The sequence below is a fragment of the Rutidosis leptorrhynchoides genome, chromosome 10, assembly GCF_046630445.1.
Source record: "Rutidosis leptorrhynchoides isolate AG116_Rl617_1_P2 chromosome 10, CSIRO_AGI_Rlap_v1, whole genome shotgun sequence".
Taxonomy (NCBI): Eukaryota; Viridiplantae; Streptophyta; class Magnoliopsida; order Asterales; family Asteraceae; genus Rutidosis; species Rutidosis leptorrhynchoides.
This window is the reverse complement of record NC_092342.1, coordinates 239414788-239558966: the sequence shown is the minus strand read 5'-3', so window position 1 is coordinate 239558966 and position 144179 is coordinate 239414788. Positions and strand designations below refer to the sequence as shown.

Below are 144179 nucleotides of genomic sequence, written 5' to 3'. Positions count from 1 at the left end.
TCTCCTTTATTGGTAGAAAGTGAGCTAATTTAGTTAGACGATCAACTCTCACCCAAATAGTATCATGACTACTTGCAGTCCTTGGCAATTTCGTAATGAAATCCATAGTTATTCTTTCCCATTTCCACTGCGGAATTTCTGGTTGTTGCAGTAATCCTGACGGCTTTTGGTGCTCAGCTTTGACCTTTGCACACGTCAAACATTTGCTTACATAAGTAGCAATTTCTGTCTTCATATTAGGCCACCAATAAAACTTCTTGAGATCGTGGTACATTTTCCCGTTTCCTGGGTGAATTGAGTACCTCGTTTTGTGTGCTTCATCTAGTACTAGTTGCCTTAGATTACCATATTTTGGTACCCATATCCTATCAGCAAAATACAGGGTTCCATCGGCTTTTACCTCAAGCTGTTTTTCTAACCCTCTGCTCATTTCGCCTTTTTCATTTTCTTCTTTTAAAGCTTCTAACTGTGCTGCTTGAATTTGCTTTGTGAGATCGGTACGAATTGTAATATTCAAAGCTCGGACCCTAAGAGGTTTTACTCTTTCTTTTCGACTTAGGGCATCAGCTACAACATTAGCCTTTCCGGGGTGGTAACGGATTTCACAATCGTAATCGTTTAACAACTCTACCCAGCGACGTTGTCTCATATTGAGTTGTTTTTGATCAAAAATATGCTGAAGACTCTTATGGTCAGTGTACACTGTACACTTGGTGCCATATAGATAGTGTCTCCATATTTTGAGTGCAAAAACTACAGCTCCAAGTTCCAAATCTTGTGTTGTATAGTTCTTTTCATGAATTTTTAGTTGTCGTGAGGCATATGCGATAACTTTTGTGCGTTGCATTAATACACATCCTAAACCTTGGCGCGAAGCGTCCCAATAGATCACGAAATCATCATTTCCTTCTGGTAATGACAAAATGGGTGCAGACGTTAACTTCTTCTTTAACAACTGGAATGAGGATTCCTGTTCCGTGGACCAATCATACTTCTTTCCCTTTTGAGTCAATGAAGTTAAGGGTTTGGCGATTCTAGAGAAATCTTGAATGAATCTTCGGTAGTAACCAGCAAGACCTAAGAATTGGCGGATTTGTGTTGGAGTCTTCGGTGTTTCCCATTTACTAATGGCTTCGATCTTGGCAGGGTCAACTTTAATTCCATGTTTACTGACAACATGTCCCAAAAATTGTACTTCTTGTAACCAGAAATCACACTTCGAAAATTTTGCGTACAATTCTTCTTTCTTGAGTATCTCTAGTACCAGTCTTAAGTGTTGCTCATGTTCTTCCTTGTTCTTCGAGTAAATCAATATGTCGTCGATAAAAACAATGACAAATTTATCTAAATACGGTCTACAGATGCGATTCATTAGATCCATGAATACTGCTGGAGCATTAGTCAATCCAAAAGGCATGACTAGAAATTCATAGTGACCGTAACGGGTTCTGAACGCGGTTTTAGGAACATCTTCTTCCTTCACTCTCAGCTGATGATATCCGGAGCTTAGATCAATCTTGGAATAAACACTTGATCCTTGCAATTGATCAAACAAATCATCAATCCTCGGTAATGGGTACCGATTCTTGATCGTTAATTTGTTTAATTCTCGGTAATCTATGCACATTCTCATAGATCCATCCTTCTTCTTGACGAACAGAATAGGAGCACCCCAAGGTGAAAAACTAGGATGAATAAATCCACGGTCCGATAATTCTTGCAACTGGTCTTGTAATTCTTGCATTTCTGAAGGTGCAAGTCTATATGGAGATCGGGCTACAGGTGCAGCTCCTGGTATGAGATCAATCTGGAATTCTACACATCTGTGTGGAGGTAGCCCCGGTAATTCTTCTGGAAATACTCCGGGATATTCTCTTACAACCGGCATGTCATTAATGCTTCTTTCTTCAGTATCGATCTTCTTTACATGTGCCAAAATAGCATAACAACCTTTTCTTATAAGTTTCTGGGCCTTCATACAGCTGATAAAGTTCAGCTTTGAGTTGCTCTTCTCCCCATAAATCATTAATGACGTTTCATCCTTACGAGGGATGCGAATTGCTTTCTCAGCGCAAACAACTTCCGCTCTTGTTTTGGACATCCAGTCCATGCCAACGATTACGTCAAAACTTCCTAATTCTACGGGTATCAAATCGATTTTGAAGGTTTCACCAGCGAGATTCATTTCGCAACCATGGCAAATTTTATCGGCTTTTATCAATTTACCATTAGCTAATTCAATAGTATATTTATCGTCTAGAGGTAATGATGCACATTTTAGTTTAAAACTAAAGTCTTTACACATATAACTTCTATCAGCACCCGTATCAAACATAATAGAAGCTAGTTGATTATTAACGGTAAACGTACCCGTGACAAGATTAGGATCCTCACGTGCTTTACTGGCACTAACATTAAATGCCCTCCCACGTGCGGGTTCTTTGTTCTTCTCCTTATCAGGGCATTGATTTATAAAGTGACCAGACTTCCCGCATCCAAAACATTTCTTAACATCGGTCAGTTTTGTCTTTACTTCAGAAACGGTGGCATAACAATCTTTCGCCACATGTCCTTTCTTGTTGCACTTATCCCAGACCACTTGACAATAACCTGCATGATGTGTGTAACATCTTTTGTAGAACGGATGGGGTCCCTTATAGTTTGGACTTGCAGTTGCCCCATCTTGTTTACCTTTAAAAGTTTCTTGTTTCTTCAGGTGAGTACTTTTGCCCTTATAGTCTTCCCATTTCCTCTTTCCTTCAGTTGTCTTGACTTCGGTAATTGGTGCCTTAATCGAACTCTCTGTGATCTGGTCCATGAGTTGGTGTGCCATTGTCATGGCTTCCTGCATCGTATTTGGTTTGGACGATGTAACATTTCCTTTGATATTGATCGATAAACCGTCAATATACATTTCTATCTTTCGTTTCTCGTTTGGCACCAATTCGGGACACAACAAGGCTAGTTCCATGAAACGCTTTTCATAGTTATTGAGATTCGCGCCGATAACCTTCAGATTACGTAACTCAGATTCCATTTTTCTGATCTCGTTTCTAGGACAGTACTCCTCGATTAGCATCTTTTTCAGTTCTTCCCAAGAGATATCATATGCCGTATCTATTCCTTCTGCTTTAGCATAATTGTTCCACCAAGTAAGTGCACCATCTTGCAATGTGCACGAAGCATACTTTGACTTGTCTCCGTTCGCATAATTACTGATTTTGAAAACGGACTCCATCTTTTCAAACCATCGGGTTAGACCAACTGGTCCCTCGGTTCCACTAAACGTCTGTGGTTTGCATCCTTGAAAAGTTTTGTATGAGCATCCGTTTCGTGAGTTTGTGTTTACGGCTGCTGCTTTGGCTGCTGCTTCGGCTGTTGCTTTTGCTGCTTCGGTTGCAGCAATTCTTTCATTCACACGTTTCTCGACTAGTTGCTCAAACTCAGCATCCGACATTTGAGACATGTTTCTTCAATAAACACAACGGATATAATTTAATCATATAGAATATTATAGGTAAAATGAGTTGTCAATAGTTAATCGTAGCATATTAATAATATGAACCAATTATTATAAAAGCCTTTTCTTCTTATTAGCATTTTATAATTATTTCTAGGGTATTACCTACCCGTTAAGTTCATACATAATAGCTAGTACAAGGAATTAACTACTAAAATCCTAATAATATTCCACTATAAAAAATTATAGCGAGTTACTACATTATTATGTAATAATAATAATAATAAGAAGTAGTAATAATACAAATAATCATTCCATGCATTTATTATTAATAAACCAAAATAATACAATACCATACAATACTGATATTTTACATATGCTTATTTTACATAACAAGATAGAGTAGCACACATAAGCAATAAAATAGCGCATGGAAGATTTATGGTTGCGAGGTCGTTCATTCAGAACTATCAGAAACTTCTTCCCATTTGGTTCTCTCTGCCAATTGTTTGTGTGCACATGGTCCGATAGACATTCTGGCAGTGTATTTTATTTTTAGTTGGGGTTTTGAGGTACCCGTTGCCTCAGTGGGTTTAATACAATAAGGGTGGTTACGGATCGAATGGTCCTGTTCTTTTTTAATAATTAAGGACGTTTTATTATTGTGGTTGTTTTTATTATCTATAGCAAGTTGGAATTTCTCCTTAGTGATCTCTTTTATTTCATTAGTGAAATCCTCCTCCTTACTGATCTCGTCTGATGACGAACTGTCTGAGTCATGTGTAGGAGAATATGATGACGAACTGCAAGAATATGTACCGGTGGTCATGAACCGAAATCTGCCAGGCGTAATTGGCACAACCCGCCCGTCGGCGGTATATCTGGACCAATGTCCATATTTGTTTAGAAATGGACGATCCTCTTTTACTCCAGGGATCATGGGTCCATGCCAACGATACTGTGGCTCCGGAAAACTAAAGCTGGGTGGAGCTGGAACCTCCTCTGGGTTTACCGGGAGTTGAGATTCCCCGGCTAACACAATTTCTTCTTTAATAGGTATTGGAACGCCCTTTTCAGTTGTGGATAGAATAGATTCAGTGTCCGATTCCGAGTCGTACAAAATGATAGGATTAGAAGAAGTCATCTATCACATAATTGAAACAACAATTACGTTAGCATATAAATATATCACATATAATGTTTTTGACCAAATAATAAGCAAAAATCAGGAAAAACAGATATGGTCATAGTCCAGACTCACTAATGCATCCTAACAATTACCAGTTAAACACAATAATGTAATTTCTGGTTCCCTATGACCTCAAGCTCGGATACCAACTGTAACGACCCGTCAAAATCACTATTGACGCGGCACGTTAATCATTGATTCCACAGTGAGGTTTTGACCTCTATATGATACGTTTTGATAAAATATTGCATTCATTAAAATAAGTGACTTTCTAAACATAGAAAGTTATAAACATGTGGGCGAGTGCTTAGGTATAAGCAAAACCCCGAAATACCTAAGTCTTTAATTTACAGGTTGACATCACAGTCCAATTATTTATTACACAACGCAGTTTTATTTTGAATGCAATAAACTTTGTACAAAGCATGAGAGACTCTATGCAGGCAACAAGCACATCACAGCGGAAGCATTCTAAGGACCTGAGAATAAAACATGCTAAAAAGTCAACACGAATGTTGGTGAGTTATAGGTTTAATTGCTCGAGTCATAAACATATATAAAGATAGACCACAAGATTTCATCAAAAGTTTATCAATAGATTCTACGTAACAGAGCACCCTGGTAACTAAACTTAACGCTATAGTGATAATTACCCCATTCGTTTTAATACACGCAAACCAACGTGTCTTAAACTCAAATAACATACGTCCGTTAAAAGGCTAGTGCTCTAGCTCGGACGGGGATGTCAAGCCCTATGGATCCATATACAATTATTCGCGCCCACCAGTCCATATCCTATGTACTGGCAGCTACTAGTTACCAAAGCTAAGGGATTTTCGGTTTAACTCAGTGTAGAATTTAGTAGGTACTTGTGTCTTATCGCGTTTAAAATAAATTGCATATATTCTCAGCCCAAAAATATTTAAAGTATTTAAAAAGGAAGACTATAAACTCACAGTTCAATATTGAGACTCAATATTGTAGGCAAATTGCGTAGACGTAATGATGGTAGACGACTGTATGGTTGGCCTTGGATTCAAGAACAATACCCCGAACAATACCCAATATTTCCTTAGCTTAAAGTGGTTTAAAACCCGAATTAAAACACCCTCGAATATACTTTATTATTATTAAACTTAAATTTAAAATTATAATTATAATTTAAATATAAATTTTTATTACTGAAGAAAAAATATGTGATAATTCGTCGAGCAAAACAGGCGTATTTATATTACTTTTCCGTTTACTGTAGCTCATGCGATCGCATGAGTTTTCAGTGTTTTTGCCATGCGATCGCATGGCTGCCTTTTCTGTTTTTGTTTGCTAGTTCGCCGACATCAAATAGAGTTACTGTAGCAAATAGTGTTTACTGTAGCAATAGTGTTTACTGTAGCAAATCACTGTAGCAATAGTGTTTACTGTAGCAATAGTGTTTACTGTAGCACTGTAGCAAAATACGGTTTCACTGTAGCAAATAGTGTTTTACTGTAGCAAATAGTGTTTTACTGTAGCAAATAGTGTTTTACTGTAGCAAATAGGGTTTTACTGTAGGAAAGTCGTTTTTACTTGTACATATATATATACATACATATAATTGTTCATGAATCGTCGAGAGTAATCAAAGGTAATTGTATATATGAAACAGTTCTAAAATTTTGAGACTCAATCTAACAGACTTTGTTTAGCGTGTTAAAATAATAAATCGTATAGAGAATTGGTTTAAATAAGTCAAAAATTTTCGGGTCATCACAGTACCTCCCCCTTAAAGAAAATTTCGTCCCGAAATTTTGAGTAGTACCTGTTTCATGAGCGATATCAGTGAATAAATGTGGATACTTTTGCTTCATCTGATCTTCACGTTCCCAAGTAAACTCGGGTCCTCGTCTTGCGTTCCAACGAACCCTAACTATCGGTATTTTGCTTTGTTTTAATTGTTTGACCTCACGGTCCATGATTTCAACAGGTTCTTCGATAAAATGGAGTTTATCATTGATTCGTATTTCGTCAAGAGGAATTATGACATCCTCTTCAGCTAAACATTTCTTCAAATTTGACACGTGAAATGTGTTGTGAACACTACTAAGTTCTTGCAGTAGCTTTAATCGATAAGCAACTGTTCCAATTCTTTCGGTGATTTCAAAGGGTCCTACGTACCTAGGACTTAGCTTTCCTCGTTTACCAAATCATACAACGCCTTTCCAGGGTGACACTTTCAACATGACTTTGTCGCCCACTTGAAATTCTAGCGGTTTTCTTCTTACATCAGCATAACTCTTTTGGCGACTCATGGCCATTTTCAATCGCTGTTGTATTTGAATGATCTTTTCGGTGGTTTCGTGAATAATTTCTGGTCCAGTAAGTTGTCTTTCTCCTACTTCACTCCAACATATAGGAGATCTGCACTTTCTACCGTAAAGTGCTTCAAATGGCGCTGCGTTGATGCTCGTATGATAGCTGTTATTGTATGAAAATTCTGCCAACGGTAAGTGTCGATCCCAACTGGTTCCAAAGTCAATCACGCATGCCCGTAACATGTCTTCCAATGTTTGTATTGTTCTTTCACTTTGACCATCTGTCTGTGGGTGATAAGCGGTGCTCATATCTAATCGAGTTCCCAATGCTTTTTGTAATGACTGCCAGAAACGTGATGTGAATCGGGTGTCGCGATCAGATATAATAGAGATGGGTACACCATGCCTGGAAACTACTTCCTTCAAATATAGGCGTGCTAATTTCTCCATACTGTCTGTCTCCTTTATTGGTAGAAAGTGAGCTGATTTAGTTAGACGATCAACTATCACCCAAATAGTATCATGACTACTTGCAGTCCTTGGCAATTTCGTAATGAAATCCATAGTTATTCTTTCCCATTTCCACTGCAGAATTTCTGGTTGTTGCAGTAATCCTGACGGCTTTTGGTGCTCAGCTTTGACCTTTGCACACGTCAAACATTTGCTTACATAAGTAGCAATTTCTGTCTTCATATTAGGCCACCAATAAAACTTCTTGAGATCGTGGTACATTTTCCCGTTTCCTGGGTGAATTGAGTACCTCGTTTTGTGTGCTTCATCTAGTACTAGTTGCCTTAGATTACCATATTTTGGTACCCATATCCTATCAGCAAAATACAGGGTTTCACTGTAGCACTGTAGCAAAATACGGTTTCACTGTAGCAAATAGTGTTTTACTGTAGCAAATAGTGTTTTACTGTAGCAAATAGTGTTTTACTGTAGCAAATAGGGTTTTACTGTAGGAAAGTCGTTTTTACTTGTACATATATATATACATACATATAATTGTTCATGAATCGTCGAGAGTAATCAAAGGTAAATGTATATATGAAACAGTTCTAAAATTTTGATACTCAATCTAACAGACTTTGTTTAGCGTGTTAAAATAATAAATCGTATAGAGAATTGGTTTAAATAAGTCAAAAATTTTCGGGTCATCACAGTTTTACATGATATAATGATCATCAAGTATCTCATTAAAAATAGTAACAATAAGTTATATACTTAAAAAGGAGACTATTGACGTATGAAACTCGAAATGATACATATAACGATTATCGTTATAACCACGTCTTACTAAATATATATGAAGCATATTAATACATTTTTATATTATATATAACATGATAATATGATAATTAAATATATCATTAAGTGTATTAACAATGAACTACATAAGTAAAAACAAGACAACTAACTTAAGGATTTCTAAACGAGACATATATGTAACGATTATCGTTGTAACGACATTTAAATGTATATATATCATATTAAGATATATTAATATATCATAATATCATGATAATATAATAATTTAAAATCTCATCTGATATTACAAACTTTGGGTTAACAACATTTAACAAGATCGTTAACCTAAAGGTCTCAAAACAACACTTACATGTAATGACTAACGATGACTTAACGACTAAGTTAAAATGTATATACATGTAGTGTTTTAATATGTATTCATACACTTTTGAAAGACTTCAAGACACTTATCAAAATACTTCTACTTAACAAAAATGCTTACAATTACATCCTCGTTCAGTTTCATCAACAATTCTACTCGTATGCACTCGTATTCGTACTCGTACAATACACAGCTTTTAGATGTATGTACTATTGGTATATTTGTGACAACCCGGAAATTTCCGACCAAATTTAAACTTAATCTTTATATGTTTCTGACACGATAAGCAAAGTCCGTTATGTTGCGTCTCAAAATTTTTGAACTATTTTCGTATGTTCATTTAACCTCGACCAGTTTCGACGATTCACGAACAATTAATTGTAAATAGATATATGTGTATGTATATATAAATAACAATTCGAAATATAATTTGAAGTATTATATGTTGTTGTTATTAAAGATTTAATAAAATAAAAATATAGGATATTATAATAATTATTATTTAAAATATATCTCTATATATAAATAAAGTATATTAAAAATATTAAATGATTGTAATACTCGTTTGATGTTTCGATTAATATTAAGCAAGTTAAATTTAAACTTATGCATTTTTAAAATAAACGGTGATTCGAAAATGAGTTTTATAAATTTTAGGCTTATTAATAATATGTTTAGATGTTGTTTGTCAAATTTTAAAACTTTTTATATTTTACTTGGGGTTGGGAGTGAATAATTAATGTAATTTTTATTTAATAGTTAATGCTCGAATTTTATACCATAATGACCAAAATAAATAATTATAGTCAATCTAAAAATTTGGAACTTTTCTGAAGACTTTTATTCACCACTAATTAACAACGGGGCAGGATTAAACACTGTGTTAAAATGTCGGTAGAATCAAACAAACCAAAGGTGGCTTCCCTGTTTCAAATCACGACTTAATTGTTTCTTTATTATATTATATTAATATAATTATTATTATATGATATTAATAATTCCTAGTAGTAGTATATATATGTGATATATATGTGTCTGGATGCTCGATCAACTATCACCCTCCTACATATTTTTTATTTTTTTTCTTGTTTGCTGAGTACCAAAACCACTTTAAATCATAATCACAACCACCATCATTTTTTTTACATACTACTACTATAATCTGTGAACTAGAGGTCTTCATACACCACCACTTGGAACCCTCTACGATCACCATAAATCACCTCTCTATCCCTCTCTTTGTATATCTCTCCCGTCTAAACTTGTTCATCGATCAAGTTGTGAACAAACACCATATCTCTATCCTCTTTCTCGTCTCTCTCTCTTTCACTATTTTCGTTCGAGAAAGCAACACTTTCAACCATGTACAACTATCCTTATCATTATATTAAGTACCATGATTTGCCACCACCTTCGGCCACCTCGCTACAATCGGTTAGTTTATGTTTCATTATACTCCCAACACCACCTTTGATCTTCTATTTTTCTTGTTCAACTAACAACAACCACCAAAACAACTACTATTACTACTTGTGTACGATCGCCATGAACCAAACCTTCATCGAGTAACCCCAAGAAATACAAACCCATTTAAACACCACCTTAAACCACCTCTTTTCGCCACCTTAAACCCATTATGATCACCACCCAACAACGCCAACCATCACTTAACCACCACTATTAAATATATTTTTTTTGCTGCTACTGTCAGCCTTCGTTTGATACCACTATTGTGGTTACTGTTAGTAAACAAAAACTGAAATCAACCTTAAATCATTGAAAAGATCCATGTGAAAATTATTAATAAGTTGTTTGGAAACAAAGAGTGACGAGTATAATATAAATACTTTTCAACAAGTTCTTAGTGGACAGTAAGGATATGTATATAATTTACTCAAAAGGAATTTGCAACTTGTTGATACAAAGCCCCACTAAGAGCTGTACAAAGTGACGTGCAATTTAAATGAAGTGCTCTTTTAATGTATAAAGGGGTCCGCGTTAATGAGAAGAAGAGTTTTGATGGCGTTGATATATGAAAACCAAATTTGACTAATTAAATTTAACAAGCTGGACTTTAATTACTATGTTGGGCCACAATGTTTTTGTTTTCCTAAATGGGGCCGAATACTTATTTGTATTGATGGGCCGAGGTTCAGTTTTCTGTTGGGGCAAGAAACCTGATGAGATGATGATATCAATTAGTTCCTATGAAGAAGAAGCAGGGATATAAGGGTTAAAACCATTTAAGGTTGAAAGTAAATTAGGAAGAAACAGATAGAGCAATGGTTAGGGGTGTGGGTGGTTAAGCGAGAGGTTTTGGGTTCGAGTCCAGTTTGAGGCGTTTCTTTTTTTTGAAAAAGCTTGAAGGTAGTTTACTCACTTTAATTATTATTAGTATTATTATTATTATTATTATTATTATTATTATTATTATTATTATTATTATTATTATTATTATTATTATTATTATTGTTATTAGTATTATTATTATTATTATTATCATTATTATTATTATTATTATTATTATTATTATTATTATTATTATTATTATTAGTTATTATTGTTATTAGGTTATTACTAATATAAAAAATATAATTATTAGTATCATTCATACAATTAATATTATTATCATTATCGTTATCTGAAAGTATCATTTTAATTAAAATTATCAAAATTTTCATTTCTATTAAAACTATCTTTTTATCAAAAATTAACATTTTTATTAAAGTTATTATATTTATTTAAAATTTCTTTTAGGTTATTATTATTAACATTATTAGTATCGTTATTATTATAATAACTATATTATTATTATTATTATTATTATTATCAATATTACTACTAATATTATTTTATTACTACAGTAGATATTAGTTATATAAAACTATACCTAAAACACAAACTTGCTTAAATATTATTATATGTTTTAATATATATACGAATGATATAGGTTTGTGAATCCGAGGTCAACCCTACACTTGTTAAGTGACGTCATATGTATTTTTACTACAAAATACAGTATGGTGAGTTCATTTGCTCCCTTTTATTCTTTATATTTTTGGGCTGAGAATACATGCAAATGCTTTATTAACTGTTTTACAATACTCATATGTGTGAGTTTCATTTGATTCCCTTTTTACTCATTACATTTTTGGGCTGAGAATACATGCAAATGCTTTATTAACTGTTTTACAATATTTATATGCGTGAGTTTTCATTAATCCCTTTTTAAATGCTTTTGCAATATATATTTTTAGGACTGAGAATACATGCGCTGTTTTTTATAAATGCTTTACGAAATAGACACAAGTGATCGAAACTACATTCTATGGTTGGATTATCAAATCGAATATCACCCTATATAGTCTGGTAATCTAAGAATTAGGGAACAGAAACCCTAATTGACGCGAACTCTAAAGATAGATCTATCGGGCCCAACAAGCCCCATCCAAAGTACCGGATGCTTTAGTACTTCGAAACTTATATCATGTCCGAAGGAGGATCCCGGAATGATGGGGATATTCTTATATGCATATTGTTAACGTCGGTTACCAGGTGTTCAATCCATATGAATGATATTTTTGTCTCTATGCATGGGACGTTTATTTATGAGAATTTGGAATATGAAAACTTGTGGTCTATTAAAATATTGAAATGATTATTTATGTTAAACTAATGAACTCACCAACCTTTTGGTTGACACTTGAAAGCATGTTTATTCTCAGGTACGAAAGAAATCTTCCGCTGTGCATTTGCTCATTTTAAAGATATTACTTGGAGTCATTCATGGCATATTTCAAAAGACGTTGCATTCGAGTCGTTGAGTTCATCAAGATTATTATTAAGTCAATTATAGTTAGATATATTATGAAATGATATGCATGCCGTCAAATTTCGATGAAATGAAAGATTGTCTTTTCAAAAACGAATGCAATGTTTGTAAAATGTATCATATAGAGGTCAAGTACCTCGCGATGTAATCAACTGATGTGAATCGTTTATAATCGATATGGACTTCGTCCGGATGGATTAGGACGGGTCTTCACAGTTGGTATCAGAGCGGTGGTCTTAGCGAACCATATCTGCATTAGTGTGTCTAACTGATAAGTCGTTAGGATGCATTAGTGAGTCTGGACTTCGACCGTGTCTGCATGTCAAAAGTTTTGCTTATCATTTTGTGTCAAAAATTACCTGCTTATCATTCTTAGAGAATCACTTGCTTATCATTCTTAGTCTAGACACATTTTACTGCATTGACTGCATGAATAGTGTATAGACAAAATTCATATCTTAGCGTATCTGCTACTTCATATCTTAGCGTATCTGTTACTGTAACTTTGCCTGACAACTTCCGTAGATTCCTTCGTAACTTATGGGATTTTAGTATTATATATGCATATGTAAATTATGTATTGCAGGGTACTAATCTACATCCTATAATCTATTTCTTATCGAAAATCCTTCATCTGATCGTACGAGATGAATACTGCAACCAGTTCGAGTCCCTCAGATTCCAATAGCTATTCCGATAGTTATTCAGACAACTATTCCGACATGGAGTTTCACCTAAGCTCCGAAAATAGCATCATCGGCATGAATCGACCAATAAGCCATTATCAATTCAATTGATGGGTTCGTAGTCGACTTAATTAATGGAAATGTGCAGAAGGTAATCCCTTCCACCAACCGAATTCATCTCTTGACAAAGAACCTGAAGCGTTTACCGGCGAACCTGTTCGAGACACCATTTTCAGTCTCATTTCCAGGGTAACTCGACAAGATTATATTCTATCCACAATTTTGAATCTTATTCATCCGCTCGTTCCAACCGACAATCATCCTGGAGTAATAAGTCAACGAACTTCGCGCTCGAATAATCAATTCGGAGAATATGGTGCAAAATGTACCAGCTTCAGCAACATCACCGGCACCAACAGTATCATCATCAGCAGCACCAGCAACATAACTAGAGCCAACAACAACAACATCATCACACGTCACAATCTATACCTCAAGCATAATCATCGTTTTACGTATCGTTCTACATAGATTATCTTCGTTCTTCATGGCGATTAAGTAATCTCTAAATGTTTTAGAGATTATGTATTCTAGTTCTAACGGTAAAGCAAATGAGTTTAATATTATATTAACTCATTAAATCCATGAATACATCTGAAGAAAATATATATGTATATATGTTTTCATAAAGATTGTAATTAAAAATTCTCTTGTACAAACTGTTAATGGTGAAAATATGTTAACGAGTAGGTAATACCCGAGGACTATTTAAATTTCACATTAATAAGTTACATTGTACGTTCTTCGAATCTGTTTCAACAGTCATATACTATCCTACTTACATCCACCGATATACAAATCCGTTCACCACAGAATAACCATATTCATCCAATTATATATTTGGATTTTGACCTATCAGAATCCAACAAGTGGCATAATGAAGAAATAATGGACACAATAAAAAGTGATTAGAAACAGATTAATTAACAATATGAAATTCTATTAAGAATCCACGGTAACAAAATCCTAGCTAACTGTTCCTAGCTAACTGTTAATTCCGTATTACCATTTAATTATCGCAATTTATTTATCGCAGTTTATTTATCGCAACTTACATTCTCGCAATTTTATTTATCGTCATTTAATTTCTATTATTTACTTTACGCACTTTATTTATCGTAATTTAATTTCTGTTATTTATTTTACGCACTTTAAATATCGGGACACATATACAAGGTTTTGACATATCATATCGACGCATCTATATATATTATTTGGAATCACCATAAACACTCTATATGCAGTAATGATCGAGTTCTCTATACAGGGTTGAGGTTGATTCTCAAATAATATATATACTTTGAGTTGTGATCGAGTCTGAGACATGTACACGGGTCACGATATTTATTAATTAATTCAAATATTATATATTAAACTATATATGAATTACTGGACTGTTACTGTGGACTATCAACTATGGACTACCAACACTGGACAATTAAAATGAATTAAAATATTGATTATAACATATTAAACTAAACAATTCTTCAAGTTTGCCACTTGATTTCATTTTAAACCCCATTCGTATCATCACAATTACAATCTGCGTTCAAACCTTTCATGAATCTTGAAAACACCTCAATCGATAGGATGAATCAACCGCACTTCATCTACGGAAGGAAAGATTTATGCATATAGTTATGCATCTGAAAAACTCTCGGAAACTGAATAAACGTTTAACACGTAGTTGTGCTAATTCCTTAGTGTTATTATTACCCAAAATAATTTGGTAATTCCTTTCAAAGTAGCAAATTTTGTCACAGCTCCAGCAAGTCAACTTCGACTTTTCGTTCGAAACAACCTTATTATCACCTTGATTTATATGTATGCTCTTTTATTGTTATCGGGGAACCTTTTATATTCCACCATATTACCGTCGGCGTTTAATCATCTAAAAACACAATTCTCTTGAAATCACCTCGGATCGATAACCAATGATTCAGTTATGGTAGTAGTAAATGTAGAGGAATCGGCAATCAGTACTTTGAAAATTCACAGCATATCTACATCAACAGTTATATGTATATCATTTATCTCTTAGAATAATGATCTTTCAATCTGAAATTTTGAAAAAAAATGAATTAATACATTGAACTTTGAAAAAGCTGAATGAAGCAGCAGAAACTGTAGATAATCGTAAACGACCTTAACCGTCGAAAGTTTAATGATAAAGAATGGAGTATTGGAAACACTCAATAGAAAATTTAGTACCGAAAAGTGGATTATGCGAAACTATGAAGGAAGCCGTGGACAAATCACAAAGAATAAGTTTGACTTCAAAGAATCCAAATAAATCAATGTCTGCTGAAGTCTTTAGCGAATATCTTGCTCCTTACTCCAAACTCTTGCGGACAAATTTTCTTCATCATCCATCGATATTAGATATTCCAAGATATCATCGTATCTTTTATTATAAATATTCTTCATATTTTTGAAGATATTTTCATAACTAATCTTATCTGAAATCATTAATCTCTTCGTGCTATCAGTATTACATCATATAGAAACTGTTAGTTTCTATATTCTGTAAACTTTCGAGCTTAAAATATGAATGTTATTGAAGTAATGTTGGGAACTGATGCATGAGTTAGTATAATATAATGACACTTGATCAACGTGATTATATTACAGTAAGTCATGCTGAGTTTTTAATAGAACGTGATGATTCACAGACCCTAACGTCATCATGTGCCATGTTACACGACTCTTACACTCTACCTAATCTCCAAACATATCGAGAACATATCTTCCTGATAGTTCTATCTTTACTCTTGAATTATGGTAAGTTAACCAATCAAGATCGTGCTATTCCAATCTCTCTCTTAGAAAGTTAGTTATGTTCATTTGAAACTTCATATCTACGAATGCTGGACCATTATTCGGTTGACTTAAAGTCGGGAGGAGAAAACAAAATTATCGAACTCTAAATTATAAAGAAAATAAAGAGAATGAATTTATAGTAAAATGTCCAACAGAGCAATCGAAATAGATTATTGCATCTAATCAAAGAAGATCCAAATTTCCTTATTCACCGAAGAACCGAATCTTATATAGATTTCGAAGATTTTCTTTAAATCCCTTGAATTCTGGAAATCCACCGTAACTACGTCAAACGTTAAATCTCTCTCAAACTTTTGTGACAGCTTCACTCGTACGCTTCATATAATCGAATCGTTATATCTATATTAATCAATAATGATAAAACTTCATTTATCAACCCATATCCGTCATGAAAACATTTTTATTATTAGCCATGACAACCACACTCAAATTTCGGGACGAAATTTCTTTAACGGGTAGGTACTGTGACAACCCGGAAATTTCTGACCAAATTTAAACTTAATCTTTATATGTTTCTGACACGATAAGCAAAGTCCGTTATGTTGCGTCTCAAAATTTTTGAACTATTTTCGTATGTTCATTTAACCTCGACCAGTTTCGACGATTCACGAACAATTAATTGTAAATAGATATATGTGTATGTATATATAAATAACAATTCAAAATATAATTTGAAGTATTATATGTTGTTGTTATTAAAGATTTAATAAAATAAAAATATAGGATATTATAATAATAATTATTTAAAATATATCTCTATATATGAATAAAGTATATTAAAAATATTAAATGATTGTAATACTCGTTTGATGTTTCGATTAATATTAAGCAAGTTAAATTTAAACTTATGTATTTTTAAAATAAACGGTGATTCGAAAAATAATTTTATAAATTTTAGGCTTATTAATAATATGTTTAGATGTTGTTTGTCAAATTTTAAAACTTTTTATATTTTACTTGGGGTTGGGAGTGAATAATTAATGTAATTTTTATTTAATAGTTAATGCTCGAATTTTATACCATAATGACCAAAATAAATAATTATAGTCAATCTAAAAATTTGGAACTTTTCTGAAGACTTTTATTCACCACTAATTAACAACGGGGCAGGATTAAACACTGTGTAAAAATGTCGGTAGAATCAAACAAACCAAAGGTGGCTTCCCTGTTTCAAATCACGACTTAATTGTTTCTTTATTATATTATATTAATATAATTATTATTATATGATATTAATAATTCCTAGTAGTAGTATATATATGTGATATATATGTGTCTGGATGCTCGATCAACTATCACCCTCCTACATATTTTTTATTTTTTTCCTTGTTTGCTGAGTACCAAAACCACTTTAAATCATAATCACAACCACCATCATTTTTTTACATACTACTACTATAATCTGTGAACTAGAGGTCTTCATACACCACCACTTGGAACCCTCTACGATCACCATAAATCACCTCTCTATCCCTCTCTTTGTATATCTCTCCCGTCTAAACTTGTTCATCGATCAAGTTGTGAACAAACACCATATCTCTATCCTCTTTCTCGTCTCTCTCTCTTTTACTATTTTCGTTCGAGAAAGCAACACTTTCAACCATGTACAACTATCCTTATCATTATATTAAGTACCATGATTTGCCACCACCTTCGGCCACCTCGCTACAATCGGTTAGTTTATGTTTCATTATACTCCCAACACCACCTTTGATCTTCTATTTTTCTTGTTCAACTAACAACAACCACCAAAACAACTACTATTACTACTTGTGTACGATCGCCATGAACCAAACCTTCATCGAGTAACCCCAAGAAATACAAACCCATTTAAACACCACCTTAAACCGCCTCTTTTCGCCACCTTAAACCCATTATGATCACCACCCAACAACGCCAACCATCACTTAACCACCACTATTAAATATATTTTTTTTGCTGCTACTGTCAGCCTTCGTTTGATACCACTATTGTGGTTGCTGTTAGTAAACAAAAACTGAAATCAACCTTAAATCATTGAAAAGATCCATGTGAAAATTATTAATAAGTTGTTTGGAAACAAAGAGTGACGAGTATAATATAAATACTTTTCAACAAGTTCTTAGTGGACAGTAAGGATATGTATATAATTTACTCAAAAGGAATTTGCAACTTGTTGATACAAAGCCCCACTAAGAGCTGTACAAAGTGACGTGCAATTTAAATGAAGTGCTCTTTTAATGTATAAAGGGGTTCGCGTTAATGAGAAGAAGAGTTTTGATGGCGTTGATATATGAAAACCAAATTTGACTAATTAAATTTAACAAGCTGGACTTTAATTACTATGTTGGGCCACAATGTTTTTGTTTTCCTAAATGGGGCCGAATACTTATTTGTATTGATGGGCCGAGGTTCAGTTTTCTGTTGGGGCAAGAAACCTGATGAGATGATGATATCAATTAGTTCCTATGAAGAAGAAGCAGGGATATAAGGGTTAAAACCATTTAAGGTTGAAAGTAAATTAGGAAGAAACAGATAGAGCAATGGTTAGGGGTGTGGGTGGTTAAGCGAGAGGTTTTGGGTTCGAGTCCAGTTTGAGGCGTTTCTTTTTTTTTGAAAAAGCTTGAAGGTAGTTTACTCACTTTAATTATTATTAGTATTATTATTATTATTATTATTATTATTATTATTATTATTATTATTATTATTATTATTATTATTATTATTATTATTATTATTATTATTATTATTATTATTATTATTGTTATTAGTATTATTATTATTATTATCATTATTATTATTATTATTATTATTATTATTATTATTATTATTATTATTATTATTATTATTATTATTATTATTATTATTATTATTATTAGTTATTATTGTTATTAGGTTATTACTAATATAAAAAATATAATTATTAGTATCATTCATACAATTAATATTATTATCATTATCGTTATCTGAAAGTATCATTTTAATTAAAATTATCAAAATTTTCATTTCTATTAAAACTATCTTTTTATCAAAAATTAACATTTTTATTAAAGTTATTATATTTATTTAAAATTTCATTTAGGTTATTATTATTAACATTATTAGTATCGTTATTATTATAATAACTATAGTATTATTATTATTATTATTATCAATATTACTACTAATATTATTTTATTACTACAGTAGATATTAGTTATATAAAACTATACCTAAAACACAAACTTGCTTAAATATTATTATATGTTTTAATATATATACGAATGATATAGGTTTGTGAATCCGAGGTCAACCCTACACTTGTTAAGTGACGTCATATGTATTTTTACTACAAAATACAGTATGGTGAGTTCATTTGCTCCCTTTTATTCTTTATATTTTTGGGCTGAGAATACATGCAAATGCTTTATTAACTGTTTTACAATACTCATATGTGTGAGTTTCATTTGATTCCCTTTTTACTCATTACATTTTTGGGCTGAGAATACATGCAAATGCTTTATTAACTGTTTTACAATATTTATATGCGTGAGTTTTCATTAATCCCTTTTTAAATGCTTTTGCAATATATATTTTTGGGACTGAGAATACATGCGCTGTTTTTTTATAAATGCTTTACGAAATAGACACAAGTGATCGAAACTACATTCTATGGTTGGATTATCAAATCGAATATCACCCTATATAGTCTGGTAATCTAAGAATTAGGGAACAGAAACCCTAATTGACGCGAACTCTAAAGATAGATCTATCGGGCCCAACAAGCCCCATCCAAAGTACCGGATGCTTTAGTACTTCGAAACTTATATCATGTCCGAAGGAGGATCCCGGAATGATGGGGATATTCTTATATGCATATTGTTAACGTCGGTTACCAGGTGTTCAATCCATATGAATGATATTTTTGTCTCTATGCATGAGACGTTTATTTATGAGAATTTGGAATATGAAAACTTGTGGTCTATTAAAATATTGAAATGATTATTTATGTTAAACTAATGAACTCACCAACCTTTTGGTTGACACTTGAAAGCATGTTTATTCTCAGGTACGAAAGAAATCTTCCGCTGTGCATTTGCTCATTTTAAAGATATTACTTGGAGTCATTCATGGCATATTTCAAAAGACGTTGCATTCGAGTCGTTGAGTTCATCAAGATTATTATTAAGTCAATTATAGTTAGATATATTATGAAATGATATGCATGCCATCAAATTTCGATGAAATGAAAGATTGTCTTTTCAAAAATGAATGCAATGTTTGTAAAATGTATCATATAGAGGTCAAGTACCTCGCGATGTAATCAACTGATGTGAATCATTTATAATCGATATGGACTTCGTCCGGATGGATTAGGACGGGTCTTCACAATATTGATGTTAAAGCTAAGGGGTATAAAATATTATTAAATTTTAGCAGGAAATACTATTAAATACGATACAATTTTGCACAAGATATTTATTTATTTATAGAATGGATATACTTAAACCTTGCTACAACACTATAGGCAGTGTACCTAATCGTACAGTAGTGTAGTTTTTAGTAAGTCCGGTTCGTTCCACAGGGAAAATCTTTTAATCAAAGCTTAACGCTATATTAGTTTTATTTTATAAAAATACAAATATATATATAAGTAATATTATTATTATAAAGGGGGGTTTTTACCGTTTAATGACCGGTTTGTCGAATTTAAAACTTTAGTTGCAGTTAAAACAAAATGTAAAATATTAAATAAATAAAAGACTTAATTTAAAGCGTAAAGTAAATAACGATAATGAAATTGCGATAAATAAAAGTGCGATAAAATAAACTTGCGATAATTAAAAAGTACGATAATTAAAATTGCAATTAAATACAATAACAATAAATAAAAGTGCGATAATTAGAAGTGCAATTAAATATAAAATAAAGGAAATTAAATATGAAATAAAAGAATTATGCTTATTTAAACTTCCGTAATCATGATGTTTGACGCGTTGATTTTAGTTTTATGCCCATGGGTTAATTGTCCTTTGTCCTGGATTATTTAATATGTCCGTCTGGTTTTTGTCCATAACAGTCCATCAGTCATAAATATAAAGTGCGAGTGTCCTCGTCAAATTATCCTTATACCCGAAGTTAAATATTCCAACTAATTGGGGACTTAAACTGTAACAAGGTTTTATTACTTTGTTTAATAATTACACCAGGATGTCGACTGAGTGTAACCCAAGGTTTTAATACTTTATTATCAATTATGCCAAGTGTCCTTGTACATAATTTCACCCCTGTTTTAATAATTCTAGTGACTATTAATCCATTCCCGTGTCCGGTTAAATGAACGATTATTCGTACATATAAATACCCTGCCCATCGTATCCGATCGAGTGTATATGGTTATTTATAGGGACATCCAATTGTGAATCTTTATATTAAAATTAACAAACTATCATTTAGTTAAACAAATATAAAGCCCATTAATAGCCCATAGTCTAATTTCCACAAGTGTCGTTCTTTTGTCCAAACCTCAATTATGGTACAAAGCCCAATTACCCAATTTTAATATTTTTAGCCCAACATCATGATTACTTCGGATTAAATAAGCATAATAATAACTTAGCTACGAGACATTAATGTAAAAAGGTTGAACATAACTTACAATGATTAAAAATAGCGTAGCGTTACTCGGACAAAATTTCGACTTACACCCTTACAACATTCGCTAACATACCCTTATTATTAGGATTTAAAATTAAAATTAAAATATAAATATAAATATTACGTATAGTATATTGAGAGATAGAAAAAGATGTGTTTTGATGTTCACCAAGCTGCGAATTTTATAGGCATGTGGGCTGGAAAAGTGGCTCATGCGATCGCATGAGCTTTACCCTTCAAGGCCATGTGATCGCATGGCCAGCTGGAGAGGCTCACATGCCTTTGTTTTTTTTGCCGACGGTTTTTAATAATATAATATATAATATATAAATAATTATAAGAATTATTTAAATATTATATTATATTTATGTGCATAGTTGACTTGTAATTTTTAGTCCGTTGCGTCAAACGTTGAGAGTTGACTCTGGTCCCGGTTCTGGATTTTCGAACATCCTTGCGTACAATTTAATATCTTGTACTTTGCGTTTTGAATCTTGTACTCTTGTAATTTTGAGACGTTTCTTATCAATAATTGGAACCTCTTTGATTGTCTTTTGTACTTTTGAGCTTTTTGGTCGTTTGCGTCTTCAATTCGTCGAATCTGCCTTTTGTCTTCACCTTTTATTATTTAAACGAATATCACGTGTAAATAGGACAATTGCAACTAAAAGCTTGTCTTTCTTGAGGAATAATGCTATGAAATATATGTTCGTTTTTAGCATTATCAAATATTCCCACACTTGAGCGTTGCTTGTCCTCAAGCAATATAGTCTTGAAATACTAGAATCGCTTCTTTATTCTTCACACTTTGTACATCAGTGATTTCTTTACGGCGGTATAAACAATGGTAGTAACGATGAGGTATACAGTCCCACATGACTATAAAATTTAGATCCATTAAGGAAATTGGATCTTTATGAAAACATTTGATCTTTTGAAAATTAAATCTAGTTTTTACCCTAGATAAGTTTTCCGGAATAACCCTTCACCGGTGTTTGCAAAATATTTTTGTGGGTTTGGTGGGTTTCAGATTTGAAAATTTTAGCTCAAAACTTGTAGTTTTGTGTCACCCACTTGCTAACCTTGTATTAGGAAAGCAACACGTCCAGTATACTTGCTCCGTATATTACCTTTCGGTAAACTACCGTCTGGTTGTAAAGGAAAGCGTTGAACAAGCAATTGTTAAGGCAATGCCCCTGACATGCTTTTAATTATGGTCTATAACTTGTCGGACACAATTACTATCCTTTGTAGGAGCAATAGTAAAGCTCACCCTTATAATTTTCCAGTCTGGCACAAGGTCCTGTCTTTGACCATGCTATGCAACCACCGTTCTCACTGTTGATACCCGATTTGGTTCAGATGACCTAATGAATTCCAGGTGAATTCCTAGGATTTTACGTTCAATGGTAATGAACGCATTGAAAATGGGTTTTCAGAAAACAAATCGGTTTATAATTTGATCAAAATATTTTCTCGTTCAAGCTCGAGTTTAGATATCATTGAATTCCATGAGTTTGTAATTCTCAATCTTTAAGGTCAATCTCTAGGATTGAGTAATATCAATCTTAAAAGCTGATTTTTGATCTTTAAAGGAGATTATCCTTTCTGGGGATCTGATTCATTAGTCTTATCAAGCTAATTTGCACGGTGCCCCCCCATTGTACGAGATAAATCCTTCTCATGGTTAGGATAAATCTGACCACTTAGCGACCCTGTTTTATGCTGAGGTCCCTGGATTTCTTGCTGATTTTAGAGATGACTTTTCTAGATTTTTCATCAACCTACAGCTGGTCTGGACGACAACTTCATGACCTAAATCAAGAAGCGCGTTTCTTTTTCGAAAAACTTTACTTCCTTTTAACGATGGAATTGATTCATCGTGTAGATCCATCTCTTCTTTTCTTTCATCGGGTAAAACAGTTTAGTTTAGTCCAAAGCAAAAGTATCTTCAATTATTTGTTACAGAAATATGTGACATATGTTTAAGATAACTTGGTAATTTTTCCCACACTTGGCTTTTATTTTCCTTTTTATTGTCCTCTATTCCATTTTAAATGAATTTTAACATTTTGGGTTGTTTCTCAATTTATGTCCTTTCCGAGGTAACAATAATTTCGGTGTTAACACCTAGTTTTATCGTTCATAAATATGTATAAACATGATTTTGAGTTCATTTAATTGAAAATTTTGAAAAATTTTACTAGAATTGGGTAGTCAGTATATAAGACTAGGGCTGTTCTTTATCAGAGAGCACTAGATTCTAATACAACTACTACTTTACTAGTATTTCTAACGGTAACCAAGTGTATAAAGTAAAAATTTGAAAATCCAAAAGAATTTAACCCCTTCCCACACTTAAGATCTTGCAATGCCCTCATTTGCAAGAAATCAGTAACAATTTAAATTATTGAGGGTGATTAGTGTGAAAATTATTAAATTTTACCAAAGTTTTCAAACATATTGGCGTTTGTTTGCTGAATGATAAATGGTGCATATCATTTGTTCATTCCGTCTGTTGTTACATCACATTTATCTTGTCATCAAAATTAGTAGCTTTTGCTGAACTTAATGCCAGTCTTTGAAAATGCGCTGTTTTACCCTGTTTTGTACAATTTACAATATACATACATACAAATATAAACATGCATGGCAATTTGAAATGGGACTTAATATCCCACTTTCAAATCCTAAATGTGAAATATTAGTACACAATAATAATAAAAATGATAAAGATTACATAAGTATATTCAATAACATAAGTTTAAACATGAATAAGTAAAAAGATAAAAACATATAAATCATATAAATAACCAAATGGAACCAAATCAGTCTGGATAGGGGTTACAGTTCATCTCATCAGGTGGGTTCCATTGTTGGTTATAGGTGTTCTGATAGGCTTGGTTATAGTCATACCGGTTAAAGGGTGGTCGGATATCGGGGCTGTGTGGCGGAAAATGAGCAGGTCGAGTAGGCAAGTAATTATTTGGTACCTGATATGATAGCTGGCTCATGATTTGGTGCTGATGAACTACCCAGCTATCGTGTTGGCATCGCCTATAATCCTCGTATACTCGATCGGAGTTCCACTGCTCGTACATACTATGTCTGGCCGAGTTGGTCATTGCTTCCTCATCTATACGAACGTGGACGTCAAGAATAGCATCTCGAAAGACATCCCTAATGTCTTCCGCTTGCTCCATTTCCTCGTCTGAGTCTCTCTCTACCTGAGGATGAGATCCCTCATAGGGTACTTCCTGGTTACGTCTACTTTTCAATACCTTAGCACCCACATAAACTTTCAATCCTAAGGGCTCAACCTGTTCTCTACAAAGCTGTAATGGACCTCCTTGGTTCCTATCAACACCTAAATACTCTCCAATGAGAGTAACAAAAATACCTCCTCCTATTATACTCCCGTCCTGCATTCCCTCTACCATTTTAGATAAATAAAAAGCAACACAGTAAGGGATATTGACAAAGCTTCTAGGATCCCGAATACGCTTTAGGTAGAATAAATCATGTAAGGTAATTTTTTCTTTATTGTGACCTCTCTGTGTAATTGAGTTAGCCAAAAATCTATGAATAATACGAAGCTCGGCTCTGTCAATATGTGTATAGGAGTGTCCTCCTGCTCGTGTAAAAACATCAAAATGTGACATACGCCTCCAAATGGCGTCAGCGTCAAAGTTACTATCTACCCTTTCACCATAAGGAATCAAATTTGTACAATCGGGTAATAGCAACTCACCAGGAGTATATATCTGTAAGGCCCTGGCCATGTCCAGCATGGACATTCTGTACATCCTACCGCCAAGGATAAACCTAAGAAATCTTCTATCATCTATTCTAACTATATTTGTATCAAGTGATACAGTACTCATCAACTCAACACACCATTCCTTATATACAGGTCTACGAATGGTGAAAAGACGTTCCCAATCTGTAAAAGAAGAACTGTCATACCTTTGTACCAAAAGCTATCTAACATGGTCAGCTAGATGGACCGTTTCCAAAGGGGCCCAATCAATTACCCTTGGCACCTCTACATTTTTTGTTACCAATTTGAATTTGTTCCTTTGATATGTCTCGTAATCTCTCCATCTCCTATCAAATCTCAGATTAGGATGCAGAGTGTGCTCAGGAATCGTTGGGAATTCTACTGGCGGCCTCATTGGGAATACTATGAATTCATCAACAAACTGTACCGGATCATAATAAGGTACGTGCTGATCAGGCTGTTGTTGTTGTTGTTCCTATTGTGGTTGTTGTTCGTGTTGCATTTCTGGTTCTAGTTCTGGTGCTGGTCCTGGTCGTCTAGATGATGATGCTCCTGAACCTCCAGTATCGGCTTTCTGCAAAACACATTAAACACAAAATTTGTGCATCCAAATATGCATTAGTGTTAGCAAAATAACAACTTAAAACAATCACTATAACATGTTAAATCAAAATTAAACTTATACACATTTTCACAATTTTTCACAATTCTACACTTTTTAAATAAGCACATATGAAAATGTATACAAAATTCATAAGCATTTAACTCAAATATTATGTCAAAATAGTCATTACTAATAATTAAACAAGTCTCAAATGGCAAATATATCAAATTAATCAAGTTCATGAATTTTGGACTTAAAAAGTCCACTTTAATCTCTAAAAATCATGTTTAGGATCAATGTTTGGATCATTTAACTATCTAAACATATTACACTACTAAATTTAGCAATAATTCATGACAAAAATCGGCCATAACCTGTTTATATCAAAAAGACCCAAATTGCTCAAGAACACAAACCCTAGATTTCTAAAATTTTTGAAGTTTTTGGCTTCAAATCATGTTAAATAGCATCAATATAGGTTATACATGCATAAAATACTAACAATTTAACACTAATTACACTAGAAATTAACAAAATTGCATTAGGTAAAAAATTGGAATTTATCACAAAAACTAGCAAATTTATGAGTTTAGGGGTGTAATTTTTACCATTTTGCTGAAGAATGAGAATCTAGGCATGATTAGAGCAAGAAAAAATGATGAATTACGGTGGAAAAATGATGAAATTTGGTGAGGTTTTGAGTGTTTTTCGTATATGTGTGTGTGTTTATGTGGAGAAGACAGAACAGCGAGCTGTATGTTTCAGGCCTGGAATTTGCCTCCATGCGATCGCATGGAGGGATAGGGTGATTTCCATGCGATCGCATGGGTACCCGGCTACAGTGTTTTGCCCTTTTTTTTTTAAAAATAAAACCTTATACTTTATAAAACTTATAATTAATTAAATTTTATAAATTTATTTTCCTTTAGGAGCGAGGGTGTTTCGGATCGATGTCCTAGTTTATCCCTTGACAAAATTTTTAAAATTTGTCAAATCAAATCGCGATTTTAAAAGTAAAGATTTTTGGGTTTTTTTTAATGTTTTTGGCATACTTTAATTCAATAAGATTAAAAATAATGATAATAAAAGTTCTCGTCCCTCCCTCGGGTAAAGAAATTTCGGTTCAACGACCTAGTCTTTAACTCACGACGAATTTTAAAAATCATATTTTTAACTTAGCGAAATAAAGTAAATTTTTGTTTTTAAATTCACACAACTTAAATTTAAAATGCATAAAATTAAAAATTCACACCAAACTTAATTAAAAATTTATATTATAAATTCACACCAAACTTATATTATATTTTTGTTTTTATACATACAAACTTATATTAAAAAGATTAATTTTTCAAATATTTACAATTTTAAATATATTAATTTTAAAAAGTTTACAATATTATTTTAATTTTTATATATTAATTTTAAAACATGGTAAAAATAAAATTAAAAATCTTTTTTTTTATCCCATTTTAATCAATCAAATATTATCAAAAATATACGCCCCTCTTTTCGGTAAAGTAATTTCGGTTCCATGACCTATTTTAACTCATGACGAATTTTGAAATATTTTGGGTTGATTGATTAAAGATATTTATACCTTAAGAATAAACGTTAAATTTCGCAGTGATGTAATAAATTTTTGAATGATATCAATAATTTCGGTCGCCAAACCTAATTTTATTCAATACCAATTTAATACTTTATAGCGAACAAATTAGCGTTTATTATCAAAAGATTAAAAATAAAAATAAAAAATAAAAACTGTACAGACTTACCTGTGAGATAGTATTCTTAGTTTTATGATCTATCTCATTCATAAGATAGTCGGTTTAATTGGTTTTCCATAGCTACAAAGGCGTAACCTCGAGCATTCAGTGTTTTTTCTTCTAAACATATAAACGGTCCGTCTCTGCATAAAGTAACAAATTCGGTGTTTGAATAGGTTTGATTATTTGAACATTTACCTCCATGTGACCATTTTCCGCATTTGTGACATCTTTCTAGGTGTCGTGCTCTTCTTTTCGCTGCGGATTTTGATTTTCCTTTACCAAATTGTAACTTATTATCTTCGCATCTGGATTCTTTTCTTACTCCGTCCAATCTTTCTCTGATTACTGACACTATTTCACTCGGAAGTGTGTCATTATTACGTTTAGTGATCAAAGCGTGTAGCATTAGACCATGGTTTAGTTCACAGGAAGTCTTCATTTCAAAAAACCTAAAAAAAATAAAAATTCAGAATGGGGGGAGAAGATTAGTTCTTTAGGGTCTGCTAGGGAAAGACCATTCGGGTTCCATTTTCGAGAACTACACGAAAACAGACAATCTAACTCTAACAGAAATACATAAAATCCTTAAAAGACTTGATTCTCCCCACACTTAGTTAGCTGTGATATCGAAATTGTGATTAACTTTGTTGTCGACTTCTATCGGACTATCTATGTAATGTTTAACTCTATGACCACTTTAAATTCAATTTCATTTGAATTTATTAATTCTATCATTCCGTATGGGAAAACTCTTTTGACTATGAATGGTCCAGACCATCTCGATTTCAATTTTCCAGGAAATAGCTTGAATCGTGAATTGAAAAGAAGAACTCTGTCTCCTTCTTTAAATTCTTTTGAACTTCTGATTCTTTCCTTATAGATTAACGAATTTTCGTATGCTTCATGTCTTAATTCTTCTAATTCGTTTAATTGACTTAATCGTAGACGTCCGGCTTCATGTAAATCAAGATTACATGTCTTCAAAGCCCAAAATGCGTTGTGTTCAATTTCTACTGGAAGATGACATGCTTTTCCGTAGACGAGTTTAAAAGGTGTGGTTCCAATTGGAGTTTTGTAGGCTGTTCTAAAAGCCCAGAGTGCATCCTCCAATTTAATGGACCATTCCTTCGGATTTGATCCTACGGTTTTTTCTATAATACGTTTTAAAGCTCGGTTGGTATTTTCAACTTGTCCACTTGTTTGTGGATGATAAGCAGTGGAGATTTTATGAGTTACTCCATATCTTTTAAGAACTTTCTCAAGTTGATTATTACAGAAATGAGTACCCCGATCACTTATTAAAGCTTTCGGTGTTCCAAACCTTGCAAAAAGATGTTTTAAAAAGTTGACTACAACTCGTGCATCGTTAGTTGGGAGAGCTTGTGCTTTCGCCCATTTAGATACATAATCAATGGCTACGAGAATGTAGAGATTATTATGAGATTTTGGAAATGGACCCATAAAGTCAATACCCCAAATGTCAAATACTTCACATACTTGAATGACATTTTGTGGCATTTCATCACGTTGACTTATTTTTCCGGTCCTTTGACAAGCATCACAGGATTTGCAAAGAAGGTGTGCGTCTTTGTAAATTGTAGGCCAATAGAATCAAGCATCATAAACTTTCCTTGCTGTTAGTTGAGGCCCATAGTGCCCTCCTGTTGGTCCTGTGTAACAATGGTTTAAAATTTTACTAGCTTAATCTCCAAATACACATCGGCGTATTATTCCATCGGGACAACTTTTAAACAAATGTGGATCTTCCCAGAAATAGTGTTTTATATCACTGAAGAATTTCTTTCGTTTTTGGTACGATAATCCTTTTTCAAGGAATCCACATACTAAGTAGTTTTCATAGTCTGCAAACCATGGAATTTCAATATAATCTATCTTCAATAGATATTCATCAGGAAAGTTGTCTTGTATGGCCGATTCATTTAGTACTTCTAATTCGGGATTTTCAAGACGAGAAAGATGATCAGCGGCGAGATTTTCTGCTCCTCTTTTATCTCGGATTTCAATATCGAACTCTTGTAAGAGTAAGATCCAACGGATTAATCTTGGTTTGGCATCTTGTTTCGAAAATAGGTATCTAAGAGCAGAATGGTCGGTATAGACCACCGTTTTTGCTAGAACGAGATATGAACGAAATTTGTCAAAAGCAAAGACAATAGCAAGGAGTTCTTTTTCAGTAGTTGTGTAATTTGTTTGTGCTCCTTGTAACGTCTTACTAGCATAATATATAGGTTGAAATCTTTTTTTAATCCTTTGTCCTAAAACGGCTCCCATTGCAAAATCACTTGCATCGCACATTAGTTCAAACGGTAGATTCCAATTTGGTGTTATTATGATCTGCGCATTAGTGAGTTTCTCTTTAAGAATATTAAAAGATTTGATGTATTCATCTGAAAAGATGAATGGAGCATCCTTTTCTAGGAGTTTATTCATAGGAGTGGCAATTTTAGAAAAATCTTTTATGAAACGTCGTAAAAACCGGCATGCCCTAGAAAACTCCTAACTCCTCTAACATTGGTGGGATGTGGAAGTTTAGCAATTACATCTACTTTAGCTCTATCCACTTCAATTCCTTCTTTTGAAATTTTATGTCCAAGAACGATGCCTTCTTTAACCATGAAATGGCATTTCTCCCAATTAAGAACTAGATTTGATTGTTCACATCTAATAAGCATTCGTTCCAGATTAACTAGACATGATTCAAATGTATCACCGAAGACTGAAAAGTCATCCATGAAAACTTCCATGCATTCTTCTATCATGTCATGAAAAATCGCCATCATGCACCTTTGAAAGGTTGCAGGGGCGTTGCAAAGTCCAAATGGCATGCATTTGTAAGCAAAAGTACCATAAGGGCACGTGAACGTGGTTTTCTCTTGATCTTCGGGTGCTACTGGAATTTGAAAATATCCGGAAAATCCATCAAGAAAACAATAGTAACTGTTTCCGGCTAATCTTTCCAACATTTGATCAATAAAAGGTAAGGGAAAGTGATCTTTTCTGGTGGCGTCATTTAATTTTCTATAATCAATACAAACACGCCATCCTGTTACAGTCCTAGTAGGAATAAGCTGATTTTTCTCATTTGTAATGACAGTCATGCCACCTTCTTAGGCACGCATTGAACTGGGCTTACCCATGGACTATCAGAGATTGGATAAATTAAACCTGCATCTAGCAGTTTAATAATTTCTTTTTTAACTACATCTTGCATATTCGGATTTAGTCTTCGTTGGCGTTGCACATATGTTTTATGACCTTCTTCCATAAGGATTTTATGTGTGCAATACGAAGGACTTATTCCTTTAATATCATGAATTTTTCATGCAATGGCTGGTTTATGAGCTTTCAACACAGAAATGAGTTGTGATTTTTCATTTTCAGTAAGAGAAGACGATATTATTACAGGTAATTCAGATTCACCATGTAAATAAGCGTATTCCAAATGGTTTGGAAGTGGCTTTAACTCTACTGTTGGAGGTTCTTCTATCGATGATTTATATCGATATCTGTCTTCTTCTTTTAGCATTTGAATTTCTTCTGTTGTTGGTTCATATCCATTTGCTATTAGTGTAGCTAACATTTCAGCTTCATCAATTTGTTCAGTTCCTTCTCCTAAAGAACATTCTACTGTTCCTTGTAATTCTAGAAATTCTTCTAATAATTCTGCATGTGAATCTATAGTTTGAATATAATAACATGTATCATCTGCAGATTGTGGTTGTTGCATTGCTCTATCAACTGAAAAGGTAACACTCTCGTCCTCTATACTTGGAGTCAATTTCTTATCGAACACGTCTATCATTGCTTTAGCCGTGTTTAAGAATGGTCTTCCTAATATGAGAGGAACTTGAGAATCTTCTTCCATGTCCAGAACAACAAAATCTACTGGAAATACTAAAGTACCAACTTTAACTAGCATGTTCTCCATTATCCCTCTAGGATATTTTATTGATCGATCGGCTAGTTGTATACTTATTCTGGTTGGTTTCAATTCTCCAAGGTCTAGTTTAGTGTATAGTGAATACGACATTAAATTTATACTAGCACCTAAGTCTGCCAATGCTTCTATTGAACTAAGACTACCCAGAAAACATGGAATTGTGAAACTTCCTGGATCAGATAGTTTTTCTGGTATCTTATTCAACAGCACTGCTGAACAATTAGCATTCATAGTAACAGCCGAGAGTTCTTCCATTTTCTTTCTATTTGAGATTAGATCTTTCAAGAATTTAGCATATCTAGGCATTCCTGAAATCACATCAATGAAAGGAAGATTTACATTTATCTGTTTAAACATATCCAAGAATTTGGATTGCTCGGCTTCAAGTTTCTCTTTTTTCATTTTACTCGGGTAAGGAAGTGGTGGTTGGTATGGTTTAACATAAGGTTTAGTCTTAACTGTGTTATCTTCATTAACCTTTTCAACTACCAGTTCTTTTTCCTTATCTTGATCAGGTTGTGGTTCTTGTGGAGTAGGAATAGCTTCATCAGAAGTTACAGGTATTTCAGGTGGTTTAAGTGTTGTACCACTTCTTGTGGTAATGGCTTTAGCTGTTTCATTCCGGGAGTTAGCATTTGTATCACTAGGTAAACTTTCCGGTTTTCTTTCACCTATTAACCTTGCTAGGTTACTTACTTCTTGTTCTAAGTTTTGAATAGAAGCTTGTTGATTTCTAAATGCTTGAGCATTTTGTTCATTAGTTTGTTTTTGAGATGTGAGAAACTGCGTTTGAGTTTCAACTAGCTTTGTCATCATATCTTCTAAATTCGGCTTTTTATCATCGGTTTGTGGTGGTTTGTTTTGAAAATTAGATCTTTGCTGATTGTAAGTATTATTGGATACTTGTTGATTGCTAGGACCTTGTTGGTTGTTGTATGGAATATTTCGATTATAATTCTGGTTTTGATTGTAGATCGGTCTTGGCAGTTGATAATTATTCTGATAATTATTTCCAGGCCTTTGGTTTAGATATGAAACATTCTCTCTTTGTTCCATTGTTAACTCAATACTGAGACAATCTTTTGTCAAATGTGGTCCTCCACACTGCTCACAACTAATTCGTATTGAGTGGATATCTTTAGTCATCTTTTCCATTCGTCTCTCGACAGCATCTATCTTTGCGGAAATGGAATCTAAGTCATGGCTAGAATCGGCTCTAGCTGCTTTAGATGATCTAATGATATCTTTTTCTTGGTGCCACTCATGTGAGTGGGAAGCAGTGTTATCAATAATTTTGTAAGCATCAGTTTCGGTTTTCTTCATAATAGAACCACCAGCTGCTATATCGATGTCTTTCCTTGTAGTGATGTCGCATCCTTGGTAGAATATTTGTACTATTTGACAGGTGTCTAAACCATATTGCGGACATCCTCTTAATAACTTTCCAAATCTTGTCCATGCCTCATATAGAGTTTCATTTGGTTTCTGTGTGAACGTAACAATTTCTCCTTGAAGTCTTACGGCTTTAGATGCCGGAAAGAATTGTTTAAGAAAATTTTCAACTAAAACGTCCCATGTATCAATCGCCCCTTCAGGTAACGATTCCAACCAATCTTTGGCTTCTCCTTTTAAAGTCCAGGGAAATAACATGAGATATATCTGTTCATCCTCCACTTCTCGGATTTTAAATAGAGTGCAGATCCTATTAAAGGTACGAAGATGTTCATTTGGATCTTCCTTCGGCGCACCACTAAATTGGCATTGATTAGTTACCATGTGTAGAATTTGTCCTTTGATTTCATAATCTGGCACATTAATGTCTGGATGAGTAATTGCGTGACCTTGGCCAGTGCGTTTAGCTCTCATTCGGTCTTCCATACTTAAAGGTTCCAGATTCTCCATAATTGAATTTGTTGAATCGGAATCACTAGAGGATTCTGATTTAATGGTTCGTTCCTCAATAATCTCTGTTTTAATGATTGGTGGTTCCGGAGGAAAAATTAATGGTTCAGGATCTACGAATTGTCCCTGAATATTCCCCGGATTCTCAATTGTGAGGTCGGGTTCAAAAAATGGATTATCGGAAATTTGAATTGGAGTACTTGGTCGACTGGATGACGATTCTAAAGAAAAATCAACGGCGGTAATATTTGCTAGATGTCTTGATCTAGTTACGGGTGATGAACGTACAAAAGGTGGTGAACGTCTTGTTCGGTGCATTCACTGAATATCCTATTAGTTTTTTAAAAGGAAAGAAAAATTATATAAGTTATCCAATTAATAGACTTTTCTGATTTTGCCCACGTTTCGAATAGCCAAAAGATGCAGCGGAGGGGCAGGATTCGTTTGGTCTCAATATAATTGAGGACTGTTTGGCTCCAATAACCCGGTCCACGTACAAATCTAACTATTACTACGAACCAGAAAATTTTGATGTCTATCAATTTAACCACTTAAAATAAATTTTCGTAATTTTAAGAAGTATAGATAAGAAGTAGAAAAAATTCTAAGTCCTAAAAACTAGAATGACGAGAAATAAGAAAGAAAAAGAGCGCGTCAAAAAAGGTCGAAAAATAAAAGGCGTCGAAAAATAAGAAAGAAAAAGAGTGACTTATAAAACTTAAAAATACTTGACTAACCCAACCTTATTACTATCACTAACTTAAAATTATAATCGCAAATTGAGATTACTAATTGGAATAATAATTGATACATAGGTAAAAGGCGTCTAAAAATATTAAAGCTTACAAGTAAAAATATATCCCAAATGGCAATATCTTAAAAAGGTACTAAAATTTAAAAAGGCGTCGCAAAATTCTAAAGCACCTAAATCTTAGTCTAAAGAAAAAGCACTTAAGGGATTTTACGGCAAGGCCTAAAAATCTAGAAATAAAAATAACTATAGCAAAAACTATGAATTAAAAATACGAGCGAAAAATACAAATATTACGCTAAAAACAATTTAAAAAAATAAAATATAAAAATATACTAAAAGTTGTAAAAAGTACAATTTTTATAAAAATATTATTTTTATATTATTTATTTTATAAAACTATTAATTTTAAAATTTAATTAAACTAATTAAACTAAATATATAAATTAAATCTAAAAACTAATAACTAATTAAATAATAAAACCTAATTAGGGTATATTAAATAATAATAATAATACCCGTAATTAATGCAGTTAGGGTTTCCTGTTGGCGTGTCAGACACTCTCATGCGATCGCATGAGTTTATGCCTTCGGGCCCATGCGATCGCATGAGCCAGGATTTTGGGCCAGGCTACGGGCTGCTACAGTAGCATGCCGAATGTTTTTTTTTTTATTTTGCTGTGTTTATTTTTTCTGTTTTAAATATTTATATAATATATTTTTATAAATTAAATAAAACTTATATTTTTATAAAATAAATATAAAGAAACATTTATAGAACTTAAATATTTAACAAACTCTTAAAAATATTTATATTTTTCTTTTTCTTTTTATATTTTCGAATATATTAAAACGTATTTTTTACAAAAGCGTATTTTAATAAAAGTAAACTAAAAATAAATTTTTTGTTTTTTGTTTTTTTATATATATTAGCGTTGCGCTTCCGGCTTTTAAGCTAGATGGTTCCCTAGCAGCGGCACCAAAAATACTTGATGTTAAAGCTAAGGGGTATAAAATACTATTAAATTTTAGCAGGAAATACTATTAAATACGATACAATTTTACACAAGATATTTATTTATTTATAGAATGGATATACTTAAACCTTGCTACAACACTTATAGGCAGTGTACCTAATCGTACAGTAGTGTAGTTTTTAGTAAGTCCGGTTCGTTCCACGGGGAAAATCTTTTAATCAAAGCTTAACGCTATATTAGTTTTATTTTATAAAAATACAAATATATATATAAGTAATATTATTATTATAAAGGGGGGTTTTTAACGTTTAATGACCGGTTTGTCGAATTTAAAACTTTAGTTGCAATTAAAACAAAATGTAAAATATTAAATAAATAAAAGACTTAATTTAAAGCGTAAAGTAAATAACGATAATGAAATTGCGATAAATAAAAGTGCGATAAAATAAACTTGCGATAATTAAAAAGTACGATAATTAAAATTGCAATTAAATACAATAACAATAAATAAAAGTGCGATAATTAGAAGTGTAATTAAATATAAAATAAAGGAAATTAAATATGAAATAAAAGAATTATGCTTATTTAAACTTCCGTAATCATGATGTTTGACGTGTTGATTTTAGTTTTATGCCCATGGGTTAATTGTCCTTTGTCCCGGATTATTTAATATGTCCGTCTGGTTTTTGTCCATAACAGTCCATCAGTCATAAATATAAAGTGCGAGTGTCCTCGTCAAATTATCCTTATACCCGAAGTTAAATATTCCAACTAATTAGGGACTTAAACTATAACAAGGTTTTATTACTTTGTTTAATAATTACACCAGGATGTCGACTGAGTGTAACCCAAGGTTTTAATACTTTATTATCAATTATGCCAAGTGTCCTTGTACATAATTTCACCCCTGTTTTAATAATTCTAGTGACTATTAATCCATTCCCGTGTCCGGTTAAATGAGCGATTATTCGTACATATAAATACCCTGCCCATCGTATCTGATCGAGTGTATATGATTATTTATAGGGACTTCCAATTGTGAATCTTTATATTAAAATTAACAAACTATCATTTAGTTAAACAAATATAAAGCTCATTAATAGCCCATAGTCTAATTTCCACAAGTGTCGTTCTTTTGTCTAAACCCCAATTATGGTACAAAGCCCAATTACCCAATTTTAATATTTTTAGCCCAACATCATGATTACTTCGGATTAAATAAGCATAATAATAACTTAGCTACGAGACATTAATGTAAAAAGGTTGAACATAACTTACAATGATTAAAAATAGCGTAGCGTTACACGGACAGAATTTCGACTTACACCCTTACAACATTCGCTAACATACCCTTATTATTAGGATTTAAAATTAAAATTAAAATTAAAATTAAAATTAAAATATAAATATTACGTATAGATATATTGAGAGATAGAAAAAGATGTGTTTTGATGTTCACCAAGCTGCGAATTTTATAGGCATGTGGGCTGGAAAAGTGGCTCATGCGATCGCATGAGCTTTACCCTTCAAGGCCATGCGATCACATGGCCAGCTGGAGAGGCTCACATGCCTTTATTTTTTCTGCCGACGGTTTTTAATTATATAATATATAATATATAAATAATTATAAGAATTATTTAAATATTATATTATATTTATGTGCATAGTTGACTTGTAATTTTTAGTCCGTTGCGTCAAGCGTTGAGAGTTGACTCTGGTCCCGGTTCCGGTTGAGAGTTGGAACCTCTTTGATTGTCTTTTGTACTTTTGAGCTTTTTGGTCGTTTGCGTCTTCAATTCGTCGAATCTGCCTTTTGTCTTCACCTTTTATTATTTAAACGAATATCACTTGTAAATAGGACAATTGCAACTAAAAGCTTGTCTTTCTTGAGGAATAATGCTATGAAATATATGTTCATTTTTAGCATTATCATATATACACTCCAATGATCAGCTCTTAGCAGCCCATGTGAGTCACCTAACACATGTGGGAACCATCATTTGGCAACTAGCATGAAATATCTCATAAAATTACAAAAATATGAGTAATCATTCATGACTTATTTACATGAAAAAAAAATGCATATCCTTTATATCTAATCCATAAACCAACGACCAAAAACACCTACAAACACTTTCATTCTTCAATTTTCTTCATCTAATTGATCTCTCTCAAGTTCTAACTTCAAGTTCTAAGTGTTCTTCATAAATTCTACAAGTTCTAGTTACATAAAATCAAGAATACTTTCAAGTTTGCTAGCTCACTTCCAATCTTGTAAGGTGATCATCCAACCTCAAGAAATCTTTGTTTCTTACAGTAGGTTATTATTCTAATACAAGGTAATAATCATATTCAAACTTTGGTTCAATTTCTATAACTATAACAATCTTATTTCAAGTGATGATCTTACTTGAACTTGTTTTCATGTCATGATTCTGCTTCAAGAACTTCGAGCCATCCAAGGATCCATTGAAGCTAGATCCATTTTTCTCTTTTTTAGTAGGTTTATCCAAGGAACTTAAGGTAGTAATGATGTTCATAACATCATTCGATTCATACATAAAAAGCTATCATATTCGAAGTGGTAAACTAGTAATCACTAGAACATAGTTTAGTTAATTCTAAACTTGTTCGCAAATAAAGTTAATCCTTCTAACTACACTTTTAAAATCAACTATACACATGATCTATATCTATAAGATATGCTAACTTAATGATTTAAAACCCGGAAACACGATAAACACCATAAAACCGGATTTACGCCGTTGTAGTTACAACCGGGGGCTGTTATGGTTTGGATAATTAAAAACTATGAAAAACTTTGATTTAAAAGCTATACTTCTGGGAAAAATGAATTTTCTTATGAACATGAAACCATATCCAAAAATCATGGTTAAACTCAAAGTGAAAGTATGTTTTTCAAAACAGTCATCAAGATGTCGTTCTTTCGACGGAAATGACTACCTCTTTCAAAAACGACTTGTAACTTGTATTTCCGACTATAAACCTATACCTTTTCTGTTTAGTTTCATAAATTCAAGTTCAATACGAAACCGTGGCCGCTTAAATCACTCAAAACGGATTAGAAACGAAGAAATGGCGAGCAAAACAAAATTGGTAAAAACTACTCATTTTAGCTACGTGAAAATTGGTAACAAATCTATTCCAACCATAACTTAATCAACTTGTATTGTATATCATGTAATCTTGAGATACCATAGACACGTATACAATGTTTCGACCTATCATGTCGACACATCTATATATATTTCGGAACGACCATAGACACTCTATATGTGAATGTTGGAGTTAGCTATACAGGGTTGAGGTTGATTCCAAAATATATATAGTTTGAGTTGTGATCAATACTGAGATATGTATACACTAGGTCGTGGATTGATTCAAGATAATATATATCGATTTATTTCTGTACATCTAACTGTGGACAACTAGTTGTAGGTTACTAACGAGGACATCTGACTTAATAAACTTAAAACATCAAAATGTATTAAAAGTGTTGTAAATATATTTTGAACATACTTTGATATATATGTACATATTTGTTATAGGTTCGTGAATCGACCAGTGGCCAAGTCTTACTTCCCGACGAAGTAAAAAATCTATGAAAGTGAGTTATAGTCCCACTTTTAAAATCTAATATTTTTGGGATGAGAATACATGCAGGTTTTATAAATGATTTACAAAATAGACACAAGTACGTGAAACTACATTCTATGGTTGAATTATCGAAATCGAATATGCCCCTTTTTATTAAGTCTGGTAATCTAAGAATTAGGGAACAGACACCCTAATTGACGCGAATCCTAAAGATAGATCTATTGGGCCTAACAAACCCCATCCAAAGTACCGGATGCTTTAGTACTTCGAAATTTATATCATATCCTATGGGTGTCCTGGAATGATGGGGATATTCTTAAATATGCATCTTGTTAATGTCGGTTACCAGGTGTTCACCATATGAATGATTTTTATCTCTTTGTATGGGATGTGTATTGAAATATGAAATCTTGTGGTCTATTATTATGATTTGATAATATATAGGTTAAACCTATAACTCACCAACATTTTTGTTGACGTTTTAAGCATGTTTATTCTCAGGTGATTATTAAGAGCTTCCGCTGTTGCATACTTAAATAAGGACGAGATTTGGAGTCCATGCTTGTATGATATTGTGTAAAAACTGCATTCAAGAAACTTATTTCGTTGTAACATACTTGTATTGTAAACCATTATGTAATGGTCGCGTGTAAACAGGATATTTTAGATTATCATTATTTGATAATCTACGTAAAGATTTTTAAACCTTTATTGATGAAATAAAGGTTATGGTTTGTTTTAAAATGAATGCAGTCTTTGAAAAACGTCTCATATAGAGGTCAAAACCTCGCAACGAAATCAATTAATATAGAACGTTTTTAATCAATAAGAACGGGACATTTCAGACGATATAGGGATGAATTGTATGCAACGAACGTTTGTACAATTATTGATAACTATGAATATAGAAGTCAAGTTTCAAGCCTTAGAACTAGTTAAGTTATCCGATTACAAATACAAGAACTATAGTGAAAAGGGAACCCTTGATCTTGTAATTGTGTTTGCGTGTTTACTAAAGAGAACTCTTGGTGAACCTATTAGATAACTTACACACATATTCATTCAATCGGGTCCTAACAATATAACTTACATCCAATACCGAGGGTAAAATATCTAGATGAACATTTCGTCTCTTTGATCTAAATCAAACTATCTTATTTGCTTTCTTTGCACTAGTTTTCATTATATAAACTTAAAAAAACCAAAAATATTGTTTTTACTTTTAATCTTCTCTGATTTAGCTAATCGTTAAATAGCCACAAAAACATAATATCTTGTACCTGTAAGTTTCATTTACTTAGTTAATCATAATATAGTTTCTAATTCTAGTTCGACTAATACAACTATCCTTGGAACGATACACTGATTTTATTATTTACTATACTACTACACGATCGGGTACACTGCCGTTAGTGTGTAACAATCTTTAATCGGTATTTTTCCATACTATTTCATACAACAATTCATATATAACATTTTGCACATCAGAAATCATGCCAACATTCATGCCACTCAGCTTGCAATACTTTGGTGTCTAGAAAAGAAGAAACCTGTCAACATTACATTTCTCATGACCTCGAGAATGAGCAATCTCCTCACCAAAACCACTCGAGCACTCCCTTATGGAATGCACCTTAACAAAATGTTTGATCACCTTGAAATTACTCACCCTCATTCTCGTCCACCCAAACTTGATCCCATTAAGAGGCTAGGAATCTCGAAAACACCATCTTCGAAAAAGAGGAAAAATGATGATGAAGTAGGTCCAAGTGAGTCAAGCAAAAGGGCAATTGAAATCTCGGATAGTGATGAAGAAGCAACAGCTGAACCCATAAGTAACTTGAACTTTGATGGAAAGCTTGATCACATTTACAGAAATCAGATCAAGAACATGAAGAAACAGTCCAAGATGAAGAAGTTGTTAAAGGGGGTGTTGAGGTGTCATATTTACTTGCACTTTCAGTATAATAATTTATGTTCTTTCACGTACATTATCGTTGGAGACTACGGACTACGACGGTGGTGGCGGTGCTGGCAGTGGCGGTGGTGATTCTTCTGACAAGCAGAAATGTTACCACTGTCGTACCGCGCTCCAAATTCAAATTCTTGAGTCGTAAGATTTTTTTATTCTTTATTGTATAACCTCAACTAAACTTTCTAAGTTTAATTTTTTTATTAATTTGAGAAAATTTGTAGTACTTTTAAAGAATTTCCACATCCAGATGAGAAAACAAGAATGCACTTAAGTAGAGAGTTGGGTTTAACTACAAGATAAATTAAGTTTTAGTTTCAAAACCGAAGAACCCAAATGAAGGTTTGTTTATATATATATATATATATATATATATATATATATATATATATATATATATATATATATATATATTTAGGAACAAGACATGTTATATACATAACTGTTTGGACTTTATAATATGTGTTGTTGTAGGCACAACAGGAACGCACGGACAATTTTACATTGAGAGTTGAGAACGACAAGATACGATGTGAAAACATTGTGATACGAGAGGCGTTGAAGAATTTGGTATGCCCAACGTGCGGTGGGCCTCAAATTGGTGAAGATAGTTATTTTGATGAACAAAAACTTCGATTCGAAAATGCACAGCTGAAAGAAGAGGTATAGATTAGCACTACTAAATTCAAAAATCTTTGTTTTATATATATGGTGTGACAACCCAGAAATTTCCGACCAAATTTAAACTTTATCTTTATATTATTTCGACACGATAAGCAAAGTTCGTTAAGTTGAATCTCAAAAATTTTAAACTATATTCATATATTCATTTAACCTCGACCAAATTCCGACGATTCACGAACCATTATATAAATGGATATGATTATATATGTATATATATGTATATATATTATAACTTGAAAACGTTAACAAAGTATTAGATATAATACTTTACATGATCGTAATTGTCGATGGAATTAGAAGATAATATCAAATGATTGATTTATCATATACATTGTATGATTATAAGTCTTTGTTGAGAGGTCTACTTTGATTTAGGAAACCTTTCCTTTTTAACGGTATTCGGAAAATGGTAAAGTGATTTACAAGTAAGAACAAAAGTGTTAATTAACGGGAACTAGACAAGGGTCAGTGGAGTTCCTGTTCGATTTCCTATATAGGTATTAACTACTTAACTTTCATATTATTTAAGCTGAAAGTGAAATTTGGGAGTGTAGATAATTAAGAAAATAGATATCAACGTTTTACCTTAAATGATTTCATACGTTTATTTGACCTTTGGACTTTATCTCACGCTTCACCAACAAACTATAATTTAAAAACATGAAACCTACTATGAGTATATATAATTTTACTTTTCTAAAACGTTTTATGATATAGCAAATTACATTATTTTAACCTTTTAATCGAATGATTCTTAAATATATTTAGTTTGGAAAACAAGATTTTAATATTTATTTGAATTAGTTTCAAACATACTAAAACGTTTTCAGTTTAAAAAGAATCTTATTATTAAAATGTTTTATAAGATAATTTGTTTATGAATATAAAATTTTGAAGAATTTAAATATAGCTTTGTATTATAAATTACAAATATTATATATATATATATATATATATATATATATATATATATATATATATATATATATATATATATATACATATGTATACATATATATACATATGTATACATATGTATATATATATACATATATATATATACATATATATATATATATACATATATATATATATATATATACATATATATATATATATATATACATATATATATATATATATATATATATATATATATATATATATATATATATATATATATATATATATATATATATATATATATATTGTTTCAAAATCGTAAACGTATTACGATATAATATTTTCTATTATTTAAATGATTATAAATGAATCTTGAAAATTTATTTTGAAGAACTAAAATATTACTTTATTAAATAAATATTTCAATTAGACATAATATGTACAAATTTATTTTTAAGATATATATATATATATATATATATATATATATATATATATATATATATATATATATTACAAAGTGATTAATTATAATATTAACTAGACACAAATCGTTTTGATTTGAAATTAATATTGTCATATATATAAATAACGAGACATTGATTTATAGAAGTAAGTGACCATAATACTCATTTGTATAGGTTATACTTCGAGTAATATAGTTTATCGATGATTGAGTTTAATTAATAATAATGGTACACATCGCGAAACGTAAAGTACTAGTTTTCTCAGCGTACGAGTTAGCGTTCGAGGAATCGGAACCAGGACATAAGTCGAGTGACAACGTACTAGTCATCGGAACGAAATTTACAAGTTAGCTATGCTCGCGAATATAATATAATATATATATAATTATAAAGATTTAATATATAAATATATATAATATTATTATAAAAGTGTCGGTAGAAGAAAAGTGATGCATATTAGCTGGCAGAGAGAGCCATGCGATCGCATGGCATTTACACTACAAGCCCATGCGATCGCATGGGGTTGTTTTTCAGCAAACTGGTATAAAGCTCGATCGAATTCATTTGGTTACACACACCTCAATTCTTCTATCTATCTCTGCTTTCTCTATATACATATTTATATATTTATAATTATTATTATTATTATTATTAAGATTAATATTATTATTAATCTTATTACTATTAGTAGTATTAGTATTATTATTTATATATAAAATACTACGACGGAGTCATGAGCGGGTTATTTCAAAACGAGTTTTACGAACGGGATAGAGCTAAGAAAATTATGAGTTATAGCTATGGAGGTTATAGATATGGTTCGAGGGTATGCTCGTAAGGTCAAACTAGTGTTTATCATCTCCGTTGCGTCTACGTACTTTCCTGCAATATTGAATTAAAATATTGATACGTGAGCATTCATATTCTATCTTTTATATATTAATAGTGTATCCCTGACTATTGCTCGAGTATATAAGATTATGCATGCTTGTATGTTTAATGTTGTTGTTAGATATTTTATGATGAATAATGATTTTAATACATATGCTACTGAGATAAGGTATATGATATGCATGTCGTTGGAAAGCTGTCGAAAAATTATTAACTTTTCATTTAGAAGTCATGTGATTTCGATGAACGGATTTAAAGATATGGTCAATTGAATTATCGTTAACTCTATTATTATTATTATTAATTATTATTATTATTATTATTATTATTATTATTATTATTATTATTATTATTATTATTATTATTATTATTATTATTACTATCGTCGTTATTATTATCGTCGTTATTATTATTATCTATAAATTATTATTATTATTATTATCACTATCGTTATTATCACTAAGGTTATTATTATTATTATTATTATTATTATTATTATTATTATTATTATTATTATTATTATTATTATTATTATTGATATTATTACTGAAATTATCGTTATTATTAAAAGGTAACATTTTTATAAAAGCTAGCATTTTATTATTTTTTATCATTATTATTATTATTATTAAAAGTATCATTAATATTAAAAATTATCACTTTTATTAAATATCATTTTTATTATAAAATATTATCATTATTATCATATTAGGATTACTATTAAAAACTATCTTTTTGATAGAATTATTTTTTTATAAAATATTATTATTACTAATCTTATTATGATAATTAATATATATAGTAAATATTATTATTAAGATAATTATTTTACTAATATTAAAGTATCGATACTATCAATTATCATTTAAAATTTATCATTTTTATTAAAACTATCATTCTATTAAAAAAATTATTATTATTATTAAGAAATATCGTTTTTATTAAGAATATGGTATTATTAAAGGTATAGAATTTAAAACTACCGTTTTATTTAAAATTATCGTTATTATCAATTTTATTAGCATTAGTAATATCATCATTATTATTACCCTTGTTATTTATATTAAACACTTTTAATAACATTATCTTTATTAATATTATCATTATTATTATTACAAAATAATACAACGTTTACTCATTATTATTATTATCAATATTATTTTATCAAATAAATATGTGATACAAAGATATTTTTATCACACGTTATATAATTACATTAATAATACATATGAAATGACCCGTCCTAATCCATCTGGACGAATACATTACATTTGGTTACATCACGAGGTACTTGACCTCTATATGATACATTTTACAAACATTGCATTCGTTTTGAAAAGACAAACTTTCCTTACACCGAAAATTGACGATATGCATACCATTTCATAATACATCTGTGATGCCCCGTACAAAATTAACGTGTATGGATCATCAACAACAGGATCATTACAAGGTCAAACACTATATGCTATTTTAAAATAAGTTTGCATTCATAAAATAAGGTGACGTCATAACCAACGTCAAATGTTTAACATACGATAATGTGCCTCTATGAATAGAAGGCGATAATAATAGTACGTGACCCATAGGCCGTTACAAATTCATTGTTCAAAAGTAATAAAGTTTGAATGCAAATTAAATGTTTCATGCGAAGACATCTCTAATGAGCGCAGCGGGAGTCTACAAAGCATGGCAACTGCAGCGGAAGCAATCAAACCTTAAGCACCTGAGAAAAACATGCTTAAAAACGTCAATACAAAGGTTGGTGCGCTATAGTTTAAGTATAACAGTAATGTAAGGTAGGCTACGAGATTTCAGTGTTTCAAAACAGTATGAAAAGTATATGTATAACCGTGGGCACTTGGTAACTAACTTAACGTAATTAACACCCCTAAAAGTACACTTGGCGAGTGCGAAAGTTTAAGAAGTATTAAACACCCGTTAAATGCTAGCACTACTAGCCCGAATGGGGATGTCAAACCCTATGGATCCATATCTAAGATTCGCGTCCACCGGTTCAAAGACCAATGACTAAACGTTACCGAGCTAAGGCTAAGTTTATGCCGTTGTATAACCCACACATATATAAAGTTTAAGTACTCGTTCCTGTTATGTAAAATGTAAAATGCGCATGTATTCTCAGTTCCCAAAATAGTTAAAGTAAAAAGGGATGCTATAACTCACAGTGGAAAGAAGTAAAAGTCGATACGCGGGAATAGTAAGCAAGTGGTTGGTCCGGAAGGTCCTCAACCTAAGTTAAAAGTTACTAAGTCAGTAAATCGTTCTTAAAAGTTTAAAAGTATGTAAATTAGGTCTTAAGTATCATCATCATTCATCATTAATCAAAAAGTGTAAAGTAAGTTTCAATCAAGAATAGAGTTTGAAATAAAGGCTGATTTCGTTCAGTCGCCACGACCTCTATACAAACTGAAATGAGGTGAGAACAGTGGCCATGGCTCCGTATATGAGTCCCCTAGAGGCTGACCAATTTCCAGAACCAAAATCGTCTTCGTTTGACCGTGGTGACGGTTTAAGTGCGAGTAGGTCAGAAATTTCAGCAAAACGTTAAAAGGGTGTAGTGACTTTCGGATGGCCATAAATCCTAAACCGTAACTCGGATTAAGACGAGGTCTAAATGGAAAATCATCTACTCAAACCGAACTAGCTGGAAATAAACTTTTCCAGTCTCCCAGGTTACTGATCAGTTCCAGAAACAGTAAGTAAGGTGCTCCGGTGGGTTCTTGGTGCTTGATGCTCATCACGGTTCTCATCCTTGATGCGTATAGCTTCAAGTGTACAACTCGATGATGTATTTTCATCATCTTTACCAAGTTTTAACCATCATAACACTAATGTAAGTCTAAGATATATAGCACAACTCACTTAAGAGTTGTATGAAGGTTGATGAACCAAAGTTACATCAAGATCTTAGATCCGACATATACATGAGTTCTAATAGTAATATTAAGCTACAAACTTGAAAGTAAACTAAATAAACAAGATCTTAAGTTGTAGAACTTAGATCTTAGCTAGATCTTAAAGATCCTAGACTAGAAAGTCTAGATCTAGTGTTCTTAAGTTAGATCCTAAGTTATAGAACTTGGATCTTCACTTTAATGAAACCATATGTTATGAAACTTAGATTTTCATCTTGTAAAATGTATGTAAGCTTGTAAGCTCTTATTTACAACAAAATTAGAAGACCATAAATTATATAAACTTAGATCCAACATAAGTATATGAAGTTATAACTAGAAAGTTATACTTCCATGTTCTTGAACTTATAAAGTTAACTTTAGTTTCAAGAAATATGAGATCAAGATTAACTAGTAATACTTGACCAAATTAACAACATCACAACTTTAAATAAATAAAATGTAGAAATAAACTAAAGTTACAAGTATTAAGCTCATGTTTGCTTCATACTTGAGAAGATTCAAATCAAAGTTTGGATCTTAAGAAAATGAACTTCAAGTCTACAAAACATGAACACAAAGAAGATCATCAAGCTTATGAACTTTAAATCTTAAAAACATTTAAGTGTAGAACCATAAACTAACAAGTTTAAATTCTTGTTCTTGGTTCTTCATCAAACAAAAGATGGAAGTAACCAAGATTACATGAAGATACAAGTTAGAAAACTTGATCTTTAACAACAACAACAAACAACAACAAGTAACTAAACAAGAAGAATGATGATGTTTATGTTTCGGTTTTTAAGAGAAAAAGAAGAAGAAAATAAAGTTTGTTTACTTAATAACTAGAGAGAAAAGCTTGGAGAAATGAAAGTGTAAGTAAGTGTGTGTGAAAAAATGAAATGATACTTGCAAATAAGAAACAAAAATTTGAAAAATGGAGCTCTCCTCCCATGCTACCCAAACCGTCACTTTTGGTGACTTAAAGGGGAAAGGTCAAATGCTACTTTCAAGTGTGGGAGAATGGTGAAAGCTTAGAATAGATTAAAGTTAAATGCATGAGAAAGAGTTACTAGCATGCTTGATGTATTTGTCTCCAAATTAACTTAATTAATCCAAGTTTAAACTTAATAAGTTACTAGTAATACGTTGGGCTCTCAACTAGTCCATTAAGTGTATAGGGTGGGCTTCCAAGTCCATAACCATTAATAAAGGCCCAAGTCCAAGTAAGTAACAAATTAAATAAATAAGCCCAAGTAATTAACTACTTGCATTAGTTAATTAAAAATGATTAATAATAATTAATCATGAATGTAAATAATATTCGAAATATTATTGGAGAAAAGTACATATGTCACAAAGACAAGTTAGGCCATGTAAAGTCAAATACGGCAACAAGTAAATGTATAAAAAAATACATTTATTAAAGCGCAAGTATTAATAATAAATATTAATAATAAAAGTTAAAAAAAACCAGGGTCATTACATTACCCACCTGTTAAAGAAAATTTCGTCACGAAATTTTAAGCTGAGGTAGATGGAGGAGTTGGGAAAAGGTGAGGATACTTCTGCATCATTTGATCCTCTCGTTCCCAGGTAAACTCAGGTCCTCGTTTGGCATTCCATCGAACTCGGACGATCGGAATCCTGTTATGTTTCAAAGTTTTGACCTCACGGTCCATAATTTTGACAGGCTCTTCCATGAAGTGGAGTTTGTCATCAATTGTAAGTTCCTCCAGTGGTATGACATGTTTCGGTTCAGCAAGACACTTCTTCAAATTCGATACGTGAAAGGTAGGATGAACTGAGCTCAATTGAGTTAGAAGATCCAAACGGTAAGCAACGGGTCCAACACGCTCTAAGATTTCAAAATGACCAATGTATCGCGGGTTGAGCTTCCCACGTTTTCCAAAACAGATTACACCTTTCCAAGGTGCGACCTTCAACATTACATGGTCACCCACGTTGAATTCGAATTCTTTACATTTAAGGTCTGCATAACTCTTTTGGCGATCACGAGCCTTCTTGAGTCTCGCTTGAATTTGGACAATCTTCTCAGTTGTTTCATGGACTATCTCGGGTCCGATGATTTGCGTTTCGCCTACTTCGACCCAACAAATAGGAGATCGGCACTTGCGGCCATACAACGCTTCAAAAGGTACGGCATTAATACTCGAATGATAACTGTTGTTGTAAGAAAACTCGGCTAGGGGAAATGCCTTTCCCAAGCCTTTCCGAAATCAATGACACATGCATGCAACATGTCTTCCAAATTCTGAATCGTGCGTTTACTTTGTCTGTCGGTCTGCGGGTGATACGCAATACTCATGTCGAGATGAGTCCCCAAGGCTTCTTGCAAAGAACGCCAAAATCTAGAAGCAAAACGGGGATTGCGATCTGAGATGATCGATAAGGGCACACCATGACAAGATACAACCTATTTTATGTATAGTTGGGCGAGTCTCTCCATCGTATCCGTTTCCTTCATGGCTAAGAAGTGTGCAGATTTAGTAAGACGGTCAACAATAACCCAGATGGTATCGTATCCGTCCACCGTCTTTGGTAGCTTCGTAATGAAATCCATCGTTATCCTTTCCCACTTCCATTGTGGGATTTCTAGTTGCTGAAGTAACCCAGAGGGCCTCTGATGTTCGGCCTTAACTTTCGAGCAAGTCAAACACTTCCCAACATAAGTTGCAACATCCTTCTTAAGATTTGGCCACCAATACTGTTCCTTGAGATCGTGGTATATTTTAGCGGCTCCTAGGTGAATCGAATATCTCGACTTGTGGACTTCATCTAGTATAAGGCTCCGTAGATCTCCATAACGGGGTACCCAAATTCTTTCGGCATAGCATCGGAGTCCAGTCTCCTTAACTTCAAATCGAGAAACGAGAATGTTCAAGTATTCATGAGATATATTCTCCTCCTTGAGAGCCTCATCTTGGGCTGCTCGGATCTGGCTATTGAGGTTCGAATGAATGGTAATGTTCAGTGCTCGAACACGAAGAGGTGCCATCCTCTCCTTTCGGCTCAAAGCGTCAGCTACAACATTGGCCTTGTCAGGGTGATAACGAAGTTCACAATCATAGTCGTTCAGCATCTCGATCCATCGACGTTGTCTCATATTCAGTTGCTTCTGATCGAAGATGTGTTGGAGGCTTTTATGATCGGTGAAAATAGTGCTCTTAGTTCCATAAAGGTAGTGTCTCCACAGTTTTAATGCAAAGACAACGGCTCCAAGTTCGAGATCGTGCGTAGTGTAGTTTCGCTCATGAATCTTCAGCTGTCGGGAGGCGTAAGCGATAACCTTTGTGCGTTGCATCAGTACACAACCAAAACCACTTTTCGAAGCATCGCAATAAACGACGAAATCATCACTGCCTTCAGGAAGTGATAAGATAGGTGCGGTGGTTAACTTCTTTTTCAAGGTTTGAAATGCAGATTCATGTTCGGGTTCCAAAATGAACTTCTTCCCTTTGTGAGTCAGCACGGTCAAAGGACGCGCAATTAGAGAGAAACCTTCAATAAATCTTCAGTAGTAACTGGTGAGGCCTAAAAATTGGCGGATATGAGTCAGAGTAGTGGGGGTTTCCCACTTGCTGATAGCTTCGCTCTTTGCGAGATCAACTTTGATACCTTGATCACTCACAACATGACCCAGAAATTGGACTTCCTTCAACCAAAACTCACACTTGGAGAATTTTGCATAAAGTTGCTCTTGTCTCAAGAGTTCCAACACTAGACGAAGATGTTGCTCATGTTCTTCTTCGATTTTGGATTAGATGAGGATATCATCAATGAAGACGATAACGAACTTATCCAGGTATGGCTTGCAGACACGATTCATGAGATCCATGAACACAGCAGGTGCGTTGGTTAAACCGAATGGCATCACGAGAAACTCATAATGACCATAACGAGTTCTGAATGCAGTCTTCATCACATCGCTCTCTTTCACCCTCAACTGGTGATAACCGGATCGTAAATCGATCTTAGAGTAAACGCTCGATCCTTGTAGTTGATCAAAAAGATCGTCAATTCGGGGAAGAGGATACCGATTCTTAATCGTCAATTTGTTGATTTCACGGTAGTCGATACACATGCGGAATGATCCGTCCTTCTTCTTCACAAATAAAACAAGTGCGCCCCAAGGCGAGAAACTTGGTTGGATAAATCCACGGTCTAGCAGTTCTTGTAATTGGCTCTGCAACTCTTGCATTTCGGAAGGTGCGAGTCGATAAGGTACGCGAGCTACAGGTGCAGCTCCTGGCACTAAATCGATCTGAAACTCTACTACTCTCAGTGGCGGTAATCCAGGCAATTCTTCCGGAAAGACATCGAAAAATTCGTTCACAATTCGTACGTCATCCACACTCTTCACCTCAGTTTCTAACGTTTTCACATGTGCTAAAACAGCAAGACGTCCTTTCTTCATGATCTTTTGGGCTTTCATACAACTAATGAGATTTAGTTTCTAGCTACATCTCTCTCCGTAAATAATCAGTGGCTCACCGTCTTCGTGTGGTATACGAAGAGCTTTATCTCCACAGATAATGTCAGCCCTTATCTTGGTCAACCAGTCCATACCGACAATAACATCAAAGCTTCCCAACTTAATGAGTATCAAGTCAATCTCGAAATTCACACCAGTTATGTTGATAATAGCTCCTCGGCTAATTTGGAAAACTTTCTCAAGTTTTCCATTGGCTACCTCTACAAGCATACTCTCCTTTAAAGGAACTAACGACCAATTTATCTTAGAGCAAAAGTGTCTACATACATAACTTCTATCGGCACCAGTATCAAACAGAACAGAAGCTAATAGATTGTTAATCGTGAATATACCTGTAACCAAGTCGGGGTTCTCACGGGCATCCCTTGCGTTTACGTTGAAAGCTCTGCCACGCGGTGGTCCGCCGTCCTTTCGCTTGTTGGGACACTCATTTTTGAAGTGGCCTGGTTGTCCACACTCATAGCACTTTCTTGGTCCAGTGGGGTTTGTCTTCACATTCAGGGTGGTGATCTTGCAGTCCTTGCCAATATGCCCAGTCCTTTTACATTTTTTGCAGACCACGTTGCAGTACCCGGTGTGATGCTTGTAGCACCTCTTGTATTGTGGCAGACTACCCTTGTAGTTAGAGTTCAAGCTAGAGTTCGGGTTGGGGTTGTTTCCCTTAAAACCTTCATGTCTCTTTGCCGGGTTTTGATCAAAGACCCTCCCCTTGTTGTTGTCCCAATTATGCTTTTCACTGCTGGCCCCTGATTCGGATTTAGCCTTTTCTGGTTCTTGGCTGGTGATTTGGTTCATCAGGGTATGCGCCTTGCGCATAGCTTTCAGGACGTCAGCTGGTTTTGAAGAGATGAAATTTCCTTTGATGGACTTGGGAAGTCCCCAGAAATACCGTTCCATTCGTTTAAATTCGGGGGTGACCATCGTAGGACACATCAGAGCTAATTCCAGATACCTTCGGTTATAACTATCAAGATCGTTTCCTACCACTTTCAGTCCCCAAAACTCAGTTTCCATCTTCTGTATCTCTGTCCTGGGGCAATACTCTTCAATCATGGCCCTCTTAAATTCCTCCCGTGGGGTAGCATACGCCTCATCAATACCCTTAGCTTGAGCAAGTGTGTTCCACCAGGTTAGGGCGCCGTCCGATAGTGTACAGGAGGCATACTTAGTTTTGTTCATTTCTGAACAGTTGCTTACACGGAACACAGCTTCTAATTTCTCAAACCACCTAGTAAGTCCAACTGGCCCCTCAGTACCACTAAAATTGTGGGGCTTGCAGCTTTGGAATTTCTTGTATGTGCACCCGTTATAATTGTGCTGGATAACGGTGGAGCTTGGGGGTTCATTTCCGCTATAGCTGCGGCTACCCGTTCGGCTATCATTTCTTCTATCTGTACTGCTGTGGGCGTTGATCCTCCGTTGGCCATTGATCTTCTAAACAAAAATTTTGACTCAAGTCAAAATCCAGTATTCAAATAATAGTAATACAGTATATGGTAACCAATCATGGAATCAACACAACACATGCTAATTAAGTAACGTAAATAGATTCAGATACCACAAAGTCATCACACTGTAACATAAATAGAACACCGTACAAAGATTAAACAACACTAAGTTCCATTCATTAATGAAAAGTTGCATACATTCGCATAAGATTCGTACAATACATGAGTGAAACATGAAACTACAAACGGGATTACATAATGAAATCTAATACAAAAGCCCTATGGTGACGGTGGGTAAAGGATGTCCATCATGTGGGACACCTGGTCCTCGAGCTCAGTAACCCGAGCACGGAGGGTATCCACCTCCCTCGTCAGTTCCTCGACAGAGGGAGAGGCTGGTGGAGCAGGCAGTGCAGATGGTACAGGTGGTGCCGGTGATGCAGATGATGCTGGTGGAGCTGGTGGTGTAGACGGTCCAGCACCAGAAGTAGATGCTGCGTAACGGGGAGCCTTACGTATGAATGGATTAGCAGGATACGACACAAGCCGCTTACAGGCGGTAACTGTAACCTTCAGTCCATGTGTGTTAACGAATGATCTACCTCTGTTAACCCCTGGAATAATGGTACCGTCAAAACGATACCGCTTCTTAGGCGGGGTGGAGGGTGGCTGCATGGGCGTCTCCTCAGGGTCCTCGTCGGAATCCTCGTCGGAATCATCCTCGGTGAAGTCATCGGATGATGAGTCGTCGGAATCATCGGAAGGTGGATGTGCTCGGCCTGTAGTCATCAGTCGGTACTTGTCGGGTGGAATCGGCACGACACTTCCATCAGGAAGGCGTCTAGCCCAATGACCATGCTCATTTTGGAAAGGTACATCCCCATATTCCCCAGGAATCACAGCACCACCGGAATGGTGATGTGGCTCCGTGGGTCCTGGGATGAGTGGAGCTGGAATCTTCGGTGGATCCTCATGTTCGTCTGAGATGATCACTGGGTCGGGTGCATGGCTACTGTCTCCAGAGGACGAAGCGCCAGAGTTGCTGGAGGGTAAAGAGGGCGGGATCTGTGAATCGGCAACAATAGCAGGCGAGGTGGCGGATGAGTCTGAGTCGCTCTCCAAAATGATAATGGGCGGTACATCCGACATCTGAAAAAGAAAAAATAACTTTTTCCATGTCAGTAAGTCATATAGCACGCACGTATTAGGCAAAGTAACTACGACAGTCTAGATCATCTATAGCAGTAAGTAGCCTGGCAATAACGACAAGTATCATGCAATCGAAAGCAGATAATAGCATGCAGTAGTGAAAGCAAATAACAGTATACGGCATATAGCAGTAAAAGTAAACAGCAGCATGCAGCAAGTTCTTCAGAAACAAGTAAACTAGCAAGTTATAGATTAGTCCTATTAGTGAATCCTACTCTGTCCGGTCTAGACTCACTAATGCAACCTAATTCCCTACAACCAATGCTCTGATACCAAATGTGATGCCCCGTACAAAATTAACGTTTACGGATCATCAACAACAGGATCATTACAAGGTCAAACACTATATGATGTTTTAAAATAAGTTTGCATTCATAAGAAAAGGTGATGTCATAACCAACGACAATTGTTTAACATACGATAATGTGCCTCTACGAATAGAAGGCGATAATAATAGTACGTGACCCATAGGTCGTTACAAATTCATTGTTCAAAAGTAATAAAGTTTGAATGCAAATTAAATGTTTCATGCGAAGACATCTCTAATGAGCGCTTTGGGAGTCTACAAAGCATGGCAACTACAGCGGAAGCAATAAAAACATGCTTAAAAACGTCAACACAAAGGTTGGTGAGCTATAGTTTAAGTATAACAGTAATGTAAGGTAGGCCACGAGGTTTCAGTGTTTCAAAATAGTATGAAAAGTATATGTATAACCGTGGGCACTTGGTAACTAACTTAACGTAATTAACACCCCCTAAAAGTACACTTGGCGAGTGCGAAAGTTTACAAAGTATTAAACACCAGTTAAATGCTAGCGCTACTAGCCCGAGTGGGGATGTCAAACCCTATGGATTCATATCTAAGATTCGCATCCACCGGTTCAAAGACCAATGACTAAACGTTACCGAGCTAAGGGAAAAGTTTATGCCATTGTATAACCCACACATATATAAAGTTTAAGTACTCGTACCTAGTATGTAAAACGTAAAATGCGCATGTATTCTCAGTTTCCAAAATAGTTAAAGTAAAAAGGGATGCTATAACTCACAGTGGAAAGTAGTAAAAGTCGATACGCGGGAATAGTAAGCAAGTGGTTGGTCCGGAAGGTCCTCAACCTAAGTCAAAAGTTACTAAGTCAGTAAATTGATCCCAAAAAGTTTAAAAGTATGTAAATTAGGTATTAAGTATCATCATCATTCATCATTAATCAAAAAGTGTAAAGTAAGTTTCAATCAAGAATAGAGTTTGAAATAAAGGCTGACTTCGTTCAGTAGCCACGACCTGTATACAAACTGAAATGAGGTGAGACCAGTAGCCATGGCTCCGTATATGAGTCCCCTAGAGGCTGACCAATTTCTAGAACCAAACTCATTTTTGTTTGACCGTGGTGATGGTTTAAGTGCGAGTAGGTCAGAAATTTCAACACAACGTTAAAAGGGTGTAGTGACTTTCGGATGGCTATAAATCCTAAACCGTAACTCGGATTATGTACTGACCTAAACTTTTCCATGTTTATATATATTAAATGAAATTGATATTTATATGATTAAGTGTTTTCAATATGTTAAGCAATCAAACTTGTTATGACTTGATTAATTGAAATAGGTTTCATATAGACAATTCACCACCCAAGTTGACCGGAGATTCACGAACGTTAATATTTGTAAAAACTATATGATGACATATATATGGATATATATATATATATAGTTAACATGATATTATGATAAGTATATATATCATTAAGTATATTAACAATGAACTACATATGTAAAAACAAGACTACTAACTTAAGGAATTCGAAACGAGGCATATATGTAACGATTATCGTTGTACGTCATTTAATTGTATATATATCATATTAAGATATATTAATGCATCATAATATCATGATAATGTAATAATTTAACATCTCATTTGATATAATAAACAATGGGTTAACAACACTTAACAGGATCGTTAACTTAAAGGCTTCAAAACAACACTTACATGTAACGACTAACGATGACTTAACGACTCAGTTAAAATTTATATACATGTAGTGTTTTAATATGTATTCATATACTTTTGAAATACTTCAAGAAACTTATCAAAGTACTTCTACTTAACAAAAATGCTTACAATTACATCCTCATTCACTTTCATCAACAATTCTACTCGTATGCACCCGTATTCGTACTTGTACAATACCCAGCTTCTAAATGTATTTACTATTGGTATATACACTTCAATGATCAGCTCTTAGAAGTGCTTGTGAGTCACCTAACACATGTGGGAACCATCATTTAACATCTAGCAAGAAATATCTAACAAAACAACAAACTAATGGAGCCTATATTGAAGGCCTTAATTCACGTGATCATGCATACACACTGTAACATCCCGCGTTTTTCCGTTAAATTTAATTTTAACACCGTCTTTTTTTTTAAACATAATCTTTCGTATTTAAATTAATAGTTTCCGTGAGTAACGTTCATTATATTCCCGCTATTTAATTTTGACATCACCCGTTTACTCGAGCGTTTTAAAAATATTCGATCGGTTAAATTCCGCACCCGCTTTGAAACTCGAGGGACCGAGATTGGCAAATGGGCAAACTAGTTGACTAGGTCAACTAGTCAACCCATTTTTCCACCATTCATTCATTCCATCATCTCCCTCATCTCTTTTCCCTCCATCTCAAGAACACACACATAAACCCATTCCATTCATTCATCATCTAAATTCAATCTTGGAAGCTCACAACAAATCCGACTACATATTCTTGATCCTCTCATCATTCTCTACGATTTGATACTAACCACATCGATTTTGGGTAACTTTCTAAAAACTCTAGATTTCTATAAATTCGTGTTTTTGACTTGAAATTGTGTTAGTTAGTGTCTATGGCTCGTGTCTAGCATGAATATATGATTTACTTGCTCGATTTGTTGTTTTGAGTAACTAGTTTGAACATTTGAAATGGGTTTGCTTAATCTTGAATTTTGGAAGATTAAATGTTGTTTGATTGTTAAAGTTCATGTTTTAATTGTGTTACTAGTATCACTAGCTTCGTTTTGATGCGTAGGTTGATTAAGAAAACTTCAAACACATGATTATTGATTTTTGTGAATTTTGGTTAGGGTTGATAGACTTTGAAATGAACTTTTGATGCGTTGAATGCTTGTTAATGTTGTTAGTAAGTGTTTAGATACAATGTATGCTTAATTACCTTCGAAACGGCATATCGTATGTGTAAATTGGATTCCCGAATCATAAAATACGTTTTACGAACTTGAAACTTTGAAAATGGACTTTTATTGACCACTTGATGAGATTTCGGCTATTGTAAATGATGTTTGTGATTGATGAATTGTGTTTAGTTGTATTCCTTGTAAAAATACCTTTCCGATGATATAAGATACATGTTCTAATTGTTTGCGGATCATAAAATGTGATTGTTTGTATTTTGGTTCGTGACTTGGACCATTTTTCTGCAAACTGCATGATTCCCAGGTATTGCGCGCCGCGCATTTACCCGCGCGCCGCGCAGAATCAGAGATCCCAGATGTTTGCCTTCTTGGTTGAGTTCTGACCAGAAATTGCACTTGGGTGCGCGCCGCGCAACCCAGTGCGCGCCGCGCAAAAGCCCCAGGCCACTCTCTTTTGTTTTTAAATGTCACAAAAATGTTTCCCGCTTTACTATAACCCCGTTTACCATGAAACTTGACTATTATGCTCGTATATGACTTCTCATCATGAGAAAATTGTCGGACACCCGACCCGACCCCGTTGACTTTGACTTTGACCAAGTTTGACTTTTAGTCAAACTTAACCAAACGATTATACAATCGTTCTAACATGCTTAACTACTTGTGTCGTGCATGAAACTTGACAAATTGATCCACGTGCTATATTAATCGAGTCGTAACGAGCTATAGGACTAATTGAACACATTTCGCCCGACCTTGTGTCGTAACGGTTAATTGATATAACTTAATTGTTTAGGTCAAGGCTAAGCAACTTTCATGCACACGTTTACTTTGCGAAGTACTTTTATACTCGTGCACTCGAGGTGAGATCATAGTCCCACTTTTTACTCTTTTGAACTTACTTTTGGGATGAGAAAACATAAACGATTCTTTTGAACTAAGTGAACACAAGAACGGGAAAACAAACATTCTACATACGAGTTTAGAACGAAAATCCTCAATCCGATTATCATTAGTTACATCAGATGGTGTAAGCGAGAACTTATGTTATATGGCCATATGGGTTTGACAGCCCTCATCTTTGACGGTTCGCTACCGTCTACGGATGAAATATATTTTCGAGAATCAGTGTTTGTTCTAGCACTATGGATGGGGTATACAACGGACGGAATGTTAAGCTTTGATAATTGGGTGCTCGTGAATATTAACTTTTAGAATGTACTACTATTATTTCAACTTTGCAAATCTTGTGGTTCGACTTACTTTACCTTTACTCACTTACTTAAACCTATGATTTCACCAACGTTTTTGTGTTGACACATTCTTCTATGTTTTCTCAGGTTTATACATGGCTACTTGATACATGCTTCCGCACTCTTTGATTACTTGATTGGAGTCTACCATGCATGCATACGCTAGGGATAGCATTTTTGGATTCAAACTTTTGTCTACTTACTTACGCTATTTATAGCAACTGTGATTTTAAACTAATTATGTCGCGAGTTATTTCAATCATACTTTACTACTTTTGTAAACTTAAACTTGTTGTCGATCCGTTGTTAAACTAAACTTGCAGGTCTTGTACCTTTCAAATGAATGCGACATAATTTTGGTCAAACGAGTCTCATATAGGGACTACGACCACGCAACGGGACCTAAGTTAACGGCGCCGTCAATAACGGTTTTGGTCGGGTCGTTACAAGTGGTATCAGAGCGTTGGTTGTAGGGAACTAGGACGTGCATTAGTGTGTCTAACAGAGTCGTTAGGACGCATTAGTGAGTCTAGACTACAACCGGATAGTTAGCATTTGCATTCTGACATACATTTGCTATAGATAGCACTTACTTGACTACTTGTGCATTATACTTGAATCATTCTTAGGCAAACTTTTTAATGGTACCCAACCTTCATCATACGAACTCGTATTCCGCCACTTTTTGGTAACACACGTAAATTCATGATTCATACACGTATGGATGACGACGACTTCATTAGTCACACTTGTTCGGGAACTCTGTCTCCCGGATTGTTATTTGCCACCGTTTCAACTTACTATCGGTTTCCCACTGGTGTTTCTTACTATCTACTTTTTGGTGTTACTACCATCACTACTCTAGGTGAGTATCGTCATCAACATTTATCACTACGGTTGCGTGCTACTCGTTATCATGACTCGTTACTCTTTTCATACCTGAATACCTTATTGTCTGACTCGAACCACATTGACGTGAACAATCATTTATACACTTCCCTCGGGGAACGCTTCTTTATAGTTGCACTAATTCTTTCGATTCAATACGAGTCACGTTAGAGACGTCGTTACACTTTGTTTATTTTAAACTTCACGATTGCACGAACTTGAATCTATAGAGTGATGTGGGAATGGAGGTATGAGTTAGCGTAATATAACGACACTCGATCAACGTGGTTATATTACGGTAAGACATACCAAAGTTCTAGTGACACATGACGGTGGTTAGACTCGATCAACCTAAACACCACCATGTGCCATGTACATGACTTCATCTATTCATGTTTGGACATCTGAAAAACTCCGAAAGTACTGACAACAACCATACCGGGGACACACCTTCGAATATTGTCAAATTATATTTATGCTTCCGAATGAATTACCGATTCCATTCGACTTCAACCGTATGTCGCACGGGTATACTAGCTCGTCCTCGCGCAGTCTTATTGACTAACTACAATTTACTCGTTATGCTCACATCGGGGCGGAAACTTCTCTTGCATCACCCTCGTACTTCCGGTTCAGGAGGTCCTTATTCTAAATTCTCAATGGAGAGCGACTCTTCACGTCATACAAGTATTCGCCGCGAGGGTGGATAGTCCTAACAATCGTTTTCAAAACCCGATAAGAACTTGCCCCGACGAACGTTTTTAGAAACCGATAAATCTTCCGCGACGCGAATTTTCTTGAGAAACTTGTCCTAGCTAACGTTTTCAATTCCTAGCAAACTTGTTCAATATGCCTTAGGGAAATGTACCCCGTTTCGGATCGAGATCCTCGTTTCACTTCTAGATTTTGGAGTACCTTACAAAAAGCCTCGGGACCGCGTTTAGACATGAGTACCGCGTACCATCCATAACCCGACGGACCGAACAAACATACGATTTAAGTCTTGAAAACCATAATACGAATTTGTATTACCAACTTCAAATTTACTTGAGAAAAGTATTTTCCTTTAACCGAATCCTCGTACTACAATGATTTTCATTCGAGTTTTAACGTCACTCCTTTTGAAACCACATGTGACCGGAAACGTCATTCTCCTTTGTCGAACCAAGTAAACGATGATCAATTCACCGGGGCCGAGGTTATTCATGAGCAACCGAGAAAATTTATTCATATTCAGGTAAAACCCTACGCGACTCGTAATCACCAAGAGCTACGCCGATGTTAGACGTAAACATTTCAAATTCCAAGTGGGTAACCGCGTCACTTTAAAAGTCGCACCTTGAGGAGGTGTAATCCGTTTCGGAAAACGTAGAAAGCTAAATCCGCGATATTTTAATCCTTTTGAATTCTTGGGGTGTTTTGGACCCGTTGCTAACCGTTTAGATTTATTTTCCGACTCATTTGAGCCCCCGTCATCCTACATTCTATATAAAACCTAAGGACGTGTCTTGCCAACAAGAACTTGTTATTCCTTTCGATGAGCTTACTATCGATGGTACACTTCACTTCCTGGGAGGACCGGTTGAAACCATGAATCATGAAACCAAACCGTAAACAACATATGATCCCGACCGTCAAGTTCGTTGAATTACCCTAGGACGTACTTCTCCCTCACTCGTAGAATTGGCAACGCAAGATCTCGAGGAAGATTCAACAACTACTACTTCCAACTAAATTTCGGGACGAAATTTCTTTTGAGGCGTGGATAATGTAACATCCCGCGTTTTTCCGTTAAATTTAATTTTAACACCGTCTTTTTTTTTTAAACATAATCTTTCGTATTTAAATTAATAGTTTCCGTGAGTAACGTTCATTATATTCCCGCTATTTAATTTTGACATCACCTGTTTACTCGAGCGTTTTAAAAATATTCGATCGGTTAAATTCCGCACCCGCTTTGAAACTCGAGGGACCGAGATTGCCAAATGGGCAAACTAGTTGACTAGGTCAACTAGTCAACCCATTTTTCCACCATTCATTCATTCCATCATCTCCCTCATCTCTTTTCTCTCCATCTCAAGAACACACACATAAACCCATTCCATTCATTCATCATCTAAATTCAATCTTGGAAGCTCACAACAAATCCGACTACATATTCTTGATCCTCTCATCATTCTCTACGATTTAATACTAACCACACCGATTTTGGGTAACTTTCTAAAAACTCTAGATTTCTATAAATTCGTGTTTTTGACTTGAAATTGTGTTAGTTAGTGTCTATGGCTCGTGTCTAGCATGAATATATGATTTACTTGCTCGATTTGTTGTTTTGAGTAACTAGTTTGAACATTTGAAATGGGTTTGCTTAATCTTGCATTTTGGAAGATTAAATGTTGTTTGATTGTTAAAGTTCATGTTTTAATTGTGTTACTAGTATCACTAGCTTCGTTTTGATGCGTAGGTTGATTAAGAAAACTTCAAACACATGATTATTGATTTTTGTGAATTTTGGTTAGGGTTGATAGACTTTGAAATGAACTTTTGATGCGTTGAATGCTTGTTAATGTTGTTAGTAAGTGTTTAGATGCAATGTATGCTTAATTACCTTCGAAACGGCATATCGTATGTGTAAATTGGATTCCCGAATCATAAAATACGTTTTACGAACTTGAAACTTTGAAAATGGACTTTTATTGACCACTTGATGAGATTTCGGCTATTGTAAATGATGTTTGTGATTGATGAATTGTGTTTAGTTGTATTCCTTGTAAAAATACCTTTCCGATGATATAAGATACATGTTCTAATTGTTTGCGGATCATAAAATGTGATTGTTTGTATTTTGGTTCGTGACTTGGACCATTTTTCTGCAAACTGCATGATTCCCAGGTATTGCGCGCCGCGCATTTACCCGCGCACCGCGCAGAATCAGAGATCCCAGATGTTTGCCTTCTTGGTTGAGTTCTGACCAGAAATTGCACTTGGGTGCGCGCCGCGCAACCCAGTGCGCGCCGCGCAAAAGCCCCAGGCCACTCTCTTTTGTTTTTAAATGTCACAAAAATGTTTCCCGCTTTACTATAACCCCGTTTACCATGAAACTTGACTATTATGATCGTATATGACTTCTCATCATGAGAAAATTGTCGGACACCCGACCCGACCCCGTTGACTTTGACTTTGACCAAGTTTGACTTTTAGTCAAACTTAACCAAACGATTATACAATCGTTCTAACATGCTTAACTACTTGTGTCGTGCATGAAACTTGACAAATTGATCCACGTGCTATATTAATCGAGTCGTAACGAGCCATAGGACTAATTGAACACATTTCGCCCGACCTTGTGTCGTAACGGTTAATTGATATAACTTAATTGTTTAGGTCAAGGCTAAGCAACTTTCATGCACACGTTTACTTTGCGAAGTACTTTTATACTCGTGCACTCGAGGTGAGATCATAGTCCCACTTTTTACTCTTTTGAACTTACTTTTGGGATGAGAAAACATAAACGATTCTTTTGAACTAAGTGAACACAAGAACGGGAAAACAAACATTCTACATACGAGTTTAGAACGAAAATCCTCAATCCGATTATCATTAGTTACATCAGATGGTGTAAGCGAGAACTTATGTTATATGGCCATATAGGTTTGACAGCCCTCATCTTTGACGGTTCGCTACCGTCTACGGATGAAATATATTTTCGAGAATCAGTGTTTGTTCTAGCACTATGGATGGGGTATACAACGGACGGAATGTTAAGCTTTGATAATTGGGTGCTCGTGAATATTAACTTTTAGAATGTACTACTATTATTTCAACTTTGCAAATCTTGTGGTTCGACTTACTTTACCTTTACTCACTTACTTAAACCTATGATTTCACCAACGTTTTTGCATTGACAGATTCTTCTATGTTTTCTCAGATTTATACATGGCTACTTGATACATGCTTCCGCACTCTTTGATTACTTGATTGGAGTCTACCATGCATGCATACGCTAGGGATAGCATTTTTGGATTCAAACTTTTGTCTACTTACTTACGCTATTTATAGCAACTGTGATTTTAAACTAATTATGTCGCGAGTTATTTCAATCATACTTTACTACTTTTGTAAACTTAAACTTGTTGTCGATCCGTTGTTAAACTAAACTTGCAGGTCTTGTACCTTTCAAATGAATGCGACATAATTTTGGTCAAACGAGTCTCATATAGGGACTACGACCACGCAACGGGACCTAAGTTAACGGCGCCGTCAATAACGGTTTTGGTCGGGTCGTTACAAGTGGTATCAGAGCGTTGGTTGTAGGGAACTAGGACGTGCATTAGTGTGTCTAACAGAGTCGTTAGGACGCATTAGTGAGTCTAGACTACAACCGGATAGTTAGCATTTGCATTCTGACATACATTTGCTATAGATAGCACTTACTTGACTACTTGTGCATTATACTTGAATCATTCTTAGGCAAACTTTTTAATGGTACCCAACCTTCATCATACGAACTCGTATTCCGCCACTTTTTGGTAACACACGTAAATTCATGATTCATACATGTATGGATGACGACGACTTCATTAGTCACACTTGTTCGGGAACTCTGTCTCCCGGATTGTTATTTGCCACCGTTTCAACTTACTATCGGTTTCCCACTGGTGTTTCTTACTATCTACTTTTTGGTGTTACTACCATCACTACTCTAGGTGAGTATCGTCATCAACATTTATCACTACGGTTGCGTGCTACTCGTTATCATGACTCGTTACTCTTTTCATACCTGAATACCTTATTGTCTGACTCGAACCACATTGACGTGAACAATCATTTATACACTTCCCTCGGGGAACGCTTCTTTATAGTTGCACTAATTCTTTCGATTCAATACGAGTCACGTTAGAGACGTCGTTACACTTTGTTTATTTTAAACTTCACGATTGCACGAACTTGAATCTATAGAGTGATGTGGGAATGGAGGTATGAGTTAGCGTAATATAACGACACTCGATCAACGTGGTTATATTACGGTAAGACATACCAAAGTTCTAGTGACACATGACGGTGGTTAGACTCGATCAACCTAAACACCACCATGTGCCATGTACATGACTTCATCTATTCATGTTTGGACATCTGAAAAACTCCGAAAGTACTGACAACAACCATACCGGGGACACACCTTCGAATATTGTCAAATTATATTTATGCTTCCGAATGAATTACCGATTCCATTCGACTTCAACCGTATGTCGCACGGGTATACTAGCTCGTCCTCGCGCAGTCTTATTGACTAACTACAATTTACTCGTTATGCTCACATCGGGGCGGAAACTTCTCTTGCATCACCCTCGTACTTCCGGTTCAGGAGGTCCTTATTCTAAATTCTCAATGGAGAGCGACTCTTCACGTCATACAAGTATTCGCCGCGAGGGTGGATAGTCCTAACAATCGTTTTCAAAACCCGATAAGAACTTGCCCCGACGAACGTTTTTAGAAACCGATAAATCTTCCGCGACGCGAATTTTCTTGAGAAACTTGTCCTAGCTAACGTTTTCAATTCCTAGCAAACTTGTTCAATATGCCTTAGGGAAATGTACCCCGTTTCGGATCGAGATCCTCGTTTCACTTCTAGATTTTGGAGTACCTTACAAAAAGCCTCGGGACCGCGTTTAGACATGAGTACCGCGTACCATCCATAACCCGACGGACCGAACAAACATACGATTTAAGTCTTGAAAACCATAATACGAATTTGTATTACCAACTTCAAATTTACTTGAGAAAAGTATTTTCCTTTAACCGAATCCTCGTACTACAATGATTTTCATTCGAGTTTTAACGTCACTCCTTTTGAAACCACATGTGACCGGAAACGTCATTCTCCTTTGTCGAACCAAGTAAACGATGATCAATTCACCGGGGCCGAGGTTATTCATGAGCAACCGAGAAAATTTATTCATATTCAGGTAAAACCCTACGCGACTCGTAATCACCAAGAGCTACGCCGATGTTAGACGTAAACATTTCAAATTCCAAGTGGGTAACCGCGTCACTTTAAAAGTCGCACCTTGAGGAGGTGTAATCCGTTTCGGAAAACGTAGAAAGCTAAATCCGCGATATTTTAATCCTTTTGAATTCTTGGGGTGTTTTGGACCCGTTGCTAACCGTTTAGATTTATTTTCCGACTCATTTGAGCCCCCGTCATCCTACATTCTATATAAAACCTAAGGACGTGTCTTGCCAACAAGAACTTGTTATTCCTTTCGATGAGCTTACTATCGATGGTACACTTCACTTCCTGGGAGGACCGGTTGAAACCATGAATCATGAAACCAAACCGTAAACAACATATGATCCCGACCGTCAAGTTCGTTGAATTACCCTAGGACGTACTTCTCCCTCACTCGTAGAATTGGCAACGCAAGATCTCGAGGAAGATTCAACAACTACTACTTCCAACTAAATTTCGGGACGAAATTTCTTTTGAGGCGTGGATAATGTAACATCCCGCGTTTTTCCGTTAAATTTAATTTTAACACCGTCTTTTTTTTTTAAACATAATCTTTCGTATTTAAATTAATAGTTTCCGTGAGTAACGTTCATTATATTCCCGCTATTTAATTTTGACATCACCCGTTTACTCGAGCGTTTTAAAAATATTCGATCGGTTAAATTCCGCACCCGCTTTGAAACTCGAGGGACCGAGATTGCCAAATGGGCAAACTAGTTGACTAGGTCAACTAGTCAACCCATTTTTCCACCATTCATTCATTCCATCATCTCCCTCATCTCTTTTCTCTCCATCTCAAGAACACACACATAAACCCATTCCATTCATTCATCATCTAAATTCAATCTTGGAAGCTCACAACAAATCCGACTACATATTCTTGATCCTCTCATCATTCTCTACGATTTGATACTAACCACACCGATTTTGGGTAACTTTCTAAAAACTCTAGATTTCTATAAATTCGTGTTTTTGACTTGAAATTGTGTTAGTTAGTGTCTATGGCTCGTGTCTAGCATGAATATATGATTTACTTGCTCGATTTGTTGTTTTGAGTAACTAGTTTGAACATTTGAAATGGGTTTGCTTAATCTTGCATTTTGGAAGATTAAATGTTGTTTGATTGTTAAAGTTCATGTTTTAATTGTGTTACTAGTATCACTAGCTTCGTTTTGATGCGTAGGTTGATTAAGAAAACTTCAAACACATGATTATTGATTTTTGTGAATTTTGGTTAGGGTTGATAGACTTTGAAATGAACTTTTGATGCGTTGAATGCTTGTTAATGTTGTTAGTAAGTGTTTAGATGCAATGTATGCTTAATTACCTTCGAAACGGCATATCGTATGTGTAAATTGGATTCCCGAATCATAAAATACGTTTTACGAACTTGAAACTTTGAAAATGGACTTTTATTGACCACTTGATGAGATTTCGGCTATTGTAAATGATGTTTGTGATTGATGAATTGTGTTTAGTTGTATTCCTTGTAAAAATACCTTTCCGATGATATAAGATACATGTTCTAATTGTTTGCGGATCATAAAATGTGATTGTTTGTATTTTGGTTCGTGACTTGGACCATTTTTCTGCAAACTGCATGATTCCCAGGTATTGCGCGCCGCGCATTTACCCGCGCGCCGCGCAGAATCAGAGATCCCAGATGTTTGCCTTCTTGGTTGAGTTCTGACCAGAAATTGCACTTGGGTGCGCGCCGCGCAACCCAGTGCGCGCCGCGCAAAAGCCCCAGGCCACTCTCTTTTGTTTTTAAATGTCACAAAAATGTTTCCCGCTTTACTATAACCCCGTTTACCATGAAACTTGACTATTATGCTCGTATATGACTTCTCATCATGAGAAAATTGTCGGACACCCGACCCGACCCCGTTGACTTTGACTTTGACCAAGTTTGACTTTTAGTCAAACTTAACCAAACGATTATACAATCGTTCTAACATGCTTAACTACTTGTGTCGTGCATGAAACTTGACAAATTGATCCACGTGCTATATTAATCGAGTCGTAACGAGCCATAGGACTAATTGAACACATTTCGCCCGACCTTGTGTCGTAACGGTTAATTGATATAACTTAATTGTTTAGGTCAAGGCTAAGCAACTTTCATGCACACGTTTACTTTGCGAAGTACTTTTATACTCGTGCACTCGAGGTGAGATCATAGTCCCACTTTTTACTCTTTTGAACTTACTTTTGGGATGAGAAAACATAAACGATTCTTTTGAACTAAGTGAACACAAGAACGGGAAAACAAACATTCTACATACGAGTTTAGAACGAAAATCCTCAATCCGATTATCATTAGTTACATCAGATGGTGTAAGCGAGAACTTATGTTATATGGCCATATGGGTTTGACAGCCCTCATCTTTGACGGTTCGCTACCGTCTACGGATGAAATATATTTTCGAGAATCAGTGTTTGTTCTAGCACTATGGATGGGGTATACAACGGACGGAATGTTAAGCTTTGATAATTGGGTGCTCGTGAATATTAACTTTTAGAATGTACTACTATTATTTCAACTTTGCAAATCTTGTGGTTCGACTTACTTTACCTTTACTCACTTACTTAAACCTATGATTTCACCAACGTTTTTGCGTTGACAGATTCTTCTATGTTTTCTCAGGTTTATACATGGCTACTTGATACATGCTTCCGCACTCTTTGATTACTTGATTGGAGTCTACCATGCATGCATACGCTAGGGATAGCATTTTTGGATTCAAACTTTTGTCTACTTACTTACGCTATTTATAGCAACTGTGATTTTAAACTAATTATGTCGCGAGTTATTTCAATCATACTTTACTACTTTTGTAAAGTTAAACTTGTTGTCGATCCGTTGTTAAACTAAACTTGCAGGTCTTGTACCTTTCAAATGAATGCGACATAATTTTGGTCAAACGAGTCTCATATAGGGACTACGACCACGCAACGGGACCTAAGTTAACGGCGCCGTCAATAACGGTTTTGGTCGGGTCGTTACACACACAAACACATTCACTTTGTAATTTTATTGAATCAAATTACTCTCTCTCAAGTGTTATTCCATTGTTCTAAGTGTTGTTCATCATCTTCAACAAAATCTAGTTCACAAATTCATACATAAACCAAGTTATAAAACAACTACTCATGAACACACCAACAACACTTCCAAGTTTGCTAGCTTACTTCCAATCTTGCAAATCCACTTTGAGTGATCATCCAACCTCAAGAAAACTTTCTTATTTACAGTAAGATATCTTTCTAATATAAGGTAATACTCATATCCAAACTTTGATTCAATTTCTATAACTTTAACAATCTTATTTCGAGTGGAAATCACACTTGAACTTGTTTTCTTGTCATGATTTTGCTTCAAGAACTTTCAAGCCATCCAAGGATCCTTTGAAGCTAGATCTATTTTTCTCATTTCCAATAGGTTTATCCACAAAAATTGAGGTAGTAATGATGTTCATAACATCATTTGATTCATATATATAAAACTACCTTATTCGAAGGTTTAAACTTGAAATCACTAGAACATAGTTTAGTTAATTCTAAACTTGTCCGCAAACAAAAGTTAATCCTTATAACTTGACTTTTAAAATCAACTAAACACATGTTCTATATCTATATGATATGCTAACTTAATGATTTAAAACCAGAAAACACGAAAAACACCGTAAAACCGGATATACGCCGTCGTAGTAACACCACGGGCTGTTTTGGGTTAGTTAATTAAAAACTATGATAAACTTTGATTTAAAAGTTGTTCTTCTGGAAAAATGATTCTTCTTATGAACATGAAACTATATCCAAAAATTATGGTTAAACTCAAAGTGAAAATATGTTTTCCAAAATGGTCATCTAGACGTCGTTCTTTCGACTGAAATGACTACCTTTACAAAAACTACTTGTAACCTGTATTTCCGACTATAAACTTATACTTTTTCTGTTTATATTCATAAACTTAAGTTCAATATGAAACCATAGCAACTTGAAACACTCAAAACGGATTTAAAACGAAGAAGTTATGGGTAAAACAAGATTGAATATTTTTGCTTGTTGTAGCTACGTGAAAATTGGTAACAAATCTATATTAATCATATCCTAGCTAACTTATATTGTATTACTTGTATTCTAATATATTATGTAATATTGGGATACCATAGACACGTATGCAAATGTTTTGACATATCATATCGACCTATCTATATATATTATTTAGAACAACCATAGACACTCTATATGCAGTAATGTTGGAGTTAGCTATACAGGGTTGAGGTTGATTCCAAATATATATATACTTTGAGTTGTGATCTAGCCTGAGACGTGTATACACTGGGTCGTGGATTGATTCAAGATAATATATATCGATTTATTTCTGTACATCTAACTATGGACAAATAGTTGTAGGTTACTAACGAGGATAGCTGACTTAATAAACTTAAAACAGTAAAACGTATTAAAAATGTTGTAAATATAGTTTGAACATACTTTGATATATATGTACATATTTGTTATAGGTTCGTGAATCGACCAGTGGCCAAGTCTTACTTCCCGATGAAGTAAAAATCTGTGAAAGTAAGTTATAGTCCCACTTTGGAAAATCTAATATTTTGGGATGAGAATACATGCAATTTTATAAATGTTTTACGAAATAGACACAAGTAAATGAAACTACATTATATGGGTGAATGATCGAAGCTGAATATGCCCCTTTTTAGCTTGGTAGCCTAAGAATTTGGGAACAGACCCTCAAATTGACGCGAATCCTAAAGATAGATCTATCGGGCCCAACAAGCCCCATTCTGGAATTTGGAATGCTTTAGTACTTATCATGTCTGATGGGTGTCCCGGAATGATGGGGATATTCTATATGCATCTTGTTAAAGTCGGTTACCAGGTGTTCACCATATGAATGAATTTTATCTCTATGTATGGGATGTATATTGAAATATGAAAACTTGTGGTCTATTTTTATGATTTGATAATATATAGGTTAAATCTATAACTCACCAATATTTTTGTTGAAATTTTAAGCATGTTTATTCTCAGGTGATTATTAAGAGCTTCCGCTGTTGCATACTAAAATAAGGACAAGATTTGGAGTCCATGCTTGTATGATATTATGTAAAAACTGCATTCAAGAAACGTATTTTTGATGTAATATATTCTTATTGTAAACCATTATGTAATGGTCGTGTGTAAACAGTATATTTTAGATTATCATTATTTGATAATCTACGTAATGCTTTTTAAACCTTTATCGATAAAATAAAGGTTATGGTTGTTTTAAAAATGAATGTAGTCTTTGAAAAATGTCTCATATAGAGGTCAAAACCTCGAGACGAAATCAATTAATATGGAACGTTTATAATCAATATGAACGGGACATTTCAGTTGGTATCCGAGCGTTGGTCTTAGAGAACCAGAAATTTGCATTAGTGTGTCTTATCAAGTTTGTTAGGATACATTAGTGAGTCTGGACTTCGACCGTGTTTTCTTTAAAAATGATTTCTTAACACTTTTGTTGGAAACTATATATTATTAACATTGAAATATTATGTGATATATTAACCTCTTAATGTGTTTGATATTATGTGATAGATGTCTGCCACTAGTACAAATCTCATCGACTCACCTAATAATAATGAAGAGTCGAATATAATTTGGGAAGATTCACCAATTCCCGAAGAGGAACCGGAAGAAGAGGAACCGGAAGAAGAGGAATCAGAAGAGGAGGAACCTGAAGAGGAGGAACTGGAAGAAGGAGAGGTTCCGGAGGAAGAAATATTGATACCTACAGTAAATCGATTAAATAAAAGAAAATCATCAACCATCGGACCAAAGTTAAAAATGGTCAATGGTGTTTTCACCGAAGAAGCAAAATATTGGGAAGATTACCAATTTTCCGATGAATCGGATCCCGATGAGGATTCCGATGATGTTATAGAAATTACCTCAACCCAATTTAATATGGAAAAAGAAAATAATAAGGGAAAAGGTATAAAAATAGAGAAACCTGATTCCAACCCCGATGAACTTTATATGTATCGGCAATGTCCGTATTTCCTAAATTGTAACAATAACCCGAGAACCTCTAAACCACCAGATTTTTCTAAACCATTGTGGAAAATGACTGCTCGTATTAGAGGAGCACCATATATCTCTAGAAAATTAGGAAAATGAACTAAGTCCGAAGAAGAAGAAACCAGTGATTCAGATTAGAGGGTTGTAATCATGTTGTGTATTATATGTATTGTAGTGTGCTTGTACTTTTATGTTCTATGTAAAAATTGCTTGTATTGTTTGTTAATTATCTTTTATGAATCTAATCCTTGTCTATTTTACAGTATAAAAACAAAATAGACGTTAAGGATAAACAACTAAAAATTTTAGAAGACCTACCAGGAGATATGATTGATGAAATCTTGTCTAGAGTCGGGCAGAATTCATCAGCACAATTAGTTATGGAAAAATTAGTTTGTCAAACGTTTGAAAGATATTCCAGGCATGCCTTAGTATATAAAAGACTTTCCTTTGAAAGATGGGGTATATCACATTGGGGAGACTTTAAGTTACGCCAAGTTTTCTTTAAGGCATTTAGTGCGGGAAACCCAGATGCAATTTTACGCTACGGGTTACGAACATATTTTGACTCAAAATATCCCAACATAGGACTCCGTTCTTTAGAAAGATCTTCTAACATGCAACATAAAGAAGCATGTTATGCTTACGGGTTAATAATGTTCGCTTCTCATCAAATTGAGAAAAAGAACATTGGGTTGAAACTTTTAAATAAAACATTTTCACAAGTGACGGACTCAGTAGTTGGGGTAAGAAACAAGGTTTTTAGATTGATATGAGGCTGTTGGGCATTACAAAACCCTCGTCCTTTTGATGACATGAAAACATGCTGCCTAGCCAATGGTCATAATGATTACTTTCCACAAGATCAAGGATGGGAAGTCGTCTTAGTAAAACCAGAATGCATGACTTGTTTCTGGACTTATGAATTACGTGTCTTTATTTCTTTTGGTGAGCAACTTGCGTATTAACTAGAATTGCCTTTATAGCTGCCGAGTAGTAAAGTTATTATGTGCTATATTTCATCCTATATGTATTATAGCGGTATTGTAAGTTTGTAAAATATTGTATAAGTTTGAACGCGAAATATTATTGTAATAAGTTTTTCATATAGAAGCGTGGTAGTTGAGTTGTATAGTAGCTAGTAAGTATGAACTTAATGGGTAGGTACTACCCGAATTAAAACTATAAAATGCTAATATGAAGAAAAAGCTTTTATAAATAAGTTCATATAATGCTACGAGATACTATTGACTACTCTTAAATTCAATATGATTAACTCAATTCTTTTGGCTATTTTTGAAGGAAATGGCACCGGCGACTCGTCAGAATTTGAACATGAGCGAGGAAGACTTCCGTGTTTTTCTTGCAGCAAATATAGCAGCAGTACAGGCTACGATGCAAAATAACAATAACCCTGGATCTAGCAGTGGAACTAATTCCACAAGAAATCGTGTAGGATGCTCCTACAAAGAATTCACTGCCTGCAAACCTTTGGAATTTGATGGAACTGAAGGACCAATTGGATTGAAACGATGGACCGAGAAAGTCGAATTGGTGTTTGCCATAAGTAAGTGTACTGAAAAGGATAAAGTTAATTACGATATGCATACCTTCACAGGTACTGCGTTAACATGGTGGAATACCTATCTTGAACAGGTAGGACAAAATGCTGCTTACGCACTACCGTGGTCGGAATTCAAGCAATTGATGAACGAGCAGTACCGTCCTAGAAATGAAGTCAATAAGCTCAAGGTAGATCTTAGAGAGTTACGAACACAAGGGTTCGACATTACCACATATGAACGACGATTCACAGAGTTGTGCCTATTATGTCCAGGAACATTCGAAGATGAAGAAGAGAAGATCGGCGCGTTTATAAAAGGGTTACCAGTAAGGATTCAAGAAGATGTGAGTTCACACGAGCCCGCTTCCATACAAAAGGCAAGTCGAGTGGCTCATAAACTCATAAATCAGATTGAGGGAAGAATTAAAGAGCAGGCGGCCGAAGAAGCCAACACGAAACAACTCAAGAGAAAGTGGGAAGAAACCAGTGATAAGGGTCACCAATACAACAACAACAATAATTACAACCACAATCGCAACAACTATCCCAACACCCGCAATAACAATCGCAACAATAACCGCAATCCTAACAATAAATACAACAAATGTCCCAACAACAACAACAACAACAACTACAACAACCGTTCCAACAACAATAACAATCCCAACAACAACCTCAATAACAACAACGGCAACAAAAACCAAAAATGGCAAAGGTGTGAAGAGTACCACCAGAATGGGTTCTGCACGACATTTTGCACCAAGTGTAAAAGAACTGGCTATGGTGCGAAAAGGTGTGAGGTCTACGACCAAAGTTTAACAGAACTAAAGGAACAAATAGTGGCGAAACAAGTAATGCCGCCTTTATTTGTTATGGATGTGGAAAACCGGGCCACATTAGAAGTAATTGCCCGAATCAGGGGAATACTAATGGGCAGGGCCGCGGAAGAGTTTTCAATATTAACACGGCAGAAGCGCAGGAAGACCCGGAGCTTGTTACGGGTACGTTTCTTATTGATAATAAATCTGCTTATGTTTTATTTGATTTGGGTGCGGATAGAAGCTATATGAGTAGAGATTTTTGTGCTAAGTTAAGTTGCCCATTGACGCCTTTGGATAGTAAATTTTTACTCGAATTAACAAACGGTAAATTAATTTCAGCAGATAATATATGTCGGGATAGAGGAATTAAACTGGGGATGAAACGTTTAAAATTGATTTAATACCAGTCGAGTTAGGGAGTTTTGATGTAATAATTGGTATGGACTGGTTGAAAAAGGTGAGAGCAGAGGTCGTTTGTTACAAAAATGCGATTCGCATTATGCGTGAAAAGGGAAAACCTTTAATGGTGTACAAAGAAAAGAACAATGCGAAATTAAATCTTATTAGTAATTTGAAGGCGCAAAAACTAATAAGAAAAGGTTGTTACGTTATTCTAGCACACATCAAGGAAGTTAAACTTGAAGAAAAGAACATCAGTGATGTTCCTGTCGCAAAAGAATTTCCCGATGTATTTTCGAAAGAATTACCGGGATTACCCCCACATCGATCCTTTGAATTTCAAATAGACCTTGTACCAGGAGCTGCACCAATAGCTCGTGCTCCATATAGACTCGCCCCCAGCGAAATGAAAGAATTACAAAGTCATTTACAGGAACTTTTAGAGCGTGGTTTCATTCGACCAAGCACATCACCATGGGGAGCTCCTGTTTTGTTTGTCAAGAAGAAGGATGGTACATTTAGGTTGTGTATCGACTACCGAGAGTTGAACAAACTTACCATCAAGAACCGTTACCCACTTCCGAGAATCGACAACTTATTTGATCAATTACAAGGCTCGTTGGTTTATTCGAAGATTGATTTACGTTCTGGGTATCATCAAATGTGGGTGAAGGAGGATGATATTCCAAAGACTGCTTTTAGGACGCGTTACGGTCATTACGAGTTTATGGTTATGCCGTTTGGGTTGACTAACGCACCAGCTGTGTTCATGGACCTCATGAACCGAGTGTGTGGACCATACCTTGACAAGTTTGTCATTGTTTTCATCGATGACATACTTATTTACTCAAAGAATGACCAAGAGCACGAAGAACATTTGAGAAAAATGCTAGAGTTGTTAAGGAAAGAAAAACTGTACGCTAAGTTTTCAAAGTGTGCATTTTGGTTGGAAGAAGTTCAATTCCTCGGTCACATAGTGAACAAAGAAGGTATTCATGTGGATCCAGTAAAGATTGAAACCGTTTAAAAGTGGGAAACCCCGAAAACTCCGAAACACATACGCCAATTTTTAGGACTAGCTGGTTATTACGAGAGATTCATCCAAGATTTTTCCAAAATAGCAAAACCCTTGACTACATTAACACATAAAGGGAAGAAATTTGAATGGAAGGATGAACAAGAGAAAGCGTTTCAATTATTAAAGAAAAAGTTAACTACGACACCTATATTGTCATTACCTGAAGGGAATGATGATTTTGTAATATATTGTGGCGCCTCAAAGCAAGGTCTCGGTTGTGTATTAATGCAACGAACAAAAGTAATTACTTATGCGTCTAGACAATTGAAGATTCACGAGCAGAATTATACGATGCATGATTTGGAATTAGGCGCGGTTGTTTTTGCATTGAAGACTTCGAGGCACTACTTATATGGGGTCAAAAGTATTATATATACCGACCACAAAAGTCTTCAACACATATTTAATCAGAAACAACTGAACATGAGGCAGCGCAGATGGATTGAATTGTTGAATGATTATGACTTTGAAATTCGTTACCACCCGGGGAAGGCAAATGTGGTAGCCGACGCCTTGACCAGAAAGGACAGAGAACCTATTCGAGTAAAAGCTATGAATATAATGATTCACACTAACCTTACTACTTAAATAAAGGAGGCGCAACAAGGAGTTTTAAAAGAGAGAAACTTAAGGGATGAAATACCCAAAGGATCGGAGAAGCATCTTAATATTCGGGAAGACGAAACCCGATATAGGGCTAAAAGAATTTGGGTACCAAAATTTGGAGATATGAGAGAAATGGTACTTAGAGAAGCTCATAAAACCAGATAATCAATACATCCTGGAACGGGAAAGATGTACAAGGATCTTAAGAAACATTTTTGGTGGCCAGGTATGAAAGCCGATGTTGCTAAATATGTAGGAGAATGTTTGATGTGTTCTAAGGTCAAAGCTGAGCATCATAAACCATCAGGTCTACTTCAACAACCCGAAATCCCGGAATGGAAATGGGAAAATATTACCATGGATTTCATCACTAAATTGCCAAGGACTGCAAGTTTTTTTGATACTATTTGAGTAATAGTTGATCGTCTCACCAAATCAGCACACTTCCTGCCAATAAGAGAAGATGACAAGATGGAGAAGTTAGCACGACTGTATTTGAAGGAAGTCGTCTCCAGACATGGAATACCAATCTCTATTATCTCTGATAGGGATGGCAGATTTATTTCAAGATTCTGGCAGACATTACAGCAAGCATTAGGAACTCGTCTAGACATGAGTACTGCCTATCATCCACAAACTTATGGGCAGAGCGAAAGGATGATACAAATGCTTGAAGACATGCTACGAGAATGTGTTATTGATTTCGGAAACAGTTGGGATCGACACCTTCCGTTAGCAGAATTTTCCTACAACAACAGCTACCATTCAAGCATTGAGATGGCGTCATTTGAAGCACTTTATGGTAGAAAGTGTAGGTCTCCGATTTGTTGGAGTGAAGTGGGGGATAGACAGATTACGGATCCGGAGATAATACAAGAAACTACCGAGAAGATCATCCAAATTCAACAATGGTTGAAAACCGCCCAAAGTCGACAAAAGAGCTACGCTGACATTAAAAAAAAGATATAGAATTTGAAATTAGAGAGATGGTCATGCTTAAAGTTGTACCTTGAAAAGGCGTTGTTTGATTTGGTAAACGGGAGAAATTAAATCCAAGGTATATTGGACCATTCAAGATTATTGATCGTGTCGGACCAGTTGCTTACAGACTTGAATTACCACAACAACTCGCGGCTATACATAACACTTTCCACGTCTCAAATTTGAAGAAATGTTTTGCTAAAGAAGATCTCACTATTCTGTTAGACGAAATCCAAATCAACGAAAAACTTCAATTCGTCGAAGAACCCATCGAAATAATGGATCGTGAGGTTAAAAGACTTAAGCAAAACAAGATACCAATTGCTAAGGTTCGATGGAATGCTCGTAGAGGACCCAAGTTCACCTGGGAACGAGAAGATCAGATAAAGAAGAAGTACCCACACTTATTTTCAGAATATACGTCAACACCTCCAACTGCTTAAAATTTCAGGACGAAATTTATTTAACGGGTAGGTACTGTAGTGACCCGAACTTTTCCATGTTTATATATATTAAATGAAATTAATATTTATATGATTAAGTGTTTCCAACATGTTAAGCAATCAAACTTGTTATGACTTGATTAATTGAAATAGGTTTCATATAGACAATTGACCACTCAAGTTGACCAGTGATTCACGAACGTTAATATTTGTAAAAACTATATGATAACATATATATGGATATATATATATATATATAGTTAACATGATATTATGATAAGTAAATATATCATTAAGTATATTAACAATGAACTACATATGTAAAAACAAGACTACTAACTTAAGGAATTCGAAACGAGGCATATATGTAACGATTATAGTTGTAACGTCATTTAATTGTATATATATCATATTAAGATATATTAATACATCATAATATCATGATAATGTAATAATTTAACATCTCATTTGATATAATAAACAATGGGTTAACAACACTTAACAGGATCGTTAACCTAAAGGCTTCAAAACAACACTTACATGTAACGACTAACGATGACTTAACGACTCAGTTAAAATGTATATACATGTAGTGTTTTAATATGTATTCATATACTTTTGAAAGACTTCAAGACACTTATCAAAGTACTTCTACTTTACAAAAATGCTTACAATTACATCCTCATTCACTTTCATCAATAATTCTACTCGTATGCACCCGTATTCGTACTCGTACAATACCCAGCTTCTAAATGTATTTACTATTGGTATATACACTTCAATGATCAGCTCTTAGCAGCCCTTTTGAGTCACCTAACACATGTGGGAATCATCATTTAACATCTAGCAAGAAATATCAAACAAAATAACAAACTAATGGAGCCTATATTGAAGGCCTTAATTCACGTGATCATGCATACACACAAACACATTCACTTTGCAATTTTATTGAATCAAATTACTCTCTCTCAAGTGTTCTTCCATTTTTCTAAGTTTTCTTCATCATCTTCACCAAAATATAACTCAATCTAGTTCAAAAATCCATACATAAACCAAGTTATAAAACAACTACTCAAGAACACACCAACAACACTTACAAGTTTGCTAGCTTACTTCCAATCTTGCAAATCCACTTTGAGTGATCATCCAACCTCAAGAAAACTTTTTTATTTACAGTAAGATATCTTTCTAATATAAGGTAATACTCATATCCAAACTTTGATTCAATTTCTATAACTTTAACAATCTTATTTCGAGTGGAAATCTTACTTGAACTTGTTTTCGTGTCATGATTTTGCTTCAAGAACTTTCAAGCCATTCAAGGATCCTTTGAAGCTAGATCTATTTTTCTCATTTCTAGTAGGTTTATCCACAAAACCTGAGGTAGTAATGATGTTCATAACATCATTCGATTCATATATATAAAACTACCTTATTCGAAGGTTTAAACTTGAAATCACTAGAACATAGTTTAGTTAATTCTAAACTTGTTCGCAAACAAAAGTTAATCCTTCTAAATTGACTTTTAAAATCAATTAAACACATGTTCTATATCTATATAATATGCTAACTTAATGATTTAAAACCAGAAAACACGAAAAACACCGTAAAACCGGATATAACTCGTCGTAGTAACACTGCGGGCTGTTTTGGGTTAGTTAATTAAAAACTATGATAAACTTTGATTTAAAAGTTATTCTTCTGGGAAAATAATTTTTCTTATGAACATGAAACTATATCCAAAAATCATGGTTAAACTCAAAGTGGAAGTATGTTTTCCAAAATGGTCATCTAGACGTCGTTCTTTCGACTAAAATGACTACCTTTATAAAAATGACTTGTAACCTGTATTTATGACTATAAACTTATACTTTTTATGTTTATATTCATAAACTTAAGTTCAATATGAAACCATAGCAACTTGAAACACTCAAAATGGATTTAAAACGAAGAAGTTATGGGTAAAACAAGATTGGATATTTTTGCTTGTTGTAGCTACGTGAAAATTGGTAACAAATCTATATTAATCATATCCTAGCTAAATTATATTGTATTACTTGTATTCTAATATATTATGTAATCTTGGGATACCATAAACACGTATGCAAATGTTTTGACATATCATTTCGACCCATCTATATATATTATTTGGAACAACCATAAACACTCTATATGCAGTAATGTTGGAGTTAGCTATACAGGGTTGAGGTTGATTCCAAAAATATATATACTTTGAGTTGTGATCTAGCCTGAGACGTGTATACACCAGGTCATGGATTGATTCAAGATAATATATATATCGATTTATTTCTGTACATCTAACTATGGACAAATAGTTGTAGGTTACTAACGAGGACAGCTGACTTAATAAACTTAAAACAGTAAAACGTATTAAAAATGTTGTAAATATATTTTGAACATACTTTGATATATATGTACATATTTGTTATAGGTTCGTGAATCGACCAGTGGCCAAGTCTTACTTCCCAACGAAGTAAAAATCTGTGAAAGTGAGTTATAGTCCCACTTTTAAAAATCTAATATTTTGGGATGAGAATACATGCAATTTTATAAATGTTTTACGAAATAGACACAAGTAAATGAAACTACATTATATGGGTGAATGATCGAAGCCGAATATGCCCCTTTTTAGCTTGGTAGCCTAAGAATTTGGGAACAGACCCCCAAATTGACGTGAATCCTAATGATAGATCTATCGGGCCCAACAAGCCACATTCTGGAATTTGGAATGCTTTAGTACTTCAAAATTATCATGTCCGATGGGTGTCCCGGAATGATGGGGATATTCTATATGCATCTTGTTAATGTCGGTTACCAGGTGTTCACCATATGAATGAATTTTATCTCTATGTATGGGATGTATATTGAAATATGAAATCTTGTGGTCTATTTTTATGATTTAATAATATATAGGTTAAACCTATAACTCACTAACATTTTTGTTGATGTTTTAAGCATGTTTATTCTCAGGTGATTATTAAGAGCTTCCGCTATTGCATACTAAAATAAGGACAAGATTTGGAGCCCATGCTTGTATGATATTATGTAAAAACTGCATTCAAGAAACGTATTTTTGATATAATATATTCTTATTGTAAACTATTATGTAATGGTCGTATGTAAACGGTATATTTTAGATTATTATTATTTGATAATCTACGTAATGCATTTTTAACCTTTATCGATAAAATAAAGGTTATGGTTGTTTTAAAAATGAATGCAGTCTTTGAAAAACGTCTCATATAGAGGTCAAAACCTCGCGACGAAATCAATTAATATGGAACGTTTATAATCAATATGAATGGGACATTTCAGATTAAGACGATGTCTAAACGGAAAATCATTTACTCTAACCGAACTAGCTGGAAATCAACTTTTCCAGTAGCCCAGGTTACTGATCAGTTCCAGAAACAGTAAGTAAAGTGCTCCGGTGGGTTCTTGGTGCTTGATGCTCATCACGGTTCTCATCCTTGATGCGTATAGCTTCAAGTGTACAACTCGTTGATGTGTTTGCATCATCTTTACCAAGTTTTGACCATCATAACACTAATGTAAGTCTAAGATATGTAGCACAACTCACTTAAGAGTTGTATGAAGGTTGATGAACCAAAGTTACATCAAGATCTTAGATCCGACACATACATGAGTTCTAATAGTAATATTAAGCTACAAACTTGAAAGTAAACTAAATAAACAATATCTTAAGTTGTAGAACTTAGATCTTAGCTAGATCTTAAAGATCCTAGACTAGAAAGTCTAGAACTAGTGTTCTTAAGTTAGATCCTAAGTTATAGAACTTGGATCTTCACTTTAATGAAACCATAAGTTATGAAACTTAGATTTTCATCTTGTAAAATGTATGTAAGCTTGTAAGCTCTTATTTACAACAAAATTAGAAGACCATAAGTTATATAAACTTAGATCCAACATAAGTATATGAAGTTATAACTAGAAAGTTATACTTCCATGTTCTTGAACTTATAAAGTTAACTTTAGTTTCAAGAAATATGAGATCAAGATTAACTAGTAATACTTGACCAAATTAACAACATCATAACTTTAAATAAATAAAATGTAGAAATAAACTAAAGTTACAAGTATTAAGCTCATGTTTGTTTCATACTTGAGAAAATTCAAATCAAAGTTTGGATCTTAAGAAAATGAACTTCAAGTCTACATAACATAAACACAAAGAAGATCATCAAGCTTATGAACTTTAGATCTTGAAAACATTTAAGTGTAGAACTATAAACTAACAAGTTTAAATTCTTGTTCTTGGTTCTTCATCAAACAAAAGATGGAAGTAACCAAGATTACATGAAGATACAAGTTAGAAAACTTGATCTTTAACAACAACAAACAACAACAAGTAACTAAACAAGAAGAATGACGATGTTTATGTTTTGGTTTTTAAGAGAAAAAGAAGAAGAAAATAAAGTTTGTTTACTTACAAACTAGAGAGAAAAGCTTGGAGAAATGAAAGTGTAAGTAAGTGTGTGTGAACAAATGAAATGATACTTGCAAATAAGTAACAAAAATTTGAAAAATGGAGCTCTCCTCCCATGCTACCCAAACCGTCACTTTTGGTGGCTCAAAGGGGAAAGGTCAAATGCTACTTTCAAGTGTGGGAGAATGATGAAAGCTTAGAATAGATTAAAGTTAAATGCATGGGAAAGAGTTACTAGCATGCTTGATGTATTTGTCTCCAAATTAACTTAATTAATCCAAGTTTAAACTTAATAAGTTACTAGTAATATGTTGCGCTCTAAACTAGTCCATTAAGTGTGTAGGGTGGGCTTCCAAGTCCATAACCATTAATAAATGCCCAAGTCCAAGTAAGTAACAAATTAAATAAATAAGCCCAAGTAATTAACTACTTGCATTAGTTAATTAAAAATGATTAATAATAATTAATCATGAATGTAAATAATATTCGAAATATTATTCGAGAAAAGTACGTGTGTCACAAAGACAAGTCGGGCCATGTAAAGTCAAATACGACAACAAGTAAATGTATAAAAAAAATAATCTTAATAATAAATATTAGTAATAAAAGTTGGAAAAACCAGGGTCGTTACAACATCCAACTATAGTTGACTTAATAATAATCTTGATGAACTCAACGACTCGAATGCAACATCTTTTGAAATATGTCATGAATGACTCCAAGTAATATCTCTAAAATGAGCAAATGCACAGCGGAAGATTTCTTTCATGCCTGAGAATAAACATGCTTTCAAGTGTCAACTAAAAGGTTGGTGAGTTCATTAGTTTATCATAATCAATCATTTTCATTATTTTAATAGACCACAAGATTTCATTTTTTTCATAAATATACATCTCATATCAGGCATTTCGCAAACTGCATAGAGATAAAAATCATTCATATGGTGAACACCTGGTAACCGACCTTAACAAGATGCATATAGAATATCCCCATCATTCCGGGACACCCATCAGACATGATAAATTCGAAGTACTAAAGCATTCCAAATTCCAGAATGGGGCTTGTTGGGCCCGATAGATCTATCTTAGGATTCGCGTCAATTAGGGGTGCACTAATTCTCAAAATTAGTGATGTTCCCTAATTCTTAGATTACCAGACTATAAAGGAGCATATTCGGTTTAATAATCCAGCCATAGAATGTAGTTTTAAGTAGTTGTGTCTATTTCGTCAAATATTTATAAAGCAGCGCATGTATTCTCAGTCCTAAAAATATATTTCAAAAGCATTTAAAAAGGGAGCAAATGAAACTCACAATACTGTATTTTGTAGTAAAAATACATATGACGATACTGAACAACTGAACAATGCAGGGTTGGCCTCGGATTCACGAACTTATATCATTTGTATATATATTAATACACATATTTGTAATCGAACAATTATATTTATTATTATTAGGGATATATTTGTTACTTAAATGATTTATGCATTCCATTAATAACTTACATATATTTATTTTATATATCTAACTTATTATAAAAATCACAATAGATTTAGGTTATATATATATATATATATATATATATATATATATATATATATATATATATATATATATATATATATATATTTATATTTATATATATATATATTTATATATTTATATATATATATATTTATATATTTATATATATATATATATTAAATATATATTAAATATATATTTTTTTATGTAACTAATATTTATTTGGTTAAAATAATATTAATAAATAAAAAGTCGTAATATCTTTATAACAATAATATCAGTAGTTATAATAATACTAATACTCATTTTAAAAGTGATGATAATAATAATACTGTTAATAATAATTATAAAATTAATAATTTTACTGTTAATGATATTTGTGATAATAGTTTTTGTAATTGCATATTAATAATACTTATGATAATATAAATAATAATACTTATAATCATATTAGTGGTAATAATAATAATCTTATTATTAATTTTAATGATGATAATAATATCTTATAGTATGATAGTTATAGTAATACTTAACTTATCAATAAAAATAATAACAATTATGTCAATCTTATTACTAATGTTAATCTTAATAATAATACTCTTGTTAATAATAACAATAATAAGTTTCAAATGATGCTAATACTACAAATTACATTATTAATACTTAATGGTGTTACTTAATAACAAAATGATAATAATATTAGTCATAGTACTTATGTTTATATAATAATAATGATAATAATAATAATAGTTATAATACTAACAATATTTTTAATTATAACTATAATCATAATATTGTTGTGAACTACTACTTTTAGGTGACAAAATCTACAATAATAATTACATTAATGATGTTAATAATTAATAATAATAATAATAATAATAATAATAATGATATCCATAATACATAATAATAATAATAATAATAATAATAAGAATAATAATAATAATAATAATAATAATAATAATAATAATAATAATAATAATAATAATAATAATAATAATAATAATAATAATAATAATAATAATAATAATACCAATAATAATAATACTTATAAGGTTCTAATGCTAATACTTAATAATAACTAAATGTTAATAATAACAACAATAAGTAATAACAATAATAGTAATGATCATAATAATAGTAGTAATAATAATAATAATAATAATAATAATAATAATAATAATAATAATAATAATAATAATAATAATAATAATAATAATAATAATAATAATAGAAATAAAAATTAAAAGATTTATACCCTTAAAAGCTTCCCAAAAAAAAAAAAGATTGCCTCAAACAAGGCTCGAACACCCGACCTCCGGCTCACCCACTACAACCTTAACCATCACTCTGTCGCATGTTTTTCTGAATGAAATCTATTTTATAACCTTAAAACCAGTTTATAATGTGTTTCATCTTCTTCTTCCCATAACTCAAATCGACATGAACTAAAATTAAACATAAACACGAATTAATTATTCGATCATTAAAGAAGAGAAACAGCCTGTGTTGGCTTTTCCTTTCATAAAACAACAAAAACAAAAATAATAATAATAATAATAATAAGAAATAGCAGGCCTGCTGCTGTTCGTGACACACACAAAAATTCGACTTTTGATTTAAATACCGTTTTAGACAAAAGTTGCAACACGAATTATGTTGTAAATCATTCATGGAAACTATATGATGCATTAATTTTAACAGAAAAGACACACAGAAACCCAATTTGAACTTAGAACAACTGTTTGACTTTTTTAGAAATTACATTTGACTTCAAATTTCAAACTCGATATGAGAAATTGGATTATGAAACTTCGCAGTTAGTTTACATAACCGGCTTCTAACACAATTGTATTCATAGATTTGGATACTTAGTTCGAATTTGATTTATGGATAAAAAAGAGTTATGGCGAAACAGGGTATTGAGTAAATATTGGGTTTTTCTGTTTAATTTTTACATCAAGCAGCAAACCTTATAGAGTGTAATAAAATTAGATTGTTGCTGTATTATGATTTGATTTGGAATTGGATTGTAGCGAGCCAGATATCGACGTATAACAATATTACGGACAAGAAGTACACAAGTATCAATCAGAGGAAGAAAATAGAGATTACAGATAGATATGTGCATCAGATTTATCTGTATGTAATATTTATATTTATGTAATTTATTTTAATGAATAATTATTATATTAATAATAATAATAATAATAATAATAATAATAATACTAATTAATAATAATCTTAATAATAATAATAATTTTTATTGATAAAGATACTAATATTAATAAATGATAAAAAATGCTAATTTTATTAAGAATAATAAGTTTAATAATAATGGTAACTATACTAATATTAATTTTTACTGATACTAGGAGTAATAATTAAAATACCAATAATAAGAAAAATAGAAGCATTAATAATAATAATACTAGTATCAATATTAAAATTTGTTATACATACATATATATAACAAATTTTCATATTTATGTGTTATATTTAAAATATAATAATAATATAAATAATACAAATGTTGATATTTGACATAATAATATTATTATAACAACTATATTTATATTTATTTCATTATTATTACATATTGTTAACTATGTAATATTTACTAATTATAATAATTTATATTGAATATTTAATATTCTTATACTATGCATATAATATTATTAGGTATAGAAATCATATATATATATATATATATATATATATATATATATATATATATATATATATATATATATATATATATATATATATATATATATATATATATATATATATATATATATATATATATATATATATATATATGTATATATATATATTCATTTTAATAAGAATTTAATTATTTTGTATATTCTTTTATATATTTAATTCAGATGATTAAATTGTATTTTATTATTTCAATTTATTACACACACTGATATTTGTATTTATATATCTATAAATATTTATTTCTAATGGTTAAATTATATTTTATAACTTCAAATTATAATATTATCTTACATTTAGATATATATACATATTTATTTACAAACAATTGTTTGTGAATCGTCGAGCACAGTCAAAGGTTAATTGAATATATGAACATCGTTTCAAAATTTTCTAGACTCAACATTACATACTTTGCTTATCGTATCGAAATCATATAAAGATTAAGTTTAAATTTAGTCGGAAATTCCCGGGTCGTCACAGTACCTACCCGTTAAAGAAATTTCGTCCCGAAATTTGAGTGAGGTGGTCATGGCTAACAATAAAAATGTTTTTATGACGAATATGAGTTGATAAATATCGTTTTATCATTATTGATTAATATAGATAAAACGATTCGATTATGCGGAGCGTACGAGTGAAGCTATCACAAAATAGTGAAATGAAAGGATAAAGATTTGCCTTAGCTTCTGATAGAGTCAGGGTTGAATTCCGGAATTCCGGGGATTTAAAGAAAGCCTTCAAAATCTAAAAGATTTGATTCTTCAGCGAATAAGGAAATTAAGATCTCTATAATTAAATACGGTGATCTGCTTCGATTACTCTGTCTGATATTTCTATCATAAATTAAACTCTTCCGTTCCATTACTCTCACCATTCCTATACTTTCTTTCTTAGTTCATACATCCAAAAGATTATGAAAATGCTTAATCCAGTTCTAATCCTTGAGATTTTTCTAAATATCATTTTTTCATTCTTCTTTTCAATCTTCCACCAGGAAAATCTATTTACTTCTACTATTACCTTGGGGTGATACTATTCTTAATTATACCGTGTCTTTATATTGCTATTCGTATTAATATCCATGGTTTGTAACCTCTGTGTTGTTATTGGGCTTTATATTTTCCCTTATATTTTGGAACTCTTTGCCTTTTTATTCTCTTCTCGACCTCTAGTAAAGCGAGTAATGGTCCAGAATTTGTAAGTATGGAGTTTCGAATGAACTTAATGTTCTAAACAAGAAAGAACGTAATAGCACGATTTGATTTATCAAATTACCAGAATCACTGAGAATAGAACTATCAATAATATACTTTCTTGATATGTTCAGAAGTTAAGCAGAATGAAAGAGTTATGTAACATGGCACGTGATGACGTTATGATCTGTGAATCATCATGTTTCATTAGAAACTCAGCATGACTTACTGTAATATAATCACGTTGATCAAGTGTCATTATATTATACTAACTCATGCTTCAGTTCCCAACACTACTTCAAAAGCATTCATACTTTAAACTCGAAAGTTTTAAAATTTAGAAACTAAAACAGTTTCCTCTATGATGTGATACAGATAACGCGAGGAGATAAATCATTTTAGATAAGAATAGTTATGAAAATATCTTCAGAAATATGGAGGATATTTATAATAAAAGATATAATGATATATTAGAATATCTAAGATCAGAGGATGATGAAGAATATTGTCCACAAGAGTTTTAAAGTAAGGAGTAAGATATTTGCTAAAGACTTCAGCAGACACTGAATCATTTAGATTCTTTGAAGGTAGATTTCGTCTTTGTAATTTCTCAACAGCCTCCTTCATAGTTTGCTCAAGACATTTTCCGGTACCAAATCTTTTCTTTTTCTGAGCTTTGCCAACACACTATTCTTTATCATCAAACTTTTGAATGTTATGACTGTCTATAGTTTCTACTGCTTCATTCAGCTTTTTCAAGCTTCAGGGTATTGATTCGTAGACTGTGTGCTTTTCAAAATTTCAGAATGGAAGATCATAGTTCTAAGAGATAAATGTTATATGTGTACATATAGCTGTTGATGTAAACATGCTGCGAGATTTCAAAATACTGATTGCTGATTCTCGATAATTGGTATGGTAATTATCGTTATAAGATATGGATGAGTACATAATAGGATTTCCTAAATAATATAGATATTTTTCAGAGAGACTAAAGCCGAAGTTGCTGGTACAACTGCTGATAATATGGTGGAATATAAAAGGTTTTCTGGTAACGATGGCGAAAGGGTAACGTATATATTAAGGTTATAATAAGGCTAGTCTGACTGAAAAGTCGAAGTTGACTTGCTGGAGCTGTGACAAAACTGGCTATATCGAACATGAGTTGCAAAGTTATTTTCGGTAATAACAACGCCAAAGGAACTAGCACAGATACGTGTTAAACGTTTACTCAGTTTCCGAGAGTTTTTCAGGTGCATAATTATATGCATCAAACTTTTCTTCCGTAGTTAAAGTGAGGTTGGTTCATCCTCTCGGTTGAGGTGTTTTCAAAAATCATGAAATATTTGAACGCATATTATAATCGTCAAGATACAAATGAGGTTTAAGATGAAATCAAGTGGCAAACTTGAAGAAATGTTTAGTTTCATATGTTATAATCAATATTTTAATTCATTTTAATTGTCCAATGTTATTAGTCCCTAGTCGATAGTCCACAGTTAACAGTCTAATAATTCATATATAGTTTATAATATTCGAATTAATTAATACGTATCGTGGCCCGTGTACATGTCTCAGACTCTATCACAACTCAAAGTATATATATTATTATAGAATCAACCACAACCCTGTATAGCTAACTCGATCATTACTGCATATAGAGTGTCTATGGTTATTCCAAATAATATATATAGATGTGTCGATATGATATGTCAAAACATTGTATACGTGTCCCGATATTTAAAATGCGTAAATAACAGTATTTAAATGACGATAAATAAAGTGCGTAAAATAAATAACAGAAATTAAATTACAATAAATAAAATTGTTAGAATATAAACTGCGATAAATAAACTGCGATAAAGAAATTGCGATAATAAAATGTAATAAGGAATTAACAGTTAGCTAGGAACAGTTAGCTAGGAACAGTTAGCGTGGATTCTTATCAAAATTCTTCTCATAGTTAAATTGTTTGTTTCTAACAAATTTTATTTTTGTCCAATGTTTTCTTCATTATGCCACTTGTTGGATTCTGATAGGTCAAAATCCAAATATGAAATTGAATGAAAATGGTTATTCTGCGGTGAACGGATACGTATATCTGTGGGTGTAAGTAGGATAGTAAATGACTGTTGAATCAGATTCGAAGAATGTACAGTGTAACTTATTAATGTGAAATCTAAATATTTCTCGGATATTGCCTACCCGTTAAAATATTTTCACCATTAATCGTTTGTACAAAAGAATTTTTAATTACAATCTTTATAAAAATATACTTACATATATATTCTCTTCATATGTAATCATGGATTTAATGAGTCAATATGATATTAAATTAATTTGATTTACCGTTAGAACAAGAATATATAATCTCTAGAACATTAGAGATTACATAATCGTCATGTCGTACGAAGATAAATGATGTAGAACGTCATGTAGAACGATGATTATGCTCGATGTACAGATTGTGATGTTGAGGCGTGTATTGTTGTGGTTTGTGTTGTTGTTGGTGGTACTGTTGGTGCCGGTGATGTTGTTGAAGCTGGTAAATTTTGCACCATATTCTCCAAATTAATTACTCGAGCGCGAAGTTCGTTGACTTATTCTATTATTCCGGGATGATTGTCGGTCGAAACGAGCGAATGAATAAGGTTTAGAATTTGGAATATCATATAATCTTTGTGTGATATCCTAGCAATGAGGGTGAATATGGTGTTTCGGACAGGTTCACCGGTAAGTGCTTCAGGTTCTTCGCCAAGAGGTGAATTTGGTTGATGGAAAGGATCCCCTTCTTCGCGTCTCCATTGATTAAGTAGACTATAAATCCATCGGATTAATTGGGGATGGCTGATTGGTTGATTCATTTTGATGACGCTGCTTCCGGAGCTTAGGTGAACATCCATGTCGGAATAGCTGTCGGATTCCGAAGAAATTTAACTAGTGGCGAGTTCCATTTCGTACGATTGAGTAAAGGGTTTTTTTTCGGTATGAAGTGATTTTCGGATATTAGATGATATTCTAACTACATAGAATACTTATATATAGCATAAAGATTTTGCAGATTACGGAGAAAATTTCAAAAGCTGTCAGGCAAAGGTAACAGTAACGGATACGCTAAGATATGATTTAGCAGATACGCTAAGATATGAATTTTGTCTATACACTATTCATGCAATCAATGCAGTAAGACGTGTCTAGACTAAGAATGATAAGCAGGTAATTTCCTACGGATGATAAGTAGATGATTTCTGACTAGAAATGATAAGCAAAACTTTTGACATGCAGACACGGTTGAAGTCCAGACTCACTAATGCATCTAAACAACTATCAGTTAGACGCACTAATGCAAGACCTGGTTCGCTAAGACCATCGCTCTGATACCAACTGAAATGACCCGTCCTAATCCATCTGGACGAATACATTACATTTGGTTACATCGCGAGGTACTTGACCTCTATATGATACATTTTACAAACATTGCATTCGTTTTGAAAAGACAAAATTTCCTTACACTGAAAATTGACGATATGCATACCATTTCATAATACATCCAACTATTGTTGACTTAATAATAATCTTGATGAACTCAACGACTTGAATGCAACGTCTTTTGAAATATTTCATGAATGACTCCAAGTAATATCTCTAAAATGAGCAAATGCACAGCGAAAGATTTCTTTCATACCTGAGAATAAACATGCTTTCAAGTGTCAACCAAAAGGTTGGTGAGTTCATTAGTTTATCATAAACAATCATTTCCATTATTTTAATAGACCACAAGATTTCATTTTTCCATAAATATACATCTCATATCAAGCATTTCGCAAACTGCATAGAGATAAAAATCATTCATATGGTGAACACCTGGTAACCGACCTTAACAAGATGCGTATAAAATATCCCTATCATTCCGGGACACCCATCGGACATGATAAATTTGAAGTACTAAAGCATTCCAAATTCCAGAATGGGGCTTGTTGGGCCCGATAGATCTATCTTTAGGATTCGCGTCAATTAGGGGTGCACTAATTCTCAAAATTAGTGATGTTCCATAATTCTTAGAGTACCAGACTATAAAGGGGCATATTCGGTTTAATAATCCAGCCATAGAATGTAGTTTTAAGTACTTGTATCTATTTCGTCAAACATTTATAAAGCAGCGCATGTATTCTCAGTCTCAAAAATATATTGCAAAAGCATTTAAAAAGGGAGCAAATGAAACTCATAATACTGTATCTTGTAGTTGATGTGTGCAGCAGCGTATACGAAATAGTTATATTTTTATTGCGAAATACTATTAAATACGATAAAATTTTACGCAAGTTATTTATTTATTTATAAAGTGGATATACCTAAACCTTGCTACAACACTTATAGGCAGTGTACCTAATCGTACAGTAGTGTAGTTTTTAGTAAGTCCGGTTCGTTCCACAGGGAGCTAGCCAAGTTTAACGCTATATTTTTAAAACTATATTTGTATATATATATATATATATATATATATATATATATATATATATATATATATATATATATATATATATATATATATATATATATATATATATATATATATAATATTATTATTATTATAAAAGGGGGTTTTTACCGTTTAATGATCGGTTTGTCGATTTTATGTCTTAAATCACAATTAAAACCTAATGTAAAATATTAAAAATAAAAATAACTTAATTTAAAGCGTAAAGTAAATGACGATAATTAAAATGCGATAAATTAAAGTGCGATAAATAAAATGACAGTAAATAAAATTTGCGATAATTAAAAAGTACGATAATTAAAAGTGCGATAAGATATAAAATAAAGGAATTGTGCTTATTTAAACTTCCGTAATCATGATGTTTGACGTATTGATTTTAAGTTATTACCATGGGTTAATTGTCCTTTGTCCTGGATTATTCGATATGTCCATCTGGTTTTTGTCCATAACAGTCCATCAGTCATAAATATAATGTGTGAGTGTCCTCGTCAAATTATCCTTATACCCGAAGTCAAATATTCCAACTAATTGGGGACTTAAACTGTAACAAGGTCTTAATACTTTGTTTAATAATTACACCAGGATATCGACTGTGTGTAACCCAAGGTTTTAATACTTTGTTAACAATTACGCCAAATGTCCTTGTACATAATTCACCCCTGTTTTAATGAGTCCATTGACTATTAATCCATTCTCGTGTCCGGTCAAATGAACGATTATTAGTACTTATAAATATCCCGCCCATCGTGTCCGATCGAGTGTATGTGGTTATTTATAATTATGTCAAATTGTAAATCTCTATATTAAATTAACGAACTATCATTCAGTTAAACAAATATAAAGCCCATTAATAGTCCATAGTCCAATTTCCACAAATGTCGGTGTTTTGTCCAAACCCCAATTATGGTACAAAGTCCAATTACCCCGTCTTTAAGATTTTAGCCCAACATCACGATTACTTTAATTTAAATAAGCATAATAATAACTTAGCTATGAGACATTAATTTAAAAAGGTTAAACATAACTTACAATGATTAATAATAGCGTAGCGTTACACGGACTGAATTTCGACTTACACACTTACAACATTCGCCACTATAACCTTATTATTATTAAACTTAAATTAAAATTAAAATTAAAATTATAAATATAAATATATATATATATATATATATATATATATATATATATATATATATATATATATATATATATATATATATATATATATATATATATATATATATATATATATATATATATATATATATATTTATGAGAGAGAGATTAGAAAAAGATGTGTATTACTCGTCGCCCAAACTTGCAATTTATAGGACCTGGCCTGGAATCTCCTGCCATGTGATCGCATGGATTTAACACTGCCTGGCCATGCGATCGCATAGCCCCCTGGGACAGCTCACATTCGCTTGTTTGCTAGTTTGCCGTCAGTTTTTAATATATAATATAATATATATATATATATATATATATATATATATATATATATATATATATATATATATAATTTTAAGAATTATTTATATATTATATAATATTTATGTGCATAGTTGACTTGTAATTTTAGCTCCGTTGCGTCGCGTGTTGATAGTTGGTTTATGTCCCGGTTCTGGATTTTCGAACGTCCTTGCGTACAATTTAATATCTTGTATTTTGCGTTTTGCAGCTCGTACTCTTGTAATTTTGAGACGTTTCTTATCAATAAATTGAACCACTTGGATTGTACTTTGTACTTTTGAGCTTTTTGGTCTTTTGCGTCTTCAATTCGTCGAATCTGTCTTTTGTCTTTACCTTTTATTATTTAAACGAATATCACTTGTAAATAGAACAATTGCAACTAAAAGCTTGTCTTTCTTTAGAGATAATGCTATGAAATATATGTTCGTTTTTAGCATTATCAAATATTTCCACACTTGAGCGTTGCTTGTCCTCAAGCAATATAGAACTTGAATATAACTTTACTAGAATCACTTCTTTATTCTTCACACTTTGTACATCAGTGATTTCGAATTGGCGGTATGAACAATGATTGTAACGCTGTGGTTTACAGTCCCACTTGACTATGAAAATTTAGATCCTTAAGAAAATTGGATCTTTATGAAAACATTTGATCTTTTTGAAAATTCAATCTAGATTTTAACCTAGACAAGTTTTCTGGAATAACCCTTCACCGCTGTTTGCAAATTGTTTTTGTGGGTTTTGTGGATTTCAGATTTGAAAATTTTAGCTCAAAACTTGCGGTTTTGTGTCACCCACTTGTTAACCTTGTATTGGGAAAGCAACACGTCCAGTATACTTGCTCCATTAATTACCTTTCGGTAAATAACCGTCCGATTGTTAGGGAAGCGTTGAACAAACAACTGTTAAGGCAATGTCCCGTGACATGCTTTTGATTATGGTATATATCGTGTCGGATGCAATTACTATCCTTTGTAGGAGCAATAGTAAAGATCACCCTATAGTTTTTTCGGCCTGGCACAAGGTCCTGTCTTCGACCATGCTATGCAACCACCATTCTTATGATTGACACCCAATTTAGTTCAGGTGACCTAATGAATTCCAGGTGAATTCCTAGGATTTTATATTCAATGGTAATGAAAGCATTAAAAATAGGGTTTTCAGAAAACAAATCGGTTTGTAATTTGATCAAAATATTTTCTCGTTCAAGCTCGAGTTTAGATATCATTGAATTCCATGAGTTTAAATTCTCAATCTTTAAGGTCAATCTCAAGGATTGAGTAATATCAGTCTTAAAAGCTGATTTTTGATCTTTAAGGAGATTATCCTTTCTGGGGATCTGATTCATTAGTCTTATAAGCTAATTTGCACGGTGCCCCCCATTGTACGAGACAGATCCTCTCATGGTTAGGATAAGTCTGACCACTTGGAGACCCTGTTTGATGCTGAGGTCTGTGGATTTCTAGCTGATTTTCGAGAAAAATTTTCAAAGTTTTTCGTAGACTCTACAACTGGTCTGGACGACAACTTCCTGACCTAAATCAAGAAGCGCGTGTATTTTTCTCTCGGAAGACTTTTCTTCCTTTTAAATTTCATTTATATTACAATAAACTGGGTAAAACTGATTAATATCGTCCAAAACAAAAGTATCTTCAATTATTTGTAAAAAAAATATGTGATATATGTTCTAAATAACTTGGTAAATTTTTCTCACACTTGACTTTTATTTTTCTTTCTTTGCCTTTTTATTTTCCTCTATTCCATTTTAAATGAATTCTAACATTTTGGGTTGTTTCTCAATTTATGTCTTTTCCGAGGTAACAATAATTTCGGTGTTAACACCTAGTTTTATCGTTCATAAATATGTATAAACATGATTTTGAATTCATTTATTTGAAAATTTTGAAAAATTTTACTAGAATTGGGTAGTCAGTATATATGACTAGGGATGTTCTTTATTATCAGAGAGCACTAGATTCTAATACAACTACTGCGTTACTAGTATTTTTAATGGTAACCAAGTGTATAAGTAAAAAATTTTAAAATCGAAAGAATTTAATCCCTTTCCACACTTAAGATCTTGCAATCCCTCATTTTCAAGAAATCAGTAATAATTTAAATTTTTGAGGGTGATTAGCGTAGAAAAATGATTAAATTTTACCAAAGTTTCCAAACATATTGGCGTTTGTTTGTTGAATGATAAATGGTGCACATTATTTGTTCATTCTCTCTTGTTGTTACATCACATTTGTTTTTCGTTTTGTCGTCAAAATTAGTAGCTTTTGCTGAACTTAATGTCAGTCTTTGAAAGTTCGCTGTTTTACCCTGTTGTGTACAATTGACAATATACATACATACAAATAATAACATGCATGGTAATTTGAAATGGGACTTAACATCCCACTTTCTAAATATAAATACGAAATATTAGTAACAAAATAAATAAAAAATGTTAAAAATTACATAAAAGTATCACAATATTATATGTTTTAAACATAAGTAAATAAAAATAATAAAAGATAAAAATCACCAACGGGAACTGTATCAATCTGGATAGGGGTTCCAGTTCATGTCATCGGTCGGGTTCCACGGTTGGTTATAGGTGTACTGATAGGCTTGGTTGGGGTCGTAGAGAGTAAATGGTGGTCGCATATCGGGCTGGTGTGGCGGATAGTAAGCAGGTCGGGTCGGTACGTAGTTATTTGGTACCTGAGATGATAGTTGGCTCATGATCTGATGCTAATGATAGTGCCATCTATCATGCTGTCGTTGCCTGGAATGCTCGTACACATTCTCGGCATGCCACTGCTCGTACTGACTATGTCTAGCCTCATTTGTCATTTCTACCTCATCTATACGCTGGTAAACGTCAGTAACAGCCTCCCTAATGACATCCCTAATCTCATCCGCTTCCTCCATTTCCTCATCTGAACCTCTCTCTACCTGTGGATGAGAGCCCTGATATGGTACTGCCTGATTGCGTCTGCTCTTTAATACCTTTGCACCTTGATAGACCCACAATCCTAAAGTCTCATCCTGTTCCCTACACACCATCAGTGGACCCCCTTGATCCCTATCTATACCCAAATACTCTCCAATGAGAGTCACAAAAATACCTCCTTCTATTATTCCCCCTTACTGTATTCCTTCCACCATTTTGGACAAATAAAAACCAACACAGTAGGGGATATTAACAAAGCTTCTAGTGTTTTGAATACACTTAAGGTAAAATAAATCGTGTAAGGTCATTTTTTCTTTTATGTTACCTCTTTGTGTAATCAAATTAGCTAAAAATCTATGTATAATACGAAGCTCTGCTTTGTTAATATCTAAATAGGAGTGTCTTCCTCCTCGCGTAAAAACATTTTAATTTGACATATGCCTCCAGACGGCGTCAGCGTCAAATTTCTATCTACCCTTTCACCATGATAAATCAAATTTGTATAATCAGGCAATAGTAATTCAGCGGGAGTGTAAATCTGTAAAGCCCTGGCCATGTCCAGCATGGAAATTCTGTATATCCTACGGCCAAGTAAAAATCTAAGAAAACTCTTATCATCTAACCTATCTACATCCTTATTAAAAGCTATAGAACTCATAAGCTCAACACACCACTCTTTATATACAGGCCTACGAGTGGTAAATAAACGTTCTCAATCGGGAAAATAAGAGCTACCATACCTTTGGATTAGTAGCAGTCTAACTGGGTTAGCTAGTTGGACCCTTTCCAAAGGCTCCCAATCGATTACCCTCGGTACTTCCACATTTTTCGTTACCAGTTTATATTTGTTACTTTGGTACGTTGGGTAATCTCTCCAACTTCTATCAATCCTTAAATTGGGATGCAACTGTTCTTCATGAATTGTTGGGTGTTCTACTATATGGTGAGCGGGAAATACTACGTAGGCAATAAAAAATTGTGGGTCTGGTTCATATTATGGTACGTGTTGATCATTATGATATTGTTGTTCTTGTTGTTGTTCCTGTTCAGGTTCTGGTTCATATTGTGACTCATATTGCATTTCTAGTTGTGGTTCGTTTTCAGGTTGTCTGGATGATGATGCACCGCCAGATTCGGTATATTTCTGCAAAACACATTAAATACAAAATTTGTGCATCCAAATATGCATTAGTGTTAGCAAAATAACAACTTGAAACAATTACAATGACATGTTTAAACCATATTAAACTCATGCTCATTTTCATATTTTTATCAATTCTACACTTTTTCAAATAAGCATATATGAAAATTTTTACAAAGTTAATAAGCATTCTACTCAAATAACATGCCAAAATAATCATTACTAGCAATTAAACAAGTTTCAAATGACATATACATCAATTTAATCAAGTTCATGAAATTTAGACTTAAAAAGTCCACTTTAATTCTCAAAAATCATGTTTAGGATCAAAGTTTGGATCATTTAGCTACCTAAACATGTTACACTACTTAATTTAGCAATAATTCATGACAAAAATCGGCCATAACCTGTTTATATCAAAAAGCCCCAAATTGCTCAAGAACACAAACCCTAGATTTCTAAAATTTTTGAAGTTTTTGGCTTCAAATCATGTTAAATAGCATCAATCTAGGTTATACATGCATAATATACTAATAATTTAACTCTAATTACACTAGAAATTAACAAAATTAAATTAGGACAAATATTTGTAATTATCACAAAAATTAAGAATTTTATGAGTTTAAGGGTGAAAATTTTACCTTTTTGCTTCCCCATCTGAGAAAAGGCATGATTATAGCTAATTGTAGAACGAAATTTGGTTGAATTTGGTGAAAAATTAATGATTTTAGAGGTGATTTTGGGAGAGTATTCATGTGTTTATGTGTGTGTAGAGTGAGGAGCAGAGTGCAGTTCATGGCCTTTATGTTTCTGTCCAGTTATCTGCCCTCATGCGATCGCATGAGGTTACAGGGTAAATCCCATGCGATCGCATGGGTCCCTGATTTTTTTTTTTAAATAAAAACCTTATACTTATTAAAATAAATAATAAAGTTTAAAATTTTGTTTTCTTTTAAAATGAGGGCGTTTCGGATCGTTATTCTAGTTCGTCTCTCGACAAAATTTTAAAACTTGTCATTTTTAAGCTTTGTTAAAAGCAAAGATTTTTGGGTTTTTTAAATGTTTTTGGCATACTTTAAATCAATAAGATTAAAAATAATGATAACAAAATTTCTCGTCCCGCCCTCGGGTAAAGCAATTTCGGTTCAACGACCTAGTCTTCAACTCACGACGAATTTTAGAAATCATATTTTTAATTTAATGAAATAAAGTAAATTTTGTTTTTAAATTCACACCAAACTTAATTTTAAAATGCATAATAAAATTTCACACAAATATCATTAATATTTAATTTTACAAACTTATATTAAAAATATTAATTTTTAAAATATTTAAAAACTTAAATATATTGGTTTTAAAAATTTACAATAATAATTTAATATTAATTTAAAAACAAGGTAAAAATTAAAATTAAAAATCTTTTTGATCTTTTATCCCACTTTAATCAATCAAATATTATCAAAAATATACGTCCCACTTTTGGGTAAAGTAATTTCGGCTATTTTACCTAGTTTTACTCCTGACGAATTTTGAACTATTTTTGGATTGATTGATTAAAGATATTTATACCTTAAGAATAAACGGTAAATTTCGCAGTGATGTAATAAATTTTTGTATGATATCAATAATTTCGGTTTCGCATACCTAATTTTATTGAATACCAATTTAATACTTTATAGCGAACGATTCAGCATTTATTATCAAAAGGTTAAAAGCAATAAATAAAAACAAATAAAAACTGTACATACTTACCTGTGAGATAGAATTCTCAGAGACCTGCTTTAGCCGACTCATAGGAGAGTCGTGTGATTTGGTTTTCCATAGCTACATAAGCGTAACCTCGATTCTTCAATATCTTTTCTTCTAAACATATGAACGGTCCTTCTCTGCATAGAGTAATAAATTCAGTATTTGAATATATTTGATTTTTCGAACATTTACCTTCGTGTGACCATTTTCCACATTTATGACATCTTTCAAGGTGTCGTGCTCTTCTTTTTTGTTGCGGATTTTGATTTTCCTTTACCAAAATGTATCTTGTGATGATCTTTCCTGAGTTCTTTCCTTGGTTTGTCCATTTTGCCTCTTATGAATGATACCAGTTCACTCGGAAAGATGTTATTATTACGTTTAGTAATCATAGCGTGTAGTAGTAGACCATGGTTCAGATCAAAGGAATTCTTCATCTCATAAAACCTAAAAGAAATAAAAATTCAGAATGGAGGGAGAAGACTAGTTCTTTAGGGTCTGCTAGGGAAAGAACATGCGGATTTCATTCTCGAAAACTACACGAAAACAGAATATCTAACTCTAACAGAAATACATATTACCCTATAAAGATTCGAATCTTCCCACACTTAGTTAGCTGTGGTGTCGAAATTCTGATTAACTTCATCTTCAACTTCCATTGGATTATCTATGTAATGTTTAATTCTGTGACCATTAACCTTAAATTCAACCCCGTTTGAATTTATCAATTCTACTGTTCCGTATGGGAAAACACTTTTGACTATGAATGGTCCAGACCATCTAGATTTCAATTTTCCAGGAAATAGCTTAAATCGTGAATTGAAAAGAAGAACTCGATCTCCTTCCTTGAATTCTTTTGAACTTCTGATTCTTTTATCATGCCATTTCTTCATTCTTTCTTTATAGATTAACGAATTTTCGTATGCTTCATGTCTCAATTCTTCTAATTCGTTTAGTTGACTTAATCGTAAACGTCCCGCTTCATGCAAATCAAGATTACATGTCTTCAAAGCCCAAAATGCTTTGTGCTCAATTTCTACTGGAAGGTGACATGCTTTTCCGTAAACGAGTCTAAAAGGTGTGGTTCCAATTGGAGTTTTGTAGGCTGTTCTAAAAGCCCAGAGTGCATCCTCCAATTTCATGGTCCATTCCTTCGGATTTGATCCTACGGTTTTCTCTAGAATACGTTTTAAAGCTCGGTTGGTATTTTCAACTTGTCCACTTATTTGTGGATGATAAGCGGTTGAGATTTTATGAGTTACTCCATATCTTTTGAGAACTTTCTTAAGTTGATTATTACAAAAATGAGTACCCCGATCACTTATTAAAGCTTTCGGTGTTCCGAACCTAGCAAAAAGACGTTTTAAGAAGTTGACTACAACCCGTGCATCATTAGTTAGGAGAGCTTGTGCTTCCGCCCATTTAGATACATAATCAATGGCAATGTAGAGATTATTATGAGATTTTGGAAATTGACCCATAAAGTCAATACCCCAAACGTCAAATACTTCACATACTTGAATGACATTTTGTGGCATTTCATCACGTTGACTTATTTTTTCGGCCCTTTGACAAGCATCACAGGATTTACAAAGAAGGTGCGCGTCTTTGAAAATTTTAGGCCAATAAAATCCAGCATCGTAGACTTTCCTTGCTGTGAGTTGAGGCCCATAATGCCCTCCTGTTGGTCCTGTATGACAATGATTTAAGATTTGACTGGCTTCATCCCTGAATACACATCGGCGGATTATTCCATCGGGACAACTTTTAAACAAATGTGGATCTTCCCAAAAATAGTGTTTTATATCACTAAAGAATTTCTTTAGTTTTTGGTACGACAACCCTTTTTCAAGGAATTCACATACTAAGTAGTTTGCATAGTCTGCAAACCATGGAATTTCATCATAATCAATCTTCAAAAGATATTCATCAGGAAAGTTATCTTATATGGCCGATTCATTTAGAACTTCTAATTAGGGATTTTCAAGACGAGAAAGATGATCAGCGGCGAGATTTTCTGCTCCTTTTTTGTCTCGGATTTCAATATCGAATTCTTGTAAGAGTAAGATCCAACGGATTAATCGTGGTTTGGCTTCTTGTTTCGAAAATAGGTATCTAAGAGCAGAATGGTCGGTATAGACCACCGTTTTAGTTAGAACAAGATATGAACGAAATTTGTCAAAAGCAAAGACAATAGCAAGGAGTTCTTTTTCAGTAGTTGTGTAATTCGTTTGTGCTCCTTATAACGTCTTACTAGCGTAATAAATAGGTTGAAATCATTTTTCAATCCTTTGTCCTAAAACGGCTCCCATTGCAAAATCACTTGCATCGCACATAAGTTCAAATGGTAGATTTCAATTTGGAGTTATCATGATCGGTGCATTAGTGAGTTTTTCTTTAAGAATATTAAAATATTTGATGCATTCATCTAAAAAGATGAATGGAGCATCCTTTTCTAGGAGTTTATTCATAGGAGTGGCAATTTTAGAAAAATCTTTTATGAAACGTCAGTAAAAATCGGCATGCCCTAGAAAACTCCTAACTCCTCTAACATTGGTGGGATGTGGAAGTTTAGCAATTACATCTACTTTAGCTCTATCCACTTCAATTCCTTCCTTTGAAATTTTATGACCAAGAACGATGCCTTCTTTAACCATGAAATGGCATTTCTCCCAATTAAGTACTAGATTTGATTGTTCGCATCTAATAAGAATTCGTTCAAGATTAACTAAACATGATTCAAATGTATCACCGAAGACTGAAAAGTCATCCATGAAAACTTCCATGCATTCTCCTATCATGTCGTGAAAAATTGCCATCATACACCTTTGAAAGGTTGCAGGGGCGTTGCAAAGTCCAAATGGCATGCGTTTGTAAGCAAAAGTACCATAAGGGCACGTGAACGTGGTTTTCTCTTGGTCCTCGGGTGCGATTGGAAATTGAAAGTATCCGGATAAACTGTCAAGAAAATAATAGTAACTATTTCCGGCTAATCTTTCTAACATTTGATCAATGAAAGGTAAGAGAAAGTGATCTTTTCTGGTGGCGTCATTTAATTTTCTATAATCAATACAAACACGCCATCCTGTTACAGTCCTAGTAGGAATAAGCTCATTTTTTCATTTGTGATGACAGTCATGCCACCCTTCTTAGGTACACATTGAACTGGGCTTACCCATGGACTATCAGAGATTGGATAAATTAAACCTGCATCTAGTAGTTTAATAATTTTTTTCTTAACAACGTCTTGCATATTAGGATTTAGTCTTCGTTGGCATTGCACATACGTTTTATGACCTTCTTCCATAAGGATTTTATGTGTGCAATACGAAGGACTTATGCCTTTAATGTCATGAATCTTCCATGCAATAGCTGGTTTATGAGCTTTTAGCACAGAAATGAGTTGAGGTTTTTCATTTTCTGTAAAAGAAGACGATATTCTTACAGGTAATTCAGATTCACCATGTAAATAAGCGTATTCTAAATGGGTTGGAAGTGGCTTTAACTCTAATGTCGATGGTTCTTTTATCGATGATTTGTATCGATATCTGTCTTCCTCTTTTAGCATTTGAAGTTCTTCTATTGTTGGTTCATATTCATTAGCCATAAGTGTAGCTAACATTTCAACTTCATCAATTGGTTCAGTTCCTTCTCCTAAAGAACATTCTCCTGTTCCTTGTAATTCTGGAAATTCTTCTAACAATTCTGCATGTGAATCTATAGTTTGAATATAATAACATGTATCATCTGCAGATTGCGGTTGTTGCGTGGCTCTATTAACAGAAAAGGTAACACTCTCGTCCTATATAGTTAGGGTCAGTTTCTTACCAAACACGTCTATTATTGCTTTAGCCGTGTTTAAGAATGGTCTTCCTAATATAAGAGGAACTCGAGAATCTTCTTCCATGTCCAGAATAATAAAATCTACTGGAAATACTAAAGTACCAACTTTAACTAGCATGTTTTCTATCAATGAAAGGAAGATTAACATTTATTTGTTTAAACATATCCAAGAATTTGGATTGCTCGGCTTCAAGTCTTTCTTTTCTCATTTTACTCGGGTAAGGAAGCGGTGGTTGGTATGGTTTAACATAAGGCTTTGCCTTAACTATGTTATCTTCATTAACCTTTTCAACTACCGGTTCTGTTTCCTTATCTTGCTCAGATTGTGATTCTTGTGTAGTAGGAATAGAGTCATCAGAATTTACAGGCATTTCAGGTGGTTTAAGTGTAATACCACTTCTTGTGGTAATGGCTTTAGCTGTTTCATTCCGGGGGTTAGCATTTGTATCACTAGGTAGACTCCCCAGTTTTCTTTCACCTATCAACCTTGCTAGGTTGCTTACTTCTTGTTCCAGATTTTGAATAGAAGCTTGTTGATTTCTAAATGCTTGAGCATTTTGTTCATTCGTTTGTTTCTGAGATGTGGAAAATTGCGTTTGAGATTCAACTAGCTTTGACATCATGTCTTCTAAATTTGGCTTTTTATCATCGGTTTGTGGTGGTTTATTTTGAAAAATAGGTCTTTGCTGATTGTAAGTATTATTAGATACTTGTTGATTGCTAGGACCTTGTTGGTTATTGTATGGAACATTTCGGTTATAATTCTGATTTTGATTGTAGTTTGGTCTTGGCGGTTGATAATTATTCTGATAATTATTTCCAGGCCTTTGGTTCATGTATGAAACATTCTCTCTTTGTTCCATTGTTTGTTCAATACTGAGACAATCTTTTGTCAAATGTGGTCCTCCACACTGCTCACAACTAATTCGTATAGCATGAATATCTTTAGTCATCTTTTCCATTCGTCTTTCGACATCATCTATCTTTGCGGAAATGGAATCAAAGTCATGGCTAGAATCGGCTCTAGCCGCTTTAGATGATCTAACGATATCTTTTTCTTGATGCCACTCATGTGAGTGGGAAGCAGTGTTATCAATAATTTTGTAAGCTTCAGTTGTGGTTTTCTTCATAATGGAACCACCAGCTGCTATGTCGATGTCTTTTCTTGTAGTGATGTCGCATCCTTGATAGAATATTTGTAATATTTGATAAGTGTCTAAACCATGTTGCGGATATCCTCTCAACAACTTTCCAAATCTTGTCCACGCCTCATATAGTGTTTCATTTGGCTTTTGTGTGAACGTAACTATTTCTCTTTGAAGTCTCACGACTTTAGATGCCGGAAAGAATTGTTTAAGAAATTTTTCAACTAAAACATCCCATGTATCAATCGCCCCTTCAGGTAACGATTCTAACCGATCTTTGGCTTCTCCCTTTAAATTTCATGGAAATAACATGAGATAAATCTGTTCATCCTCCGTTTCTCGAATTTTAAATAGAGTACAGATCATATTAAAGGTGCGAAGATGTTCATTTGGATCTTCCTTCAGCGCACCACTAAATTGGCATTGATTAGTTACCATGTGTAGGATTTGTCCTTTGATTTTATAATCTGGCGGATTAATGTCTGGTTGAGTAATTGCGTGACCTTGGCCAGTGCGTTTAGCTCTCATTCGGTCTTCCATACTTAGAGGTTCAAGTTTTTCCATGATTGAATTTGTTGAATCTGAATCACTTGAGGATTCTGATTTAATGGTTTCTTCCTCGATAATCTCTGAATGAGTGATTTGTGGTTCAGGAGGAATGATTAGGGGTTCAGGATCTCTGAATTGTCCCTGAATATCCTCCGGATTCTCAATTGTGAGGTTGGGTTCAAAAAATGGATTATCAAAAATTTGAATTGGAGTACTTGGTCGCCTAGATGATGATTCTAAAGAAAAATTGACAGTGACAATGTTAGCTAAATGTCTTGATCGAGTTACAGGTGGTGAACGTATGAAAGGTGGTGAACGTTTTGCTCGGTGCATTCACTAAATATCCTATTAGTTATAAAAGATAAAAATTATATAAGTTATCAAATTAATAGAATTTTCTGATTTTGCCCACGTTTTGAATAGCCAATAAATGCAGCAGGTAGCCAGGACCCTTTAAATCGGAAGCCCACAACTCGCCACTAATAAATCCAATTATTACTACGAACCAGAAAATTTTGGATGTCTATCAATTTAACCACTTAAAATAATTTATTGTTTTGAAATTTTAGAGAAGAAATAAAAAATTCTATGTCCTAAAAACTAGAGCGTCGAGAAATAAGAAAGAAAAAGAGTGCGTCGAAAAATAAGAGATCGAAAAATAAAAGGTTGAAAAATAAGCGTCGAAAAATAAACAGTCGAAAAATAATAAAAATAAGAAAATAAGCGTCGAAACTTAGTATTCTAAAAACTAAATATTAAAAGTTACGTCTAAAGGTATTAAAGCTTAAAAGGAATTCTATATCCAAAAAGGCAATAACTTAAAAAGTACTAAAATCTTAAAACGGTGTCGCAAAATTCTAAAGCACCTAAATCTTAGTCTAAAAAAAAAGCACTTAAGGGATTTTACAACAAAGCCTAAAAATCTAGAGCTACTATGGCAAAATACTAAGTTTAAAACTAGTTACGAACGATAAATATATAAATTATGAATTAAACGATTAAAATATATAATTTATAAAAAGATATAAAAAATAATAAAATTACTTATTTTTATAAAAATATTATTTTTATTATTTTATAAAAGTATTAATTTAATAAAACTAATTAAAACTAAATATACAAAATTAATTAAAACTTAATCTAACTAATATTAAATTAAAACCCTAATTAATATTAATTAATAATAATAATTATTAAACCTTAACCCTAATTCGTACGTCCAATGATCAGAGCTGTCACCTCAGCTCATGCGATCGCATGAGTTGAGGGTTTTATAGCCATGCGGTCGCATGAGCTCGGGTTCCAGGCCAAATTATTTGGGCTGCTACAGTACGGCCCGAATACTTTTTACTTTTTTTTTTAACTTTTCTGTTTTTAATTTAAATAAAATATTTATATAAATTAAATAAAAATTATATTTAAAAATTAAAATAAAAATACTTTATAATTTTATATATTTTAAACAAACTCTTAAAAATATATATATATATATATATATATATATATATATATATATATATATATATATATATATATATATATATATATTGTTTTTCTTTTTATATTTTTGTATTTTTAATATTTAAAACGTATTTTTACAAAAAGAAATTAAAACATAATAAAAATCTTTTTTTATAGCGTTTCGCTTCGGTGTTTAAGAGGTTCCCCGGCAGCGGCGCCAAAAATACTTGATGTGTGCAGCAGCGTATACGAAATAGTTATATTTTTATTGCGAAGTACTATTAAATACGATACAATTTTACACAAGTTATTTATTTATTTATAAAGTGGATATACCTAAATCTTGCTACAACACTTATAGGCAGTGTACCTAATCGTACAGTAGTGTAGTTTTTAGTAAGTCCGGTTCGTTCCACATGGAGCTAGCCAAGTTTAATACTATATTTTTAAAACTATATTTGTATAAATATATATATATATATATATATATATATATATATATATATATATATATATATATAAATAAATAAATTATTATTATTATAAAAGGGGGTTTTTAGCGTTTAATGACCGGTTTGTCGATTTTATGTCTTAAATCACAATTAAAACCTAATGTAAAATATTAAAAATAAAAATAACTTAATTTAAAGCGTAAAGTAAATGACGATAATTAAAATACGATAAATTAAAGTGCGATAAATAAAATAACAGTAAATAAAAGTTGCGATAATTAAAAAGTACGATAATTAAAAGTGCGATAAGATATAAAATAAAGGAATTATGCTTATTTAAACTTCTGTAATCATGATGTTTGACGTATTGATTTTAATTTATTACCATGGGTTAATTGTCCTTTGTCCTGGATTATTCGATATGTCCATCTGGTTTTTATCCATAACAGTCCATCAGTCATAAATATAAAGTGCGAGTGTCCTCGTTAAATTATCCTTATACCCGAAGTCAAATATTCCAACTAATTGGGGACTTAAACTGTAACAAGGTCTTAATACTTTGTTTAATAATTACACCAGGATAACGACTGCGTGTAACCCAAGGTTTTAATACTTTGTTAACAATTACGCCAAGTGTCCTTGTACATAATTCACCCCTGTTTTAATGAGTCCATTGACTATTAATCCATTCCCGTGTCCGGTCAAATGAACGATTATTAGTACTTATAAATATCCCGCCCATCGTGTCCGATCGAGTGTATGTGGTTATTTATAATTACGTCAAATTGTAAATCTCTATATTAAATTAACGAACTATCATTCAGTTAAATAAATATAAAGCCCATTAATAGTCCATAGTCCAATTTCCACAAGTGTCGGTCTTTTGTCCAAACTCCAATTATGGTACAAAGTCCAATTACCCCGTCTTTAATATTTTAGCCCAACATCACGATTACTTTAATTTAAATAAGCATAATAATAACTTAGCTACGAGACATTAATTTAAAAAGGTTGAACATAACTTACAATGATTAATAATAGCGTAGCGTTACACGGACAGAATTTCGACTTACACACTTACAACATTCGCCACTATAACCTTATTATTATTAAATTTAAATTAAAATTAAAATTATAAATATATATATATATATGTGTGTGTGTGTGTGTGTGTGTGTGTGTGTGTGTGTGTGTTTTTGAGAGAGAGATTAGAAAAAGATGTGTATTACTCGTTGCCCAAACTTGCAATTTATAGGACCTGGCCTGGAATCTCCTGCCATGCGATCGCATGGATTTAACACTGCCTGGCCATGCGATCGCATGGCCCCCTGGGACAGCTCACATTCGCTTGTTTGCTAGTTTGCCGACGGTTTTTAATATATAATATAATATATATATATATATATATATATATATATATATATATATATATATATATATATATATATATATATATATATATATATATATATATATATAATTTTAAGAATTATTTATATATTATATTATATTTTATTTATGTGCATAGTTGACTTGTAATTTTAGCTCCGTTGCGTCGCGCGTTGATAGTTGGTTTATGTCCCGATTCCGGATTTTCGAACGTCCTTGTGTACAATTTAATATCTTGTATTTTGCGTTTTGCAGCTCGTACTCTTGTAATTTTGAGACCTTTATTATCAATAAATTGAACCACTTGGATTGTACTTTATACTTTTGAGCTTTTTGGTCATTTTCATCTTCAATTCGTCGAATCTGTCTTTTGTCTTCACCTTTTATTATTTAAACGAATATCACTTGTAAATAGAATAATTGCAACTAAAAGCTTGTCTTTCTTGAGGGATAATGCTATGAAATATATGTTCATTTTTAGCATTATCAGTAGTAAAAATACATATGACGATACTGAACAACTAAACAATGCAGGGTTGACCTCGGATTCACGAACCTATATCATTTGTATATATATTAATACACATATTTGTAATCGAACAATTATATTTATTATTATTAGTGATATATTTGTTACTAAAATGATTTATGCATTCCATTAATAACTTACATATATTTATTTTATATATCTTACTTATTATAAAAATCATAATAGAGTTAGGTTATATATATATTAAATATATTTTTTTTATGTAACTAATATTTATTTGGTTAAAATAATATTAATAAATAAAAAGTCGTAATATCTTTATAACAATAATATCAGTAGTTATAATAATACTAATACTCATTTTAAAAGTGATGATAATAATAATACTGTTCATAATAATAATTATAAAATTAATAATTTTACTGTTAATGATATTTGTGATAATAATTTTTGTAATTGCATATTAATAATACTTATGATAATATAAATAATAATACTTATAATCATATTAGTAGTAATAATAATAATCTTATTATTAATTTTAATGATGATAATAATATCTTATAGTATGATAGTTATAGTCATACTTAACTTATCAATAAAAATAATAACAATTATGTCAATCTTATTACTAATGTTAACCTTAATAATAATACTCTTGTTAATAATAACAATAATAAGTTTCAAATGATACTAATACTAAAAATTACGTTATTAATACTTAATGGTGTTACTTAATAACAAAATGATAATAATATTAGTCATAGTACTTATGTTTATATAATAATAGTGATAATAATAATAGTTATAATACTAACAATATTTTTAATTATAACTATAATCATAATATTGTTGTGAATTACTACTTTTAGGTGACAAAATCTACAATAATAATTACATTAATGATGTTAATAATTAATAATAATAATAATAATAATAATAATAATAATATCCATAATACATAATAATAATAATAATAATAATAATAATAATAATAATAATAATAATAATAATAATAATAATAATAATAATAATAATAATAATAATAAGGTTCTAATGCTAATACTTAATAATAACTAAATGTTAAAAATAATAACAACAATAACAATAATAATAATAATAATAATAATAATAATAATAATAATAATAATAATAATAATAATAATAATAATAATAATAATAATAATAATAATAATAATAATAATAATAATAATAATAATAATAATAATAATAATAATAATAATAATAATAGTAATAGTAATAATAATAATAATAATAATAATAATAATAATAATAATAATAATAATAATAATAATAATAATAATAATAATAATAATAATAATAATAATAATAATAATAATAGAAATAAAAATTAAAAGAGTTATACCCTTAAAAGCTTCCAAAAAAAAAGATTGCCTCAAACAAGGCTCGAACACCTGACCTCCGGCTCACCCGCAACAACCTTAACCATCACTCTGTCGCATGTTTTTCTGAATGAAATCTATTTTATAACCTTAAAACCAGTTTATAATGTGTTTCATCTTCTTCTTCCCATAACTCAAATCGACATGAACCAAAATCAAACATAAACACGAATTAATTATTCGATCATTAAAGAAGAGAAACGGCATGTGTTGGCTTTTCCTTTCATCAAACAACAAAAACAAAAACAAAAAATAAAAAAAATAAAAAGAAATAGCAGGCCTGCTGCTGTTCGTGACACACAAAAAAAATTCGACTTTTGATTTTGATGCCATTTTAGACAAAAGTTGCAACACGAATTATGTTGTAAATGATTCATGGAAACTATATGATGCATTAATTTTAACAGAAAAGACACACAGAAACCCAATTTGAACTTAGAACAACCGTTTGACTTTTTTAGAAATTACCTTTGACTTCAAATTTCAAACTCGATATGAGAAATTGGATTATGAAACTTCGCAGTTAGTTTACATAACTGGCTTCTAACAAAATTGTATTCATATATTTGGATACTTAGTTCGAATTTTATTTATGGACAAAAAGAGTTATGGCGAAACAGGGTGTTGAGTAAATATTGGGTTTTTCTGTTTAATTTTTACATCAAGCAGCAAACCTTATAGAGTGTAATAAAATTAGATTGTTGCTGTATTATGATTTGATTTGGAATTGGATTGTAGCGAGCCATATATCGACGTATAACAATATTACGGACAAGAAGTACACAAGTATCAATCAGAAGAAGAAAAGAGAGATTACAGATAGATACGTGCATCAGATTTATCTGTATGTAATATTTATATTTATGTAATTTATTTTAATGAATAGTTATTATATTAATAATAATAATAATAATAATACTAATTAATAATAATCTTAATAATGATAATAATTTTTATTGATAAAGATACTAATATTAATAAATGATAAAAAAAATGCTAATTTTATTAAGAATAATAAGTTTAATAATAATGGTAACTATACTAATATTAATTTTTAGTGATACTAGGAGTAATACTTAAAATACCAATAATAAGAAAAATAGAAGCATTAATAATAATAATACTAGTATCAATACTAGAATATATATATATATATATATATATATATATATATATATATATATATATATATATATATATATATATATATATATATATATATATATATATATATATATATATATATATATATATATATATATATATATATATATATATATATATATATATATATATATATATATATATAACAAATTTTCATATTTATGTGTTATATTTAAAATATAATAATAATATAAATAATATAAATGTTGATATTTGACATACTAATATTATTATAACAACTATATTTAAATTTATTTCATTATTATTACATATTGTTAACTATGTAATATTTACTAATTATAATAATTTATATTGAATATTTAATATTCTTATACTATGCATATAATATTAATTAGGTATAGAAATCATATATATATTCATTTTAATAAGAATTTAATTATTTTGTATATTATTTTATATATTTAATTCAGATGATTAATTTGTATTTTATTATTTCAATTTATTACACACACTGATATTTGTATTTATATACCTATACATATTTATTTCTAATGGTTAAATTATATTTTATAACTTCAAATTATAATATTATCTTACATTTAGATATATATACATATTTATTTACAAACAATTGTTCGTGAATCGTCGATCACAGTCAAAGGTTAATTGAATATATGAACATCGTTTCAAAATTTTCTAGACTCAACATTACATACTTTGCTTATCGTATCGAAATCATATAAAGATTAAGTTTAAATTTAGTCGGAAATTCCCGGGTCGTCACAACATACCACTATATGTTTATGATTTTGAGTGAATTATATAAATTTTATTACTCGAGATATATAAAAGTATATTTTTATCATATATAAATTTTAATATAAATTTTTATTTATTAATATATGACTTGTATTATTTACTTTAATAAAATCTGATAAATATATTTATATAAAATGACTATATTTAAGGTATATAATAAACATGTATAGATTTTGAAAGTCATTTTGGGTCAAACTGATTTTTATTAACTTTTGCATATCGGTCTCGAGCATTAGGATTGTGATACACTACGACTTGACCTAAATTGTTAGACAGATATTGACCAACATATAAATATATATATATATATATATATACTTAATATAGGTTCGTGAATCCGAGGCCAACCCTGCACTTGTTCAGTGCCGTCATTTTCATTATTGCTACGAAATACAGTATCGTGAGTTTCATTTGCTCCCTTTTTAAATGCTTTTACAATATATATTTTTGGGCCTGAGAATACATGCGCTATGGGGATATTCTATGCATTATGGTTAATGTCGGTTACCAGGTGTTCAATCCATATGAATAATTTTTATGCAGATGGCTATATGCATGCATGATGTTTATGAGAAATGAAAATATGAAATCTTGTGGTCTATTAAAAATGATGGAAATGATTATTGATGATACACTAATGAACTCACCAACCTTTTGGTTGACACTTTAAAGCATGTTTATTCTCAGGATTGAAAGAAATCTTCCGCTGTGCATTTGCTCATCTTAAAGATATTACTTGAAGTCATTCATGGCATATTTCAAAGACGTTGCATTCAAGTCGTTAAGTTCATTAAAGATTATGGTTAAGTAAATGACAGATTAGGTCATTTATAATTTGTATATTATGAATTGGTATGCATGCCTGTCAACTTTCGATGTAATGAAAGTTTATCTTTTTAAAACGGATGCAATGTTTGTAAAATGTATCATATAGATGTCAAATACCTCGTAATGTAACCATATGTTATTGTATTCGTCATTATGGATTAGGACTGGTCGCTTCATATGGTTACATTTATGTATTCTGTTTATACATTCTTGCTAGTTTTTTAATAAAATTCCGCCGTTCTAAAAAAGATTGTACATTTTGTACTCATTATCTGTTTTAGCATTTTTGGTTTCTTTCATATCATCATTTTTGTGTGAAATTTATTTTTTGAGAAATGATCGAATACAAACCAACAGAGTAATTGTGCAAATTGACTAATCGGGTATTTTTATTTTTTATTTTTATTTTTTTATTTTTTGATAGTTGGATAGAGTATCAATCATTGCAGCCAAGTACATAGGTAGATCAATGTTATAACTTCCACCAGTACAACCAATTCACATGTCTTCACTTGATTTATCTATGGCTAGTTATGGCGGCGACGGTGGTGGTACATCGAACCACCAACGAATGGTGATGATAATGAACTCTAGTGGTCCTTCTTTGGACCTTGATCTTCTAACCGGTTCAGCCATGGGTGCATCATCTAGCACGATCAATCATGACCATCCGTTTCAAAACCACGTGTATCTTTCTTATATGGACAAATCATTAATGGCGGAAATTGCTAATAATGCCATGGATGAGTTGATTAAGCTTGTGCGGACGAATGAGTTGTTGTGGGTTAAAGGTCGTAAAGAAGGGATGGAAACACTTAATCTTGATTAATACACTCGGGTTTTTCCTCGTCCTAATGATACTCTGAAGAACCCTAATGTTAGAATCAAAGCATCGAGGGCTTCTAGCGTTGTTATGGTGAATAGATCGCAATTGGTTGATATGTTTCTAGATTCGGTTAGTAATTAAATTCTACCCCTTCAATGCTTAATCATGATTTTCTTTTGTTTTTTATTAGTTTAACATAATGATGGTGAGCTATCACTTTGGCAGATCAAATTTATCGAGCTGTTTCCATCGATCGTGTCTAGATCAAGAACGATAGAAGTGATCTCACCTTGACAGTTAGGTTCAAAAAGTGGGACTTTGCAACTAGTAATTAGTTCTTAGTTTACATCACAATTTGAGTGATTTTGTACATTTTTTAGCTAATATTGTTTTATTAGGACTTACATTGTTGTTTTTTGCTAGATGTATGAAGAATTACAGGTGCTTTCGTCGTTAGTTCCCACGAGACAGTTGTATGTGCTTAGATTTGTTCAGCAAGTTGAGCAAGGCTCGTGGGCCGTTGTCAATGTTTCGTATGATCTTCCACAGTACAATCTTTACACTCAGTCGCGACATAAAACACGCTGCGATCCATCTGGAAGTTTGATTCAAGATATACCTAATGGCTATTCAAAGGTAATAAATCTTTCTTTCCCTTAGGGTGCGTTTGTTTCCCTCTTAATTTAATGATTAAATTCTGAATGATGAACAACATTTTGTACATTTGTTCGTGACATCTGAATGACAAACGATGCTGATAGCAATCCGTGTTAAACCATTCAGGGTTGAATTACTCACCTCCATTTCTTAATATACACCTTAATTTATGTCCATAATACTTATTGAACAACTATATTCTTCTAAATAGGTCACCTGGGTAGAGCATGTGGAAGTAGAAGAAATGGACCCAATCGATAAGCTCTATCAAGATTTTATCCATAGCGGTTTGGCTTTTGGGGACAAATAATGGATTGCTGTTCTTCAAAGAGCATGCGAAAGGACCACTTCTTTTAAGATAACCAATGCTTCATCTCATGATCTAGGGGGAGGTATTATTATACTTAAATTTCAAATAAAGAAGTATTAACAAATTTGTCTTCAATTATAAATGCAATACAGTGTGACTAATTAGTAAATTCGTTGGAAATTTATCGTTAGTAAATTCGTCAGCTAAAGGCAAGAGGAGCATGATGAAGCTAGCACAATGAATGGTGATCAACTTTTTTTCAAGTATAAAATGGTCATCATCAGTGGACTTCGGTTGCGCGTCCATAACGAGGCTACCGATCCAGCCCAACCCAATGGCATGGTTCTTAGAGCGTCCACAACAATTTGGCTACCGATTCCTCCACAAATTGTCTTTGATTTCTTCAGGGATGGAAGGACTAGACCTCGGGTACTATATACTAATCATACATAATAATCCTTCGGAAGTATATATATTTTTTTGTCGCGCATTTGTGCAGTTGGACATTTTATCAAACCAAAATCCTATACAGGAAGTTACACATATCTCATATGGATCTCATCCAGCAAACTGTATATCCGTCCTTCAGGTAATCAATTATTCAGACGTTATTTAGCTATTTAAACCTATAAGATTTTCCCAGTTTAGTTTACCTGGGGAAGTGGAGTATTTTTACTCTGATGTGTGCGGCCTAACTAATTTATCCCGTGACCATTTCTGACTCTTTTTCACTGGCCACTAATAATGCTAAAAACGAACATATATTTTATAGCATTATCTCTCAAGAAAGACAAGCTTTTAGTTGCAATTGTCCTATTTACAAGTGATATTCGTTTAAATAATAAAAGGTGAAGACAAAAGACAGATTCGACGAATTAAAGATGCAAACGACCAAAAAGCTCAAAAGTACAAAATACAATCAAAGTGATTCCAATTATTGATGAGAAACGTCTCGAAATTACAAGAGTACAAGACGCAAAACGCAAAATACAAGATATTAAATTGTACACAAGGACGTTCGAAAATCCAGAACCGGGACCAAAGTCAACTCTCAACGCTCGACGCGACGGACCAAAAATTTCAAGTCAACTATGCATAAGAATAAAATAATATATATAATTAATTATATATATTATTATATAATATAATTTTACGCAGCCCACGTTTTGGATCTAATATGTGAGCTGTTTTCAGACCTCCGCACTCGCGGTACTTTTGTGAAGGAAACCTCAGCACTCGCGGAACTCTACAGTGCAACGTGGGCCTATAAAAGCCATCGAATTCTGCACGAATTTTACATCTTTTTCTTTCCTTTCTCTGAACGTAATAATATATATATTATAATTTTAATTTTAATTTTAATTTTAATTCTAATAATAAGGGTATGTTAGCGAATGTTGTAAGGGTGTAAGTCAAAATTCTGTCCGTGTAACGCTACGCTATTTTTAATCACTGTAAGTTATGATTAATGTTATTTTTAATTTAATGTCTCATAGCTAAGTTATTATTATGCTTATTTAATACCGAAGTAATCATGATGTTGGGCTAAATTATTAAGATTGGGTAATTGGGCTTTGTACCATAATTGGGGTTTGGACAAAAGAACGACACTTGTGGAAATTAGACTATGGGCTATTAATGGGCTTTATATTAACTAAACGATACCTCGTTAATTTAATATATAGACTTATAATTTGACGTATTTATATATAACCACATACGCTTGACTGGGTACGGTGGGCGGGATATCTATAAATACCAATAATTGTTCATTTTACCGGACACGGAACTGGATTAATAGTTAGTAGACTTGTTGAAACAGGGGTGGATTACATTCAAGGGTAATTGGTGTAATTGTTAACAAAGTAGTAAAACCTTGGTTTACACACAGTCGATAACCTGTTGTATTCATTAAACAAAGTATTAAGACCTTGTTATAATTCGAATCCACAATTAGTTGGAATATTTGACTTCGGGAATAAGAATAATTTGGCGAAGACTTCCACATTTTATGATTATGACTGATGGACTATTATGGACAAATCCGTATGGACATATTGAATAATCCAGGACAAAGAACAATTAACCCATGGGAATAAACTAAAAATCAACACGTCAAACATCATGATTATGGAAGTTTAAATAAGCATAATTCTTTTATATAATATTTAATTGCACTTTTAATTATCGCACTTTTATTTATTGTCATTGTATTTAATTGCACTTTTAATTATCGTACTCTTTAATTATCGCAATTTTATTTTATCGCACTTTTATTTATAGCAATTTCATTATCGTTATTTACTTTACGCTTTAAATTAAGTTATATTTATTTTTAATATTTTACATTAGGTTTTAACTGCAACTAAAGTTTTAAAAATCGACAAACCGGTCATTAAACGGTAAAAACCCCCTTTTTATATATATATTTGTTTTTTTTATAAATTAAAACTAATATAGCGTTAAGCTTGTTTAAGTGTATCCATGTGGAACGAACCGGACTTACTAAAAACTACACTACTGTACGATTAGGTACACTGCCTATAAGTGTTGTAGCAAGGTTTAGGTATATCCATTCTATAAATAAATAAATATCTTGTGTAAAATTGTATCATATTTAATAGTATTTCGTTATAAAAATAATACTATTTCCTAGTACACCTCGCACACATCAAGTATTTTTGGCGCCGCTGCCGGGGACAACACTTAACGCCGGAGCGAGACGCTATATAAAAAAAATTAGTTTTTACGTTATTTTTGTAAAAATATATTTACATAAGTTTTAAATATCAAAAATATAAAAACATAAAAAAAAAAATATATCTTTAAGTCAAAAAAAAAGAAAAAAAAAGAAGGTATTTTTAGTTATAAAATACTAATAAGTTATTTTATAAGTTTTAGTTATATTATAAAACATTTTCTATAAAATAAAAACAGAAAATTAAAAAACAAAACATAAAAAGTAAAAAAATATATATATAAAAAAACTGAGTCTGCATAAAAATCGACCTAAATCTCATCTGAATCTGGAATATCCGCACTCGCGGTACTTTTTTCCAGCTAGGATCCGCACTCGCGGAGGTTTCTGACAGGTCAACACAGCCAACATTAATTTCGAAATTAGGGTTAATTTTATTATTATTAATATTAATTAGGGTTTTAATTAAATTAATATTTAGTTTAAGTTTTTAATTTATTTGTATTATTAAGTTATAATTAGTTTTATTAAATATATAAACTATAACTTTTATAAAATATTAATATAAAAATAATATTTTTATAAAAATTGTACTTTTTACAACTATAAGTTTTATTTTTAAAATTTCGTATCTTTTTAATTGTTTATTTGTAATATTTGTAATTTTCGCTCGTATTTAGTTTTAAGTCATAGTTTTTGCCATAGTTATTTTTATTTCTAGATTTTTAGGCATTGCCGTAAAATCCCTTAAGTGCTTTTTCTTTAGACTAAGATTTAGGTGCTTTAGAATTTTGCGACGCCTTTTTAAGTTTTAGTACCTTTTTAAGTTATTGCCATTTTGGATTTAGTTTTTCTTTTAAGCTTTAATATTTTTAGACGCAACTTTTAATTCTTAGTTTTTAGTTCCTTTTTAAGTTTCGACGCGCTACTTTCTTATTTTTATTTTTCGACACTTTTTATTTTTCGACGTTTTTCGACGCGCCCTTTTTCTTTCTTATTTCTCGCCGATCTAGTTTTTAGGACTTAGATTTTTTCTATTTCTTATCTAAAATTTCTTTAAATTTCAAAACGAAAAATTATTTTAAAGTGGTTAAATTGATAGACATCAAAATTTTCTGGTTCGTAGTGATAGTTGGATTTGTACGTGGACCGGGTTATTGGAGCCAAACAGTACTCAATTATATTGAGACCAAACGAATCCTGCCCCTCTGCTGCATCTTTTGGCTATTCGAAACGTGGGCAAAATCAGAAAAGTCTATTAATTTGATAACTTATATAATTTTTCTTCTTTTTTAAAAACTAATAGGATATTCAGTGAATGCACCGAGCAAAACGTTCACCACCTTTTGTACGTTCACTACCTGTAACTCGATCAAGACATCTAGCAAATATTTTCACCGTTGATTTTTCTTTAGAATCGTCATCTAGTCGACCAAGTACTCCAATTCAAATTTCCGATAATCCATTTTTTGAACCCGGCCTCACAATTGAGAATCCGGAGAATATTCAGGGACGATTCCGAGATCCTGAACCATTAATATTTCCTTCAGAACCACCAATCATTCAAACAGAGATTGTTGAGGAACGAATCATTAAATCAGAATCCTCTAGTGATTCAGATTCAACAAATTCAATCATGGAGAATCTGGAACCTCTAAGTATGAAAGACCGAATGAGAGCTAAACGCACTGGCCAAGGTCATGCAATTACTCAACCTGACATTAATGCGCCAGATTATGAAATCAAGGGACAAATCCTACACATGGTAACAAATCAATGCCAATTTATTGGTGCGCCGAAGGAAGATCCAAATGAACATCTTCGTACCTTTAATAGGATCTGCACTCTATTTAAAATCAGAGAAGTGGAGGATGAACAGATATATCTCATGTTATTTCCCTGGACTTTAAAAGGAGAAGCCAAAGATTGGTTGGAATCATTACCTGAAGGGGCGATTGATACATGGGACGTTTTAGTCGAAAAATTTCTTAAACAATTCTTTCCGGCATCTAAAGCCGTAAGAATTCAAGGAGAAATTGTTACGTTCACACAGAAGCCAAACGAAACTCTATATGAGGCGTGGACAAGATTTGGAAAGTTATTAAGAGGATGTCCGCAACATTGTTTAGACACCTGTCAAATAGTACAAATATTCTACCAGGGATGCGACATCACAACAAGAAAAAACATCGACATAGCAGCTGGTGGTTCCATTATGAAGAAAACCGAAACTGACGCTTATAAGATTATTGATAACACTGCTTCCCACTCACATGAGTGGCATCAAGAGAAAGATATCATTAGATCATCTAAAGCAGCTAGAGCCGATTCTAGCCATGACTTTGATTCCATTTCTGCAAAGATAGATGCTGTCGAGAGACGAATGGAAAAGATGACTAAAGATATCCACTCAATACGAATTAGTTGTGAGCAGTGTGGAGGACCACATTTGACAAAAGATTGTCTCAGTATTGAACTAACAATGGAACAAAGAGAGAATGTTTCATACATAAACTAAAGGCCTGGAAATAATTATCAGAATAATTATCAACCGCCAAGACCAATATACAATCAAAACTAGAATTATAACCGAAATATTCCATACAACAACCAACAAGGTCCAAGTAATCAACAAGTATCCAATAATACTTACAATCAGCAAAGACCTAATTTTCAAAATAAACCACCACAAACCGATGATAAAAAGCCAAATTTAGAAGACATGATGTCGAAGCTAGTTGATTCTCAAACTCAGTTTTTTACATCTCAGAAACAAACGAATGAACAAAATGCTCAAGCATTTAGAAATCAACAAGCTTCTATTCAAAATCTGGAACAAGAAGTAAGCAACCTAGCAAGGTTGATAGGTGAAAGAAAACCGGGAAGTCTACCTAGTGATACAAATGCTAACCCCCGGAATGAAACAGCTAAAGCCATTACCACAAGAAGTGGTATTACACTTAAACCACCTGAAATACCTGTAATTTCTGATGAAGCTATTCCTACTCCACAAGAACTACAATCTGAACAAGATAAGAAAAAAGAACCGGTAGTTGAAAAAGTTAATGAAGACAACACAGTTAAAGCTAAACCTTATGTTAAACCATACCAACCACCACTTCCTTACCCGAGTAAAAAGAGAAAAGAGAGACTTGAAGCCGAGCAATCCAAATTCTTGGATATGTTTAAACAGATAAATGTAAATCTTCCTTTCATTTATGTGATTTCAGGAATGCCTAGATATGATAAATTTCTGAAAGATCTAATCACAAATAGAAAGAAAATGGAAGAACTCTCGGCTGTTACTATGAATGCTAATTTTTCTGCAGTGCTGTTGAATAAGATACCAGAAAAATTATCAGATCCAGGAAGTTTCACAATTCCATGTTTTCTGGGTAGTCTTAGTTCAATAGAAGCATTGGCAGACTTAGGTGCTAGTATAAATTTAATATCGTATTCACTATACGTTAAACTAGACCTTGGAGAATTGAAACCAACACGAATAAGCATACAACTAGCCGATCGATCAGTAAAATATCCTAGAGGGATAATGGAGAACATGTTAGTTAAAGTTGGAACTTTAGTATTTCCAGTAGATTTTGTTGTTCTGGACATGGAAGAAGATTCTCAAGTTCCTCTCATATTAGGAAGACCATTCTTAAACACGGCTAAAGTAATGATAGACGTGTTCGGTAAGAAACTGACCCTAAGTATAGAGGACGAGAGTGTTACCTTTTCAGTTGATAGAGCAATGCAACAACCGTAATCTGCAGATGATACATGTTATTATATTCAAACTATAGAATCACATGCAGAATTGTTAGAAGAATTTCCAGAATTACAAGGAACATGAGAATGTTCTTTAGGAGAAGGAACTGAACCAATTGATGAAACTGAAATGTTAGCTACACTTATGGCTAATGGATATGAACCAACAACAGAAGAAATTCAAATGCTAAAAGAAGAAGACAGATATCGATATAAATCATCGATAGAAGAACCACCGACATTAGAGTTAAAGCCACTTCCAAACCATTTGCAATATGCTTATTTACATGGTGAATCTGAATTACCTGTAATAATATCGTCTTCTCTTACTGAAAATGAAAAATCTAAACTCATTTCTGTGCTAAAAGCTCATAAACCAGCCATTGCATGGAAGATTCATGACATTAAAGGAATAAGTCCTTCGTATTGCACACATAAAATCCTTATGGAAGAAGGTCATAAAACGTATGTGCAACGCCAACGAAGACTAAATCCTAATATGCAAGATGTTGTTAAGAAAGAAATTATTAAACTGCTGGATGCAGGTTTAATATATCCAATCTCTGATAGTCCATGGGTAAGCCCAGTTCAATGCGTACCTAAGAAGGGTGGCATGACTGTCATCACAAATGAGAAAAATGAGCTTATTCCTACTAAGACTCTAACAGGATGGCGTGTTTGTATTGATTATAGAAAATTAAATGACGCCACCAGAAAAGATCACTTTCCCTTACCTTTCATTGATCAAATGTTGGAAAGATTAGCCGGAAATAGTTACTATTGTTTTCTTGATGGTTTTTCTGGATATTTTCAAATTCCAATAGTACCCGAGGACCAAGAGAAAACCACGTTCACATGCCCTTATGGTACTTTTGCTTACAAACGCGTGCCATTTGGACTTTGCAACGCCCCTGCAACCTTTCAAAGGTGCATGATGGCGATCTTTCACGACATGATAGAAGAATGCATGAAAGTTTTCATGGATGACTTTTCAGTCTTCGGTGATACTTTTGAAACATGTCTAGTTAATCTTGAACGAATGCTTATTAGATGCGAACAATCAAATCTAGTTCTTAATTGGGAGAAATGCCATTTCATGGTCAAAGAAGGCATCGTTCTTGGACATAAAATCTCAAAGGAAGGAATTGAAGTGGATAGAGCTAAAGTAGATGTAATTGCTAAACTTCCACATCCCACCAATGTTAGAGGAGTTAGGAGTTTTCTAGGGCATGTCGGTTTTTACCGACGTTTCATAAAAGATTTTTCTAAAATTGCCACTCCTATGAATAAACTCCTAGAAAAGGATGCTACATTCATCTTTTCAGATGAATGCATCAAATCTTTTAATATACTTAAAGAAAAACTCACTAATGCGCCGATCATGATAACTCCAAATTGGAATCTACCGTTTGAACTTATGTGCGATGCAAGTGATTTTGCAATGGGAGCCGTTTTAGGACAAAGGATTGAAAAACGATTTCAACCTATATATTATGCTAGTAAGACGTTACAAGGAGCACAAACGAATTACACAACTACTGAAAAAGAACTCCTTGCTATTGTCTTTGCTTTTGACAAATTTCGTTCATATCTTGTTCTAGCTAAAACGGTGGTCTATACTGACCATTCTGCTCTTAGATACCTATTTTCAAAACAAGATGCCAAACCAAGATTAATCCGTTGGATCTTACTCTTACAAGAGTTTGATTTTAAAATCCGAGATAAAAAGGGAGCAGAAAATCTCGCCGCTGATCATCTTTCTCGTCTAGAAAATCCCAAATTAGAAGTTCTTAATGAATCGGCCATACAAGACAACTTTCCTGATGAATATCTATTGAAGATAGATTATAATGAAATTCCATGGTTTGCAGACTATGCAAACTATTTAGTATGTGGATTCCTTGAAAAAGGATTATCGTACTAAAAACGAAAGAAATTCTTTAGTGATATAAAACACTATTTTTGGGAAGATCCACATTTGTTTAAAAGTTGTCCCGATGGAATAATACGCCGATGTGTATTCGGAGATGAAGCTAGTCAAATCTTAAACCATTGTCACACAGGACCAACAGGAGGGCATTATGGGCCTTAACTTACAGCAAGAAAAGTTTATGATGCTGGATTCTATTGGCCTACAATTTTCAAAGATGCACACCTTCTTCGCAAATCCTGTGATGCTTGTCAAAGGGCCGGAAAGATAAGTCAACGTGATGAAATGCCACAAAATGTCATTCAAGTATGTGAAGTATTTGACATTTGGAGTATTGACTTTATGGGTCCATTTCCAAAATCTCATAATAATCTCTATATTCTCGTTGCCATTGATTATGTATCTAAATGGGCGGAAGCACAAGCTCTTCCAACTAACGATGCACGAGTTGTAGTCACCTTTTTAAAACGTCTTTTTGCAAGGTTCGGAACACCGAAAGCTTTAATAAGTGATCGGGGTACTCATTTTTGTAATAATCAACTTGAGAAAGTTCTCAAAAGATATGGAGTAACTCATAAAATCTCCACTGCTTATCATCCACAAACAAGTGGACAAGTTGAAAATACTAACCGAGCATTAAAACGTATTCTAGAGAAAACCTTAGGATTAAATCCGAAGGAATGGTCCATGAAATTAGAGGATGCACTCTGGGCTTTTAGAACAGCCTACAAAACTCCAATTGGTACCACACCTTTTAAACTCGTTTACGGAAAAGCATGTCATCTTCCAGTAAAAATTGAACACAAAGCATTTTGGGCTTTGAAGACATGTAATCTTGATTTACATGAAGCCGGACGTCTACGGTTAAGTCAACTAAACGAAATAGAAAAATTGAGACATGAAGCATACGAAAATTCATTAATCTATAAAGAAAGAACGAAGAAATGGCATGATAAAAGAATCAAAAGTTCAAAAGAATTTAAAGAAGGAGATAGAGTTCTTCTTTTCAATTCACGATTCAAGCTATTTCCTAGAAAATTGAAATCAAGATGGTCTGGACCATTCATAGTCAAAAGAGTTTTCCCATATGGAACAGTAGAGTTAATAAATTCAAATGGAATTGAATTTAAAGTTAATGGTCACAGAGTTAAACATTACATACATGGTCCGATGGAAGTTGACAATGAAGTCAATCATAATTTCACCACCCAAGAAAACCCTAAAAATGAAAACATAAATATGTTATCAACAACATATGAAAAATCAAAATTGGAAAATAGGGAGGATTCAGATTGGAGTGATGAACAAGAATTCTTATACAAACCTCCCATTCCAAGAAATGAAGAAAAATGTGAACAAGAAGTTCAAATAGAAGTGAAAGAACCAAGAAAAGAACACCCGAAAAAGGTTTACAAACCAACTCGACTTACTAAAGCAGGAGACCTGGGTGAATTTATCATTTCTTGCTTGCTTAATGATGGTGCTGTATATAATGGACTCGCAGATTTAGGAGTAAGTGCAAATATTATGCCTCTTTCCTTATACAAAAGATTAGGTTTGGGTAAATTAAAACCAACCAAAATAGGTGTTCAATCATTTGACCTAACCATTAAACACCCGGTTGGAATAGCAAATAATTTACTTGTTAACGTGGAAAGTTTGACCTTTGTTGCAAACTTCATAGTGATTAATATGGAGGAAAACCTTGATATTCCTCAAATTTTAGGTCGCCCATTTTTAGCAACCATCGAGGCATTCATTGATGTAAGAGAAGGTAGAATGACACTTAGGGATGATGATAAATCGATCACCTTTGCGAACCGAAAGTTTAGATCTCCACCAACCAAAACTGTTAGACCAATAAAAACGCATAAGTGTGGGGAAGATGAAGAAACACTTAATGATGATCCGATCACAAAGAACCCCGTTGATGATAAGAAATTAGATGAACCCGTTTTTAACAGTTCAACGAAAAAACTTTATAAACGGATTCACGATGCTAAGATTAAGGGAAACTTTAAGTTATGTAACCGATTAATATCCAATTTATCGCCAAAAGAAAAGGCGATGTTAGTTGAATTTGTGAAAGTTACGGAGAAAATCAACAAATGGATTGAAGTAAAAGTCAAATATATACAAGTTGTTGATGATTCAATTGAAAATAATGTTAATCACAATTTCAACTAAGTGTGGGGAGGTTCGAATCTTTTTAGGGTAATACATATTTCTGTTAGAGTTAGATTTTCTGTTTTCGTGTAGTTCTCGAGAATGGAATCCGAATGGTCTTTCCCTAGCAGACCCTAAAGAACTAGTCTTCTCCCCCCATTCTGAATTTTTATTTTTTTTTAGGTTTTACGAGATGAAGACTTCCTGTGAACTAAACCATGGTCTAATGCTACACGCTTTAATCACTAAACGTAATAATGACACCCTTCCAAGTGAATTGGTATCATTAATCAGAGGTAAATTGGACGGAGTAAGAAAAGAATTCAGGAACGAAAATAATAAGTTACATTTTGGTAAAGGAAAATCAAAATCCACAGCGAAAAGAAGAGCACGGAACTTTGAAAGATGTCACAAATGCGGAAAATGGTCACACGAAGGAAAATGCTCGACGAATCAGACATATTCCAATACCAAATTTGTTACTTTATGCAGAGATAGACCGTTCATATGTTTCGAAGAAAAATCGTTGAATGCTCGAGGTTATGCCTATGTAGCTATGGAAAACCAATTAGTCCGACTATCTTATGAGTGGGCTAAAGCAGGTCACTTGAGAATTCTATCTCACAGGTAAGTATGTACAGTTTTTATTTTTATTTTATTGCTTTTAACCTTTTGATAATAAACGCTAAATTGTTCGCTATAAAGTATTAAATTGATACTCAATAAAATTAGGTTTTGCAACCGAAATTATTGATATCATACAAAAATTTATTACATCACTGCGAAATTTACCGTTTATTCTTAAGGTATAAATATCTTTAATCAATCAAACCAAAATATTTCAAAAATTCGTCAGGAGTAAAACTAGGTAATATAGCCAAAATTACTTTACCGAAAAGAGGGGCGTATATTTTTGATAATATTTGATTGATTAAAGTGGGATAAAAGACCAAAAAGATTTTTAATTTTATTTTTACTTTGTTTTTTTAAAATTAATATTAAAATAATATTGTAAACTTTTTAAAATCAATATATTTAAGTTTGTAAATATTTGAAAATTTTATATTTTTAATATAAAGTTTGTATGTATAAAAATATTAATAATATGAATTTTTAATTTTATGCATTTTAAATTTAAGTTTGGTGTGAATTTAAAAACAAAAATTTACTTTATTTCGTTAAGTTAAAAATATGATTTTTAAAATTCGTCGTGAGTTGAAAACTAGGTCATTGAACCGAAATTGCTCTACCCAAGGGAGGGACGAGAACTTTAATTATCATTATTTTTAATCTTATTGAATTAAAGTATGCCAAAAATATTTTAAAAACCCAAAAAAAAAATCTTTGCTTTTAAAACCGCGCTTAAAAATGACAAATTTTAAAATTTTGTCGAGGGACGGACTAGGACAACGATCCGAAACGCCCTCATTCTTAAAAGAAACAAATTTTTAAAATTTATTAATTTATGTTTTATTAAGTAAAGGTTTTTATTAAAAAAAAAAACAAACAAACACCAATATGATGGTAAACTTTGGTAAAATTTAATCATTTTTTTACGCTAATCACCCTCAATAATTTAAATTGTACTGATTTCTTGCAAATGAGGGCATTGCAAGATCTTAAGTGTGGGAAGGGGTTAAATTCTTTCAGATTTTAAAATTTTTTAACTTATACGCTTGGTATAACCATTAAAAATACTAGTAACGCAGTAGTTGTATTAAAATCTAGTGCTCTCTGATAATAAAGAACAGCCCTAGTCTTATATACTGACTATCCAATTCTAGTAAAATTTTTCAAAATTTTCAATTAAATGAATTCAAAATCATGTTTATACATATTTATGAACGATAAAACTAGGTGTTAACACCGAAATTATTGTTACCTCAGAAAGGACATAAATTGAGAAACAACCTAAAATGTTAGAATTCATTTAAAATAGAATAGAGGACAATAAAAAGGCAAAGAAATAAAAATAAAAGCCAAGTGTGGGAAAAATTACCAAGTTATTTAGAACATATATCACATATTTTTGTACAAATAATTGAAGATACTTTTGTTTTAGACAAAATTAACTGTTTTACCCGGTAAATTATAATATATTTGAAAGAAAGATGGATCTACACGATGAATCAATTCCATCATTAAAAGGAAGTAAAGTCTTCTAAGAGAAAAAGACACGCGCTTCTTGATTTAGGTCATGAAGTTGTCGTCCAGACCAGCTGTAGGTTGACGAAAAATCTAGAAAAGTCATCACTAAAATCAGCAGGAAATCCACGGACCTCAGCATACAGGGTCGCCAAGTGGTCAGACTTATCCTAACCATGAGAGGATCTGTCTCGTAAAATGGGGAGGACGCCGTGCAAATTAGCTTGATAAGACTAATGAATCAGATCCCCAGAAAGGATAATCTCCTTAAAGATTAAAAATCATCTTTTAAGACTGATATTACTCAATCCTAGAGATTGATCTTAAAGATTGAGAATTACAAACTCATGAAATTCAATGATATCTAAACTCGAGCTTGAAAGACAAAATATTTTGATCAAAATTACAAACCGATTTGTTTTCTGAAAACCCATTTTCAATGCGTTCATTACCATTGAACGTAAAATCCTAGGAATTCACCTGGAATTCATTAAGGTCACATGAACCAAATCGGGTGTCAACCGTAAGAACGGTGGTTGCATAGCATGGTCGAAGACAGGACCTTGTGCCAGACCGAAAGACTATAGGGTGAGCTTTACTATTGCTCCTAAAAAGGATAGTAATTGCATCCGACACGTTATAGACCATAAATAAAAGCATGTCAGGGGACATTGCCTTAACAGTTGCTTGTTCAACGCTTTCCTTTACAACCGGACGGTAGTTTATCGAAAGGTAATATACGGAACAAGTATACTGGACGTGTTGCTTTTCCAATACAAGGTTAGCAAGTGGGTGACACAAAACCGTAAGTTTTGAGCTAAAATTTTCAAATCTGAAACCCACCAAACCCACAAAAATATTTTGCAAACACCGGTGAAGGTTATTCCGGAAAACCTATCTAGGGTAAAAGCTAGATTCAATTTTCAAAAGATCAAATATTTTCATAAAGATCCAATTTCCTTAAAGGATCTAAATTTTCATAGTCATGTGGGACTGTAAGCCACAACGTTACTACCATTATTTATACCGCCATATAGAAATCACTGATGTACAAAGTGTGAAGAATAAAGAAGTGATTCTAGTATTTTTATTTCAAGACTATATTGCTTGAGGACAAGCAACGCTCAAGTGTGGGAATATTTGATAATGCTAAAAACGAACATATATTTCATAGCATTATCTCTCAAGAAAGACAAGCTTTTAGTTGCAATTGTCCTATTTACAAGTGATATTCGTTTAAATAATAAAAGGTGAAGACAAAAGACAGATTCGACGAATTAAAGATGCAAACGACCAAAAAGCTCAAAAGTACAAAATACAATCAAAGTGGTTCTAATTATTGATGAGAAACGTCTCGAAATTACAAGAGTACAAGACGCGAAACGCAAAATACAAGATATTAAATTGTACGCAAGGACGTTCGAAAATCCGGAACCGGGACCAAAGTCAACTCTCAACGCTCGACGCGACGGACCAAAAATTTCAAGTCAACTATGCATAAGAATAAAATAATATATATAATTAATTATATATATTATTATATAATATAATTTTACGCAGCCCACGTTTTGGATCTAATATGTGAGCTGTTTTCAGACCTCCGCACTCGCGGTACTTTTGTGAAGGAAACCTCAGCACTCGCGGAACTCTACAGTGCAACGTGGGCCTATAAAAGTCATCGAATTCTGCACGAATTTTACATCTTTTTCTTTCCTTTCTCTGAACGTAATAATATATATATTATAATTTTAATTTTAATTTTAATTTTAATTCTAATAATAAGGGTATGTTAGCGAATGTTGTAAGGGTGTAAGTCGAAATTCTGTCCGTGTAACGCTACGCTATTTTTAATCACTGTAAGTTATGATTAATGTTATTTTTAATTTAATGTCTCATAGCTAAGTTATTATTATGCTTATTTAATACCGAAGTAATCATGATGTTGGGCTAAATTATTAATATTGGGTAATTGGGCTTTGTATCATAATTGGGGTTTGGACAAAAGAACGACACTTGTGGAAATTAAACTATGGGCTATTAATGGGCTTTATATTAACTAAACGATACATCGTTAATTTAATATATAGACTTATAATTTGACGTATTTATATATAACCACATACGCTTGACTGGGTACGGTGGGCGGGATATCTATAAATACCAATAATTGTTCATTTTACCGGACACGGAACTGGATTAATAGTTAGTAGACTTGTTGAAACAGGGGTGGATTACATTCAAGGGTAATTGGTGTAATTGTTAACAAAGTAGTAAAACCTTGGTTTACACGCAGTCGATAACCTGATGTATTCATTAAACAAAGTATTAAGACCTTGTTACAATTCGAATCCCCAATTAGTTGGAATATTTGACTTCGGGAATAATAATAATTTGGCGAAGACTTCCGCATTTTATGATTATGACTGATATACTATTATGGACAAATCCGTATGGACATATTGAATAATCCAGGACAAAGAACAATTAACCCATGGGAATAAACTAAAAATCAACACGTCAAACATCATGATTATGGAAATTTAAATAAGCATAATTCTTTTATTTCATATTTAATTGCACTTTTAATTATCGCACTTTTATTTATTATCATTGTATTTAATTGCACTTTTAATTATCGTACTCTTTAATTATCGCAATTTTATTTTATCGCACTTTTATTTATCGCAATTTCATTATCGTTATTTACTTTACGCTTTAGATTAAGTTATATTTATTTTTAATATTTTACATTAGGTTTTAACTGCGACTAAAGTTTTAAAAATCGACAAACCGGTCATTAAACGGTAAAAATCCCCTTTTTATAATAATAATATTACTTCTATATATATATATATATATATATATATATATATATATATATATATATATATTTGTTTTTTTTATAAATTAAAACTAATATAGCGTTAAGCTTGTTTAAGTGTATCCCTGTGGAACGAACTGGACTTACTAAAAACTACACTACTGTACGATTAGGTACACTGCCTATAAGTGTTAGCAAGGTTTAGGTATATCCATTCTATAAATAAATAAATATCTTGTGTAAAATTGTATCATATTTAATAGTATTTCGTTATAAAAATAATACTATTTCCTAGTACACCTCGCACACATCAGCCACCCAAAAATATGCAGCTAGTGAGGTTTGAACCTGAGACCTCTTATGATGATATCAGGCCCCAACCACTAGGCTATCTTCTAAGGATTATTTAGCTGTTTGGTACTGTTAATCTGTTGTAAATTAAATAATTATCAGTGCATGAGCAAACCGATTAAGGGGATGATTGTTGAAACTAATCGGTTAGGGTGTCCCACATAGAAAGTAGAAAGAAAAATATGTATACATATAAGGCACTTGAGAACCTCTCTTTATCACCAATTGGTTTTAGAGAAAAGAAGGGGATGAGCTTATATGTAAAATTGTTGGACCACTTACAACTCACACTCAAACTCACAGATACTAATTAAACTAAAGAATAATGAAAAGAAGTATTGTTTACGTTTAGATATGCAAACAAAATAGAAACAATAAACCACAAGGTCTACATTTTGTAACTGCCCACTTTTTATTCATATCAAATAATATATATATATATATATATATATATATATATATATATATATATATATATATATATATATATATATATATATATCAAAAACGTTTTTGCTTATGTGTTATTTTCTTATTAAATTGAATTAATCATTAATTATAATTTAATTTAATATATACATATAGATATAGTCAGGTTTAGATATATATGTGTAAATTAATTATAATTAATATATATATATATATATATATATATATATATATATATATATATATATATATATATATATATATATATATATATATATATGTGTGTGTGTGTGTGTGTGTGTGTGAATTAATTATAATTTATATATATATATATATATATATATTAATTATAATTAATTTACACATATATATCTAAACCTGACTATATCTATATGTATATATTAAATTAAATTATAATTAATGATTAATTCAATTTAATAAGAAAATAACACATAAGCAAAAACGTTTTTGATATATATATATATATATATGTATATATATGTATATATATGTATATATATATTTTATTTGATATGAATAAAAAGTGGGCAGTTACAAAATGTAGACCTTGTGGTTTATTGTTTCTATTTTGTTTGCATATCTAAACGTAAACAATACTTCTTTTCATTATTCTTTAGTTTAATTAGTATTTGTGAGTTTGAGTGTGAGTTGTAAGTGGTCCAACAATTTTACATATAAGCTCACCCCTTCTTTTCTCTAAAACCAATTGGTGATAAAGAGATGTTCTCAAGTGCGTTATATGTATACATATTTTTTTTTCTACTTCCTATGTGGGACACCCTAACCGATTAGTTTCAACAAATATTATCCGTAAATATTTAAGATAGTTGCTACAATTATAATTTAATATATTGATATATCGTTATTATAATTGCATAATAACAAGGTTTATGCTACATAACTACTGCTCCGTACTATATAATTAGTAGTATTTTACAACGGTCTTAAATTTTGCAATACCAAGAGTTCAACCTATAATAAGATTTGTTGTTTTAATTTTGATGTTAATATATTAAATTAAGATACCTTGATCTTTTATGTACAATATTTGAAGTATTATGTACAACTTTATGATAAAACACATCATAATTATATGTATAATATTTGAAGAATTATGTACAACTTTATAATAAAACACCTCTATGATCATATGTGCAAACTTTAAAACAAATTGTATAATCTTTTACAAAACATCTCATAAACACATGTACAAACTTTGTATCATATTGTACAATTTTTATATAATAATCGTATTTTAATTTAAAAAAAATTCAAAAGGTATTTTTTATTATTAATAATTATTATTAAAAATATAAATACTCAACTTTTAATCAAAATTTATTGTTATTATTTATTATAATAATTATAATTATTATATTATTAATATTCAAATATAGGTTCTTTTAACACGATTAATTACATTAGATATGTATGCGATATACATGTCTTAATAAAATGTTGTAATATAGAGTTTTATGACAAGAAAAAAAATAATTATGAAGAAATTTAGAAGATAGTGGTGGGAGAATAAATGTAGTTCATTTTTTCTGACCAAGTTAAGTACATCAATATGTTTGTAAAAACTACGCAAAACTGCTAAGTCGAAATCCGGGTTCTATGAGTCATTAAACTTAATAACTTTTGAATTTACATTTACTTAATGCCTTAAACATATCATTAAACTATTTCATTCACTTAATACCTAAAACATATCATTAAACTATTTCGCTCACTTAATACCTAAAACATATCATTAAACTATTTCGCTCACTTAAGACATAAGACATATTATTAAACTATTTTATTTAAACAAACTCGTGATTCTACAAGTCATTTAACAAACCTAGAATTAGGCTTTTGCTTAGGTGCCATTTTTTTATTAAGTTAAATTAATTATTAATTATTAATTATTAATTATAATTTAATATATACATATAGATATAGATTTGCATATATATATGTCTGTAGATTATAATTAATATTAATATATTAATATATAAAATAAATATCACCCGTAAATATCTAAGATAGTTACTACAATTAATTTGATCATTGATTGCCTTCGGGATTCCTAACTCTCCTTTTAGTATCGTGAGTTTATTATTTAGCTTTTTTCTTTTTCTCCACCCTTATCAAAACAAATAAATAATAATTAAATAAAGTATAGAAAAGTACTATTTATCTTTGATATTTAAAAATAGCTAGAAAGGTAAATAATTGTATATATTAGAATTTATTAATGTTACGTTCCATAACAAATTTTTAATTTACTCATATTTTCTCTCAATATTACGTAATATATAATTTATATATTATTAAAAAAATATTAATGACGAGAAAGAAAATTGTATACATTAAGTTATTAACACCACCAAAAATCACTCTTAAAATTTGTAAATACCATAACTTCTTAAATTCAAAAAAAAACTTTTAAAATTATCAAACATCACGTGCTCTTAAATTCAAAAGAATACTTATTTGAAAAAATCAATAATTTTGCACGATTATTTTACCCATTGTGCAACGCACAATTTTTAAAATTTTTCAACACCACGGGCTCTTAAATAATTCCTATATTTTTCATATTTCTTTAATATATTGCTATTTACGTACCAATATGAACTGAAAATTACATTTTGTACACGGATTTTTACACACACGTGCAATGTAAAGGCTATATATATATATATATATATATATATATATATATATATATAGCTAACATACAAGACTTTAACTAGCAACCCACTACCCATTTTCTACCCCACTAAATCGACCGTCCACATCTCACGTGCACGATGGAACTCGGCAACACAAATACCGATTCAAAGCTACCTATTATTTGATAGACTTTAAACTAAATGACCAATTAAACATTAAACATAAATATAATTTAATGCAAAGTTAGCGTATAATAATAATAAACCAATTACTTCCAATATTAAGCACTTAAATGACCCACCCATATAGTCACTTGCATAATTTGGATAACTTTATCAATAGAAACTTTTAATTTATCAAACATGCATACACTCCGAACCAAAACATGTTAATACTACAAGAGAGTTGTACAGACGCATCAGGTTCACTAGTCGCTTACTGTCCAGTAGACTTAGCCGCCATAAACATATCAATGAACGGTGAAGATCCGTCCTACATTCCTATACTTCCGTCCGGTTTCATCATAACAACAGACGGTCACAATGAGATGACATCACAATTATCTCCAAGTGATGCTTCGCGCGACTAGTAACAATAACAACGATGATGATCAGGGTCCCACAGGGTCACTCGTTACAATCGTGTTTCAAATACAAGTTAGCAGTTTACCATCAGCTAAAATGAGCCCAAAGTCATTAGCAACAGTTAATAATTTAATCACAAACACAGTGCATCAAATTTAATCTTCATTCAATGGATGTTCTACTACTACTATTGCTGCTGCTACTACCACTTAATTAAATGATGATCACAAATTTTTGGGGTCAGTTAATGTTTAATACATGGAAACAATTGGTTTCATCATCAATTGGCAGAAACTGAAATAAATATTACTATTATTTTTATTGGTGCTGCATCATCCTGCTGCTACTGATGCTGGGGGCACTTTGTCATACTTCATTTACCATCTTCAACTACTACATTCATTTAACTTTATTTATTATTTTATATTATTCTTTATCCTTTTTTGGGATTTTTGTGCTTCTTCTTTTGATAATTATTGTATTTTAGATCAGAAAAAGATGGAGTCAAGAACACACCATACATTTGGTTATATGTATGGTTTGGGTATTGACTTTGTTTTCAGTTTCTATAAACTATAACAAATTGATATCTTTACATATGTGTTGTGTATTTATTTTATTTTTTTAGTTTTAGTTTTGTTTAAATTAGACTTTACATTTACATTGTTGCTTATTATATATTCATAACTTTTGTGTTGTTGTGGCGACTATTATGGAGGAAGTGTGTGATGGTTGAGAGTGATCATATGAACCACACATAAATTGTTAGACTATATTACAGCCCTCATATCTCTTGTATTGGGCTGTGCCCATTAGTTACCCATTAGTTACCCATTAGAAATGACCGAGCCTTCCCTTAATTCCTCTCACCCGACAGCTCTTGTTGCTCAAGCTAATCGACACTCTAATACACCGCCACCGACCACCGAAGTTTGCCGCAATTATTCCAAAGGATTTTGTCGTTTTGAAAATAGGTGCAGGTTTCTTCACTTTGGAACACCACATCGATCTCCACACCCTTCGAATCAAACGCATAATGGTACTGGAAGAAATAATAGTATTACTCAGGCCCAACTACTTAATCTAATAGCAGTCCAACAGCAACAGTTACAAGCTCAGTCCATTGCCAGCAGGCCGCATTCTTTTGTTGGATCGGCCCAAGTTCAGGTTCCTAGTTACGGGCCTGGTAGCCACGTCCATCAAACCCAACGTGGTATTTTACCTAGCCCACCTGGTTTCACCCGTACTCCAGCCCAACAGTCCAGCAATTTTGGGCCACAACCTGCTAATAATTCTGCTGGCCCAACAGTCTACTATGCAGCCCAACAGCCATATTTTGGGTCGTTTACTGTGGATCCGAATGCGCAATCTCAGGAGACCATCTTACCTAACGCTTTTAGTACGATGACCCTTCAGGACTATGGTGCAGCCGGGTGGAACATGGATACTGGTGCGTCCACTCATCTTACTTCATGCATTAATAATTTAAGTACCGTTTTTAATAATTGAAAGTACCCTTCAGTTGCTGTTGGTGATGGGAATACTATACCCGTCACCAACACAGGTCACAGCTTGTTAACTAACCCTTATCGACCCTTACACTTACATAACGTCCTCGTAACACCTAACATTGTTAAAAATCTCATTTCCATTCGTCAATTTACTCGTGATAATATTGTTTCCGTTGAATTTGATCCTTTTGGTTTTTCTGTGAAGGATTATCTGACGCGCCAGCTCCTTCTCCGATGTGACAGCACAGGCGACTTATACCCTGTCTGTAACGACCCTGGATTTTCCAACGTTTATTTATTAATAATAATTATTATTATTATTAATACGTGTGATAAAACGAATGTATGTTATTACATTTACATGTTGCCATGATTGCCCGAACTTGACTTCAATTGCCCGAAACGTCTTTGTGACACCCGGAACTTACACGAATAATATTTTCACATATTATTTACATTCATGATTAGTTTTATTAATCATTTTAATTAACTAAGGTTGTTGGTTAATTACTTGGGCTTTTGTTGGACTTTATTTGTTAATTATTGAACTTGGGCTTTGATTAGTGTAATGGACTCTTGAATATTGGGCTTCCAAGCCCACCCTACCTTTTAAATGGACTTAATTAGCCCATAAGACTTGTAAGTAGTACTTGTACATGGAAACTAGCTAGTTACTTCATTAAGAATCTAGTTAACATATAATCCCCATGAAACCCCATCTAATAACCACACTTTTGAAGCTTTACTTGCAAGTGACCATAGAACAAAGCCCTTCCCCTTGTTGATGCTGCTGGCTGACGGTTTGACCCCATACAAGGGAGAGATTTGTTTTCAATTTTCATTACTACTTCACTCACATTCTCTCATTCAAACTCACACACACTTACTTGCAAAAATCCTCTCAACTTTCCTCTCTTTTCTCTCTAGTTTTTTGGTAAGTAACTTGAACATTCTTTCTCTCTTGTCTAAACCGAAACCAAGTTCAATCATCATCATCTTTTGTTACTTGTAGTTTGATTACTTGTTGTTGTTAGTTTGTTACATGTAATTGTTAGTTATTCTTTACTAGTTACAAGATCAAACTTACTAGTTTGATTCTTCATTTTATCTTGTTAAAACAAGAACAACAAGAACATATACTTTCTAGTTATGTTCTACATTTGTTATTTTTAAAAGACTAATGTTCATGTGTTGTGAAAACATACTTGTAAGTCATGTTAGTAAACTTTAAAGTTACTTTCTTAAAGATCAAACTTTGGTTTGAATCTTTAAAGTATGAACAACAATGAACTTAATTACTTGTTTACTTAGCTATTTACTTCATTTACTTGCACTTTAATTTCATGATTTATGTTATTATTGGTCAAGTGTTACTAGTTAACCTTGATCTCATTTCTCTTGAACTAAAAGTTAACTTAAAAGTTCAAGAACATGTAAATAAGTTTTATTTAAATATAACTTTGTATACTTATGCTTGATCTAGACTTTTGAGTCTTGGATCTTCAAGATCTAACTAAGAACTATGTTCTACATCTTAAGATCTTGATTAGTTAGTTTATTTTCAAGTTTAGAGTTCAATATTTCTATTATAGTTCATGTAAGTGTCAAACCTAAGACTTTGATGTAACTTTGGTTCATCAAACTACATGCAACTCTTAAGTGAGTTGTGCTTCATGTCTTAGACTTTCACTAGGGTCATGATGGTCAAGACTTGGTTAATATGATGTAGATACATCAATGAGTTGTACACTTGAAGCTATATGCATCAAGGATGAGAACCATGATGAACATCAAGCACCAAGACCACCGGAACTCACTTAAACTTACAGTTTCTGTCCAAACCCTACTGACCTGCTGTTTCTGTAACAGACCAGTAGACCTGGGCTACTGAGACCATGATTTTCAGATAGAAATTTTCTAGTAGATAACTTTTCATATAGGACTCGTCTTAATCCGAGTTACGGTTTAGGATTTATGACCCTCCGATCGTCACTAGGTCCTTTTAACGTTGTGCAGAAATTTCAGACCTACTCGCACTTAGACCGTCGCCACAGTCAAACGAAGACGAGTTTGCTTCTGTAAATTTTACCACACTTAAAGGACTCATATACGGAGCCATGTCCACTGGTCTCACCTTAATTCAGTAAGGGTAGAGGCCGTGGTGACTGACTGAAGTCAGCTTTTGTTTTAAACTACTTTCATGAACGAAACCTACTCTACACCTTTTGTTAAATGATGAATGATGATGACCCTTAAGACCTTATTTACATAATTTTAAACCTATTAAGACGATTTACTGACTTAGTACTATTTGCCTTAGGTTGAGGACCTTCGGACCGATTAATTGCACACCTTTTCCGAACCGACTTTACGACTACATTATCATTGTGAGTTATAGCATTCCCTTTTTACTTTAACTTATTTTGGGAACTGAGAATATATGCGGATTTTATGTTTTACATACTAGGCACGAGTACTTAAACTTATATATGTGTGGGTTATACAACGGCATAAACATTCCCTTTAGCTCGGTAACGTTTAATCATTGGTTTTTGAACCGTGAACGCGAATCTTAGATATGGATCCATAGAGTTTGACATCCCCACTCGGGCTAGTTGCGCTAGCATTTAACGAGTGTTTAATACTTCGTAGACATACGTACTTTCCAAGTGTACTTTCAGGGGGTATAAACGTTAAGTTAGTTACCAAGTGCCCACGGTTAACATATACTTTATCATACTGTTTTGAAACGCTCGTTGTAGCACTGAAATCTCGTGGCCTACCTTACTTACTGTTACACTTAAACTATAGCTCACCAACCTTTGTGTTGACGTTTTTAAGCATGTTTTTCTCAGGTGCTTGAGGTTAGCTTCCGCTGTGTACTAGTCGTGCTGTAGATACCCGCTGCTTAGAGTTGTTATCGCATGAACTACTTTATTTTGCATTCAAACATTCGTACTTTCGAACTATGACTTGTAACGACCGTTGTGGTCACATACACTTATTATTTGCTTCTACTTAGTGAAGCATGCTTTTGAATTGTAAAACATTCGATGTTGGTTTAGACATCACTTTATTATTGAATGCAAAACTCTTTTTGAAAACGCATATAGTACTTAACCTTGTAATGATCCTGTTGTTGATGATTCGTACACAATGGTTTTGTACGGGGCATCACATTTGGTATCAGAGCATTGGTTGTAGGGAATTAGGTTGCATTAGTGAGTCTATGACCGACCCGAGTAGGATTCACTAATAGGACTAATCTACAACTTGCTAGTTTACGTGTTTCTGCTGAACTTACTGCATGCTACTGCTTACTGTTACTGCTATATGCCGTATGCTACTACATGATTTCACTACTGCATGCTATTACTTGCTTTCGATTGCATGCTACTTTTGTACGATTGCTGTTATTGCCATGCTACTTATTGTTATACATGATTTAAACTGTTTGCCTAATACGTGCTTGCTTTATGACTTACTGACATGGAAAATTCACTTTTCCTTGTTCAGATGTCGGATGTACCACCTGCTAGCATTTTGGGCAGTTCAGACTCAGACCCCATCGGCCCACCTGCTGCTGCTGCCGATACACCGGTCCCGCTACCCATTAGTGATCTCGGCGCTTCTACTTCCGGAGCCAGTAGTAGTACACCTGCCCCAGTGGCTGCTTCCGATGGACACGTAGGCCCTACGGAGATTCCAGCTCCGTCTGCTCCCGGACCCTCGGGGTCACAGCCCCGCATCGGTGGGATTGAGATTCCCGCGGAGTTTGGGGAAGGGCCATTTCGTAACCATATGCGCACACCTTGCCGACGCACTCCCGACGGACGTTTAGTGCCGATTCCACCAGGCAGACACAGACAGATGTTGGCCGCCTTCGGACTACCAGTTCAGCCACCCGTACCACCACCGCATGATTCGGATGACTCATCATCTGCCGATTCTTCATCAGATGATTCTTCATCAGACTCCAGTGACGACGAGGACCCTACTGATATACCTATACAGGCACCCTCCACCCCGCCGAAGAAGCGGTACCGTCCTGATGGCACCGTTATTCCAGGGGTGAATGGAGGTCGCGCTTTCACTGACGCTTTTGGTCGGCGTCGGAGGGTTACTGCCCGTAAGCGGCTTGTGCCGTACCCTGCCGACCCACTCATACGTAAGGCACCTCGTTACGTGCTGACTATTTCTGGAGCCGGGACATCTGAACCCCGTTTCGTGCGGTCTGCACCACCAGCTCCACCAGCACCATCCGCTCCACCTGCCCCACCTGCACCACCAGCACCGCCTGCCCCACCATCTCCCACAGTCGAGGAATTGACAAGGGAGGTAGAGATCCTCCGAGCTCGGGTAGCTGAGCTTGAGGAGCAGATGTCTCAGGTTATGGACATCCTTCACCCACCTTCACCATAGGGCTTTTGTATTTAGATTTCATTATGTAATCTAGTTGTAGTTTATTGTATTACTCATGTATTGTACGAACTTATTCAGATGTATGAAACTTATTATTATTAATGAATGGAACTTTGCGTTATTTAATTCTTGCACGATGTTCTATTTACATTACTGTACGATGATTCTGTGGTATTTGTACCTAGATGCATTATTTAATAACATGTGATGTTTTGATTCCATGTTGGTTACTATATACTGTATTATTACTACTTGCATACTGGATTTTGACTTGAGTCAAAAATTTTGTTTAGAACATCATGGCTAACGGTCGATCCACACCTACTGCTGCTCAAATTGAAGAGATGATCCAAGAACGTGTCGCTGCAGCCCTAGCAGAAAGAAATCTCCAAGCTCCACGGCCACCACCACCAGTTATCCCACCCGTTCGAAATGGGTGTACTTACAAGGAATTCCAGAGCTGCAAACCGCATAACTTCAGTGGAACCGAGGGACTGGTTGGTCTCACCAGATGGTTCGAGAAACTTGAATCAGTATTCTGAGTTAGCAACTGTTCGAAGAACAACAAAACCAAGTTTGCATCTTGCACGCTATCTGACGACGCACTAACGTGGTGGAACACGTTAGCTCAAGCGAAAGGTATCGATGAGGCGTATGCTACGCCATGGGAGGAATTCAAAGAGGCTATGATTGATGAGTATTGTCCGAGAACCGAAATCCAGAAGATGGAAATCGAATTTATGCAGTTAAAGGCCGTTGGGAACGACCTTGATGGTTACAACAGGAGATTTTTGGAACTAGCCCTGATGTGTCCGACCATGGTCACCCCGGAATTCAAGCGTATGGAGAGATACTTCTGGGGACTCCCTAAGTCCATCAAAGGAAATGTCACATCGTCCAAACCACCGAATGTTCCCGAAGCAATGCGCATGGCGCATACTCTCATGAACCAAATAATTATTGATGAGCCGGAGAAGGCTAAGTTTGAAGCTGGTAGTAGCGAAAAGCGAAAGTGGGATAATAACAACAACAACAACAACCACCACCACAACAACAGGGGGAGAACCTATGACCAGACCCCTGCCAAGAGGCACAACAACGGTGGAAACCCTAATCCCAACAACAACACCAACACCAACCCGAACTACAAAGGAACCTTACCACAATGCAAGTGATGCTACAAACACCACACTGGGTATTGCAATGTTGTCTGCGAGAAGTGCCAACGGTCTGGACATATCGGAAAGGACTACAAGGTCACCACTTTGAATGGAAAGCCGAAATCCACAGGGCCGAAGAAGTGCTACGAATGCGGGCAGACGGGCCATTTCAGAAATGCGTGCCCAAATAAGCGAAAAGACGGAGGACCACCCCGTGGTAGAGCTTTTAATGTTAATGCAAGGGATGCATGTGATAACCCCGACTTGGTGACAGGTATATTCAAAATCAACAATCTTTTAGCTTCTGTCTTGTTTGATACTGGTGCAGATAGAAGTTATGTATGTAGACATTTTTGCGATAAGATTAATTGGTCGTTAGTCCCGTTAAAAGAAAGTATGCTTGTCGAGGTAGCCAATGGAAAACTTGAAAAGGTTGACCACATTAGTCGAGGAGCTATTATCAACATAGCGGGTGCAGATTTCGAAATTGATTTGATACCAATCAAACTGGAAAGTTTTGACGTGATCATCGGCATGGATTGGTTGAGCAAGATAAGGGCCGATATTATTTATGGAGATAAAGCACTTCGCATACCACAAGGAGATGGCGAACCACTGGTGATCTACGGAGAGAGATGTACCTCAAAGTTGAACCTCATTAGTTGCGTGAAAGCGCAAAAGATTATGAAGAAGGGACGTTTTGCTGTCCTAGCACATGTGAAAGCGGTAGAAACTGAGGTGAAGAGCGTGAACGACGTTCGAATTGTGAACGAATTTTCCGATGTCTTCCCAGAGGAATTGCCAGGATTGCCGCCGCAGAGAGCAGTAGAGTTTCAGATTGATTTAGTGCCAGGAGCTGCACCTGTAGCTCTCGCACCTTATAGACTCGCACCTTCCGAGATGCAAGAATTACAGAGTCAACTACAAGAACTACTTGACCGTGGATTTATCCAACCAAGTTTCTCGCCTTGGGGCGCACCTGTGTTGTTTGTAAAGAAGAAGGATGGATCCTTCCGTATGTGTATCGACTACCGTGAACTCAACAAATTGACTATCAAGAATCGGTATCCTCTTCCACGAATTGACGATCTTTTTGATCAACTACAAGGATCGAGTGTCTACTCAAAGATCGATTTGCGATCCGGATATCACCAGCTGAGAGTGAAGGAAAGCGACGTGATGAAAACTACATTCAGGACCCGTTATGGTCATTATGAGTTTCTCGTGATGCCATTCGGTTTAACAAATGCACCTGCCGTGTTCATGGACCTCATGAATCGTGTCTGCAAGCCGTACTTGGATACGTTTGTTATCGTCTTCATAGATGATATCCTCATCTACTCTAAGAGCGAAGAAGAGCATGAGCAACACCTCCGACTAGTACTTGAACTCTTGAGACAAGAGCAACTTTACGCCAAATTCTCCAAGTGTGAATTTTGGTTGAAGGAAGTACAATTTCTGGGTCATGTTGTGAGCGACCAGGGTATCAAAGTTGATCCCACCAAGATTGAAGCCATCAGCAAGTGGGAGACCCCCACTACTCCGACTCACATTCGCCAATTCCTAGGTCTCGCCGGTTATTACCGAAGGTTTATCGAAGGATTTTCTCTGATTGCGCGTCCTTTGACCGCGCTGACTCACAAGGGTAAGAAGTTCATTTGGGAACCCGCACACAAATCAGCATTCCAAACTTTGAAGAATAAGTTAACCTCCGCACCTATTCTATCGCTTCTCGAAGGCAGTGACGATTTCGTTGTTTATTGTGATGCATCGAAGAGTGGTTTTAGTTGTGTACTGATGCAACGATCAAAAGTTATTGCCTATGCCTCCCGCCAATTGAAGATCCACGAGCGGAACTACACTACTCACGATCTTGAACTTGGAGCCGTTGTCTTTGAGCTCAAATTGTGGAGACATTATTTGTATGGAACTAAGAGCACTATCTTCACCGACCACAATAGCCTCCAGCACATCTTTGATCAGAAGCAACTGAATATGAGATAGCGTCGATGGATCGAGACGCTCAATGACTACGATTGTGAACTCCGTTATCACCCTGGCAAGGCCAATGTTGTAGCTGACGCTTTAAGCCGAAAGGAGAGGACGGCACCTCTTCGTGTTAGGGCTCTGAACATCACCATCCATTCGAACCTCAACAGCCAGATCAGAGTAGCCCAAGATGAGGCTCTCAAGGAGGAGAACATATCTCACGAACATTTGAACATACTTGTCTCTCGATTTGAGGTTAGGGAGTCTGGACTCCGATGTTATGCCGGAAGAATTTGGGTACCTTGTTATGGAGATCTACGGAACCTTATACTTGATGAAGCACACAAATCAAGATATTCGATTCATCCTGGAGAAGGCAAGATGTACCACGACCTTAAAGAACAGTATTGGTGGCCGAATCTTAAGAAGGACGTTGCGACTTATGTTGGTAAGTGTTTGACCTTCTCGAAGGTTAAAGCCGAGCATCAGAGACCTTCTGGGTTACTTCAACAGCCGGAAATCCCACAATGGAAGTGGGAAAGGATCACAATGGATTTCATCACCAAGCTACCAAAGACGGTGGGCGGATACGATACTATTTGGGTTATTGTTGACCGCCTTACCAAATCTGCACACTTTCTAGCGATGAAGGAAACTAATACAATGGAAAGACTTGATCAATTATACATCAAAGAGGTTGTATCTCGTCATGGTGTACCTTTATCGATCATCTCCGATCGCGACCCCCGTTTCGCCTCTAGATTTTGGCGTTCTTTGCAAGAAGCCATGGGAACTCGTCTTGACATGAGTACTTCTTATCATCCTCAGACTGACAAGAAAAGTGAATGAACGATTCAGACGTTGGAAGACATGTTGCGTGCATGTGTCATTGATTTTGGAAAAGCCTGGGAAAGGCATTTGCCACTAGCCGAATTTTCGTACAACAACAGTTATCACTCAAGCATTAATGATGCACCTTTTGAAGCATTGTATGGCCGCAAGTGCCAATCGCCTATTTGTTGGGCCGAAGTGGGCGAAAAGCAAATCACCGGACCCGAGGTAGTCCATGAAATGACGGAGAAGATTGCTCAGATTCAAGCTAGACTTAAGACTGCCCGCGATCGTCAGAAGAGTTATGCCGATCTTAAACGTAAGGACTTTGAATTCAACGTTGGTGATC

At 33.2% G+C, this 144179-nt stretch overlaps 1 pseudogene; it reads left to right on the top strand.

Moving 5' to 3' along the window:
• Nucleotides 1-40550: 40550 nt before the first annotated feature.
• Nucleotides 40551-134130, top strand: LOC139870899 (homeobox-leucine zipper protein HDG11-like; annotated as a pseudogene).
• The last annotated feature ends 10049 nt before the right edge of the window (nucleotides 134131-144179 follow it).